This window comes from Culex pipiens, chromosome 3 (genome assembly GCF_016801865.2).
Source record: "Culex pipiens pallens isolate TS chromosome 3, TS_CPP_V2, whole genome shotgun sequence".
Taxonomy (NCBI): domain Eukaryota; kingdom Metazoa; phylum Arthropoda; class Insecta; order Diptera; family Culicidae; genus Culex; species Culex pipiens.
The window spans coordinates 176,063,547-176,207,725 of record NC_068939.1 but is presented as its reverse complement, the minus strand read 5'-3'; the positions used below and the strand labels follow the sequence as shown (position 1 = coordinate 176,207,725).

Here is a 144,179-nt window from a genome sequence, read left to right as displayed (position 1 = left end):
AAATTAACAAATTTACAAATTTAACAAATTAACAAATTTACAAATTTAACAAATTACAAATTAACAATTTAACAAATTTACAAATTTAACAAATTTACAATTTACAAATTAACAAATTAACAAATTTACAATTTAACAAATTACAAATTTACAAATTTACAAATTTACAAATTTACAAATTTACAAATTAACAAATTACAACAAATTAACAATTTAACAATTAACAAATTTACAAATTACAAATTTACAAATTTACAATTTAACAAAATTAACAAATTTACAAATTTACAAATTTAACAAATTTACAATTTACAAATTACAATTTACAAATTTACAAATTTACAAATTTACAAATTTAACAATTTACAAATTCAACAAATTTAACAAATTTACAAATTTACAAATTTACAAATTTAACAAATTAACAAATTTACAATTACAAATTTACAAATTAACAAATTTACAAAATTTACAAATTTAACAAATTTACAAATTACAAAATTAACAAAATTTAACAAAGTTAACAAATTTAACAAATTTAACAAATTTAACAAATTTAACAAATTTAACAAATTTAACAAATTTAACAAATTTAACAAATTTAACAAATTTAACAAATTTAACAAATTTAACAAATTTAACAAATTTAACAAATTTAACAAATTTAACAATTTTAACAAATTTAACAAATTTAACAAATTTAACAAATTTAACAAATTTAACAAATTTAACAAATTTAACAAATTTAAACAATTTAACAAATTTAACAAATTTAACAAATTTAACAAATTTAACAAATTTAACAAATTTAACAAATTAACAAATTAACAAATTAACAAATTAACAAATTAACAAATTAACAAATTAACAAATTAACAAATTAACAAATTAACAAATTAACAAATTAACAAATTAACAAATTAACAATTTAACAATTTAACAATTTAACAAATTAACAATTTAACAATTTAACAAATTTACAAATTTACAAATTTACAAATTTACAAATTTAACAATTTAACAAATTTACAAATTTACAAATTTACAAAATTACAAATTTACAAATTTACAAATTTACAAAATTACAAATTTACAAATTTACAAAAATAAAAATTTAACAAATTTACAAATTTACAAATTTACAAATTTACAAATTTACAAAATTTACAAATTTACAAATTTACAAATTTACAAATTTACAAATTAACAAATTAACAAATTAACAAATTAACAAATTAACAAATTAACAAATTAACAAATTAACAAATTTACAAATTAACAAATTAACAAATTAACAAATTAACAAATTAACAAATTAACAAATTAACAAATTAACAAATTAACAAATTAACAAATTAACAAATTAACAAATTAACAAATTAACAAATTAACAAATTAACAAATTAACAAATTTAACAAAATTACGAAATTTACAATTTAACAAATTTACAAATTTTACAAATTTACAAATTTACAAATTTACAAATTTACAAATTTAACAATTAACAATTTACAAATTTAACAAATTTACAAATTTACAAATTAACAAATTTACAAATTTACAATTTACAAATTAACAATTTACAAATTTACAATTTTACAATTTACAAATTTACAATTTAAAAATTTACAAATTTAAAACAAATTTACAAATATAAAAAATTTACAAATTTACAATTTACAAATTTACAAATTTACAAATTTTACAATTTACAATTTTACAAATTTTACAAATTTACAAATTTACAAATTTACAATTTAACAATTTTAACAATTTTACAATTTTACAATTTAACAAATTTACAAATTTACAAATTTACAAATTTACAATTTTTCAATTTTACAATTTTACAATTTACAATTTTACAAATTTACAATTTAAACAATTTAACAATTTACAAATTTACAAATTTACAATTTTACAATTTACAATTTAACAATTTACAATTTTAACAATTTTACAAATTTTAACAATTTAACAATTTTAACAATTTACAATTTACAAAATTTAACAATTTTACAATTAAAATTTAACAAATTTTACAATTTTACAAATTTACAAATTTACAAATTTACATATTTACAATTTACAAATTTACAAATTAAAAAATTTACAAATTTACAATTTACAAATTAACAATTTACAAATTTAAAATTTTACAATTTACAAATTTACAATTTAAAAATTTACAAATTTTACAAATTTACAAATTTTACAAATTTACAATTTACAATTTACAAATTTAACAATTTTACAAATTTACAAATTTACAATTTAACAATTTTACAAATTTACAATTTTAACAATTTTACAATTTAAACAATTTACAAATTTACAAATTTACAATTTAACAATTTAACAATTTAAACAATTTTACAAATTTTACAATTTTACAAATTTAACAATTTACAATTTTACAAATTTACAATTTAACAATTTTACAATTTTAACAAATTTACAATTTTACAATTTACAAATTTTACAAATTTAACAATTTTACAATTTAACAATTTAACAATTTAACAATTTTCAAATTTTACAATTTACAATTTTACAATTTTACAATTTTACAATTTTACAATTTTACAATTTTACAATTTTACAATTTTACAATTTTACAATTTTACAATTTTACAATTTTACAAATTTACAAATTTTACAAATTTACATTTACAATTTACAAATTTAACAATTTTACAAATTTAGAAATTTACAATTTTACAATTTTACAATTTACAAATTTACAATTTTACAATTTTAACAATTTTACAATTTACAAATTTTACATATTGACAATTTACAAATTTACAAATTAACAAATTTACAAATTTACAATTTACAAATTAACAATTTACAAATTTACAATTTTACAATTTACAAATTTACAATTTAAAAATTTACAAATTTAAAACAAATTTACAAATTTACAAATTTACACATTTACAAATTTACAAATTTACAATTTTACAATTTTACAATTTACAACTAAACAATTTTACAACTTTACAATTTTACAATTTTACAATTTTACAATTTTACAATTTTACAACTTTACAATTTTAGAACTTTACAATTTTACAACTTACAATTTTACAACTTAACAATTTTACAACTTTACAATTTTACAACTTTACAATTTTACAACTTACAATTTTACAACTTAACAATTTACAACTTTACAATTTTACAATTTTACAATTTTACAATTTTACAAATTTTACAAATTTTACAATTTTTACAAATTTTACAAATTTTACAAATTTTACAATTTTACAATTTTACAAATTTACAAATTTACAAATTTTACAACTTAACAATTTTACAACTTTACAATTTTACAACTTAACAATTTTACAAATTTACAATTTTACAACTTTACAAATTTTACAACTTTACAATTTTACAATTTTACAATTTTACAACTTTACAATTTTACAACTTTAAAATTTTACAATTTTACAATTTCAAATTTTACAAATTTACAATTTTACAATTTTACAATTTTACAATTTTACAATTTTACAATTTTACAATTTTACAATTTTACAATTTTACAATTTTACAATTTTACAATTTTACAATTTTACAATTTTACAATTTTACAATTTTACAATTTTACAATTTTACAATTTACAATTTTACAATTTTACAATTTTACAATTTTACAAATTTACAAATTTACAAATTTACAAATTTACAATTTTACAATTTTACAATTTTACAATTTTACAATTTTACAATTTTACAATTTTACAATTTTACAATTTTACAATTTTACAATTTTACAATTTTACAATTTTACAATTTTACAATTTTACAATTTTACAATTTTACAATTTTACAATTTTACAATTTTACAATTTTACAATTTTACAATTTTACAAATTTTACAATTTTACAATTTTACAATTTACAATTTACAATTTTACAATTTACAACTAACAATTTACAATTTACAATTTTACAATTTTAAAATTTACATTTTACAATTTTACAATTTTACAATTTTACAATTTTACAATTTTACAATTTTACAATTTTACAATTTTACAATTTTACAATTTTACAATTTTACAATTTTACAAATTTACAATTTTACAATTTTACAATTTTACAATTTTACAATTTTACAATTTTACAATTCAATTTACAATTTTACAATTTTACAATTTTACAATTTTACAATTTTACAATTTTACAATTTTACAATTTACAATTTTACAATTTACAATTTACAATTTACAATTTACAATTTACAATTTACAATTTACAATTTACAATTTACAATTTAACAATTTTACAATTTTACAATTTAACAATTTAACAATTTAACAATTTAACAATTTAACAATTTAACAATTTAACAATTTAACAATTTAACAATTTTACAATTTAACAATTTAACAATTTAACAATTTAACAATTTTACAATTTTACAATTTTACAATTTAACAATTTAACAATTTTACAATTTTACAATTTTACAATTTTACAATTTTACAATTTAACAATTTAACAATTTAACAATTTAACAATTTAACAATTTAACAATTTAACAATTTAACAATTTAACAATTTAACAATTTAACAATTTTACAATTTTACAATTTTACAATTTTACAATTTTACAATTTTACAATTTTACAATTTTACAATTTTACAAATTTACAATTTTACAATTTTACAATTTTACAATTTTACAATTTTACAATTTTACAATTTTACAATTTTACAATTTTACAATTTTACAATTTTACAATTTTACAATTTTTCAATTTTACAATTTACAATTTTACAATTTTACAATTTTACAAATTTACAAATTTTAACAATTTACAAAATTTACAATTTTAACAATTTTACAAATTTAACAATTTAACAATTTTACAAATTTACAAATTTTACAAATTTTACAAATTTACAATTTACAATTTAACAATTTTACAAATTTTACAATTTACAATTTTACAATTTAACAATTTTACAAATTTTAACAATTTTACAATTTACAATTTTACAATATTTACAAATTTACAATTTAACAATTTTAACAATTTAACAATTTTACAATTTTAACAATTTTACAATTTAACAATTTTACAAATTTACAAATTTTACAATTTACAATTTACAATTTACAATTTACAATTTACAATTTACAATTTACAATTTACAATTTACAATTTTAACAAATTTTACAAATTTACAATTTTACAATTTTACAATTTTACAATTTTACAATTTTACAATTTTACAATTTTACAATTTTACAATTTTACAATTTTACAATTTAACAATTTAACAATTTAACAATTTAACAATTTAACAATTTAACAATTTAACAATTTAACAATTTAACAATTTTACAATTTAACAATTTAACAATTTAACAATTTAACAATTTTACAATTTAACAATTTAACAATTTAACAATTTAACAATTTAACAATTTAACAATTTAACAATTTAACAATTTAACAATTTAACAATTTAACAATTTACAATTTACAATTTACAATTTACAAATTTACAATTTTACAATTTACAATTTACAAATTTACAATTTACAATTTACAATTTACAATTTACAATTTACAATTTAAAACAATTTACAATTTACAATTTACAATTTACAATTTACAATTTACAATTTTACAATTTTACAATTTTACAATTTTAACAATTTAACAATTTTAACAATTTTACAATTTTAACAATTTTACAAATTTACAATTTAAACAATTAACAATTTACAATTTACAATTTACAATTTACAATTTACAATTTACAATTTACAATTTACAATTTACAATTTACAATTTACAATTTACAATTTACAATTTACAATTTACAATTTACAATTTACAATTTACAATTTACAATTTAACAATTTAACAATTTAACAATTTAACAATTTAACAATTTAACAATTTAACAATTTAACAATTTAACAATTTAACAATTTAACAATTTAACAATTTAACAATTTAACAATTTAACAATTTAACAATTTAACAATTTAACAAATAACAATTTAACAATTTAACAATTTAACAATTTTACAATTTTACAATTTTACAATTTTACAATTTTACAATTTTACAATTTTACAATTTTACAATTTTACAATTTTACAATTTTACAATTTTACAATTTTACAATTTTACAATTTAACAATTAAATTTACAATTTTACAATTTAACACTTTTACAATTTTACAATTTTACAATTTTACAATTTTACAATTTTACAATTTTACAATTTTACAATTTTACAATTTTACAATTTACAATTTTAACAATTTTACAATTTTACAATTTAACAATTTTACAATTTTACAATTTACAATTTTACAATTTTACAATTTTACAATTTTACAATTTTACAATTTTACAATTTTACAATTTTACAATTTTACAATTTTACAATTTTACAATTTACAATTTTACAATTTTACAATTTTACAATTTTACAATTTTACAATTTTACAATTTTACAATTTAACAATTTTACAATATTACAAATTTACAATTTTACAATTTTACAATATTAAAATTTTACAATTTAACAATTTTACAATTTTACAATTTTACAAATTTTAACAATTTACAATTTAACAATTTTACAATTTAACAATTTTACAAATTTACAATTTTACAATTTTACAATTTTACAATTTTACAATTTTACAATTTTACAATTTTACAATTTTACAATTTTACAATTTTACAATTTTACAATTTTACAATTTTACAAATTTTACAATTTTACAATTTTACAATTTTATAATTTTACAATTTTACAATTTTACAATTTTACAATTTTACAATTTAACAATTTTACAATTTTACAATTTTACAATTTTACAATTTTACAATTTTACAATTTTACAATTTTACAATTTTACAATTTTACAATTTTACAATTTTACAATTTTACAATTTTACAATTTTAAAAATTTACAATTTTACAATTTTACAATTTTACAATTTTACAATTTTACAATTTTACAATTTTACAATTTTACAATTTTACAATTTTACAATTTTACAATTTTACAATTTTACAATTTTACAATTTTACAATTTTACAATTTTACAATTTAACAATTTTACAATTTTACAATTTTACAATTTTACAATTTTACAATTTTACAATTTTACAATTTTACAATTTTACAATTTTACAATTTTACAATTTTACAATTTTACAATTTTACAATTTTACAATTTTACAATTTTAAATTTTTACAATTTTACAATTTTACAATTTTAAATTTTTACAATTTAACAATTTACAATTTTACAATTTTACAATTTTACAATTTTACAATTTTACAATTTTACAATTTTACAATTTTACAATTTTACAATTTTACAATTTTACAATTTTACAATTTTACAATTTTACAATTTTACAATTTTACAATTTTACAATTTTACAATTTTACAATTTTACAATTTTACATTTTAACAATTTTACAATTTTACAATTTTACAATTTTACAATTTTACAATTTTACAATTTTACAATTTTACAATTTTACAATTTTACAATTTTACAATTTTACAATTTTACAATTTTACAATTTTACAATTTTACAATTTAACAATTTTACAATTTTACAATTTTACAATTTTACAATTTTACAATTTTACAATTTTACAATTTTACAATTTTACAATTTTACAATTTTACAATTTTACAATTTTATAATTTACAATTTTACAATTTTACAATTTTACAATTTACAATTTTACAATTTTACAATTTTACAATTTTACAATTTTACAATTTTACAATTTTACAATTTTACAATTTTACAAATTTACAATTTTACAATTTTACAAATTTACAATTTTACAATTTTACAATTTTACAATTTTACAATTTTACAATTTTACAATTTTACAATTTTACAATTTTACAATTTTACAAATTTACAATTTTACAATTTTACAATTTTACAATTTTACAATTTTACAATTTTACAATTTTACAATTTTACAATTTTACAATTTTACAATTTTACAATTTTACAAATTTACAATTTTACAATTTTACAATTTTACAATTTTACAATTTTACAATTTTACAATTTTACAATTTTACAATTTTACAATTTTACAATTTTACAATTTTACAATTTACAATTTACAATTTTACAATTTTACAATTTTACAATTTTACAATTTTACAATTTTACAATTTTACAATTTTACAATTTTACAATTTTACAATTTACAATTTTACAATTTTACAATTTTACAATTTTACAATTTTACAATTTTACAATTTTACAATTTTACAATTTTACAATTTACAATTTACATACAATTTTACAATTTTACAATTTACACTTTTACAATTTTACAAATTTACAATTTTACAATTTTACAATTTTACAATTTTACAATTTTACAATTTTACAATTTTACAATTTTACAATTTTACAATTTTACAAATTTACAATTTTACAATTTTACAATTTTACAATTTTACAATTTTACAATTTTACAATTTTACAATTTTACAATTTTACAATTTTACAATTTTACAATTTTACAATTTTACAATTTTACAATTTTACAATTTTACAAATTTACAATTTTACAATTTTACAATTTTACAATTTTACAATTTACAACTAACAATTTACAATTTACAATTTTACAATTTTAAAATTTACATTTTACAATTTACATTTTACAATTTACATTTTACAATTTACATTTTACAATTTTCAATCTACAATTTTACAATTTACAATTTACAATTTACAATTTACAATTTACAATTTACAATTTACAATTTACAATTTACAATTTACAATTTACAATTTACAATTTACAATTTACAATTTTCAATTTTCAATTTACAATTTACAATTTACAATTTACAATTTACAATTTACAATTTACAATTTACAATTTACAATTTACAATTTACAATTTACAATTTACAATTTACAATTTACAATTTTACAATTTTACAATTTTACAATTTTACAATTTTACAATTTTACAATTTTACAATTTTACAATTTTACAATTTTGCAATTTTGCAATTTTACAATTTTACAATTTTACAATTTTACAATTTTACAATTTTACAATTTACAATTTTACAATTTTACAATTTACAATTTTACAATTTTATAATTTTATAAATTTACAATTTAACAATTTTACAATTGTACAATTTTACAATTTTCCAAATTTACAATTTTACAACTTTTGCAATTTTACAATATTACAATATTACAATTTTACAATTTTACAATTTTAAAATTTTACAATTTTACAATTTTACAATTTTACAATTTTACAATTTTACAATTTTACAATTTTACAATTTTACAATTTTACAATTTTACAATTTTACAATTTTACAATTTTACAATTTTACAATTTAACAATTTTACAATTTTACAATTTTACAATTTTACAATTTTACAATTTTACAATTTTGCAATTTTACAATTTTACAATTTTACAATTTTACAATTTTACAATTTTACAATTTTACAATTTTACAATTTTACAATTTTACAATTTTACAATTTTACAATTTTACAATTTTACAATTTTACAATTTTACAATTTTACAATTTTACAATTTTAAAATTTACAATTTTACAATTTTACAATTTTACAATTTTACAATTTTACAATTTTACAATTTTACAATTTTACAATTTTACAATTTTACAATTTTACAATTTTACAATTTTACAATTTTACAATTTTACAATTTACAATTTTACAATTTTACAATTTTACAATTTTACAATTTTACAATTTTACAATTTTACAATTTTACAATTTACAATTTTACAATTTTACAATTTTACAATTTTACAATTTTACAATTTTACAATTTTACAATTTTACAATTTTACAATTTTACAATTTTACAATTTTACAATTTTACAATTTTACAATTTTACAATTTTACAATTTACAATTTTACAATTTTACAATTTTACAATTTTACAATTTTACAATTTTACAATTTTACAATTTTACAATTTTACAATTTTACAATTTTACAATTTTGCAATTTTACAATTTTACAATTTACAATTTTACAATTTTACAATTTTACAATTTTACAATTTTACAATTTTACAATTTTACAATTTTACAATTTTACAATTTTACAATTTTACAATTTTACAATTTTACAATTTTACAATTTACAATTTTACAATTTTACAATTTTACAATTTTACAATTTACAATTTTACAATTTTACAATTTTACAATTTTACAATTTTACAATTTTACAATTTACAATTTTACAATTTTACAATTTTACAATTTTACAATTTTACAATTTTACAATTTTACAATTTTACAATTTTACAATTTTACAATTTTACAATTTTACAATTTTACAATTTTACAATTTTACAATTTTACAATTTTACAATTTTACAATTTTACAATTTACAATTTTACAATTTTACAATTTTACAATTTTACAATTTTACAATTTTACAATTTTACAATTTTACAATTTTACAATTCTACAATTTTACAATTTTACAATTTTACAATTTTACAATTTTACAATTTTACAATTTTACAATTTTTCAATTTTACAATTTACAATTTTACAATTTTACAATTTTACAATTTTACAATTTTACAATTTTACAATTTTACAATTTTACAATTTTACAATTTTACAATTTTACAATTTACAATTTTACAATTTTACAATTTTACAATTTTACAATTTTACAATTTTACAATTTTACAATTTTACAATTTTACAATTTTACAATTTTACAATTTTACAATTTTACAATTTTACAATTTTACAATTTTACAATTTTACAATTTTACAATTTTACAATTTTACAATTTTACAATTTTACAATTTTACAATTTTACAATTTTACAATTTTACAATTTTACAATTTTACAATTTTACAATTTTACAATTTTACAATTTTACAATTTTACAATTTTACAATTTTACAATTTTACAATTTTACAATTTTACAATTTTACAATTTTACAATTTTACAATTTTACAATTTTACAATTTTACAATTTTACAATTTTACAATTTTACAATTTTACAATTTTACAATTTTACAATTTTACAATTTTACAATTTTACAATTTTACAATTTTACAATTTTACAATTTTACAATTTTACAATTTTACAATTTTACAATTTTACAATTTTACAATTTTACAATTTTACAATTTTACAATTTTACAATTTTACAATTTTACAATTTTACAATTTTACAATTTTACAATTTTACAATTTTACAATTTTACAATTTTACAATTTTACAATTTTACAATTTTACAATTTTACAATTTTACAATTTTACAATTTTACAATTTTTACAATTTTACAATTTTACAATTTTACAATTTTACAATTTTACAATTTTGCAATTCTTCAATTTTGCAATTTTACAGTCTTAAAATTTTGCAATTTTGCAATTTTACAATTTTACAATTTTACAATTTTACAATTTTACAATTTTACAATTTTACAATTTTACAATTTTACAATTTTACAATTTTACAATTTTACAATTTTGCAATTTTACAATTTTACAATTTTACAATTTTACAATTTTACAATTTTACAATTTTACAATTTTACAATTTTACAATTTTACAATTTTACAATTTTACAATTTTACAATTTTACAATTTTACAATTTTACAATTTTACAATTTTACAATTTTACAATTTTACAATTTTACAATTTTACAATTTTACAATTTTACAATTTTACAATTTTACAATTTTACAATTTTACAATTTTACAATTTTACAATTTTACAATTTTACAATTTTACAATTTTACAATTTTACAATTTTACAATTTTACAATTTTACAATTTTACAATTTTACAATTTTACAATTTTACAATTTTACAATTTTACAATTTTACAATTTTACAATTTTACAATTTTACAATTTTACAATTTTACAATTTTACAATTTTACAATTTTACAATTTTACAATTTTACAATTTTACAATTTTACAATTTTACAATTTTACAATTTTACAATTTTACAATTTTACAATTTTACAATTTTACAATTTTACAATTTTACAATTTTACAATTTTACAATTTTACAATTTTACAATTTTACAATTTTACAATTTTACAATTTTACAATTTTACAATTTTACAATTTTACAATTTTACAATTTTACAATTTTACAATTTTACAATTTTACAATTTTACAATTTTACAATTTTACAATTTTACAATTTTACAATTTTACAATTTTACAATTTTACAATTTTACAATTTTATAATTTTACAATTTTACAATTTAGCAATTTACAATTTTACAATTTTACAATTTTACAATTTTACAATTTAGCAATTTTGCAATTCTTCAATTTTGCAATTTTACAGTCTTAAAATTTTGCAATTTTGCAATTTTACAATTTTACAATTTTACAATTTTACAATTTTACAATTTCACAATTTTACAATTTTACAATTTTACAATTTTACAATTTTACTATTTTACAATTTTGCAATTTTACAATTTTGCATTTCTTCAATTTTGCAATTTTACAGTTTTACAATTTAGCAATTTTGCAATTTTACAATTTTACAATTTTTACAATTTTACAATTTTACAATTTTACAATTTTACAATTTTGCAGTTTACAATTTTACAATTTTTGCAATTTTACAATTTTACAATTTTGCATTTTTTCAATTTTGCAATTTTACAATTTTAAAATTTTACAATTTTGCAATTTTACAATTTTACAATTTTACAATTTTGCAATTTTACAATTTTACAATTTTACAATTTTGCAATTTTACAATTTTACAATTTTACAATTTTACAATTTTACAATTTTACAATTTTACAATTTTACAATTTTACAATTTTACAATTTTACAATTTTACAATTTTACAATTTTACAATTTTACAATTTTACAATTTTACAATTTTACAATTTTACAATTTTACAATTTTACAATTTTACAATTTTACAATTTTACAATTTTACAATTTTACAATTTTACAATTTTACAATTTTACAATTTTACAATTTTACAATTTTACAATTTTACAATTTTACAATTTTACAATTTTACAATTTTACAATTTTACAATTTTACAATTTTACAATTTTACAATTTTACAATTTTACAATTTTACAATTTTACAATTTTACAATTTTACAATTTTACAATTTTACAATTTTACAATTTTACAATTTTACAATTTTACAATTTTACAATTTTACAATTTTACAATTTTACAATTTTACAATTTTACAATTTTACAATTTTACAATTTTACAATTTTACAATTTTACAATTTTACAATTTTACAATTTTACAATTTTACAATTTTACAATTTTACAATTTTACAATTTTACAATTTTACAATTTTACAATTTTACAATTTTACAATTTTACAATTTTACAATTTTACAATTTTACAATTTTACAATTTTACAATTTTACAATTTTACAATTTTACAATTTTACAATTTTACAATTTTACAATTTTACAATTTTACAATTTTACAATTTTACAATTTTACAATTTTACAATTTTACAATTTTACAATTTTACAATTTTACAATTTTACAATTTTACAATTTTACAATTTTACAATTTTACAATTTTACAATTTTACAATTTTACAATTTTACAATTTTACAATTTTACAATTTTACAATTTTACAATTTTACAATTTTACAATTTTACAATTTTACAATTTTACAATTTTACAATTTTACAATTTTACAATTTTACAATTTTACAATTTTACAATTTTACAATTTTACAATTTTACAATTTTACAATTTTACAATTTTACAATTTTACAATTTTACAATTTTACAATTTTACAATTACAATTTTACAATTTTACAATTTTACAATTTTACAATTTTACAATTTTACAATTTTACAATTTTACAATTTTACAATTTTACAATTTTACAATTTTACAATTTTACAATTTTACAATTTTACAATTTACAATTTTACAATTTTACAATTTTACAATTTTACAATTTTACAATTTTACAATTTTACAATTTTACAATTTTACAATTTTACAATTTTACAATTTTACAATTTTACAATTTTACAATTTTACAATTTTACAATTTTACAATTTTACAATTTTACAATTTTACAATTTTACAATTTTACAATTTTACAATTTTACAATTTTACAATTTTACAATTTTACAATTTTACAATTTTACAATTTTACAATTTTACAATTTTACAATTTTACAATTTTACAATTTTACAATTTTACAATTTTACAATTTTACAATTTTACAATTTTACAATTTTACAATTTTACAATTTTACAATTTTACAATTTTACAATTTTACAATTTTACAATTTTACAATTTTACAATTTTACAATTTTACAATTTTACAATTTTACAATTTTACAATTTTACAATTTTACAATTTTACAATTTTACAATTTTACAATTTTACAATTTTACAATTTTACAATTTTACAATTTTACAATTTTACAATTTTACAATTTTACAATTTTACAATTTTACAATTTTACAATTTTACAATTTTACAATTTTACAATTTTACAATTTTACAATTTTACAATTTTACAATTTTACAATTTTACAATTTTACAATTTTACAATTTTACAATTTTACAATTTTACAATTTTACAATTTTACAATTTTACAATTTTACAATTTTACAATTTTACAATTTTACACATTTACAATTTTACAATTTTACAATTTTACAATTTTACAATTTTACAATTTTACAATTTTACAATTTTACAATTTTACAATTTTACAATTTTACAATTTTACAATTTTACAATTTTACAATTTTACAATTTTACAATTTTACAATTTTACAATTTTACAATTTTACAATTTTACAATTTTACAATTTTACAATTTTACAATTTTACAATTTTACAATTTTACAATTTTACAATTTTACAATTTTACAATTTTACAATTTTACAATTTTACAATTTTACAATTTTACAATTTAACAATTTTACAATTTTACAATTTTACAATTTTACAATTTTACAATTTTACAATTTTACAATTTTACAATTTTACAATTTTACAATTTTACAATTTTACAATTTTACAATTTTACAATTTTACAATTTTACAATTTTACAATTTTACAATTTTACAATTTTACAATTTTACAATTTTACAATTTTACAATTTTACAATTTTACAATTTTACAATTTTACAATTTTACAATTTTACAATTTTACAATTTTACAATTTTACAATTTTACAATTTTACAAGTTTACAATTTTACAATTTTACAATTTTACAATTTTACAATTTTACTATTTTAATGAAAGGATAAATTTAAAAAATTGCTTAAAATTCGTAAAAAACATTTTTTCAGATATTTTTCTGGAATTGCACCCCCCCAAACACGGGGAAACCGCGCGCGTCGCGACGACGATCCGAACCAATTTGTATGTAAATTTGGAACTTGAATTAAAGCTGGGCGAGAGCTGCTGGTCGCTGCAGAGAAAATTCCTCTGGTCGATCGTCTCCTTTCCCTTTCTTGCGCTGGAACTGTGCAGTGCACCCCCTCTTTCCGGTGTACGTGATTATTTTCTTGTGCTGGACCACGATTGCTTTCGGAGAAATTTTATTGCGGGGAAATTCCGGCGAGGGTTCTGTCCTTCGGAGTCTGGCATTGTTTTTGGGACAATTTAAACCACAGTTTTATTGAGCCACTTGTGGATAGATTATTTACCAATTTGAAAGCTTTAATTTGAATTTTGTTTCGAATTGGAACAAGAAGGAATAAGTAAGGGAAAAAAATGATGTCATATTTTAAGGTATTTTGAGTAAACCTATCGATATCTGAAGCTTTTTTTTAAAGGTCCAATTAACCAAATTTCCAGTTTTGATTTTTGGGTGTTTTTGAAACCGCCTTGAGTTAGGGGTATTAAAAAACACCCAAAAAGCAAAAACTAAAAATTTCGTTTATTGGACCTTTTCAAAAAAAAAACTCCAGATACGGTTGTGGGCCTTCTCAAAGATTAAGGTTGATTGAAATAATTTGAAAATAATTTTATCCGAGAGATCGCAAAATTTCACGATACTTTGATTTTTTGTAATTAAAATCGGACGCTATTTTGTTGTTGCATTCGAAAAAAATGAGTTTCGGAAATTTGTGAGCGAGCGTTCATGAGAGTGGGAGAACTGTTCGTAGTTCCCATTTTTATTAACGCTTAGTCACAATTTTCGGAACTTTTTTTTTCTTAGCCTTAACAGCCTCAGGAAGTTTTATTTTTCAATATCTTTGAGTCTAATTTATATGATATTTTCTAATCTTTTCGCACATTTATCCATGGAAAGAAGGTTTATCGTGAATCTTACTAAATTTCGGTTAAAAATCCTAAAAAAATTGGTTGTTTTTTCAACCACCAATTTTTTTTGCTGGAAATCCTAAAAATAAATCCTGGATTTGACAGCTGGATCCAGGTCCTAAAAATGATAAATCCAGCTAAATTTTTAGTAAATTTTACTAATTTGCAAGCTGGAAAAATGCTGTCAATCTCAAAAGCTGTATGTTTTGAGAAGGTTTGTTAGCTATTTTAGCTAGATTTTATGGTATTCTAGGAAGTTTTATAGTTAGCCCAGCAAGTTTTTAGGCTGTTTCAACTAGTTTTTTTGGAATCATTCTCAAAATTTTCCATTGATGGTTGCGAAGCCAGGTATTTTCACACATCTTTTTAGCTAGTTTAGCTAACTTTGCCACTATTCTTGGTAGGTTTTTGGTTGGAATAGCTAATTTTTCCACTATTTCTACAAGTTTTCTTTCAAAAGCCTCCGTTGCTGCCTGCAAAGCACGCATTATTCACCCAGCCTTTTGGCTGATTTAGCTCGTTTCTTTTTTGTTCTTGCTTCGTTTTTCGGTAAGTCCAGCTAATTTTTCGACTGTTTTAACAGGTAATTTCGAAATCATTTTAAAAATCCCTTGCTGTCTGTAAAGTTGTTTTTTTATTTTCAAAAAGACTTTTTGCTGGTGTAGCATGATTTTCCGCTATTCTTGGTACGTTTTTTGGTAGTCCAGCAAGTTTTTCGGTAAAAAGTAGGCAAAATTGTGCTGAAACACCATTATTTTTGGTGAAATCTCTCCTGTCATTTTGATTTGGGCTGTCAGTTTTGGATAGCAAATCAGCAATCAGGGTTAGCTGTTTCACCAATCCCAAGTTGGTAAATTTACCTATAATTTTAGCTAATTTAACCAAAAAAATCACTGTTCCACCAATTTGAAGCCAGCTAATTTGAATTGTTAAATTTAAGATGGAACTCCTTTCCGTGTCCAACGAGGTTCGAATCACTCAGTCGCCAGCCAGCGACAAGTTAAGACGTGTTTTGCTCGTGTTGTCATCTCGCGTGCTTGAAAGTTTTTGACAGATGGAGGTGGAAGAATCCTCCGAGGAGGAAGATTTTCGTCTCGTCCGCGGGAATCGGAAGTGGAAGAAGTCCAGCGAGGTCACTGGAATCGGCATCGAAGGAGAAAAAGTTGAGAAGACCCTGCTCAACAACAACAAGTTCAGCCCGCTAGCGGATAACAAAAACAACAACAATGCCAGCCCAGCAGGAGGAGGGGACGCCCCGGCGGTTCCACCACCCGGCAAGTCGACAGGTAAACAAAAGCAACCTGCCTGGTGGTGAAGAACACCACGGATTTTTACAAGCTCGTGGCGATAGTGGAAAGTTGTAAATTAGGTTTTAAACCGGTTTACAAACTAACCCGATTTGGAACCAAGGTGACCTGCTTCTCTGTCAAAGATTTTGACAAGTTGCAAGAGCTACTCAAGAAGAAGAAAGTGGAATTCTACACCCACGATCGGCGGAGCGAACGAAATCATCGGGTAGTTCTTCGTGGTTTTCCTGATGAACTGAAACCGGACGAGGTCAAGTATCTCCTGAAGAGGGATCTCAAGCTGGACGCGCTGGAGGTGCATGCCATCAAGCGGAAGGAAAAGTCCACCGTGGACGAAATTCCGTACATTGTGGTCTTCCCCAAGGGATACACCAATCTGAAGAAGCTCTCTGCAATGAAGGTTGTGGCAAGCACTATCATCCGGTGGGAGGCCTACCGGAACAAGCGGCCGAACGTGACCCAGTGCAGGAACTGCTTGCAGCTGGGTCATGGAACCAGGAACTGTCACCTGAACGGCAGGTGCAACAACTGTGGGGGTCCCCACAAGACGGACAAAGTCCAAGAAGCCGAGCCGGAGCGGTGTGCCAACTGCTCTGGAGCCCACGAAGCCACGGACCGCAGCTACCCTAAGCGTGCGGACTTCATCCGGAGGCGCCAGCAGGCGTCGAAACCGAAACCGCCGGCAAGGAAGGCGGAGAAGCAGAGTCCAGCAGTTCCGGCGTTTACTCCGGCGGAGTTCCCTCCGCTGCCCGGCGCAGTTCCGGACGGAAAATCCAAGGATCGCCCTCGTCCCGCAGGAAGCAGCCAAGGTGGCCCCCGAGACGGTGGAGCCACAGAGAAGGAAGCCGGGGAGGTACTCTACAGTTCGGCTGAGCTGTGGGGAATTTTCTCCGAGTACATCGGCAGGTTTAAGACCTGCAAGACCCGCTTGGACCAAGTAACCCTCGTCAGTTACATGATCTCCAAGTATGGAATTTAAGGAGTTTTTTTTTTGTTATTATATATTGTTTTACTGATCCTCGGTCCCAACCTGGTCACAGCACCTAAAAGGACCTATTAAAAATAAGTTAAGAAAAAAAAAATATCCAACGAGGTTAACCGAGTTTGATAAATTCGACGAGTGCTGAAAAAATCAATTTCTCAATTCCGAAAAATACGCCTTTAGTGACATTATAAGTCTAATGTTCATGAATTTTGTCAATTACCCATTTAAAGATAAAAAAATGTTGAAAAGTATTACTTTTCGAAACAAGTGCTGAAAAGTTCAACTTTTCAGCATCCATTTCAGTGCTGAAATGCAAAACTTTTCGGCATTTATTTTGAAAAGTGTTGCTATTCGATTCTGTTATTTTTGGTACAGAAAAGTAGGTGTATAATGACAGGAAAGGTAACTTGTTTCACACCGGAATTGCAAAAATAAATATAAAATTCGAAATTACAAGCAGATAGTCGCGACATTTTAATGAAAAAGTGTTATAAAATGCAATTTACGCTTGTTCAGTTGTTTTGCAATCATTAGTTTTCAAAAATGTAAGATTTGACGAAGACAAAAATTTCGGCCAAAAAAAAACAAACACTTGACGGTATTTTGAGTAAACCCAAACGAGCTAAAATGATTCTAAACGCAGGAGAATGCATTTTAAATTGATTTCAGCAGATTGCACTTGAATTTCTAATGAAGTTTTGAAAAACTTTTTTTCCCTTGCTTTTTAGGCCGAATCTGAAGGGTCTTTTCGAAAACAATATTTTCAAAATTTTCAAATCAATACTAACATTTAAATAAGGCGTAATGTTGAATGCTTTTCCCTTTTGTCTTGATTAGAAAATTTCGAAAATATTGTTTTCTAAAAGATCGGAAATGTTTCATATATAAACATTGAAAATCGGACCATTAGTTGCTATCGACATTAGAAAATGATGTGTTGTTTGGGTGAGACTTAAAAAAACATCAATTTTCATGTTTTTAAGGCGAATTGGCAGGCTTTGCCATATTTTGGGTAGATTTGGCGCGTCCCGCTTTTTGATTTATAAAAATCCATTTCAACGAAAGTTAAAAAACCAACCAAATTCAAAAAAGCAAAATATAGAGAATTTTCTCAGCCATTGAAAAATATTTTTTCAAAAGTGGGCAAACATGGGCACTTATTTAAAAATTGAATAAGTGAGACTATTTATTGAAAAGTTACCCCAAAATTTCACTGAAGTATTTTTTGATTGCAACGTCAATTTAACATCGAAAAATGAAGTTGAAAAACAGTATGGATTCAAAAATTTATAACTCCGTAATAGTAGTTTATGCAACAAGTTGCAAAAAGAAAAATTTTTCAGCACGAGTTGTACATTTATCCAACGAGGTTTACCGAGTTGGATAAATACGACGAGGGCTGAAAAAATCAAGTTTTGCAACGAGTTGCTTACAACATTTTTTGCAATTCCTAAAAACGCTTATTTAATGGAATATTATGTCAAACATTCATGTGTTTAGTAAATTCATCGTTCAAAACAAAACAATATTGAAGAATGTTACTTTTCGATACTTCGATACCATTTCAGTGCTGAAAAGTAGAACTTTTCAGCACTGTTATTGAAAGGTATTAATTTTCCATTCTGTTATTTTTGGTAGGGAAAAGTAGGCCGTTTCGTTTCTCCAGAAAAGTTGACAGTTTCACAGTGGAATTGCAAAAAAGATTTTTTTGCAATTCCGTCGTGAAACTATTTTCTTTTCCTGTCATTCTTGAACGACGAAATAGCCTTCTTTTCTGTACCAAAAATAACAGAATCGAATAGCAACACTTTTCAAAATAAATGCTGAAAAGTTCTACTTTTCAGCATTCAAATGGGTGCTGAAAAGTTGAACTTTTTAGCACTTGTTTCGAAAAGTAACACTTTTCAACATTTTTTTGATTTAAACGATTTATTGACAAAATACATGAAAATTTGACATAAAATTTCACTCAGTGTGTGTTTTTTGGAATTGCAAAAAATGTTGTATGGAACTCGTTGCAAAACTTGATTTTTTCAGCACTCTTCGTATTTATCCAACTCGGTGGACCTCGTTGGATAAATGTACGACTCGTGCTGAAAAAAATCCTCTTTTTGCAACTTGGTGCATAAACTACTATTTGCCCATTCTGGAAACTTCTGAAAAGTTGGCATTTTATGTCCCCTAAAACATATCAGAAAATGAAAAAATAAAAATAGTGTTTTTTGCTAATCAAGTTGTAGTGACAAAAAGTGAAATTAAAAATCACCAAAAAAAATTAACCGTGTATCATTTTTTCAGTGTAGTCCGTATCCATACCTACAACTTTGCCGAAGACACCAAATCGATCAAAAAATTCCTTAAAAAGATACAGATTTTTAATTTTTCATACATAATTTTCTTTGGGCATGCCGAAGGCACCAAAAAAGTTTCAGCTGGATTAAAAAATACAAAAAAAAATCGAATGACCGAAATCTCAGAGAACTGGTCATTTCTAATATTGCCGAAGACACCAAATTGATCTAAATAAAGATTTTAGAATGTTTTATTAGCCTTTTTTTAAGTACAGCTCCCAAAATTGATTTTTTTATCTGGCTCAAACTTATTGGTATATTTTCAGTATGCTATTTTCATAAAAAATCAAATTCCAAATTCCAAAATTCATACCTTAAAATTTAGAATGATGGTTCTTTTGATTAAGGAGACAAAAAACCGGAAGTTTTGAGCCATTAAAAAGTTTGGACAAATATTTTGCCACCGAAACATTATTTATTTTCAGAAAAAAAATAATTTACTTTAAAAAACAGAGAACAACACTAAAAAATAATTTTTAGAGTTGACATCAAATTAAAAAAAAAAAATTTCTTCGAAAAAAAAAACAAAAAAATTCAGAAAATATTTAATTTTTAAAAAGTTTTAATAGGACCATGAGTTGAAATAAAAAAAGGCTCTTTGACTGAAGCTTCAAAAAAAATTCAATTTAACTGTTTCTTTTTTTTTTGTTTTTTGTTCAAATTTTCATTCATGGACACATTTTCTGAACAAAATCGAAAAAAAAAATTATTTATGCTTTTCAATGACACAAAAATGCGTTTTTTTGTCAAGAAATGTCAATAATAAATATAAATCGATTCTGGGAAATTGAATTTTTGTGAGAAAAAAATGATTAAAAAAAAAGTTAATCTCAAAACATTTAACCAATCAGAAAATTTATTCTAAAGATACAGATTTTTGAATATTTTGAATAATTTTTGTATTGACAGCTGCCAAAAATGGAATGGAGTCTTGTATGCGTGAATAAATGGCACAAAATGGCCTCTTTGGTAATTGGGAAGGCCCCACAAAATTTGCCTCAATTCAAAAAAAAAATGTTAAAATTTAAGAGAATTGCTTTGTAACAGAAGTAGTTTAAATATTTTTTTAGATTTCTCCCTGAGTCCACCCTAAAACCCTCCAGACGTTGACGACGGTGCTGATGATGATGATCCCCATAACAATAATGGAGTGCCAGTCGTATACAGTTTCCGATGATGTTACGGCGTGGCAAATCCATGTTTGTTTGCTCTCACAATCATACAAACGCTCATAATTTGGCCAGTAAAAACGTGAACGTGATCCGAATCCGGTAAACGACCAGCTTCCAGCGCTCCCGAGGTGGTTCCGGTCAGTTCCGTTCCGTGACAGAGTGTCAGCAAAATCTCCCGACGGAGACGACCTCCTCTCTCTTTGCTGGTAAAGTGACAAACTCCACGTTTGCAAGACGTGCGATGCCTGATTTATGACAGCTTAATTGGGTTTTGGGGAAGGAAAAATTACATCCAGCGACTGTTTTATTCTCAAGATTTCTCTCATTTCTGAGCAGTAATCAACCTTCGTTAGCTTGGAAATCCAAAAATAAAAAAGCAAAAATGAAACCATCATGATGACCCCAAAAAAGTAATTAAAGCTAACCAGCCAAATTGCTGATGGCGTCTAGTTCTGCTGGCGCTCTCAACTGGTGGTGGCTCCCTCTCTGGACCAGAAAAGGTCAAACCCCAAAAAACATTCCGGGTGACACTCGTCATACCGTGACCGACGTGACCGCCGTCTGGAGGGAGGAGAAAAGTTTTCTCCTGCCTGACTTTGATGACCCGCAACGGGGGCTGAGTCGCCTGTGCCTTCTTCCAAAAAGCCAAAGTTTTGAGCACCGTCATCGGACTGTTTTGCCAGCTCGTTCGAATTTCTTGGAAATCTCAAAGGATTTGGAGGATTTTGAAGTGGCTTGAGGGAAAATTGTTGTTCTAAAATTGGCCTTGTTTTATATGAGTTTGTTTAAGTTGGAAATACTTGTGCTGTTCTCATCTAAAATAGCATCTAAAGTTTATCGCACACTTGAGTTGACTCAGTAAGTGAGATTATATTCATGTAACCAATAAAAGTAATCAGGTATAGGAGAACAACGCGTATCTTTGGCATGTGCAGAAGTAAGTTTGATGTGCATCCTCAATTTGATGGAAAGCATAAATTTTCACATACTGATGCATATAGTCAAATGTTTAATTTTGTGAAATATTTCAACTTTATTTGGATGATAGTCTTGAAGGAATATCGATATAAAAAAAACTTTCTAAAATATGTATCAGGATATCACTTTAATTGCCATTCACAATACAGTATTGATTAATTCCAGTTCCCTAGTTTGGAATAGGCAGCCCTTCTTCGTTGCGATGAAATATGCCCGGGATGATTTGTATGATTTATCAACGAAAAAATGCTCAGAATTGTCACACTGCAATTTACTTCATAAGAAGCATTTCGACCGTGCTCGACGAAAGGAAGTCCAAGTTAATTTTGATTGAATATTATAATTCTCAATAATTGTCCAACATAATACTGAGCTACCCTATATTTCTATATCTCAATTTATCCCCACAAGACCAAAAATCAGAAACCTCGCACAGCAGTCCCCCCCCCCCCACCCCCCCTCCAGTCCAAACATGCCAATAATTCATACCGATATTTACGGCCACTCGAGACGCCTCGGAAGTTATAATTTATCGACACACACCCGGGGTTTTCTCCGCACCAAATTGAGACACTTTGCCACACTTGCTGGGCTGCCAAATCCCGCGCGATATTATGAAGCACGGCGGAACCCGAGTGTCACGGGTGGCGATGGCGCCATTTTGGAAATCCGTGATTTCAGCAAATTTTCATCGTGCTCTCTTGCTGGGATCGGGGCCCCGTCCCAGCCTGCCTCGATGGAAATTAATCGCTGTCATTTTGCGGCTGGCTCCCATTTTGGATTGTGACTCGAATTTGGTTTGAAATCGACGGCGGGAAGTTTCACGAATCAGCTGGGGATAAGTTACAGTTCTGAGCTGACAATCAGTGCAGCGGATTAATCCCTTAGATCAAGTTTCAACTCAAAATAAATTTATCAGTAGGCGCCCTCCACAGGTAAAACACTGAAACAGTTGTTTTTCTCCATACATTTTGACGATTTTTCCCATACAAACTTCAAGCGATTAGAGGGAGGGGTTTCCGTGGTCAAAATGAGCTCAAATTTGGATGGGCCAATCCACAGTGACAATAAGATCCCACCAAAAAGACCGATTTACCCTATATTTTGTTTTTTTTTTTTAGATTAATTTTGCATATCTTGTGAGTGAGAACTCGCAAAATGTACCATTATATAATTTCGATGGAGTAGAGAAAAGAAGTTGAGTCAACGTCTCGAGCATTTCAGCAACACATTTGAAACTAAAAAATAAAAGTAAACATATAGGGTAATTCGACCTCAAACGAGCCTTGCGCAAATTTCCACGGATTCTCACCACCACCTATCGATTCCTCGGAATTTTTCACTTAAGAATTGTCTTGGTTGAAAGTTCTAATTGACCGGCATCAATTGAGTCCGTTTTTTGCCTTGATTTCCGGATTTGGACCACCCTACTGTCCATACAAAAAGGTACGTGAATATTAGAAAATCTGTAACCTTTGAAAAACAATCCGATTAGTTTGGTGTCTTTGGCAAATTTGTTGATGAGGACTATCCGGAAAAAAATGCACACTGAGAAAAAATTGCCGAGTTTTCATTTAGTTTTATTAAAGAATAGGAAAAAGAACAATTTTGCCGTTTTTTTTGACTTCAGTTTTAAATATACTTTAAACCGGGGTGACACTGACAGGAATTTAATTATTTTTAGGTTTATTTTGCAACTGACAAGGTTTGGCTCGAGATTATTATTTCTAAACATGTACGGGGGGCAATCCACTCAAAGTTCATGCACTTTTTCTGGGAAAAAGGTTTTTCAACAGAGTTTAACAAAGTTTAACAAATCGATATTTTAACTCCGGGTGACTGTGGCACTCACAGTTTTTCGTGGCAAAATCGGATTTAATGTGTAAAAATTTTACTTTTCACGTAGGATATTTCATCACTTATATTTCATCACTTAGGTGAAAACACTGTCCTGATTGCATGCCCAATCAAAAAACCTTTCCAATGAGTCCAAGCGATAAAAAGATCCGATTAGAGCGTCGCATTTCCCGTCCCAGGAATTCCCAGGATTTCCCAAAAAAGTATATATCCTGTTTCCTGGGAAATTTGTAAATTTCCTAGGAATTTCCGAAATTCAAGCAAAAGTATACATTTTCTCAACATTTGGTATTTTTTTTTAATTTGCCAAAAATAACAATAATGAGATAAATCAATTCAATCCCTTTTGGCCCTTCATACGGCAGTAATTTGAAGATACTTCCTTTAAATCTGAGTTACTGCAATTCTAGGCAACCGCTATATAGGTGATACTTGTGGCCCTGTGGGTTATCACATCAAATCAAATCATATAAAATCAATAATGAGATAAATCAATTTAATATTATTACATCCAAAAAACTGATATTTTGAACTAATCACTTTGTCTGAAAATTTCATTCATGTTATTTCTGATAATATTAATTTGTGAAGCATTCAAAACTGGGAATAGATATTGTTTATTTTTTGGGCAACAAAAAATACGATATTATTTCATTAAAATAGTCAATAATAATTTTGGTAAGTATTTTAAACGAATTTTTTGTTATACAATTTGAAATAAGGTACCTTTTCCCACCAAGATCAAATTTAAGTTTTAATTATCGTGTTTGCTTACTATGACCAAATTTGACGAAAATTGAATTGGTATGATTAAATGTCTCTAAGAAGAATTACGTTAATTTGTACAAGAAATTGCAGTTTAAAGTTGAAAATATAGAAAGCCCTAGAGCTACCAAGGACGTAAGAGTTTTAAATGTGAAACTACTGAAATACTTTTTTTGCTATGAATTTTATTTTACCGAAGTCATTTATTAGACTGAATCAACAACTTCATATTACATAAAAGGTGCCCAAAAATTGCAAACATATTTCAAAAACTCGCTCCAAATATTTGATAAACTTAAGTTATTATTACATAAAAATTGTACTTCAAGTGGAAAAGGAGATTTTTAAGGTAAATTCAAAGCTAATCTATTTATTCATGAGCTCAAGCAGGTAAAATTTGTTCTGAAAATAATATTTGTCATGAAAAATATATGTTTTGTTTTTTTTTTTCATTTCAATTATTTTTTTTGACATAAAAAAACATGCTTGCTGCATTATTTTTTTCATTTCAACTCAATATTCAATATTTTTGTTTATCTTATTCTCTTAAACTGGTCACAGAGTCGAATTGAAAAGCAATTTTATGAGTTTGCAGCATTGATTCATTTTACTCATTGTCCAAAAACTGTGGTTAAAGAATAATACATAGTTCTTAACAAAAATATACTAATCATTATTTTTTGATATTTTAATCAAATTTATAAACAGCCTATAAATTTAGAAAATTGATTTATTTAATTTTTGAAATTGTGTGTTTTATTTACAAGTTGTCAAGGTATAAATTGAGATTGGTGCGCTGGAAGTGGGGACGCGAAGTCGTGATTATTCAGGTTAAATTTTTTGTGTGCTTTTGTGTCGCTGTTCGTGAGTATCGTGCAAGCAGTAGTGATGGGGAGATGGATTTTTGTGGTGTTCTCTTTGTGCTGTGTTCGTGTTCATGTTCATGCCATGCATGCGGTGGGGAATCATTGTACTAATGAATATTATTGCGCGTCAGTATCGTATGATGGTTTTATTGTCGTGTTTGTTTTGTAATGTATTTGTGTTAAAATCTAGCTTGGTTCTTTGTGGTGATGGAATTGTTTTTGGTGGTGGTGGTGATGGTGTTAAATAATAAGAACATTCAATTTACTAACATTGAGTCCTAAACCTCCCTACAAACATCTATACCACTAGGTGACGTAGAGATCTCTGCGCATTCTAGATAGATGTTTACTAACATGCCTTCCAAGCCCCGAGGTTAGCAAGGTACCGGCCAGGAGCCCCTTATCTTACTGGATAGTATTACACGCTCATCTAAAGATGAAAACATGGTATCTCCCGTGTTGGAATATTGTAACCGGATAAGAGTCTAGTGCTATTATACGTTTAATTACAGTTAAACAACAAGATAAGCGTTGTGCAACCATCCGGAATTGTGCGACCTTTATTGCTAATGCTAATGCTAAAAGTTGTCAAGGTATAAATTGATCCTCACACTTATTTTGACCATTTAGGGTGCTATTCTATACAATTTTGTTTCAAAATATCAATCAGAACCAGGATTGAAACAATTTTCGAAATTTTTGAAAATTTCCCGTTTCTCGGGAATTTCGAAACCCCGGGAAATTGGACGCTCTAGATCCGATAACCATGTTAAAAGTTATGAGCACTTAATTGTTATTCATACACTTTTTTGAGGCCAGATCTCAGATATTTTGATAAAAAGCGGATCCATCAAGCGACATATCGTAAGATGCGTATTCAAAAGACCTTTCCGTTGAGCCTAATCGACATCAGGGATACCCTATGACTCGATTTCTTAGGCAAAAATATGAATCTGTGCCAATTTTGCGCCAAATCGATTAAGGTTTAAGGGTTACTTTTAATCATTGAAGTTTATATGGAGAAAATCGCAAAAATGTATGCAGAATAACATTGTTTCAGTATTTTTCTGCCAGTTGGCGCGGGTCTCACCCAAAATTGTCCAATTCTGGGATTCTTTTTGCGTGGTAATTTAATTCCCTACACCTTTGCCGAATGGTGCAAAACGATCCGAATTGATCCTGATTTTTTGGTGATTTTTCTTTTTTTGAAAAAAGTATTTACTTCTTATACAGCCCTTATATACTTTCAAGTACAGTCCAGACTCGATTATCCGAAGTCTTTGGAAAAATTTCACTTCGGATAATCGAAACTTCGGAAAATCGAATAACGAAAAAAATTATAAACTACGCTAATTTAAAAAAAAAAAAACAAACATGGCGGGGACGAAATATTGAAAAAAATGCATTTTATTAATTAATAAGCAATCAACCAGGGCTGCGGAGTCGGGTCATATTTCAAACGACTCCGACTCCAACTCCGGCTTTCTCAGATTAGCTGACTCCGACTCCGACTCCGGCTCCGGCTTTGAACAAATGGTTGGCTCCGACTCCGACTCCGGCCTTCCAACTCTAGCCGACTCCAACTCCGACTCCGACTCCAGCTTTCAACAAATGGTTGGCTCCGGCTTCGACTCCGACTCCACATATTTTTAAATGTTTCGAAAGTTAGATAACTATTATAAGTTAATTATTTTTTAAACATTGATAAATAGGATTATTTAAAAACTCTCTAAGCGTCATGTTTTTCTCAAGAAAAATAAGTTAAGTAAAAGTAAAGTAAAGTAAAAAAAAACGGAAAAAAAGTTTCTAGGTTACAAATTTTATACGTTATGGAAACAGAAATCAAAAAAAATCTTCAGTTTTAGAGGCATTTTGAGAAGAACAGTTTTGTAAGTAAATTTGGATTTATTTGCTTAACCTCAAATTTGAAAATTTGTTTTTCAAAGCTAATAAATTTAAATATTAATCTGTTATTTTTGAATGAAAAACTAAAAGAAACCTGGCCTTAATGATCTATTGATCATTATAATTCAATTTGCTCACATTCAGGCTGACATTTGTAAGAAGCACAGTGCCAGGCACCTTGTTTTTTAAATGACAATTTTAAACGAAACATTTTCTTGTTTTTTTTAAGACGTACATGGACATCACACCATGGCTGAAGGAGATTATTATTTCAAATCAATGTATCTAAACAATTTCTTCGTGGACGCTTAAGATGTCCTTTTCAAATATCTGTGAAATGGAAAATATTTTAACCTGGAAATTTTTAATTTATTTTAATTTTAAAATTTTATATACTTTTAAAAGGAGGCGCACGATACTTCGTGAATCTTCACCTTAAACGAAACTTTATGGATGATCTTGCGCCTCCATCAAAATATATGAAAAAAAAATAAAATTTAATAAAAAACTAATAATCACAAGTAAAATAATTTCTAGGTCACAAATATTTCACATCAATTCGTACCAGTTGATAATATTTTGATTCTGTTTTTTTATCTATAATAAAATAAATTAAAATCCTATATTTTGTTCTATAGATTTTTTATTAGTTCATTTTTGTACTGAATTCTTGAGAATTGTTCAACGATAATTTGCAACGATATCAAAATAGTTTACCTAAAATCAACATCAACATCGACAATCAATGATTATTTCAAATTTGTTGCAACTTCTTTTGACATTTTTTGTTAGTTTCAATTATTTTAAATGCAACACTTTGATTTTTTTGTACTCAGTTATAAACAAAATGCGCATGTTGAGTTCCAAGTAAGAGATTGTTATTATCGTTGATTATTGTTTACAAAAGTTAAACTGTCAGTGACTCTTTTTCGATCTGCAAAAACAGTGATTACTATTTATAATCTTTTTATGTACCTCGTAAATTTTTCCTAAAAAATGATTTAACTGAAAACCTCTAAGACATTCGCAATTGGGGTAAGAGATGACTTTGTGTGTACTTTTTTCAGAAATAACTGGATGAAATTTGGTCATATTTGAATTAAAAGGGCACATAAATATAGTCTGAGTACATAACCAATTTTTTATTTATTATTTTTTGAATTATGATACTACATACTTGGGTAAGAGGTTATCATTAAGTGATTATAGTGTAATAATACAATTAGAGCTTTTCAATCACAATAAATAGCTTCAAAAACATAATGGCATCTGATAAGTCAGTTAAAAATATAAGTTGATTTGTAAATTAAGCTGTTATATAGGAAATACTGAACAATAAAAAAACATATTTTTTGTTGAATTTAAGATAACTCCGGCTCCGACTCCGACTCCAGGTTATCAGAAATCATCGGCTCCGACTCCGACTCCGACTCCAGCTCATAAAATTTACCCGACTCCGGCTCCGACTCCGACTTCAGCTGTTCGAGTTTTGACGACCGACTCCGACTCCGACTCCAAGCTTCCCAAAAAGACCCGACTCCACCGACTCCGGCAACTAATCAAATTTGACTAAAATGGGGTCGCAGAACTCGATTTTGATGTTTAAAACAAAAAAAGAAAAATCGAAAAAATTGTGTTCGTGATTCGATTATCCGAAGTCCCATACAAACCTTCGGATAATCGAACTTCGGATAATCAAAACTTTGGATAATCGAGTCTGGACTGTATAAAAGCCAATTTCTTTATATCGCATTACTAATAACTCATCAGAATCAACTCGGATCTACTTGCACTCTTGCCTAAAGAACCGAGCCAAGGATTATCTTTTAAGATTTTCCACAATTATCAATTTTACTTGTCACCCTTGGGTCCAATCACAATCGGTGACTTTTCACCTAAATTTTGAATACCAGTATTTTACTTTATTGATAAAGTTATGTAGCTTTCGCCTTTCAGTGGTTTCTAATGAAGAAAAATCTACATTTGCAAAGAGGCTTAAAACTAACTTCAACCTAAAATAAACAAAGTGCGGATCAATGCAGAGCACCTCCAAATTTGGGAAATTGTTTGGGGGCCCAAATGGAACAGAAAAATCTCTGTTATTAAAAGTTGTCCATAACGAGCTACTCCAATGCACATGCATTCCTCTAATTAATAAAAAAAAATCAAATCAGATTCTTCATATAACATGCTTATAAATTTATTACTGAAAAAAACCAAAAAAAAAAATCGTAATTAAAACAATTTCACCGTGGCCAAAACTACTTACAGCAAAACTCACTCTCGCGCGCAAGCTTACACGTATGCCCCCCCCCCCCCCCTCCCATGGAACCACAAACAAGGTAAAACCACGACAAAGGCTTTCGAGCAAAAGTTTGGGCCCCCCCCAAAACACAGCTGCTAGGAGATGAGAGAAAAGGTAGGCTTGTTTTGCCGCGCCTCCCCGACACACGGTCGGTGGCCGTGACCAACATTTTTGGGTGGCGGCAAAACTTTTTAAATTAAAATTTTTACCCCATTATAATGCGAACGGGTTGAGCACCATTTCAATTTCAAAGTTGTTTTCCACCACGAAGCAGGGTGGGAAAGGTTTTGTTTTCTGTTTGTGAAGAGTTAAATAGTGTGCTTCTTAAGTAGCCACAATAGAGGATAGTTATTGGTTAAGAATTTCAATTTAAAGAAGTCAGTTGTAATAAATAAAAGCATTTTGAAAATTTCTCAAAGTTCAACCTAAAATAAACAACCAACACATATCATACCTTATTGGGCTATAAATTTCAAGAATTATTTCCTATTGTTTGAAGATTTTCCTCGCACAATCGTCTGAAGATAAATTTCTTCTCCGCAAGTGATTTCTCACTTTTGAAAATAATTCCAAAGACAAGCGGAGAAAAGCCACCGATTGCATTCAACTGCAGCACCAACCGCACGCCAGTTCAATGCAATGAAGATTTATAGCTAAAAAATATCCTTCCTCCGACTTGACCCAGAAGTGTGGAGAATCATCTTCTTTGCTCATTGCAGCAGCGCGCATCGGAAAGCTAACTTTTTCCGAAAGTGGCGGAGGTGGAAAAATCCCGGAAAACTTCAATATATCATTTGCGAGAGCGAGAGACAGAGAGAGGGAGGGCAAATTGGATTGGATAAATTGAAACGAGTGGCAGACGTTGATGCCGGTTCCACAGCGCGATCACGTGCAAGAAAAACTCGACAAAATCAAGAAAGTGTCCCGGATGAAAGTGATGGCGGGAAAACTGCGTGGGAATGGTCGTTTGGTTTTGGTTTGTGGTGCGCGTTTGCGTTGTAGTTTTATTTGATTTTGCACGGTTATTGCGAAAGTTTGAGCGCAAAGTAGCAAGCAAGCCATGGAATTGGCAGCAGAAACTATTTTGAAAGTGCGGTTGTGGCAAATAAGATTGTCGCTGAGCGGGGGAAATGCATTTAAGGAATATTTGATAAAAACAGGTTTGTTCGATCAAATTTGAAGTTGAAGGAATTCTTGTTATAAAATTTGGTTTACATACTTTTGATATTTTGTATAAATTTCGGTTCTGATTTTCCTTACTAGCAAAAAAAAAAAAGATTATCTTTCATTTTACAAAAAATATTTTTTAACGCTAATAACTTTCCAAAAAGAAATCGTAGACCCTTTGACAGAACACTAAATTTCCTATAAGTGTCTCACTTTTGGCAATATTTGGATTTGAAACATAATTTTATTGAAAAAAATAAGTAAAATTGTTTTGCTCTATATATTTTTCTCAAATGTTTCCGTAAAAACTTAATTTTTGAGTATCACTGATATTGACTTATTTCGCTCGCATTTGTCCCTGAAACTTAGAGTTTGTCAAGCAACAGAATTCAAATTATAAGCGAGGTTTAGAAAAAAACCCATTTTCTGGGCACCATATTGAAAAAAATAATTGAAAAGAAGATTGATTTTGCAACAAAAAATCATGTTGAATCAGAAAAATTATGTCCACTAACAATAATGACAATTGGCATAGAAATGGCATACGCAATTACTTCTGCAAGGTTCAAACATTACCGGTTGGACTTTTGGTTGATTAGATACATCCTCTTAATGTTGAAATAATTTAAAAAAAATATTAATGTCAACTGTGCAATTTTTTAGAATCTCACACACATTTTCCCAAGATTTATTAATAAATGGGTACAAATTGATCAAAATCATCATTTTTTCAAAAAGATTTTTGAAAAATTTAGATAACTCACGCAGAATATATACGAACCTCATATGTTTCTATAGCATTTTTTTTTGTTATTTTCTGCTCTACAACTTTGTAGAATATTACTACTCTGAAAATTGCCCTGCAAAGTTACAAAAATACGCAATTTTAAAATGAAAAATGTTGTTTTAAACGGAAAAAATACCCTTCCGAGTAAAGGTTCCAAAATGATCTTAAACTTCCTATAAAATGACATGACTCACGATTTTTGACAGTTGAATAACGGAAATTGCTTTTTTTATTTTGATTACGCCATCAAATTGATAATCTAGTTTTTCACAAAAGTCCCTTTGACACCAAATTTCTATCTCTTGACGGCTTCGAGCTACAAATCACTGAAAAAAGTGTATTAGTAAAAATCCAGAAAAATGAAAGGGGTCATACCGTCACAGAGTAACCTGTGATACCGTCCCGTTGTTTTTTGATTTTTCATCTATTTTAAGAGACTATAAAAGACGTGATGGTGCAAAATCTGGTTATGAATAAATCTGGACAATAATCACGAAATATAATTCTTTAAAGCATAACTAAAAATGCAAAATGAAAGTCAAGTTCAACTCACTGGATTTTTTGTTTTCTTCTTTTCAATTTCTTAATGCTTTTTAATTATAATTCTTGAAATAAAAACAACACCTATAAAAAATTCAAGGGTCCTGATTGCTCAAAATCAACCACTCCATTCGCGAGCACAAATAGCAGGCGACGCGATACTGCCCTGATGAATTCCTACTGTTTGTCACTTTGAAACCATTCGCTCCCGAACACTCTCTTTTCTACTCTCCTTCTCTCTCTGATCGGCTCAGTCTCCGAACGGCTCAGGCAGGCCGAACGTCGCCGATCACTCTGAACTGAAAACATTTTTTCTCTGATGCGCTGCGTTATACTCATTGATTTGGGTTGCCTAAAATCAATGTTATCAATTAAATTGTGCATTTATTTTGAATTCATAACATTATAGACACCATTCAAAGAAACTTTCACCAAGAAAAAATCAAATTGATGGCAAACTGAGGGCTGGAAAACAAAAAGACTGCCGCGATGGCGTTTTGTGAGAATGGCTCTTTGCTGAGCATGGTAGTGTGTGAGTGTCGTCGAGCGACGGAGTAGGCAAAAAATTTCACGATGTAGGGGAAATAAACCCATTTTAAGCCTAATAAGCGGTCTTGTTTGAATGATGCTGGATAATCTGGAGTGTTCCTTGAAATTCAGTAAAACCAAATACACCAACGAGTAGAGCAACTTTTTGTGAACATTTCTGTTTATTTTCACTTTTATTAAAAGTTATGCTATTCCTTTTACAAGCATTTTAAAAAAATATTTCAAAAACGCATTCTAATCAGTCGTGTGCATTGGGCCACGCCCATTTTTGTATTTTCAGCTTAGTTCTTTTTTTCTTCCAACGCTCGTTTGGGTCTGCTTCGTGCTGCCAAAATTGATGAAATTTTGAGCGAACACTCACGAAAAGTAGCATTTATAGAGAAAGTTTCCTGGCAACACCACAAGCGCTGCTGGTGGTGTTGGTGGCCACCCTTTGTTCTTTATTTGCCTTCACTTCTCGTTCGGTTTTCTTCAGCCTTCGATTAGAATGGATGGTCAAAATTGAAACGTCAAAAGACTTAGCGCGTTTGTTTTTTTGATGGCGCTTGCTAATTATTTACATGTTTCGGGATTATTTTTCAAGTGAGTGACTAAGTAACGGTCAAAAGAACATGTTGCCGGTAGTTGGAAGCAATTTCATATCTTAAGCGCTTTGAAAACGTTAGCGCAAGTGAAAAGATATTGATGGCGACTTTCGTTAAGCAGTTAAGCTCTCATCTTGCGTGTGGATGTGTGTGCCACCAAAATGATGAGAAATGGTCTCGCAAAATAGAAATTATGATCAAAAGTGCATTAAATTTGATCTTTTTGGCCAGTAAGTGGCATACATTTGCGTGCTTACTCCAGGCGGTGCTGTTGCTGGTAAGTTTACAGCCTAAATAGTATTCTTGGAGGTTTAATCGAGCATCAAACTCTCCATATGACGAAGATAGGTGTTTGATTAGAAAGGGTATATTTCCCCTATTTGTTCGCTGAGTGAACAGTTCGGGCCACTCGCTGACTGCTTGCGAGTATCATTCGCTCATGAATGCTAGCGGGTTAGAATAGGCGACGAATGGATAGGCGATGAGTGAGTGGTTTCTGTTCATTGAACCGAAAATCAGAACCCTTGAAAAAAATATTAAAAATCTGAGTAAATATCCTAAAATGTATTTTCTGAAACTTTCAAAATCGGAAAATTAGTAGTTGGGATACATTTTCTTAAAAAATTCAGTCGATAAAAATGATTACGATACAATACAAATTTAAAAATCAAGCTTAAATTAAAAAAAAAATCTAAAAACAGATTTTTGTCATATTTCATATTTGAGACCAAATTATGATTTTTGGTCTGACAAATTTTCAGATCAGGCGACCAGAAATTTCCGCAAATGTTTAATTTTTAACATTGAAAATCGGACCAATAGTTAACGGAATAATGAGTTATTCTTTTTATCACCAAAACAGAGTCAAATTTTCAAAAGACCGAAATTTCAGGTCATTCGAACCACCAAATTTTCATTATTTTCAAACCAGCCCTACCATTTGATCTAGTCGAACATAAATGTGTTTGGGCCTGTTCACATCTGATCTGATTTTTTTGTTTGGATGATAGGAATGTTTCATGTTACTTTCTTTTTTTTGCATTGGAAATTGAACGCTTGTTTGCAGAGTAATCTTCTATTCAAATTTAACCATAGCAACCATAGCTCTGAAGCAAATTTTTAGGAAATTTGTTGATCTTTTTGAAAAAATATTGGTAAAGCTTGGCCATGACTTCTACAGGTAAAAAAGCCACGAGGATTCCGAATATGTAAAACTTGAGCCCAAAAAGTGTCGTCTTCATGGACTACAGGGCAACAGTTAACGCTGTAAAAATTTTGTAATAGAAAAATAGTAAATCTACGAAAAAATGGCGATTGGCCTAAAGTTAATTCCGTAGGCTTGTAGTCCATGAAATTGCCTATCTTTAGACTTATGGACTCATGTTTTTTTTACCTCAAACTTCAATGGCCGTTTTACCCCACTTCCATTTGTCGTAGAGGGCTCATATTTGGCATGAGTTCATCTCAAGTATAGACAAACAAACGCTGAAAGTTTCATCCACATCGGAGCGCCTCGATACGAACTGTTACACATTGGTGAAAAACTCGCTCTTAATTTTGGGATTAGGGGAACTACACCCTTTCTCAGCCTATTTCTATTATCGACCTATCAGCACTTTGATCATGAATTACAGCTTTCATTAAGTGTTTTTGACTTTTGCAAAGTAATAAAAAGCTCAAATAAAAGTGAGCAAGCAACTTTTCATTATTGATACAAACATGTTGATACAAATGGGTATATTTCCCCATTTAATTTGAAAAAGGCTAAATTTATGCAGAGTACTTATAGATTGAAAATAAAATTTTACATTTAAGTATAAAATCTATGACATTTTTTCACCGTTTTCAAAAAATATGTTTTAAATTTGAATAATTGGAAACACTGCCAAACTGAATTTTGCCAAAAAAAAAAATGGCAATTTACAGTATGTAAAAAAAGTATTAACACCCCTTGAGCACTATGCACATTTTGTGATGAAACATGTAAACAATTTAAAGTTTGACAGAAACCTAGTACTACGTTTTTGTTTAAAGACTCATGCCGAACATTTGCTATAAAAAGCTCATGAAAAGATGATTTCTATAAAAAGTGATATAACAAATACTATAACAGAAATCAAAAAAGGTGCAAAAAAAGTTTGTACACCTCTCGAAAAATTAACATAAATAATGTTATTTGTTGACAAATCACCATAAATCCAGTCTTCTACACGGATAGAAATCCTGTCCGAAAAATCGTAAACAAATTGTTTTAAAATCGATAACATCGATTGTTTTCAATTTCGTTTACAATGTTCTCAAAAATGAAAACATTCTCCTCGATTTCGAAAACTTTTGTTTTCGAAAGTGCAACTTTGGTTTTCGAACACGCAACTTTTTCCGTCACCCTTTTTTCAAGCGTAACAACTGTCAAAACGCAGCCTAAATCTAAACGTCAACGAAAACGTCGTGACATTTTGTTCAAAGTTTTTTTTTTGGTTTCGGGAGAAGAAAATCGTTGCTGGTGTCCCAGCAACAGGTTCCGTTTCGTTTGGCCAAGTGGAGTGCACCAACAATTGCTGCCCAAGTGTCCAGCTGCAAACACCGCCAACGAAGTCGTTCCGGTTCCGGTTTTAAAAGTGCTTTCGGAAGTGGCGAAATCACCTATCCGGGAAAAGCCAAAGGTCGATCCGCCCTGCGATTCAGACAAGAGTGATCAAGGACCAGTACAGGTTCAGTTCTGGAATGAAAGACGGAACCATTGCCAACGGCCACCCTCGAGAAGGCGGACAGCGGTGGCTAGTTTCAAAGGAACGTCAATCAACGGCAGCACGGTAGCCGTGGAGCAGGAGGATGAGGAGGAGGTTCCGGCGATGCAATCACCATGCCTTCTCGAGGGTGGCCGTTGGCAATGGTTCCGTCTTTCATTCCAGAACTGAACCTGTTCTGGTCCTTGATCACTCTTGTCTGAATCGCAGGGCGGATTGACCTTTGCTTTCTCCCGGATAGGTGCCTTTTCCCGGATAGGTGCTTTTTCCCGGAAAGGCTCCTCCTCCTCCTCCTCCTCCTCCTCCTCCTCCTCCTCCTCCTCCTCCTCCTCCTCCTCCTCCTCCTCCTCCTCCTCCTCCTCCTCCTCCTCCTCCTCCTCCTCCTCCTCCTCCTCCCCCTCCAGGACCACCGAGACGAAAATGTTGTCCAGCGGGAGGAAATCATCAACGTTGATACCCTCAGAAACTTGGTAAGATTTGAATGAATAATTTTCCCCAAACTCGTAATAGATCGATCTAATCGACCTTCCTCCCTCCACAGGCTGCGACGCCGTCCTCTTCCAGATCTGCAGCCACCTCAAATTGAACCAACAAAAGCGACCCGGGACAAGGCGCATCAACCGAACTCGGGTTCCGTCGGCATTCTGGAGCCGATCGCGGTCAAGCTTCGGTCGTGCAGAAGGCGCTGAATACCCACAATCACACACTACATTACACTCTACCACCTACAATTCTAATTCAAAAAAATCTTAAAATCTAAAGTTCTACATTTTTAAAACACACAACCCTAGTAACATTTTTAAACTTACAGGTTTTATCAGGGTTCTGAAAACCCTGATACGGCCTAAATAAGCTTTTATGGCCTACTTAAAACCTAAAATGTTACTAGGGAATACCTTTAATTCTAAAATTCTAGGATTCTTAAGTTAAATATGAATTCAAAAATTTAAAATTTCTAAATAAATTTTAAAATTTTAAAATAGTTATATTCTAAAATTCTTATATTCTAAAATTCTGAAATTTAAAATTTAATTCAAAATTCTTGGATTCAAAAATTTTGAAATTTTAAAGTTCTAAAACTCTAAAAATCTAAAAATTTCAAATTTATTTATTGCTTTCTAAAATTTCAAATTCTGCAATTCAAAATTTTTATAATCTAAAATTCTGAAATTTCAAATTTATTAAATTTAAAAATTCTACAATTCTAAAATTCAAAATTCTGAGATTCAAAACATCTAAATTCAACTATTCAAAGATTCTAAAAACTCAAAATTCTTGAGTTGTAAAATTCAAAAATTCTAAAATTCTAAGATTCTAAAATTCTAAAATTCTAAAATTCTAAAATTCTAAAATTCTAAAATTCTAAAATTCTAAAATTCTAAAACTCTAAAATTCTAAAATTCTAAAATTCTAAAATTCTAAAATTCTAAAATTCTAAAATTCTAAAATTCTAAAATTCTAAAATTCTAAAATTCTAAAATTCTAAAATTCTAAAATTCTAAAATTCTAAAATTCTGAAATTCTAAAATTCTAAAATTCTAAAATTCTAAAATTCTAAAATTCTAAAATTCTAAAATTCTAAAATTCTAAAATTCTAAAATTCTAAAATTCTAAAATTCTAAAATTCTAAAATTCTAAAATTCTAAAATTCTAAAATTCTAAAATTCTAAAATTCTAAAATTCTAAAATTCTAAAATTCTAAAATTCTAAAATTCTAAAATTCTAAAATTCTAAAATTCTAAAATTCTAAAATTCTAAAATTCTAAAATTCTAAAATTCTAAAATTCTAAAATTCTAAAATTCTATAATTCTAAAATTCTAAAATTCTAAAATTCTAAAATTCTAAAATTCTAAAATTCTAAAATTCTAAAATTCTAAAATTCTAAAATTCTAAAATTCTAAAATTCTACAATTCTAAAATTCTAAAATTCTAAAATTCTAAAATTCTAAAATTCTAAAATTCTAAAATTCTAAAATTCTAAAATTCTAAAATTCTAAAATTCTAAAATTCTAAAATTCTGAAATTCTAAAATTCTAAAATTCTAAAATTCTAAAATTCTGAAATTCTAAAATTCTAAAATTCTAAAATTCTAAAATTCTAAGATTCTAAAATTCTAAAATTCTAAAATTCTAAAATTCTAAAATTCTAAAATTCTAAAATTCTAAAATTCTAAAATTCTAAAATTCTAAAATTCTAAAATTCTGAAATTCCAAAATTCTAAAATTCTAAAATTCTAAAATTCTAAAATTCTAAAATTCTAAAATTCTAAAATTCTAAAATTCTAAAATTCTAAAATTCTAAAATTCTAAAATTCTGAAATTCTAAAATTCTAAAATTCTAAAATTCTAAAATTCTAAAATTCTAAAATTCTAAAATTCTAAAATTCTAAAATTCTAAAATTCTAAAATTCTAAAATTCTAAAATTCTAAAATTCTAAAATTCTAAAATTCTAAAATTCTGAAATTCTAAAATTCTAAAATTCTAAAATTCTAAAATTCTAAAATTCTAAAATTCTAAAATTCTAAAATTCTAAAATTCTAAAATTCTAAAATTCTAAAATTCTAAAATTCTAAAATTCTAAAATTCTAAAATTCTAAAATTCTAAAATTCTAAAATTCTAAAATTCTAAAATTCTAAAATTCTAAAATTCTAAAATTCTAAAATTCTAAAATTCTAAAATTCTAAAATTCTAAAATTCTAAAATTCTAAAATTCTAAAATTCTAAAATTCTAAAATTCTAAAATTCTAAAATTCTAAAATTCTAAAATTCTAAAATTCTAAAATTCTAAAATTCTAAAATTCTAAAATTCTAAAATTCTAAAATTCTAAAATTCTAAAATTCTAAAATTCTAAAATTCTAAAATTCTAAAATTCTAAAATTCTAAAATTCTAAAATTCTAAAATTCTACAATTCTAAAATTCTAAAATTCTAAAATTCTAAAATTCTAAAATTCTAAAATTCTAAAATTCTAAAATTCTAAAATTCTAAAATTCTAAAATTCTAAAATTCTAAAATTCTAAAATTCTGAAATTCTAAAATTCTAAAATTCTAAAATTCTAAAATTCTGAAATTCTAAAATTCTAAAATTCTAAAATTCTAAAATTCTAAGATTCTAAAATTCTAAAATTCTAAAATTCTAAAATTCTAAAATTCTAAAATTCTAAAATTCTAAAATTCTAAAATTCTAAAATTCTAAAATTCTAAAATTCTAAAATTCTGAAATTCCAAAATTCTAAAATTCTAAAATTCTAAAATTCTAAAATTCTAAAATTCTAAAATTCTAAAATTCTAAAATTCTAAAATTCTAAAATTCTAAAATTCTAAAATTCTAAAATTCTAAAATTCTAAAATTCTAAAATTCTAAAATTCTAAAATTCTAAAATTCTAAAATTCTAAAATTCTAAAATTCTAAAATTCTAAAATTCTAAAATTCTAAAATTCGAAAATTCTAAAATTCTAAAATTCTAAAATTCTAAAATTCTAAAATTCTAAAATTCTAAAATTCTAAAATTCTAAAATTCTAAAATTCTAAAATTCTAAAATTCTAAAATTCTAAAATTCTAAAATTCTAAAATTCTAAAACTCTAAAATTCTAAAATTCTAAAATTCTAAAATTCTAAAATTCTGAAATTCTAAAATTCTAAAATTCTAAAATTCTAAAATTCTAAAATTCTAAAATTCTAAAATTCTAAAATTCTAAAATTCTAAAATTCTAAAATTCTAAAATTCTAAAATTCTAAAATTCTAAAATTCTAAAATTCTAAAATTCTAAAATTCTAAAATTCTAAAATTCTAAAATTCTAAAATTCTAAAATTCTAAAATTCTAAAATTCTAAAATTCTAAAATTCTAAAATTCTAAAATTCTAAAATTCTAAAATTCTAAAATTCTAAAATTCTAAAATTCTAAAATTCTAAAATTCTAAAATTCTAAAATTCTAAAATTCTAAAATTCTAAAATTCTAAAATTCTAAAATTCTAAAATTCTAAAATTCTAAAATTCTAAAATTCTAAAATTCTAAAATTCTAAAATTCTAAAATTCTAAAATTCTAAAATTCTAAAATTCTAAAATTCTAAAATTCTAAAATTCTAAAATTCTAAAATTCTAAAATTCTAAAATTCTAAAATTCTAAAATTCTAAAATTCTAAAATTCTAAAATTCTAAAATTCTAAAATTCTAAAATTCTAAAATTCTAAAATTCTAAAATTCTAAAATTCTAAAATTCTAAAATTCTAAAATTCTAAAATTCTAAAATTCTAAAATTCTAAAATTCTAAAATTCTAAAATTCTAAAATTCTAAAATTCTAAAATTCTAAAATTCTAAAATTCTAAAATTCTAAAATTCTAAAATTCTAAAATTCTAAAATTCTAAAATTCTAAAATTCTAAAATTCTAAAATTCTAAAATTCTAAAATTCAAAAATTCAAAAATTCAAAAATTCAAAAATTCAAAAATTTAAAAATTCAAAAATTCAAAAATTTAAGAATTCAAAAATTCTAAAATTCTAAAATTCTAAAATTCTAAAATTCAAAAATTCTAAAATTCTAAAATTCAAAAATTCAAAAATTCAAAAATTCAAAAATTCAAAAATTCAAAAATTCAAAAATTCAAAAATTCAAAAATTCAAAAATTCAAAAATTCAAAAATTCAAAAATTCAAAAATTCAAAAATTCAAAAATTCAAAAATTCAAAAATTCAAAAATTCAAAAATTCAAAAATTCAAAAATTCAAAAATTCAAAAATTCAAAAATTCAAAAATTCAAAAATTCAAAAATTCAAAAATTCAAAAAATCAAAAATTCAAAAATTCAAAAATTCAAAAATTCAAAAATTCAAAACTTCAAAAATTCAAAAATTCAAAAATTCAAAAATTCAAAAATTCAAAAATTCAAAAATTCAAAAATTCAAAAATTCAAAAATTCAAAAATTCAAAAATTCAAAAATTCAAAAATTCAAAAATTCAAAAATTCAAAAATTCAAAAATTCAAAAATTCAAAAATTCAAAAATTCAAAAATTCAAAAATTCAAAAATTCAAAAATTCAAAAATTCAAAAATTCAAAAATTCAAAAATTCTAAAATTCAAAAATTCAAAAATTCAAAAATTCAAAAATTCAAAAATTCAAAAATTCAAAAATTCAAAAATTCAAAAATTCAAAAATTCAAAAATTCAAAAATTCAAAAATTCAAAAATTCAAAAATTCAAAAATTCAAAAATTCAAAAATTCAAAAATTCAAAAATTCAAAAATTCAAAAATTCTAAAATTCTAAAATTCAAAAATTCAAAAATTCAAAAATTCTAAAATTCAAAAATTCTAAAATTCTAAAATTCTAAAATTCTAAAATTCTAAAATTCAAAAATTCAAAAATTCAAAAATTCAAAAATTCAAAAATTCAAAAATTCAAAAATTCAAAAATTCAAAAATTCAAAAATTCAAAAATTCAAAAATTCAAAAATTCAAAAATTCAAAAATTTAAAAATTCAAAAATTCAAAAATTTAAAAATTCAAAAATTCAAAAATTTAAAAATTCAAAAATTCAAAAATTCAAAAATTCAAAAATTCAAAAATTCAAAAATTCAAAAATTCAAAAATTCAAAAATTCAAAAATTCAAAAATTCAAAAATTCAAAAATTCAAAAATTCAAAAATTCAAAAATTCAAAAATTCAAAAATTCAAAAATTCAAAAATTCAAAAATTCAAAAATTCAAAAATTCAAAAATTCAAAAATTCAAAAATTCAAAAATTCAAAAATTCAAAAATTCAAAAATTCAAAAATTCTAAAATTCAAACATTCAAAAATTCAAAAATTCAAAAATTCAAAAATTCAAAAATTCAAAAATTCAAAAATTCAAAAATTCAAAAATTCAAAAATTCAAAAATTCAAAAATTCAAAAATTCAAAAATTCAAAAATTCAAAAATTCAAAAATTTAAAAATTTAAAAATTCAAAAATTCAAAAATTCAAAAATTCAAAAATTCAAAAATTCAAAAATTCAAAAATTCAAAAATTCAAAAATTCAAAAATTCAAAAATTCAAAAATTCAAAAATTCAAAAATTCAAAAATTCGAAAATTCAAAAATTTTAAAATTCAAAAATTCAAAAATTCAAAAATTCAAAAATTCAAAAATTCAAAAATTCAAAAATTCAAAAATTCAAAAATTCAAAAATTCAAAAATTCAAAAATTTAAAAATTCAGAAATTCAGAAATTCAAAAATTCAAAAATCCAAAAATTCCTAATTTCCTAAATTCCTAAATTTCTTAATTTCTAAATTCCTTAATTCCTTAATTCCTTAATCCCTTAATTCCTAATTTCCTAAATTCCTTAATTCCTAAATTCCTCAATTCCTAAATTCCTATATTCCTAAATTCCTTAATTCCTAAATTCCTAAATTCCTAATTTTCCAAATTCTTTAATTCCCAAATTCCCAAATTCTTGAATTCCCAAATAACCAAATTCTAAAATTCCCGAATTCCTAAATTCCCAAATTCCCGAATTCCCAAATTCCCAAATTCCTAAATTCCCAAATTCCTAAATTCCCATATTCTTTAATTCCCAAATTCCTAAATTCCTAAATTCCCAAATTCCCAAATTTCCAAATTCTTAAATTCTCAAATACCCAAATTCTCAAATTCCCAAAATCCCAAATTCTTAAATTCCCAAATTCCCGAATATCCAAATTCCTAAATTCCTAAATTCTCAAATTCCTAAATTCCCAAATTCACAAATTCCCAAATTCACAAATTTCCAAATTCTTTAATTCCCAAATTCCTAAATTCACCAATTCGTTAATTCCCAAATTTCCAAATTCTCAAAATCCCAAATTCCCAAATTCCCAAATTACCATGTGTGTGTGTGTGTGGTCCAATCCAATACCCGCTAACCGGTAGCGAAATTATGGGAAAGTATAGTTTGTATCAGACTTTGTATATGCTGAATGCTGATACAACTTATCTCAGTCCCGGGTATTAGGTGGTGATAGCCCTCGCGCTGCTTCCAACGACCCGTTTCAGAATGACAGAGCTCCTTGCGGTCCAATTCCGAGGTCGCTGGGCATTGTTCGGCCCCGCCTAAACATAGAAGCAAGCATCTGAAGGAAACTCGATCTATATTTAGACTTCCAATCCCCTCAGGCAAATCAGGGATCAGCGCGTATTTAATAATATGAGAAGAAGAGATAACATGTTTCAACACTACGGATCAATTCACTGCTAGAGTGTAAACCTTCTGATGGCCGACTGCTTAGCGTCCCAGACCACCACCAATTCAAAGGTGTGAGTTCGAATCCCACCTGATTCATTTCAGTTTTTATTATTATTATATTCAAATTCCTGATTCCAAATTTCAAAGGTACCGACCGGGATTTGATCCCTGAACCTTCTGCTTGGGAGACAGAAACCGTAACCATTAAGCCACGGAGCCGGTTTCCCAAATTCCCAAATTACCATATTCCTTAATTCCTAAATTCCCAATAATTCCCAAATTCTTAAATTCCCAAATTCCCAAATTCCCTATTTCTTAAATTCCCAAATTCCCAAATTAACAAATTCCCCAATTCTAAAATTCCCATATTCTTAAATTCCCAAATTCCCAAATTCTTAAATTCCCAAATAACCAAATTCTAAAATTCCCGAATTCCCAAATTAGCAAATTCTCAAATTCCTTAATTCCTAAATTCTCAAATTCCTAAATTCCCAAATTCTTAAATTCCCAAATTCTTAAATTCCCAAATTCCTAAATTCCTAAATTCCTAAATTCCCAAATTCCCAAATTCCCAAATTCCCAAATTCCCAAATTCCCAAATTCCTAAATTCTCAAATTCCCAAATTCCCAAATTCCCAAATTCTTAAATTCCCAAATTCCCAAATTCACAAATTCCCAAATTCCCAAATTCTTAAATTTCCAAATTCCAAAATTCCCAATTTCTCAAATTCCCAAATTCCGAAATTCCCAAATTTCCAAGTTCCCTTATTCCCAAATTCTCAAATTCTTAAATTCCTAAATTCCTATATTCCAAAATTCCTAAATTCCAAAATTCCCAAATTCTTAAATTCCCAAATTCTAATATTCAAAAATTCTCAAATTCCCAAAATCCCAAATTCACAAATTCCAAAATTCTTATATTCTCAAATTCCCAAATTCCTTAATTCCCAAATTCCCAAATTCTTAAATTCCCAAATTCCCAAATTCCTAATTTTGATTCGGAATTCCCAGATTCAGAAAATCCCAAATTCCCAAAAACTCCACATTCTTTAATCCCCAGATTCCCATATTTTTTGATTGTCATAACACTAATTTCTTGTATTCCCATATTCCAAACACACACACACACACACACACACACACACACACACACACACACACACACACACACACACACACACACACACACACACACACACACACACACACAAATATTAGTTTTATAATTAATGATGTATTTTTTGCCTCAATAAATAAAAAAAAACGAATCAACTGTTTTACTGAACCAAAAGAAATATCCAACGGTCAATTCAAAAACCAAAACCAACGGTCAATTCAAAAATCGATTAAACCGCCACCCTTCGTTCGGGATGGCTGCGTGCTTTTTGTTTTGCCAGGCGTCACCAACCGTGACGACTCAAAATCAACAACATTGTTCTCGATTTTGTTGCAAATGTTACCGGACGACTGGTCGACAACATTCTGAAACGAATTTCAGAACGAATCGAGAACAATGTTGTCGATTTCCCGGACAGGATTTCTATCCGTGTAACACCAAATAGGCATATTGGACTGATTAAAAAAATAATTTGGATTGAATATAAAGCTTACTAAATACTTAGTATAAAAGATTATATAACTCTGGAAATTCCATATAAAACTTATCTAAACTTAATTTTGAAAACTTTTGATTCAATTAAATGTCAATATATTACCATAGAATTGCTAAATAAACATTCTGTAGTGCGTAAAACACCGTTTTGGGGGTCTTTGTATCGATAGAATAGATTTTTCGTTGGAATTTCGAACCAACCCGGAATTACGCCGTCGAAAAATCCGCCGGCATCCGAACCGGTCCACAATTCACAAGTCAAACTAGGTGGCATCGGAAAGGGCATAAGATTTCCGATCTTTTGATACCCATACATCCAGGTTTTCTAAAATACCCACGTTGTTAAATACCTGGGCAAAAAGTAAGTTTGATCCACGAGAACAAAAAGTACGAAAGTCCATACATTTTTGGCAGGTTGCTCAAACGAAACCATAACAACGTTTTTGCCTAGTTATTTAAAAACGTGGGTTTTATAGAAAACCTAGATGTTTGGGTATTAATAGATCGGAAATTGTATGCCCTTTCCGATGCCACATAGGTTGACTTGTGAATTGTGGACCGGTTCGGATGCCGGCGGATTTTCCGATGACGTAATTCCGGGTTCGGCATGAGTTTTTGAACAAAACGTAGTATTAGGTTTCTGTCGAACTTTAAATTGTTTACATACTGTATGCCACTTAAACATATTGGAAAAATATTTTTTCAAAAATGTATTTTTTTCGAATTTAATTTTCCATGGAGAGATCAATTAAAAAAGTGGGTATTTATTTTGGAGTGTAGTTTTTCTGGGAGTTCTTACCTAAAACTTTGCCTATGTCACCAAATAGCTATCACTTTTCATAAAAACAGTTTAAGTAAATGATTTTGCTGCATTTTTCGTGAGTCTTTTTGTAACATCTTAGGCTATTTCCTCAACAATTTTGAACGAAAAAAAATCGTGACATCATCATAAAATATAACCTTGAAATTTAAAAATTCAAAAATCTCATAGATGGGGCGTGTATTTTTATTTCAGTGTTTTTTTTTCAGAAAGCCCGTGTAATTTCCTACAAGTTTGTCTTTAACCACTTTTTTGTACGATGCATCATCGTATCTGCTTCGAGAAACAGAAATTTTTTAATTACAAAATACAAAAATATTCAAATAACTTAAACCCTTCTCAAATGTTATTTTCAAATACAATTGGCTCCATATACACGAAAATGGCTTATTTAGGCCTAGGATAACATGTCTACAAAAATTCATAGAAATCGGAGAGGGTCAGGTACAATCATACCAAGAAACAATCCCGATTTGGGCTGGAATTGCTCTATAATGCAAAATTATTTTGTTTTGTTGTACAGCACACACACAACATCATATAAAAAATACAGAATTAAATTAAAAAACAATCTTGCGAGAATTCATCAGATGTGCTAGGTGACAAACTATGACTGTTGTTCAATTGTCATTAAAAATATCGTTCAGGATATCATTTACTCTCCTTTCCTCTATCTATCCCGGATCTATAAGCTATTTCGAAGGTTATTTTGTAACTTTTTTCCTTTAGTAAATTTAGTTGATACCTAAAGCACCTGCAAACTCTGTTTCCAACTTTGAATTAATCAATTGTTTAAATGTAGTCCACATTTACTAAAATGTTTGAATCGAATAACGTCATGATTCGAATTCCCGGACGCTTCGAAACCCGGACACCTCATCTTGTTTTATCAATGGTTTGGATATAAGTTCGCATTATGAATGTCAAAACTGTGTTATTTAATGAATTCTAATATCAACTTTCATTTCAAGTTTGTTTGAACGCTGTAGTTAATGTCAAAACAATTAAATAAAATAAAATTATAAGATTATCAAAAATGTGAAATATTTCATAGGCGTCCGCGGCACCGGGAAGGCAACACAGAAATTTATGGTTTTGATTTTCTTAATTCTAGCAAATTTTTATATAAAATATCGATTGTTTTGATGTTTGCAGCTTATTTGAGACCTGAAGAATGCCATTCACTAACATTTCAGTCCAAATTTGTGCGATTCATTAGCAAAAACGAGTGTCCGGAATTCGAAGCAAAAGTGTCCGGATTTCGAATCAGCTTTTATCAGTGTCCGGGATTCGAAGCACAACAAGTAATTTTAATTTTCAAATTCTGATGAAAAATTGTTAGAAAAGACATAATTTGCATGCATTCTCTTTAAACTGACTGTTTATACTACATCCTGATGATATTTCTTCATTTCCAACTTATTACATGATTTTTTGTCAGCTATAACGAAAATGATATGCTACTAAGTGTCCGGATTTCGAATCATGGCGTTATTCTTGCAATGAATCCATAAAGCTGTTAGTTTTAATCATCAATGCAAAGTGCACCCCCATTTAATCCAAAGAAATGACATTTTCAAACAATGTATCCACCTTGGAAATATCCATTCTTAGCTGGGAATTTGATTTACCGATCTTGGAAATAGTTTGTCGACCCAGTTTACTTTTTTGTTCTATCCCCAAAGAATGGCATTTTTCTATCCTTATTCCTATTATTTCTTCAAGTAGTACTTCCCCCATCCCCCTCAGCTACATCTTCGAACACGCCATAAACATGTCGATCGCACTAACAAGGCACAACGACAACGAATCCGTCTCTCTCCTCTCTGTGTGCTGAAGGCGGTCTCTTCCTCTTCATTGTATGTGTGTGTGTGTGTCTTTGACTGAGCCGCCCCTCAAGGCAAACCCAAGAAATGTGTGTTGTACCTCGCCTTTCGAATGTTTGCCGACTTTGGGTGTCAGCATTTGAGTCATGTCGAAGAAAGAAAGGAGGTTTCTTTGTAAGGAGTTTTTTCTAACATTTTCATTTTTTCCACCGGGGGAGCGATAAAAAAGTCACCGATTGTCCCAGGGGGAAGGGATTTTCGGGGGAAACAAACTAATCGATGACCGATGCTTCGATTGCGAACGAAACCCATTTCAGCAAATAAAGGGGCTGTGAAAGTTAATGATGAACTATAAATAAAAGAAATGGTGCCTAGTAAACTCGGTTTATGGATGCTTACTTTAGTGAATTACTTTGTTTTGTGCGTTTTTGCTCTCCCGTTTTGATATTGTAGTTGGCTTGCAGCGTATGTAACCGAATTTCGAGGTTTATTATTTATGCAGATGCCTTAAACTTTGATGATCAGCAGATGGCGGAGCTCAGCGTCAGAAACAGATTGAAAACATAATCTTAAAAATTAAGTGAATGACAGAACATGGAATTTTGTTTGGAATATTGGAATTTGATAAAAATTAAAAATATTTATTACGGCCTTATTATGATTATATTTAATCAACCTTTGCCAACATTTTGTACTCTTAGGATTCGGTAATACATCAATTTATAGATGAAACTTTATTTAAAATGCTTGCATAACTGAAAGTTTAATCAGACATTAAATTTGCCTTCATTTTGTATTCTCAGATACATATTTAAACAAAAAGGGTTTGCACACATCGACTGTTCCTTTTAATTTCTATTTGAATTATACATTGTAAATGGAAAAAAGCGAAAACAATGTCAAACTCAAAAATAAAACATTTTCTGAGGGAAATTAATTGTTTACTGGAAGTTCTCACTCAATCTCTCCCCCAAAACCTTAATGCCGTTACCAATATTTTGGATCGTTTCCGCGTTAAATGCATTTCAAGGACATTTTTTTAAATTATTGTTCAATCCTGCACACAGAAAAAATCCGATGGTAAAATAGCATGGACATCACCTTCGTCAAAATAAACACTTAATACTTTTAAATTTTTGCAAACACAAAAAAAATGCAACCGACTGGATTTATACCCTGCACCAACAAGAAGGTCTGGCGCCTTAGCCCACTCGGCCATCAGACCGATAAACGCCGTTAGGATAAACGCATATATGAGCTCGACATTTCGGTCAAGTAGGTTTCCTATACTGATGGGCTACATGTTTCAGGGTGTAAAGTCGCATAAAACTGCATAAAATAATGAAATATTTATTTCACACCCAGGCCTTTTACAATTTGTGCTGATAATGTCTATAAATTTGAAAATAAATGTAAGTTCCGTGTACCTATTTTTTCGCAAAAGTCCTAATCATACCCTAAAACTTTGGCAAAGACATCAAATCAATCAGAAAATCTTTTTTCAAGATACAGAATTTAGATTATTCACAAGCTGTTTCGTATGTCCAGTCCAAAAATTTCTATGTAATTATGCAAAATGGCTTCTTTTTTCATAGGGAATGCATGGACAAAGTTTTGTTAAAAAAATACAGCAAAGTTATTCAAAATGGTGAGTTTTTGAGGAATAAATATGTTTTTGTTATCACTTTAATACAAATATTGATAAATGACAAAAAAAATACACTTTATAATGTTTTATAATAGCCGGGACCCGTGGTTTCCCGAGCAGACGGAAATAACTTGGGAAAGTCAGTTTTTGATATTGTGAGAAGATCGAAATATATTATTGGGATGATCGGATTAGTTGTTAAAATAACAAAAATCAATAACAAAAATTTGTTCGAAGAATAACTTAAACTGTTATTATGTTGTTATTGCAATAACAAACCAATAACACAGAAGGAATCATGATGGAATAACAAGATGTGTTATTTTGTGCGGAGAGGTGGAGCAGCATAATAACAAAAAATGTTATTGAACTGGTATGTCTCCATAACAAAAAAAGTTATTGTTTTGGTTTATTTGCAATTTGCAAATAAACTTGCAGTTGCCATAACTCCTCTGTACTAGTCAGGGCTGCAGAGTCGGGTACCTCCAAGCGACTTTGAATCCATACTTTGAAGACAACTCCGACTCTGGATGCAGGATATGACGTCAACGACGACTTCAGCTCTCTAAAAATACCCGACATCACGGATTTCGATTCCAAGTAAAAGTTGCTGAAAATTTGCTGAAACCGATGCAGTCTCCGAGGTCTCACTCCAGCTCGAACTTCAACGTCAGCTCCGACTTCCTGGCTCTCACTATGGTACATTGGGTGGCCAAGTTTCAAAAAAGTGACCTTCTCCAAATATTTTTTGGTATTTTTTTCTCGAAAGTAAACATTCTAACTAAGAAAAATCCAAATTTTCAAAGCTCTAAGTTTGTTCATTACGGATATACGCAAGCTGAAAGTCAAAAAATGGAGTAAAAAACTAGCGTTTTTCGTAAAAAGGCTGATTGTTTAATTTTAACATAGCTCAGCCATTTTAAATGTTTTATTAGGACAAATATACATCGTTGGAAAGGTAATGAGATGAGCTTTGAAACTATTAATAGACAAAATGTTGTTTCCAAACCAAAAACTGAAGTTTTCATCGAATAACTGGAGCATTTTTTTGACAAATCATTTTTTTTTTGTGTTTGTCAATCGAGTACTTTTTTTGCTAACCGATGCTAAACATGAAACTAAGATCACTTGAAAGATTGGATTATAATCTAACATTGCTGAAATTTCCAGCCTGCGATTTTTTGCGTTTTCGGAGATATGCCATATTGAACATTTACATTTTATCAAAATTTGCTGCAATCTACATATGCGCCCGTTTATTTCACTTGCTTTGCTACCTACTTCGTGGGCATCGTCGCTTCAAAAATCAATACCTGGTTTCGAGAAGTTCGAAATGACTTTATTGGAATTTTCTGTTGCCTACATTTAAAATTGAGTACCTTAGTCAAAATAAGGTATTCGTACCGAAGTTTCTCAAGCGAAACTGGAGAATCTCAGTTTGATACCGAAAAAAGTATTCAGCAAAATATTGACTTAGTATGATGAATTTCTGCGATCAATCCATGAAACTGATCCACATTTAAGTTCTATGTTGGTTGGTACAAAACATCATAAAAAGTACCTTTAACATATCCTGAAGCTGTCACAAACTCTATTATATTTTCTGTTATTTGATTTAACAATTAAAATTTTCGCAATTTATGCCTGTAAGGGTGGGGGGGGGGGTCTAAAGTTATATGGCATGGACTCACAAAAAGAAACACACAGCAGTAAATAATAAATATTTGACTTAAAATGAATTTATTACGCTTAACAAAATTTTGTTGGAGGGAAGGAGGAGAGGGGGTGGGGGGGGGGGGGTGAATGAAAGAGGAGGGAGGGGTTGTGTCCTTAAAGTGGGGATGTATTAGCTTATCCATAATTTAATAATATAAACTTGCAATACAATACATATGCAATTCTGTTGCACTTGCAAATGTATGAAAAGACTATTTATAATAAACAATCAACTATTGAAAAACATGAAAAGTCATAAAAATCGACGTATATCATTTCAATACCATACAATTACCCAAATTTGCATGAAAAAACATTTAAAAAGCAAAAAAATTATTTGGCCGCCTGTTTGTATGGAGATGGCCCATAGTGGCTCTGTGAAAAAAAAAAAGAATTCTCAAAAGTTAGTTTTATCGGATTAATTTTAGCTTGAAACCCCATTTCATGGTGAAATAAATGACCCCGATGAAATTGGTCAAAATAATTTCATAGTTCTAGCCAATTTTAGCAAAGTCCCTTAGGGGGTATATCAAATAATTAAGAAAATCAACTTGCAAAATTTCAACTTTTTAGAAAGGTTAAGCTTAAGGACCCCATTTCATGGCCAAAATAATGATCCCGACGAAATTGGTCAAAATTATCCCATAGTTCTAGCCTGTTTTAGTAAAGTCCCTTAGGGAGTATATCAAATAATTAAGAAAATCAACTTCCAAAATTTCAACTTTTAAGATTAATTTAAGCTTAAGGACCCCATTTCATGGCCAAAATAATGACCCTAACGAAATTGGTCAAAATTATACCATAGTTCTAACCATTTTTAACAAAGTCCTTTAGGGGGTATATCTAATCTAATCTAATCTAATCTAATCGAACACAAGCGCAGCCAGTCCGAAGAAAGCATCCGGGAAGAACTTATGGTTAGATTACGCCTTGAGTTCTTTCTTGTCATTATTAATGATTGCAGTACTTTCGAGAACCCCCGAAATGTATTACACTCACTAAAGCGGCCCGGCCTACTGCGTTGCATTAACCGCAAGAGACAGATTCTATGAACGGAACCCACATTTCATGGAATCATCAGGGGAAGAAGAAGAAGTGGGGACATACCGTACCAACCACTTCGAGTTATTTATAGAATATGGTGTGTGGTGTGTGTAGGGGAATCGTTGGGAGAGGGATTGTTGTATTATTTAGTAAATGACCTTGTGACATTATTTCACCACTACGGATTTATTCACTCAAGGGGTGTTAACCCCTCGGTGGACGAGTGGCTAGAGCATCTGATTACCAATCCAAAGGTGTGAGTTCGAATCCCACCTGATTCCATGCGTTTTTTGTTCATATTCAAAGTTCAATTATAGTCAAATAATTTCAAGGAGACCGGTCGGGAATCGAACCCGGAACCTTCCGCTTATGAGGCGGGAGCCGTAGCCATTAAGCCACGGGCCGGTCCAAAGTCCTTTAGGGGGTATATCAAATAATTAAAAAAATCAACTTTCAAAATTTCAACTTATCAGAATAATTTTAGCTTAAGTACCCCATTTCATGGCCAAAATAATGATCCCGACGAAATTGGTCAAAATCATCCCATAGTACTAGCCAATTTTATTTTTTTCAACTTTTAAGATTAATTTTAGCTTAAGGACCCCATTTCATGGCCAAAATAATGAGCCTGATGAAATTGGTCAAAATTATCCCATAGTTCTAACCATTTTAAACAAAGTCCGTTAGGGAGTATATCAAATAATTAAGAAAATCAACTTCCAAAATTTCAACTTTTAAGATTAATTTTAGCTTAAGGACCCCATTTCATGGCCAAAATAATGACCCCGACGAAATTAGACAAAATTATCCCAAAGATCTAAACATATTTAACAAAAGAAAAAATAATAACAGATTGTGTTATGGACACTTAGAAACTTTTCCATTTGTGCGATTTATGGTAATTTTATTTCTATGTCAGTATACCGCAAGAATAACAAATTTTGTTATTAGGAGAGTTTTTGAAATGTATCCCGACCCGGGCAGAAAGTTACATCTTCCTGCAAACTTGTCATGTTCGCAAAAACACAAACATGTCAAGTACCTGTTAACTTCCAGTTAAGAGTTAATCAAACATAAACGCGAACATAATTTACTCTACGCATATCAAAAAATTATCAACTTAAGTTCGTGTTGGAAACTTCAAATTATCATGCTATGGTGCGGAAAAATATCATCCATAAACATAAAATTATCCCGACCAGTTCATTTTTTTCCTGGAAAAATATGGGGTGAAAAATATCATACAAAAACATAAAAGTATCATAACAAGTTGTGATGTTTCCAGATATTTTTTTTCTGTAATAATTTTGTTGCTTTAGAAAGCGTAATACACAGTAAGAAGATATAAGTTTCATATAGACTGTTTTTCAATTGTATTTTAATAAAACAATATAATGTGATGTGATTTTCTAGTAAAATTTATTTTCATTAATTAAGCCTGAAATTAAAAAACTATAGCAAACAATCTGCTGCAAGACTAAACATAATGACAATCTTAATTTTTTTTTAAATATTTGTATACAGTCATCCCTCATATTAGGAACAGTTTACAGATCGACCAATATTCAAAAAATCATAGAAAATCGATAATTGAACATAATGATTCGCTTTTACCTTCATTTGACAGCTGTTTTTGCGATCTTTCGAATGCTGTATCGAACAACTGCAAATTTTATCGTTTTATATCAAGTTTTTGAAGAAAAACTTCGACCCTTGAAATCTACAAATTCGGAACACTTTTTTCTAACGATGTAAACAATCTTTTTTATCGCTCCAGGGGTACATATTTTTATAAAAATAATGACTTCACATTCGGAAACCAGTAAAACTCATGCTTAGTAATGTTTTATGAATGGTCTGCTAACTTTTTTTGTGAAAATATCAGTTAAATTCAGGTGTTCCACAATTGTGGGAGGCACAATAACATCCCACAATTATGGAACAGGCAATTTGGAAGCAGCGATTTGCTGCTCTGAATAAAATAGTCTCGAAATGCAGTTTTTTTTGTTTTAAAAGTACTGCTTATATTAATGAAATAGCAAAAGAATGTCCAAATAAAGGTCCTAAAAATACAGAAAAGATGCATTTGGCATGCTTTTGACAAATTATCACAAAAGTGTTCCGAATATGTGGAATGACTGTATCATTTGCCGTATAATTCGAATTAATTCAAAGTTTAGTGTGAATAAGTAAGGCTGGTAAAAATTTTATTTAAAGTTTTTGTCACTCCTCCCTTCGAAGTTTGCCCGAAAAATCAGGGGGCAACAAAAAATTACATCCAAAATTGCATACTACTAACAATATTAAAACAAATCAAACTTTTTGTAAAGCCAAGTCAAAGAAAAAGCTACGAAAATCTGTACAATTGAACTAAACAAATCAATAATGCACTAATTTATTTGCATTGGCCGCTGAAAATTTTCCTGAAATTCTAGCAAACCTATTTGAAAGTGTAGAAATTTGTAAATATTGTCAAGGCGGAAGCGTTACAACTGGGCAACGTGGCTCGGTCTTATACAAACATTTAAATTTATAAAATTCCCAAACAAAAAAAAATAAACAAAAATATGGTCTTTAAAGGAAAGAATCAAAAAAATATATGCAATCCTTATCAATAAATAATTTATTTTCAGAATTTTATATCAATCTGTCAAAAGTCAATAATGTGTATTCAAAATCAGCATAAATAACAAAATGAAAAACTGAACTTTGCTAAACAAACATTGAAATGTTTGAAAGAATTTCTAAACTGAAGTGATAGGTTCACTTTGAAATAATAATTCTCGTACATACCTTGTTAATCCTCTTCAAATGCATCCAGAGAGCATATGATTGCAGCACAATCCATTTTTGCAGCTGATTGGTCAAAGTAAACAAAATTCTAGAAGCCGAATGTCCAGAAAATGCCCGTTAGTAGATCTGTAAGAGAAAATAAAACACAAAGCATCAATTCTCAAACAAAATTTATGGAATAATTAAAAATTGAATAGTAAACAAAGAAAAAGAAAACAAGCAATACTTATCTGAGTTTTAAAAATCGTCGAAAAATATTTGTCGGTTGACTAGTAGAACCAACATATGTAGCCACTTCAGGTGGACTCATCTTCCTCCGTGAAACTGCTTGCGAGCCACACAATTTAATCATCTCCTCCGGAATCACAAGAGGAAGGTTCAGAAACGTAAACAATCACACGCACACTCGCGAAAACACACGGACCAAATACGGTTCCTCCACAAATCGCGATTCTGATGACACGACGACAAAAACCAAAACAAATCGAAACTGCTGTTTTCCTCCACCGAGAACTGTCAAATTCGCCAAAATCATTCCGACGTTGATCCGCGTCTTGATAGCATCTGCTGGAGGAGGAGGAGGATGACCAGCGACATGCAGGCAGCAGGATTTCGATTCTGCGAACTGCGGCTTTGTCATGCACGCGCTAACGTAACTTTTTCTTCTCCAACGAGCCACCAAAACATCAACTTTCACATAAATAACAACATTTCGCAAATCTCACATAAAATGACACCAACGAACGCACATTCCCACGGCCAAAATACGCACTTACAACCCGCGGCGATTCGTGGACTGTTGTTAATCAGTGGAAAACTACTGCACCAAAAACGTAAACAAACCCTTGTCCCTTGTCCTGGCGAATCCGCCAAAATCCTTTCCACGTTAATCCACAGCAGCATCTTGGGCAAGGGAATTACTTTTCTGGTGCAGAGGCTTGGAAACTTTCCTTGCACCCGTCAACACGGAGCGAAACTTTTTCTTCGCCCCCCAGCCACAATAACACAAACAATCACTTAAACACAACATATCACGGCTCCCGAACGCCACGGAACGGACGAACACACACTCCCTCGGCCACAGAACGTACTCACAACCCGCGGCGATTCGCGGACTACAATTTATCCGTGGAAAACTACTGCGCGAAAACGTAAACAAACCAGCCCGCCACGAACGCAAAAGCTGTCTGTCTGCCGATTGCCGATTCCTGTCACGACATGCCGCGCGCGTTGCGTGCGAGCATGAACGAAAGATGAGAGAAAAGAGAGAGTGAGCGAGCGCGTGGGCTCATTTTTGCGTTTTGCGATGAAATTTTATATGCGGTAAAATACTTTTTAATGTGATTAGTTTAACTAGTGTATTTAAAGTAAATTAAAGTGGAAAAAAGTCAATAAAAATGTCCATTAACAAAACTGCCATTTTAGCTAAGTCCCGCTTGAAAAAAATTTAACCTTGTAAATCATCTCATAATCCCGGGTTTTCAAAAATATTCTAAGTGTAGGAAAAGTGAAATTTTGTCGAGGAGTGAAAATTTTGCTAAGTCCAGCAAAAACAAGATAAAACTAGAAAATATCATCTCATGATAAAGAGGTCGAAATTTTTTCTAAGTCCCAAAATAATTTGGCTTTCGAAATTCTGCTAAGTCCAGCAAAAACAAGATAAAACAAAATAATATCATCTCATGATAAAGATTTCGAAATTTTTTCTAAGTCCCAAAATAATTTGGCTTTCGAAATTTTGCTAAGTCCAGTGAAAACATGATAAAACAAAATTATATCATCTCATGATAAAGAGGTCAATTTTTTTTTCTAAGTCCCAAAATAATTCGGCCTTCGATTTTTTTCTAAGTCCGGTAATATCATGAGAAAATGAAAATTTATCAACTGATGATAAAAAGTCTACAAACATAGAAAGGAACATAGATTTCGGCGCGCATTTTAAGAGTTTTTGGAACAAATATCAAACATGCCATGATATCAAAAACAACTCAAGTTATTTTTTTGTTCGTCCCATGATGCGACTTTCTGCCCGGGGAGCAGACGGAAATAACTTGGGAATAACATTTTTTGATATTTGAAAATACTATGCCAATAACATTTTATGTTATTTATAACAAGATTTGTTATTCGTCGTTATGATTTTTTTGTTATTGGATCGTTATTGTAATAACAGACAGATAACACTTTTAGTCTTTTTTCGAACAAATCTTTGTTATTATTTTTTGTTATTTTAACAACTAATCCGATCATCCCAATAACATTTGGAGTTATTCTTCCATAACAAAAAATGTTATTCCAAAGTTGTTTTGGCTCTCAACCAATATCAGATCAATAACAAATTCTGTTCTAATAATATAAACTGTTATTGAACTCTTATGCAATAATAGATTTTGCAGGAAAATTCCATAACACTTTTTGTTATTTTAACAGTATTTGTTATTGAAATGGCATGAATTTTGTTATTACCGTCTGCCCGGGTTATTAAACATTTTCAATATAATATCACTTCAATACCAAATTTTGTTATTTTATCAGAAACTGTTATTATTTTTTCTTCTTGAAGTTGAACTTCAGGAGAAAATAATAACACTTTTTGTTATTTTAACAGGATTTGTTATTGAAATATTATTAATTTTGTTATTACCGTCTGACCGGGTTAGGGGTAAGCGTGGTTGCCTCTCACCCAGTCGGCCTGGGTTCAATCCCAGACGGACCCGGTGGCGTTTTTTCGAGACGAGATTTGTCTGACCACGCCTTCCGTCGGACGGAGAAGTAAATGTTGGCCCCGGTCTAACCTAGAGAGTTAGGTCGTTTGCTCAATCCAGGTGTAGGAGTCGTCTCCCAGGGTCCTGTCTTGGTGGGGTCGCTGGTAGGCAGTTGGACTCACAATACAAAGGTCGTAAGTTCGAATCCCGGGGTGGATGGAAGCTTAGGTGTAAAAAGAGGTTTGCAATTGCCTCAACAATCAAGCCTAGTTTCGAGTAGAAATCTCGCAATCGAGAACGCCAAGGCAATGCTGTAGAGCGAATAATTTTATTTATTTTTTTTGTTATCCTCAAAATTTTTTTTACGAGTCAAACTTTTTTTTCCCAAAAAATGTTTCTCAGACCACAGTACTCATCCTTATCAACTTATTACAAATTGATAATGATTTTTAATGCATTACTCAATTCACAATAGGATTTATTTTATTTTATAATAACTGCTACTGTACATCCTACTGAAAAGAACCATTTTTTCTGCATAAATAAACTCAAGTTTGACCATTCTTTGACCGAGCCACGTAGCCCAGTGGTAACGCTTCCGCCTCGTAAGCGGTAGATCGGGGTTCAAATCCCGGCTCGGACCAACACAACTGGTGATCTTTTCCCTTCTGGAATCGATTGCTTAGTAAAGGGAAGGTAGTGTATCGTCACAAACTGGACCTTATCACGACATCTTAGGGAGGCGACCTATGGAATGTTAACATTAACCTTAACATGTTAACATTAAGTTGAGAATGAAACTGCCACTGAATCCGCTTTGTAAATGCCGGCCCCGATACTCTTCAAGGATGTTCCCCTCAGGAACTGGGAAAGATTTACTTTACTTTTTGACCATTCTTTTCTCAGTCAGAATTCTTTTACACAAAAAAAAAATCAAACTTAGTTTCACTTACAAGAGATTCCCACTTTCCAAGTCACCCGGCGTAATTAGTCATGCGGACAAGTTTGGTTCACCACAGCCCAGTAATGAAGAAATGACGACAGCTGCTGCGGCTGCTCTTTCTGCTGCTAGCCTTCTGATCATTGATGTCCAACTGTGACGCTGCAACTTTTTCGTTAACCAGCCAAGCTTAATTGAAGGGAGGGGTTGCGAAACCATGCTGAGGGAAAACTTTTCTCCACTTTCTCGGGCTAGTTTCGATGAAAAATGCATGTTTGTAAACTATGTGGTGGAAAACTTTCTGTTGAAATAGTTTCGATGGCTTGAAGTTTGTGTTAACTATAAGTTTCTTGGTTATTTAGCGTTCTGGGCATTTTTTAAGATGTTCAAGAATACTTTCGCTCAACTAACCCCCTTTAAGCTACTCCAAGTCCTGGAAATCGCCACACAAAGCAACGTCGATTGGGAAAAACGAAAAAAATCCTTTTCCAAGCATCTCAAAGTGGCACCCTGGTTGAATTTAATAATGGCAAGTTCTTCGCCACTTTAGCTCTAAATTCGCCGTTCCTGGCTTGGATTTCCCGAGCGAAAAAAAAAAAACTCCCCGCACGGCACACCCACAATGGACGACAATTTCGCACGTAAGTTTTCCCCCGGCGTCCTTAATGTAGTTTAACAAGAAACGACTTTCTTGTGTGAGTGTGGATGTGTGTGTGTGTTTGTTTGTCGTGAGAGACGAAAAAAAGGGGTGGGAGGGGGAAAAGCACTCGACGCGGGAAAAAACCTTCCCCCCCACTTGAGCTAACGAACAACTCAAGTGTTGGCTGCTGCCATCGTCGTCGTCGTTTTGGCTCTGCAAACTCCGCTCGGAGTTCTTCATCATAGCTATCATCATCACTCATTCAAACATAAATAATCGCACGGCTGCTGCTGCTGCTGCAAGTGTGGCACCCTTTGGGGGATGGAAGTTGATTTTGTTAGTGTTTATTATTTTTTACTGATTAACAAAATTTACGAAAATCATTGAAATATCAATTACTGAAAAATTAACACATTTTAAATGTGTAGTGATTGCTTTTTTTAAGTGTTCACTATTTTTCAAACTTATTTTCCAGGAATATTTTTGTTAAAAAAGGTTTTTTTTCCAAATTCACTTTTAAGGGTGTCTCAAATGCTATTTTTAAGACTTAAATTATTATTTTGATCAAAGTCTCATGGGGTTAAATGTATGACAAAAGTTTAAAAGACATAAGGTCGAATTAAAACTAAAAAAAAATTACAAAACAAAACTTTTGATCTCAGCCTAAATACACAAATATTGAAAAGCAGTTATGGAGAGGTGATTTGAACGTTTCACAAAAAATTCACTTCTATATTCTTAAAAAAATAGAGGTCTTCTCAATAAAAACTTACCACCGGATTTTTTACACTTTTTGAAAGGGAGGGTGGAAGGAATAAGAGGGGGTTTATCTTTAAAAATATAAATAAATACACCCGAAACTGGCAGCGCTAGTCCGAGAGAATGATGGTCTCGAGTCGAGAGAATAGTGGTACCATTCACGGACGCAGAGAACACAGCTCGAGATGGGCGATAGAACTATTCTCTCGAGGTTCATTTGCAAAAAAAGTTCATCCGTCAAACAAAAAACCAAAAGTGTCGACAACGGGAATCGAACCAGAGACCATTGACAAACCAATCCAATGACTTAGCTGCCTCGGCCACCACAGCTTGGTGACCAAGGAGAAGTCAGAAGTCGATGTATGACACTTGTTGGAGACTTATTGATTCAACTAACGAATGAACTCATTTGTTATGATGGTGTGAGTTGGTACCATTATTCTATCGATTTTGGCACTGAGCCCTCAATAAATTTTGAGAGAACGATTATCTCGATTCTGAATTTTAAGTGTACGACCTATTTTTTTCAAATACAGCTATGTTTTTGAAGACAGATTTTTCATAGGATAAACATAAAATATATTTTAGAAGTCGAACTTTTTTTTCAAAACGCTGTTCATGTTTAAAAGAATGGAAAAACTCACAAAAATATTACACCCAAAACTGGCAGCGCTAGTCCGAGAGAATGATGGTCTCGAGTCGAGAGAATAGTGGTACCATTCACGGACGCAGAGAACACAGCTCGAGATGGGCGATAGAACTATTCTCTCGAGGTTCATTTGCAAAAAAAGTTCATCCGTCAAACAAAAAACCAAAAGTGTCGACAACGGGAATCGAACCAGAGACCTTTGACAAACCAATCCAATGACTTAGCTGCCTCGGCCACCACAGCTTGGTGACCAAGGAGAAGTCAGAAGTCGATGTATGACACTTGTTGGAGACTTATTGATTCAACTAACGAATGAACTCATTTGTTATGATGGTGTGAGTTGGTACCATTATTCTATCGATTTTGGCACTGAGCCCTCAATAAATTTTGAGAGAACGATTATCTCGACTCTGAATTTTGGGTGTACGCAAACAAGAAAAGGCTGTTTTTTAAAATATAAATAAACATTTAAAATATTTTAGAAGTCGAACTTTTTTTAAAGAACTGCTCATGTCTGAAGGAATGGAAAAATTCACAAAAATATTTCAACAATCAAGAATAGGTTGTTTTCAAAACTGAATTAAAACTTTAAAAAATATTTTAGAAGTCGAACCTTTTTTTGGAAGAACTGCTCATGTTTGAAAGAATGGAAATCTTCTCAAAAAATGGTTTGGAATTTATGTTGTTTATTTTTTAAAAAGATCATTGCTAATAGGATGGATAAACCAAGGATAAACTCACAGAAAAAAAAATCAGATTTGTTCGAAAAAAATTAACAGTTTTTTAGAAGTTTATAATTATGATTATTTGTTAATTTTTTTCACATTAGACTTTTTGTCCTTTCGACGTTTTGTCGACCTGTCTTTTGATTTTTTGGCATTCGACCTTTTGGCATTCGACCTTTTGACCATTTAACCTTATGTCTTTCGACCTTTTGTCACATATCCCATGGGGTTTTATATTTTAAGAAATACTTTAAAGCTATTTCAAATATTTCAATTAATGTGGTCTGAAGAGTTTACGCTCGCTTGTAATTTTTTTTTGTTTTATGAAAACTTTAATTTTAGGAATATTATTTTGTCCAATGGTTTTCTGAAGGGTGGACAAAACATGTAAACGAAATTTGCAATGGCCTTAGGCATTTATCGATATGCCCTATTCAAAATTTTGAAAAAAAAAGTATTTTCTATCAAAAAAGTACAAAAATAGAGCAATTCATCACGAAATCGCCCGATTTCGACCATGTTTAATTTTTGTGTTTTTCATTTAGCACAAACATTGTGGGAGCCTTCTCTATGACCAAAGAAGCCATTTTGTATCGTTGGATCACCCATACAAGTCTCCATACAATTTTGGAAGCTGTTTATATAAAAATGGTACCTAAATATTCGAAAATAAATAATATTTTTTGACATTTTTTAATATGTTTTAGGGGACGTTATATTGAATGTTTGACCCTTATTAAATGTTTTGTTTTTTTATCATTGGAAATCGGACCATTAGTTGCAGAGTTATTGGCATTATAAAATTTGGGATGAGACTTAAAAAACTTCTATTTTCTTGATTCTTTTTATTTTATTCGCTGTATTTCAGCAACCAGTGGTCCCATCTTCAATATCGCTTAAGAAATTATATTGAAGTTTTTTGAAAAAAAAAAACAAATGTTGTGGAAAATTTTGGACACTACTTTAAAAATCGAAAAACGGATATTTTTCAGTTGTAAATATAGTGGTCATATCTTGAAAATGGTGCCCAAAAAAAACTCTAAAGTAGTTTTCGTTTGCGAATCAAATTTTACATTAAAGTCTTTAGTCAATTTTTTTTTTTGTTTAAAATTTCGATTTTTCTAAAAATACAACTTGATTATATTTTTTTCAAAGTTGGGGTTTTTTTGTCCTTCAAAGATATAAAAAAATCAAATATTTTTGCATAATAAATTTGAAAAAAATGTTTGGTTTGTAAAAAAGTAATTAGAAAATCTGTTTTTTTCGTGTACCAATTTTTCAGAATACTTTAACCGATGTAAATATTTAAAAAATAAAAATGGAAATTGAAATATCAAGCCATAGTTTCAAAATTTTCATGAAAAAAGTGCATTTTACACTAGTTCAGATGTTTATTAGTTTTCAAAAAATGTAAAATTTGACGAAAACCAAAATAAGTAGCAATAAAAAACGAACACAAAAAATCAAGAGATTTTTCAATAAACCCAAATATGCTTAAATGATTCTAAACGCAAGAAAAAACGTAAATTTTCATTGACATTTTGAAGTTTTTTACAAAAATTTTGTTTGCCGGAAATTGAGAATTTTTCGATCTTTTCGAAAACAATATTTTATTTTTTTTTTTCAATCAAGACTAACATTTCAAAAGGGCCAAACATCCTATATCACACCCTTTTAAATTTTTATTTTTGATTAAACAATGAAAATATTGTTTTTTAAAAGATCAGAAAATTACAAAAAATCGGACCATTAGTGACTTAGAAAACATCAATTTTCCTGATTTAAAATCTTTGCATGGCAAAATCTCAGAAACTAAGGGTCGTATCAAAAAGTTAAAAAAAAACAAAATATAGAGAATTTACTCAGTTTTTCAAAAAAAAAAATTCCTATAGTGGGCACTAAATAATCCGACCTATTTCCAAAAAGTTACGGCTATAATTTGAAAACAATGCACTTTATCAATACTTCCCAAAAGTACAATCTTTCGATTTTTTGAAAGAATCACTGTAGATTCAAATCTTCTGAAATGTTGACGTTTGATGTCCTCCAAATGTTATAGAAAAATAAAATAAAAAAAAGTGTGTATCATTTTTTAGTGCACTTCTTATCCATACCTACAACATTGCCGAAGACACCAAATCGATCAAAATCTTCCTTCCAAATTTTTATGGAAAATTTTATGGACAAACTAATGATGCAAAATGGCTTCTTTGGGCATACCGAAAATACAAAAAACGAATAGTCGAAATCTCAGAGATTTGCCCCAAAATGGAAAAGATTGAAGCGAAAGAGAAAGAGAAAGAGAAAGAGAAAGAGAAAGAGAAAGAGAAAGAGAAAGAGAAAGAGAAAGAGAAAGAGAAAGAGAAAGAGAAAGAGAAAGAGAAAGAGAAAGAGAAAGAGAAAGAGAAAGAGAAAGAGAAAGAGAAAGAGAAAGAGAAAGAGAAAGAGAAAGAGAAAGAGAAAGAGAAAGAGAAAGAGAAAGAGAAAGAGAAAGAGAAAGAGAAAGAGAAAGAGAAAGAGAAAGAGAAAGAGAAAGAGAAAGAGAAAGTAGTATCATTTTACAACTTTCTACAAAATCAATTTTCTTGCACAATTATGACTAAGTTAGATCCAATCGTGATCTTCAACAATGTCCCCCACATGGTTAAGATATCGCTGCCTCGCACTTGGTTGCAGAACAAAAGTATATCCAACGACGACGACGGTGACGCCGCCGACGGTGCGATTGTTTGCACAGAGAAAAATTGCCACCATCGGCGTCGTCGTCGGCGTCCTCCCCATGATCACGTGGCCAACCATTCACGACGTTTCCTAGAGGCACTTCTGCCAGTCGTCGCCGCTGGAGCCCTCAAGGCCTTACACATGCCGTCGAGCCACTCCAAGTTTATGCTTCGTTTCGCAACACTCTCGGCTCATTTGGACCAGGCCGCGTTTTTGTGTATGTGTGTGTGGCTTAAGTTGAGGGTCATCTTGGAATTACGCAAGCGTTGTTTTTAAATATTTTGAATATGTTTAACGAAGAGATGTTCGAAGATAATTTCTGGAATATAATTTTCAAAAAGTAAATAGATTATGAACACATCTCATAAGCCAAGCTAACGTTGCTTCTTTACCACCTTTTTTATTAATACACAGAGAAAACAAACACACACACACACACCACTCGAGAGGGCAAACTGGGCGTGCGTGTGTGTACAATAAATATATTACCATTAGAAAAAGCACGTTTTCCACATTTTCATCAGCGGGGCTCTCGTCGAAGGAGAGAGCTTCGTCTTCGTCTTCGTCGAAAGGATGCTGCTGAAGTTGCTGCTGCAAATGATGAATGAGCTTCTTGGCTTGGGTTTTAGCCAAGGACCACCTGCCCCTTGCCCCTTTTCCAAGTGGGTGGACGAGGTTGACAGGTTCGTTCCTTACCCGTTTGAAGGCTTGTTCTTTGCTTGCTTTTCCTAGCCCTCTCTTGTGATGGAGGTTATTAACCGCTCTTCTGGTGCGAAATTGGGCTAATGAACTGCCGATGGCTAATGGTGAGTGGGATTAGTGATGTTACCAACTGGATTAGCAGAGCATTGCTAGTCATTATTCTTGATTTGTTTGGGAATGCTTTGTGTTGGCCCCAGCAAATGGAGAGGTGCGACGCATATATTTTATGCTGGGACACATTTTTCGAAAAAAAAAATGACAATCTTTGAAGGCCTATACCGAGCTCCAGAGTGCTCAAAACTTCAAAGTTATGTATACCAAAACATGCGCAAGGATCTGGCCTATATGCCAGGTTGAATCCCATTTAAAATTCAAATGCAAAGCGCCAGCTCCTATTACGTCCTATCAAGCTCATATTTGGGATTTGGGCTCAGTATGAACACGAAACAAAGCCCTGAATGCTCGTCAATTTGTAACTAATTTTTGTAACACTCTAATATGCACATAAATATAATAAAACAGTTTTCCCTTAATTTTGTGATCCAAAGATTAGAAAGTATGGTTAGTGAAATTTCACGATTTCGTGAACAGCGCGAAATCCTAGATATTACACAATTTCCCTGAAACCAAGAGAAATTTAAAGCTTGTTTTTAAAATAAATTCATGCAATACAGTCGACTCTCTGGTTGTCAATATCCAAGGGACCGTCGAGGAAGAGAATCATCAGTTTACAGAACGATGCAAAATGAAGACTCGATTGAAAATATGTTTTCTTGGTACCCAGCTATGGGAGGGAATCATGGCAACGTCCAGCAAACAAAACAAACTAATGTCAAACACCCTTCAAAGCTTCGTTTCGCAAAGAATAATTTCTATGCAAGCCATGAAATAGTGACAATATTGACAACCGGAAGAGATTTTTCAAGCAAACAGAATCCAAGGTACCGTCGAGGAAGAGATCCTTCAAGCAAGAGAAAATATCGAGGAATAAAGCCAATCGAAGTATGCAGTTTGAAGGGACTGAAGAATTCATCGATGGATGGAGCAATATTGATATCGAGAAAATCGACAGCCAGAGAGTCAAGTTTTGAAAAAGTTGGTCGTCATCGATCATGGCCGTTCATGGTCACCCGCGACATACACGGACGACGAAACAAAGAGAAACGCAAAAAGTAACTTTTTCAAAACTTTTTTTCGTAAAATCGCGATAACTCGTGATGTTCATAAGCAACCCCCTTATGTATATATATCATTTTTTTGTAATTGTCTGCTGTACAACTTTGTAGAACATTGTTACACTCTAAAAAATAAGCCTGCAAAGTTAGAAAAAACACGAAACTTTAAAATTAAAAATTTGGTTCTAAATGAAAAAATTACCCTTCTGGGTCAATGTAGATTCAAAAAGTACATTAAATTTCCCATAAAATGACACGTTCCAAAAAAATTTACAGTCAGGTAACGGAAAATGGGAGAATTTTTAAAACATTTTTAGTGTTTTTTTCAATGAAAAATATGTTTTTTCGGAATTCTGAGTACGCCATCAAATCGGGCGTCTAATTTTACATAAAAGTCCCTTTGACACCAAATTTCTATCTCATCTCCGTTTCAGGCTGCAAATTATTGAAAAACACCTCTTTTTTCGCATGTTCAAAAATGGAAGGGGTCGTACCGCCCCTCCGTCACGAGATATCAAAAAACGGACCTCAGATTCGTGATCAGGGCAAAAGTTACCCCTTAGGACAAAGTTTCACGCAAATCGAAGAGGGGTCGGGGCAACTTTTCCCGATTTCGTGTGAGTTGGTAGAGAATTACTCAATATTTTGTTAATTTTAGCGATTTATATTAAATCTGTCACTTTTAAGATTTTTCCAACTTTGGAATTTTGTTTTGTAGGCCTTGATGAAATTTGAAGAATTTTTTGGAATATAAATTGCAAGAGAAAAAGACAATTCAAACAAGGTTTATTCATGATGATAATCCTCGGGCTCTTAAAAAAATGATGTAAATACTGAAAATTTTCAGATCGAAAATCGCTTAAAAGCTTCATGTATAATTAAGTGTACAAAAGCATTCCTGTTGTTAAATATTTTGTCATTTTTATTGCATTATTTAGCTTGAAAAAATCAATAAGCCTAAATGTAAGCTTCAATCAACGGTTTTTTTTTTTATTTTTTATATTATTTAAAACCGTGAACTTTGACAACATAACACAAAATAATGCAAAATGACAAGATTATGATGAATTGAAACGATTTTAAATTAGCATTTTTTGTAAATATTTTGAAAGTATTTACACGATTTTGCTATATCTCAGTTTAGAACATCTTCGAACCGACATTTCCGTAAAAATTAATGTTTGTCATGCGACAAATGTTTTTTTTTTTTTTTGTAAAAAAAACTTACAAAATTTTAATTTTTTTACGTTAAAAATCTGATCGGAATATCGTCAGTTGGAAATTGATGGCTTAATACACCTGAGCAATTCTCTTTGAAATATGTGTTTTAATTTTATTTTAATTTTTTATTTTTAAATCCGGCTGAAACTTTTTAGGTGCCTTCGGTATGCTCAAAGAAGCCATTTTGCATCATTAGTTTGTCCAATGTCCATTTAATTTTCCATAAAAATTTGGCAGCTGTCCGTACAAAAATGATTTATGAAAATTCAAAAATCTGTAACTTTTGAAGGAATTTTTTGATCGGTTTGGTGTCTTCGGCAAAGTTGTAGGTATGGATATGGACTACACTGGAAAAAAATTATACACGGTTAAACAAATTTTGGTGATTTTTTATTTAACTTTTTGTCACTAAAACTTGATTTGAAAAAAAAAACACTATTTTTAATTTTTTTTGATGTGTTTTAGAGGACATCAAATGCCAAATTTTCAGAAATTTCCAGGTTGTGCAAAAAATCTTTGAGCGAGTTATGAATTTTTGAATCAATACTGATTTTAAAAAAAAATCGAAATATTTGTCACAATAATTTTTCAACTTAAGTTTTCGATGTAAAATCAAAATTTTCAATTAAAAAGTACTTTGGTTAAAATTTGGTAAGGTGCATCGTTTTCAAGTTAAGACCATTTTGAGGTTACTTTGTTTAAAATAGTTTCAGTTATTCATTTTTTAAAATTAGTGCACATGTTTGCCCGCTCTTTAAAAAAATATTTTTGACAAGCTGAGAAAATTCTTTTTGTTGATACGACCCATTGTCATGCAAAGGTTTAAAAATATAAAAAATGATCTTTTCCAATTGAAATTTTCCGATCTTTTCGAAAAAAATATTTTCAAAACATTTTAAATCAAGACTAACATTTCAAAAGGGCCAAATATTCAATATTATGCCCATTTAGAACATAAGTCTTGGATTACAAATTTTGAGACATTTTTTTTCGAAAGGTTTCGCGAATGTTTCATATTTTAACATTGTAAAACGGAACATTAGTTGCTGAGATATCAACATTAGAAAACGGTGGGGTGTTTGGATGAGACTTAGTTTTTTTTTAAAGCGGCTGTATCTCAGCAACCAGGTCCAATCTGCAATGCCTCTTAGACAATTTTATAGCAAATTTTCTGAAATTTTCAAAAAAAATTTTTTTTAGAAATGGTCACTCGTGGTCATTATTTTCAAAAATCGAAAAACTGCAAATATTTCGCTAAAATCAAACTTTCGGTGGCTATATCTTGAAAACGGAGCCCATTATCAAAAAATCTGTTAAGTACTTTTCGATTGCAAATTCAATTTTACATTAAAAAATTACGTCAAACTTGTTTTTGCAAGAAAATTTAAATTTTTCCAAAAATCACAATTTTATCAAAAAATCATAACTCGGCGGCAGATTTTATGACCATGTTTCTCTATGGCTCAAAAGTTGCGGGTTTTTGTCCCCTAAAACATATAAAAAATCTTGAAAATCAAAAAAATATGTTGGGAAATTGAGTTTTTGTGTAAAAAAGTTGATCGAAAAATCTGATAGACTAAATCGGTCCCTACAGAATCGGCCTACAACTAGACTGATTAAATCGGGTTTCGTATTGTTTACAAAGTGGACTTAGAGAAAATTTTGGTGGCAACTTGTTTTTTATATTATTTTATTAAGAGAGCAGTTATTTTGGGTATGTTTTATATAAAGTAGAACATTTATTGCTCTAGTTTAAGCAGTAAGTGGAGTGTTGGAGACCAATCCGATCACATCTTCCATATAGCTTGTGCTGACGGGCACGGCTACCAACGAGTTGTACGAATTGTAAATCTAAACGAAAAGTTCTTGTAGTTCCTAAAACAAAAGCGACTAGCGCGGCAAGAAGTGGCTTCAAGCCGAAGAATGTTATATTTCCCCCATTCCAAATTGACCCATCTTACGAGCAGTGCTAACAAGGAAAATTATTTGACTAGAATTAATAAAACTTAAATTAGTGATACGTCTCTTTAAATAAAGTACTAGTTTTACTAGTTGTGTGGTTTCAATTAAACATCGCGAGTTTTTGTGCTACACCAAACGGGTCCGACGATCACTAGTGCCAAACCCACGGCAAACCTTGAACCCGAACCGCAGAAGGACCTGCGATCCCCCAAACGACCAGCCAATCCGGAGCGACCACAACGAGCTATCGAACATTGGTCCTTCGAACCGGATTGGTCTGGTCGAAGGACGGTAGGAGCCAAAATCGCCATCGTGAAATCCCAACCCATTCACGAAACGGCAAGGAGTACGCCATTTTGGACGGCGTCGGTACGGCTCACCTGTCCGAGGAAATTCAGCGTAGACATCCTACAAGGCACATTTCCTATGGAAATCTAGGTGAGTGCGGTTTCAAAACCTTACACCCAAAAATCCAGTACTGCTCGTGGTCTCTGTGTCCCAGGTACCCTCGACACACCCAACCCATTCATCATCACACTGGCTGAGGATCGGTTAGCACGGCTGCTAATTGATCGCGATCACCATCCCACCCACATCGTCGGTGGCGAGCGCACGGAGCGTAAATCGTTCATTCGTTCGAGCCGAACTGCTGAAACGCCGTGCCACATCCACTATTGCCCATCCCATTGTGCTCGAGACGCCCTATTGTCTCAGGCCGAAGCACATGGTCGGTGCTGAATCACCTGTGGTCCAGCTGATGCGTTGCGAAGCGACCGCTGGCTCTGCTGCGAACGAGGATCATCTTTAAAGATTTTACAAGGCTCAAATCCTAGAGCCAGCAGGTAATTAGCGCTCCAATAAATTCACTCCCCCAAGTTGTGCTACTTTGGTCTCATTTTTCGAGGAACAATGCCGCCGAAAGCGAAAACGTCGCTGAAAGTCCTGCAGACGCGGATGAAAGGGCACCAAACGACGTTCGACAACATCTACCAGTTCATGAAGGATTGGACCGAAGCAGTAAACCTAACCGAGGTAAAAGTGCGACTGGAGAGGCTCGACCGTCTCTGGGACCGGATTAACGAATGCCGAGAAGAAGTGGAGTCCCACGAAGAGTACACCCCTGAAGCACTTGCTGGTGTCCAAGATCGGGTAACGTTTGAGAACAAATACTTTGAACTCAAGTCGTTTCTTATGGACACGATTCGGGAGAATACTGAAGATTCTGTGCTCAATACCACCTCACTCTCACACCAAAACACTCTACCCGGTTCCACCCCCCATGTCAAGCTACCCCAAATCGCACTCCCCAAGTTCACGGGTAACATCGATGAATGGCACACATTTCGCGACTTGTACACTTCTCTCATCCACTTTCAACCTGACTTACCCGACATCGAAAAATTCCACTACCTTCGTAGTCAGCTGTTGGGCAGGCCGCTCACCATTGTTGAAAGCGTCCGATTCACGAAGGCCAACTACTCGTTGGCATGGGAACTCCTGTGCAAAGAATACTCCAACACCAAATCCCTCCACAGACAACAGGTTCAGGCTCTTTTTGATCTCCCTGTCCTGCGGAAGGAGTCCGCATCCGAGTTGACCGATTTGTTGGATGCCTTCGAGAGGATCGTGAAGTCGCTGGACCAGGTAACCCAACCCTCGCAGTACAAGGATCTGCTGCTCGTACACCTGCTCAGCTCGCGCTTGGATAGTTCCACCAGAAGGAGTTGGGAGGAACATTCTGCACCAAAGGACACCGACAGCGCGAAGGACTTAACCGACTTCCTACACCGGCGCGTTTGCGTTTTAAAGTCACTTCCCACCCGGCCGGCCGAGCAGAGAAACGAGACTGTTGCAGCTAAACCGGTCAAGAAGGTCTCCACGATCAGAAGCTGTAACACCACTACCCAATTAGGCCCTAAGTGTGTTGCGTGTTCGGATAACCATCTGCTCTACACATGCCCACGCTTTCTCAAGATGTCTGTGCAGGAACGAGACGGCCTACTGCGGACTAACTCACTGTGCCGAAACTGTTTTCGCAGCGATCACCTAGCTCGGGACTGCAGATCGAGGTTTACATGTAGGAACTGTAGAGGGAAACACCACACACTCGTTTGCTTCAAGGGGAAGTCAAGCGACCCAAGACCAATGACCAACACCAACACCACTGAACCAACCCACACACCCATGGAAACAGCTGTTGACGACACCAACACCAAGGTGGTTAACTCGGCAACCACTAGCACCGTGACCTGCAACACAGCAACTGGATCGACTGCGGGAGTTTTATTGCTCACAGCGATGGTTGTATTGGAGGACGACCAGGGTCATCGAGTGCAGGCAAGGGCTCTTCTAGACAGTGCAGCGGAATGCAATCTGATGAGCAGACACATGAGGAAACAGCTGATGCTCCGGGAGGCTCGGAGCACAATTCAGGTGGTAGGCATCCAAGGCATAGCTTCCAAGGTCCAAGCCAAGGTCAACGTGACTGTCCGGTCACGTAACTCCCAATTTTCCCAACCCATGGAGGTTTACGTTATGCCCAAACTCTCGTCCCAATCCACTACGGCTGCTGTTAACACTTCTGGTTGGAACCTACCAGCTGGAATAGAGTTAGCAGACCCAAGGTTTCTGGAATCCCACCCCATTGATCTCGTACTAGGCGCAGAACACTTTTTCGATTATTTCGTTACTGGACGTCGCATGCAGTTGGGCGACAATTTACCCCTTTTGGTCGACTCTGTTTTTGGATGGGTAGTCGCAGGCAGATACCCGGTGGATGGCCCTATTACGTCTGTCCTGTGCGATGCTGTAGTTTCGAGTCGACTAGACGAGCTGATCGAGAAGTTTTGGGAGTACGAAGAGGTTGGTTTGGAGAACAACTACTCACCCGATGAAGCCAGATGCGAGGACCATTTTGTCAAGACCACCCAAAGACAACCATCTGGACGGTACCAAGTTTCTCTGCCAAGGAATGAGGAACTCATCCGTAGTCTAGGCGATTCCAAGGTGACTGCGGAACGGAGGTTTTCCCAGATCGAGCGGCGACTGAACCGGGACTCGTCGTTGCGCGATCAGTACGTGGCCTTTATGGAGGAATACGAGGCCTTGGGACACATGCGGCGTGTCTCACCGGAAGAGGAAGGTGCGGACCGATTCTACCTCCCTCACCACCCAGTCGTGCGAGAAGCGAGCACTACCACACGGGTCCGAGTAGTGTTCGACGCTTCAGCCAAAACATCCACCAACCTGTCCGTCAACGATCGCCTGCTGGCCGGACCGATCATCCAGCGGAGCCTACGGTCCATCATCCTACGCAGTCGTTTCCGTCCAATTATGGTGGTAGCCGACATTGAGAAAATGTTTCGGCAGGTGGATGTCTGCCCGGAAGACAGGAGGTTCCAGTCGATCCTGTGGCGCCCAACCCCAGACCAACCCTTGGCAACCTACGAAATGTCAACGGTGACCTACGGAACCAAACCTGCCCCATTCCTCGCGACGAGAACCCTGGTGCAACTAGCTACTGACGAGGCCGAACGCTACCCACTGGCGTCAGCTGCTGTGAAGGAAGACTTCTACATGGACGATGCAATTACGGGGGCGGACGATCCAATTACCGCCAAACAACTACGTGTTGAGCTGCAAGAGATGCTGAACAGTGGAGGATTCAAGCTGAGGAAGTTTGCGTCGAACTGCCCAGAGGTGCTGGAAGGCCTACCCAACGAAGACTTGTCGATCCAATCAGCGGACGGAATCTACCTTGACCCTGACCCCATGGTGAAAACTCTGGGACTGATTTGGATGCCCCACACCGACGTCTTCAGGTTCCAGTTCAAAGCCCCACCCTTGCCTGACACTCCGCTGACGAAGCAGAAACTCTTCTCGATCGTTGCTAGTTTGTTCGATCCCCTTGGTTTTATTGGCCCCGTGATAACCCGAGCAAAAATAATGATGCAGCTTTCTTGGTCGCTGTTGGATGAGAATGGTCACAAACTGACTTGGACGTCACCACTACCACCAAGGATCGAAGCAGAGTTCAGAAAGTTCTACGAACAAATTCCCCGACTGAACGAATTGCGGATTAAGCGTGTGGTAGTAATCCCTGGGGCTGTGGTAATCCAACTACATTTCTTCTCTGACGCTTCGGAAAAGGCCCTCGGAGCGGTTGCCTACGTCAGGTCAGAAGACTCGATCGGTCACATCCTAGTTGCCCCACTGATGTCCAAATCTAGGGTGGCACCCCTCAAAACCCAAAGCATTCCAAAACTTGAGCTCCGTGGTACAACCCTGGCGGCCGAAATGTACGTCGAGGTCATGGAATCCCTCGAACTCTGCCATCTCTCTCCTGAAATCTTCTTTTGGACGGATTCAGAAATCGTTTTGCGCTGGCTGGCTGGTGTCCCGGCGACCTGGACAACGTTTGTCGCCAACCGAGTCGCTAAGATCCAGCGTTTGACCGAGAACTGCCACTGGAACCATATTTCTGGAAAGAAGAACCCTGCAGACCTCATCTCCCGCGGAGTGGCACCAGAGGACCTACTGGACGAGCCGCTGTGGTGGGAAGGCGAATGGTTACTGCTGAGCATGGATCACTGGCCGAGGCGGACAGTCTTCACGGCTGATGGACTGGAGGAGGAGAGGCGGAAGGTGGTAGCAGCGACAACAGCTGATGAGCCCAGCTTCATCGACAAGTACATAGCACACTACTCAACCTACACACAGATGGTGCGCCACACGGCCTGGTGGCAGCGCTGTACACGCAACCTACGAACCCCCAAGGATGATCGCTACATTGGACCGTTAACTTCAGCTGAACTACTACAAGCAGAGACCCACATTCTACAGCTGGTGCAAGAGGAATGTTTCGCTCGCGAGCTGATGGCAATCGGCAAGCGAGAGTGTGTTTCGCGGTCATCGCCCCTGCGGTGGTACAATCCATTTCTGTCGCGGGATGGTCTCTTGAGGGTAGGGGGTAGACTTGGGAATTCGGGAGAGTGTGAGAGTGTGAAGCACCCGATCGTATTGCCAGCACGTCACACGCTGACCAAGCTGTTGATGCGGCACTACCACTTGAATCTTCTGCACGCTGGACCACAACTAATGCTGAGCACAATCCGACTTCGATTTTGGCCACTTGGTGGACGCAACCTAGCCAGAGAAGTCTGCCACCAATGTATTGTTTGCTACAGGACCAAGCCAGCAAACATACACCAGTTCATGGCTGAACTACCAACACCAAGAGTCGTACCATCCAAACCCTTTTCTACAACTGGTGTCGACTATTTTGGACCGATCTACGTACGACCAGGGTACCGACGGGCAGCAGTGAAGGCGTACGTGGCAGTATTCGTCTGTTTCTCCACGAAGGCGGTTCATCTGGAGTTGGTGACCGACCTATCGACGGCGTGTTTCATCCAAGCGTTGCGGCGGTTTATTTCGCGTCGTGGAAAGTGTGCCAAGCTGTTTTCGGACAACGGCACAAATTTCGTGGGTGCGCGGAATCAACTGGAGGACCTTTTCAAGCTGTTGCGATCCAAGGAACATCGTGAGGCGGTGTCGAGGTGGTGTGCGGACGACGGTATGCAGTGGAGTTTCATACCCCCTGGGGCCCCCCATTTTGGTGGGCTTTGGGAGAGTGCGGTACGGGCGGCGAAAGTTCATCTGCTGAAGGTGCTAGGAGACACAGCCGTGTCGTACGAAGATATGGCAACGCTTCTCTGCCAAGTGGAGTGTTGTCTGAATTCAAGGCCGCTGACTCAACTCTCGGACGACCCCAATGACCTGGAGCCCCTGACCCCAGGGCACTTCTTGGTCACCACATCGTTGCAAGCACTACCCGAGGAGGACCTGACCAACATTGCAACGGGCCGATTGGACCATCGGCAGCAGATCCAACAGTGTGTGCAGCTCTACTGGAAACGGTGGAGGTCGGAGTACCTCACACAGCTGCAGGGAAGAACCAAGTGGTGGAAGCCGCCGAAGGAGATCAAGCCTGGGAGTCTGGTGATCATACGGGACGACAACCAACCTACGACGCGCTGGCGGATGGCGCGCATCCTGGAGGTGTTTCCGGGGGACGATGGCGTGGTTCGAGTCGTCTCGCTGAAGACGGCGGACGGTGTCATCAAGCGACCGGTAACGAAGATTTGTATCCTGCCGGTGGAGAGTACGGTCGCGGATCCGGTGGAGAATCCGGCGGAGGCGGAGACAGGTGAGAATGCTGGAACTCCGGCTGTTCCAGAGGGGGGGAGGATGTTGGAGACCAATCCGATCACATCTTCCATATAGCTTGTGCTGACGGGCACGGCTACCAACGAGTTGTACGAATTGTAAATCTAAACGAAAAGTTCTTGTAGTTCTAACACAAAAGCGACTAGCGCGGCAAGAAGTGGCTTCAAGCCGAAGAATGTTATATTTCCCCCATTCCAAATTGACCCATCTTACGAGCAGTGCTAACAAGGAAAATTATTTGACTAGAATTAATAAAACTTAAATTAGTGATACGTCTCTTTAAATAAAGTACTAGTTTTACTAGTTGTGTGGTTTCAATTAAACATCGCGAGTTTTTGTGCTACACCAAACGGGTCCGACGATCACTAGTGCCAAACCCACGGCAAACCTTGAACCCGAACCGCAGAAGGACCTGCGATCCCCCAAACGACCAGCCAATCCGGAGCGACCACAACGAGCTATAGTAATCATGAAAGATTACTGTTTATTTTAGAAATTTTCATAATTTTGTAGGTGTTTCAATACAAAGCCAGGTTACAAAGGTTTTCATCATGATCCGGAAGATGGCCCATGCGGCCAAATAGCTTATGATGACACCACTGGTTCCTGCTACAGCTTTCCGGATTGCCGGAACATCAATCTTTGTTCGAGGGAGCGAAGAGATTTGAGGTTAGTTTTTTAGATTTATTGCAAAAACTTCCGGGGGGGGGGCTACACATTGTGTAAATATGTATTGGAAGAGCCTGCGCATGTGAACTTGGCAGTAGGCTCATTCCAGTTGATCCGGCTGGCCGGATTCATCCACAACGCCGTTTAAATGCATCGATTAATCAAGCGATTTCGTCGGTTGCACCGATTTAGTCAACCGATTAGTCGGTCGATTCCTGTGTTAAGCTCCCATAAGAGTCGGTGAAACAAACGACCGATTAGTCGGTAGATTTAGTCGGGAGATTCAACAGACTGAAACCGACTAAATCGTTGAGAACGTCGGCTCAAATTTCTATGGGGCGGCCACGATACTGTTCAATGGTGTTCCCCTTAGTGCATCTCCAGCGCGGGTAGCAAACATCGAAGCAAATCAAATTTGCACCCGACGTCAACCCCACCGCGGTACCTGTCGCGGTAGCGAATTTGGTCTCAGTTCTTCGGGATTTCATTTTGCTATCCGCTATTCTGCTGGTTTGCAATTGCGGCAAATGGAATGATGCACGGAAAACTGAATCATGTACGAAAAAAAATTAAATTGCTGTTTTATACATTTAAAAAAATTAAACAAAAATTAAACAAAAATTTTTTTTTAATTTAAAAAGGTTAAAAAAATAAAAAAATACAAAATTAGAAAAAAAATAAAATCAAAACAAATAAAAATTAAAAAAATCAAAAAAAATTTAAAAAAATTTGAAATTTCAAAAAAAAATTAAAAAAATTTAAAAAAAAATCAGAAAAATGAAAAATATTTAAAAAATTGGAAAAAATAAAAAAAAACAGATTGAAAAAATTTAAGAAATTGAAAAAAATGCAATTCAGATTAAAAAAAACAACAATTAGGCATTTTTAAATTTTTGTATTTTTAAATTTTTGAATTTTCGAATTTTTGACTTTTAGAAAAAATTAAGTTATTTAAACGCATTTTTGAATTTTGTAATTTTTGAATCTTTGAATTTTTTAATTTTTGATATTGATCGGGCCTCGACTGTTTGCCCAGTTCGGTCGGTTAGTTTTGTTCGCGAGTTTTAGATTAGATTTTTTCGGTGCAATATTTTAATTGGCGCCGTCAAAAATGTCTCATTCAGTGCGTGTGAATGATTGTAGTGCGGGAATGGTGAAGTTGTGGAAAATTTCCGCGGAATTAGTGTGTTTTTTGAGGAAATAAATTTACATTTTCGAGTGATTCCTAGATGGAAGCATTTATAAGCAGGGCCGTGGATGCCATGTGTTAGTGTATTGGTAGGATAAGGTTACAGAACGGAAAAGAAATAGGCCTTGCGACAGCTTTGCGTCTCTTTCGTGGTTGTGCAGCGCGGAGTTGTGTGTTGGAGCGAGACGGGAAGCACGGTGATTCGGACGGCTGGCATTGAGCTTTGTTCGTATGCGTGCCGTGTTGTCGGTCACGCTCCTGATGATGAGAGCGAGAACGCTCGATGTCATCATCGTGATCTGTGCGAGGCGTTGATGATGGCCAGGAGAGAGTGTTGCTGAGAGTGATGCGAGAGTCTACAGTTTGGCAGCAACTTTGGTGAGCCCGTTTTGATTTGAGTTGTATTGTTGATTTGATTTTGGTTGGCTGCGGTGGGTTTTCTTGAAGTAATTCGTTGGTTGTCAAAAATTGATCGCGGTAGGTCGCGGTGGATATTTTTCTACCACAGTTTTTTTTGTGTGATCAATGTGGTAGATGCTTTGGTGGATTTTTGACGGTTCCAATTATTTCAGGAAGGTCCACGGTTGGCCGGAATCGGATTAACAATACAACTTTGGTGTTTTTCTATCTGATTAGATAACGTAATGAGGAAGGGATTAATGAAGGTTGAGCGTGTGCGGGTGTATGTATGTGTGTTTGTGTATTTTTTTTCTTTGCTGTAACGTAACTTTAAGCAAAACTTTCCACTGAACATTTCAAGTCTCTAAAACAGTAATTTAAATTAATTAGTTTTTTGTGTGATTGGCTGAGTGAATGAATGATTGAAAGAGTATGTAAATTACTAATGATATATTTGTTTTCAGGGCAAGCTTACTGCTGATATAAGAACAAACGGGTAGCGTTTCTCGATGGTCGTGAGATCGATTTTATTTTAATGAAATTTAGTTCGATTAGCACCGCGTCGGGTCAATTTTGTGTTGCGCGTTCGTCGCCGTGTTTGATAAACGATATAGCCGTTTTTCCGTGTATTATTTCTACGATTTGACAGTATGTGTTTTGTAGGTTCGCTATGCGCTTGCGAGGTATAAATTTAAAATTTGAAGAGACGTTTTCCGTAAAACGCATGAAAAAATAATTCCCAGTATTATAGCTCGGAGAGCACGATAACGAGTATTTCTCCTACGCGGTTGTTAAGCCCTTCTTGTAGCTTCGTAACTCATCAGTTATCGGTCGCTAATCTTATAGTTATTCAAAAGTTGAAATCGTCTATGATCCACGCGAATTAAACACTTTACGTAGGGTTTAATATTTTACCTGTTAAATACATTCTTTGTGGTTTTATCTTTCCACAGCCGGCTGTCTAAGATAATCCATCTAAACGTAAATAAATCACAAATAAACGGGAATAGTCTCAACAGCAGCATCCGATTGCTAGCCTTGGGAATAATACATCAACCCATTAAACAAAACTTATCGATTATTTGGGTCACATCATCATCTTCTATGATGAATCCTGACCATTACCCTTCCCTACTAACAAAATCCCAAGTAGAAGTAGTTTTCCGGCACACGCGGGGGTGTGGATATCGTATAGAACCCACCCTTGGTAGCAGCCTGTGCTAACTAACATTCCCGTCCCATTCCCTCGAGATCTACAAACTGACATGGCGGGCGCCGTTGGTGGCCAATGACTGTTTCTTATCTACAGCAGCTCTAGTTTTGATGATCTTGATGTTTTATCTTTTCAGCGCATTCATGCATGCTGTTGATAAGGGAAACATCACTAGATCGTTGAAGCGTATGATTGCTAGTGCTGATAGGATATTACGGTCCTGTTCAGCAACGGAGAAGGACAACCATGGGTGGTCTCTCATGCTCATGCTCATGCTCAAAAAAGTTGATCGAAAAATCTGCAATTTTTTCCGTGTACCTATTTTAATCTCAATATCCCTCAACAATACCTCCAACTTTGCCCAAGACACCAAGTTGATCAGAAAATTCACTCAAAAGTTACCATTTTTGTATGGACAGCTGCCAAAATTGTATGGCGACTTGTATGGGTGAACCAATGACACAAAATAGCTTTTTTGGTCATAGGGAAGGCCCCCACAAAACTTGAGCTAGATAAAAAATACAAAAAATAAAAATGGTCGAAATCGGCCGATTTCGCAGAGAGTTGCTCACATGCATTCGCTCTCACTCCTCTTTTAGAAGCACTTGTTTGGCACGCGTAGATGATTCCCAGAATGTTTCGCAAGTGATTAGTGTACTATAATTACTCTAATTTTGGAGGCTTATTGAAGGCTTTATTGCAAATACGTTAAGAACCTATAAGTGCTCTCGAAAGAGCTTTTATGAACATAACATTACTTTTAACGGAAATGCCATCTAGAACTATCTGAGTGCCGTTAAGAAAAGCTCTTAGTTCCGATGCATGTCTGACCTGAAGCCTAAAAATTTGCGATTTTTTTTTCGGTTGTCCAGAATTGAAGTTTTCAAAGTCTCACCCAAACAGCCGCGTTCCAATGCTAATATCTCAGCAACTAATATTTCAATTATCATAATATGAACTATTTGTGTAGTTTTTTGAAATCAAGACTAACACATCAAAAGAGCCATCAATTCAATTAAGTTATTATTTCTTCTACTCGGACGCATTATTTCACTCATACACCCTCCAAATTCAATCGGTGGCCAGATTGGATTAATTTGTGGAAACGTTAATTCGATTTGATTAGTCACTCTCACATTGCTTCCGATATTGACATTCCACCGGTTTGAATGGTGAGAAGGCTTAATTCTCACTGCTCTTCATTGAGTTGCGTCCATCATCATTGAGAATAAAGTTGTGTGGGTGGGTTGGTTGGTGTGAGGTTCGGCAAATGAAATTTGAACTGTTTAACACAATTATCCGAGATTTGCACTTGGAATGCCGTGCGTGTATATGCACTCAATCCCAAATTTTAGCGGGGTATTCAGTGTGGTTGCATTGTTGTTTAATTGGTACTCGGAACCACTCGAATTCAATTTGTTTTGATATCGAGCATAAACAATGTGCTTATGTAGGTGCTCAATTGGCTCAGATTCGGGATGCGGTTTGATGCTCTCGGTCGTGTTTGAGCGATATAATTAATTTGTGTTTGAATTATCTGGTTTCGGGGTAGGCTTATTGACAATGTTCTTGGAAATAACGAGTTTTGAGTGAAGTAATTTCTGAATTGAACTAGTTGATGTGAGAATCTGAATACTGCAGCTACTTTAAATTCCAAACAGAATCAAAGCTACTTTTCCATAACTTTAGGATTCAACAAAGGACTGTCATCCTTTACCTCCATAACACAAAGCAAGACACTCTCAGAGATAAGACCAAAGACCTTTTTTGGGTGAACCCCCCTCCCTCAACCCCCTTCCTTCAGGCTTAACATTAAATGTTTCGAATTTGTCGTTCGGCGCACAATAATGATGGCATCCCATCAAGTCGCCAACTTCCCCCCCTCGAAGCGAGCTCGTTACAATTTTGGGTCGAAGGAAACTGCCATCGGCCTAACCCCGGCCACCAAGTTTAGTCCGTTTTTTGGTCCGCTCTGGTGATCCATTCCGGTGAACAGCTTCATCCGCGAGGGCGTGGAGTTACCTAGAGATGGGAAACATTGCGACATCGATTATGCTTATTTCATGCAAATTTGATGTACCCTAAATGCTTCCACTTCTTCCTCGTCCCGCCGCTTCTTGTACACTTTTATTAGAATCAACCCAAATTTGCTCATGTTTAACCGAAAAATAAAAGTGATTTCACTTTTTAAACATGAACTTTTTTTTTAAACTTAAAAACATGATAAATTTGTCGTTCCTTCTTAAAAAACTATGTGGAATTTACCCAAATTTCAGTAACCTCGAATGAACGTGTAGAGCAAGTTACCCGAAACGTCCGGGAAACGAACTGCCAATTTCGGATCAACGGTCATAATCGTCAAATGGATTACCATATCGATTGAAGGGTGCACCAGCCAAAATAGAAACGTCCCACGACTGGCTCATTTTAGCACCAATTATTTTTTGATAAATTTTCAAATTTGCTTAAAAACATTACAAGGAAATTTCCTGCTACAAAAAGTCCACGCAAAAAAAAAATCGCCCCTTAATTTAAGGTCGAGCGCTTTTCAATGGTGGCCGATCCGGGCCCAACACACCGGAAATATCTCTGGGTAATCCCGGATCCCGGAGCAGTTGGGGGCGCGCATGTTTGTGCCATTGAATCTCGATACTTTTGGCGCGGCGACGGCGGCTGCCAGCTTTCAACGGTCCAATAATGGTCGGTTTTATGGCGCGAACATGCCATAATGGCTAATGGTTGTTGTTGTTGTTGTCGCTGCTGGTAGGTGCTGGGTGCCATTGTGGTTGTGGCGATAGTAATCTGTGGGACGTGGGAAACAGGGTGCGATTTTACTACTGTTACTGTTACTAACAGTAGGGGAACGGTATCCGGTGTGGAAAGTAGCAGCTACAAAAAACATTGTGATGACAATGAACAGAAATTTGTGGGGTTGGACGATAGCGTCGTAGGAGAAACCCATTTTTTCAAATTCTTAGCAATTTCGATTTTTTTTTCGTGTTGTTTAATCCGGCTGAAACTTTTTTGGTGCCTTCGGTATGCCCAAAGAAGCCATATTGCACAATTAATTTATCCATATAATTTTCCATACCAATTTGGCAGCTGTTCATACAAAAATGTTATGTGTGTGTGTGTGTGTGTGTGTGTGTGTGTGTGTGTGTGTGTGTGTGTGTGTGTGTGTGTGTGTGTGTGTGTGTGTGTGTGTGTGTGTGTGTGTGCAACCAACCAAACGGGACCACGCGGTCGCTTCTTACAAATTGAGTTGTTTCCATGTATTTTTAGATCTACATTCTATACATGCAAATAACTCGCATAGGCATTTGGAAGGTGTTAGCTCTGCCGAGCTTCGGTGACCCATTTCTACGCTGGCTAGCCAAGCGCGAGGTCCCTCAGCTTTTATCGACAAGCCCCGCCCTGAAGAACGTTTGCACCAATCGGGTTCAAACGTTATTTAGAACTTCCGAACCCTTGTCAAATGGACAAGGACCCAGCGCGTATATAGTTTGATAGTAACAGTATTCCTAATTCCAGACATCGCTCACCAAGCCGTGATGGCCTAGTGGTTAGCATTTTTTGCTTACCAATCCAAAGGACGGGGGATCGAACCCCGACTCGGGCGACTTTGATTTTTCGTTCATGTTCAGAGTTTCAAGATTAATATTTCCTATACTTTCTCGTTGGGAGCAGATGGGAATCGAACCCAGGACCATTCGCTTAGAAAGCGAACACCGTAACCAGTCAGCCACGGCCGCTCCATTTTTTTCAAATTCTTAGCAATTTTGATTTTTTTTTCGTATTGTTTAATCCAGCTTAAACTTTTTTGGTGCCTTCGGTATGCCCAAAGAAGCCATATTGCACAATTAATTTATCCATATAATTTTCCATACCAATTTGGCAGCTGTTCATACAAAAATGATATGTGATAATTCAAAAATCTATATCTTTTGAAAGAATTTTTTGATCGATTTGGTGTCTTCGGCAAAGTTGTAGGCAAAGATAAGGACTACACTGAAAAAAATGATACACGGTAAAAAATTGATGATTTCTAATTTCACTTTTTGTCACTAAAAGTTCATTTGCAAAAAAAAAACACTATTTTTAATGTTTTTTTTTTTTTCTGATATGTTTTAGAGGACATCAAATGCCAACTTTCCAGAAATTTCCAGAATGGGCAAAAAATCTGTGACCGAGTTATGATTTTTTGAATCAATACAGATTTTTTTTCAAAAAATCGAAATATTTGTCGTAAAAATTGTCAACTTCATCTTTCGATTTAAAATAAAACTTGCAATCTAAAAGAACTTCGATTAAATTTTGATAAAGCGCACCGTTTTCAAGTTATTACAATTTAAAATGTAAAATAGTCGCGGTAATTATTTTTTTTTAAACAAGTGCCCATGTTTGACCACCTTGGAAAAAATATTTTTAAGCTGAGCTGAGAAAATTCTCTACATTTTGCTTCTTTGAACTTTGTTGATACGACCCGTAGTTGCTGAGATATTGACATGCAAAGTTTAAATATCAGGAAAATTGATGTTTTCTAAGTCTAACTCAAGCAACCCACCATTAAACATTCGTGGAATATTTCGATCTTTTCGGAAACAATATTTTATATTTTTAAATCAAAACTAACATTTACTGAGGAAAGGCTATAAAATCACTCGAAAAACGAAATTCTTAATTTGACATCCTAGACCCACCTTCATGTATACTTATCGACTCAGAATCACAATCTGAGCAAATGTCTGTGTGTGTGGTGGGATGTTGATCAAAACAAATTGCACTGGATTATCTCGACATTGGCTGAACCAATTTGGACCGTATTGGTCTCATTCGATCCGTCTTGGGGTCCCATAAGTCAGCATTGAAAATTATAAAGTTTAGTAAAGTACTTCAAAAGTTATGCTAAAAAACGATTCTAACAAAAGTCCGGAAGATTGTAAAAAGGGTGGTTTTTGTAAGAAACCCCGTCACATTATACATTCTTAGAATGGTAATTGAAAGACCTTTCCAACGAATTTAAAAGTTTGAAGATCTGACAACCATATCAAAAGTTATGCGCACTTAAGGGTTATTTATGCACTTTTTAGAGACCGGATCTCATATATTTCGATTAAAAAGATGTCCGGATCCATCTTGCGACCTATCGATGGATAGGTGATCAAAAGATTTAACGAGTTCAAAAGATTGAAGATCTGACAACCCTATCAAAAGTCATGCGCACTTAAGGGTTATTTATGCACTTTTTAGTGGCCAAATCTCATATATCTCGATGAAAACGTTGTCCGGATCTATCATGCGACCTGTCGATGGATAGGTAATCAAAAGACCTTTCCAAAGAGTTCAGTACATTGCAGATCTGACAATCCTATCAAAAGTTATAAGCACATAAGTGCCCTGAATTATGAAGATCTGACTACCCAATCTGATGGTATGAATAATGATTCAAGTTGATAGAACACTGAAAGGTCCGCCCTTCCCGAGCAGACGGAAATAACTTGGTGCACCGGACTTAGTCCGTGCGACCTACCCTAACTTAAATTATAGCAAAGACCCTCACTTGAGTTGGGCACAGTGGCCAAAGGTGCTTTTATTCACACCGTCAGCACAGACGAGCGCTCCGCGCGGCGGTGCAGTTTTTGCAGCACACGGCCAGCTTTGCTGATGTGGGATTTTGGGTTTCCCCTGGGGACATCGAGTGTCTTACCAGGGAATTGATTCAATTATTAAGTGCTAGGCCGCGGTAGTGGTAACATCGATGTCATTAATTATTTAGAATCATAATATAGTTGTTAGAGATAAACTTTGATCTTTAAATTACTTTAATATCACATCATATGCGCCAATCCTTACCGCTCGGCGGCGCAACATATTTTAATATTAGAAAATACTAGGCCAATAACATTTTATGTTATTTATAACAAGAATTGTTATTCGTCGTTATTATTTTTTTGTTATTGGATTGTTATTGTAATAACAGACTAATAACATTTTCAGTTATTCTTCGAACAAATCTTTGTTATTATTTTTTGTTATTTTAACAACTAATCCGATCATCCCAATAACAGATGGCGGTATTCTTCCATAACAAAAAATGTTATTCCAAAGTTGTTTTGGCATTCAACCAATATCAACCCAATAACACATTTTGTTATGATAACATAAACTGTTATTGAACTCTTATGCAAAAATGGATTTTGTAAGAATATTCCATAACAGTTTTTGTTATTTTAACAGTATTTGTTATTGAAATAGCATGAATTTAGTTATTACCGTCTGTTCGGGTTGTGTATCTATTTTGGATAGAATTACCCTCTAAATGTAAGGAAGGCAACAACCACCTAAGGGTAGATTAAGTAACGTTTTTCAAACATAAACAGTACCTTGATAATAGGAAAGTTATTTTCCAACTTCCAACAGCATACATTTTTCAAATACGAGCAGTACTTTTAAAAAAATATTTCTGTGAATTTTAATTTTTTTTTTGTTTTTTTAATACTCTCATTTGTTCTTATAATTTCTATAAATAAATCTAAGATGGCATTACAATACATTATATTTATTTTTCGAGCAACGATTTTTAAATTTGCTTTAAAAAAAACGCATGGTCAAACATGCGCACTAATTTTAAAAAATGAATAACTGCCACTATTTTCAAAATCGTAACTTTAAAATTGCTATAGCTTGAAAAAGGTGTATTTTATCTAGTTTCCCTAAAGTAAATTTTGATTGCAAATTCAATTTGAATCGAAAAATGATTTTTTTTTTGCGAGCAATAACTCGATTTTTTTAATACATCAGTATTGATTCAGAAATTCATAACTCGGTCAAAGATTTTTCGCACATTCTGGAAATTTCTGGAAAGTTGGCATTTGATGTCTCCTAAAACATATCTGACAATAAAAAAAAATTAAAATAGTGTTTTTTTACCTTTCAAATTTTAGTAACAAAAAGTAGATTTTTTTTTAGATTTATTTTTTTCCTAAGAAAAGAACACGAAAATAATAATTATTTTTTTGCTTGAATTTTTATAAAAAACAGTTTACTTCTTAAAATAAAAAAATAGTGATTCATATTTCATTCTATCAATATTTTTTCAGGACAGTCCTAATCATAACCTAACGTTCAAGACACCAAATCGATCAGAAAATCCATTCAGAGGATACAGATTTTTGAGTATTCACTTATCCATTTTGTATGACTAGTCCGAAAATTGTATGAAAAAACCTGTTTTGGAAAACAGCATTATTTCTGCACCATTTGGCTGCGTACACCTTATCGACCTCCATGCATTCGCTGGAGTCCATGGGGCAGCGATTCTTAAATTATCTCGAAAATTACGAAAGAGCATCCTACTTCTGAACATAGAATCAATCCAACATTAAAGCTACAAAGAAAAACCATCCTCAATAATCGTTTTGCTCGATCGAGAAGCTCGTCAATAAAATTTCAATCGTCACCATAAATTTTAAAAGCACGCACCGCACTCAATCGCAAAGACCAGCCCGTGTCTGCGCCACGAGGCAAGATAAAAAAAAAGTTCGAATCGCAAGTCCAAGAACCCACTTCCTCCCGCCTGTTGCTCCTTCCGGTGGCCAATTCCGGCGGCTGTCACGGCAGATCCACGTGGCAACAAGCGACCAGACGCGCATTATAAATAAATCAGTAAACCATCTTGTTGCTGTGGCCAGACAGGGTTGCTGTTTTTTTGCCTCTTTTATTCTGCCCAAGAACTTAAGATTTCAAGAGCTGGCTGCGGTTGGTTGTGGCATTTTGCAACTTTTTATGGCTTTATCGTGGAAGATTTGCAGTTGAGATGGGCGGGCTTTGTCGGTTGAAGCCAGTGAAGCGGATTTTATGGTTCGAAGGGCTACTTTTAGCCAAAGTGGGAGTACTTTCTGAGAATTTTGAGAATGTTTAAACAAAAGTTAGAGGGATATATCAATCCAAAAAAAAAAACAGCAACCAAGATAATTGCTTCAAATCTATTTAACACAGTCGTTTGTGACAAGTCTCAGTTCCCATTAGCCCCCGAAGTCTAGTCCTACACTTGGGAAATTTTCCCAAGACATTTGTTCAGGGTAGCTGCCTCGCTTGAGCTAAAATACCTATTAACACATCTCTGCCGTTAAGAGGCATTTTGTTTTCCCTTCGAGAAGCGACAGGAAAAGCATGGCGGAAAAGCCCTTTGAGTGTTATTTCCACAAACAGTGTCTAAAACGGTTTCAAATATTGAACAAGCCGTTTAGCTCTATTCAAACAAGCTCTGAATACACACACACACAAGAATCGGGGTTTTCCGCCGGTGGTTTCCGGTTTTTGAAGTCAGAAAACCTGCCACAACCAGATCATGCACACAAACACACACATAGAAACACATCCCAAACATTGGGTGAAAATGGATAATGTTATTGCATGTTTTTGTTTTTCACCAATTTCACTCCTCGAAACGGGGCAGCATTTTCCCGGGCACGCGGGGTAATGCAAAGTGTGGGGGCGAACGCTTTGTTGTTCTTGCCAATGTCGTAGCCGCTGTTATTGTGCCGGAAAAGTGGCAAATTCATGCAACAATCATACAGAAACAATTTGAAAATGCACTGTGAGCATTTTAAAGCGTTATAAAAATCTACAAAAATACTAAAATACAAAAAAACGCCTCACTGTGTTCCACAAAACAAATCAAAAACAATTAAAATTTCTGTGAGAGCGTTTCGAAAAATGAAACAAATTTGTGAATTTTTAAAAGTGTTGAAGATTTTCAGAATTTTTAAAAATTTTATGATTTTAAAAAATATGAGATTTTTAAAAAAAAAATTTTTTGAGAATTTGGATTTTTTTTAGAATTTGAGCATTAAAAAAATCAAAATTGAAAGAATTTTTAATTCATTTTTTTTATAAATTTCAGGATTTTTCAATTTTATAGGATATTGAGTATTTAAAAAATAGATTTCTGAGATTTTCTTTTAAATTTTAAAAACTCTGAAAAATTGAAAAGTTTAAGAATTTTGAAAGTTTCAAAACATTTAAATAATGTTTTGATAATGATGATGTAAAGAATTTTGAGACGTTTGAGAAGATTGTTAAATTCAGAATTTGAGAATTTCACATTTTAAGAATTCTAAAGAAACACAATCTCACGCAGCACAGAGTAAGCATCGCGCTGTCAACTTTTCTTGATAACGTTGCTTTCGAGTACTTTGAGATTTTTTAAGAAAAAAATAAGAATTGTGTGAATTTAGAAAATGTTGAGGATTTTGAGAATCTTGAAAATTGAAAAAAACTAAGAACTTTAAGAATTTTATGAATTATAAAATAAATAAGAATTATAAAAATTTATAAAATTTTAAAAATTATGAAAATTTTTGAATTTTAAAATTTTTGAGAATTTCTAGATAATAGATTTCTTTAATTTTGAAAATTTTAAAAACATTAAATATTTTGAGTTTTTTGAAAATTTGGATTATTTTGAGAATTTGGAAAATTTTGAGAATTATAGATTTAAAAAAAATCAGAATTTTGAAATTTTAGAAGTTTAAGGAATTTTAAACTTTTTGAAAAATATAACAATTTTGAAAATTTGAAAAGTTTAGAGATTTTTTTGAATTTTGAGTTTACTTTTTGAAAATGAAACGTTTGATGATTTTGAGAATTTTGAGACGTTTGAGAATATTGTTAACTTTAGAAATATAAAATTTCACATATCTGAAATTTTTAAGAAACACATTCTCACGCACCACACATTAACCATCGCGCTTGCGGCCACACGAAAATACACGTGCTCAAAAGAAACTGTCAACTTTTTCTTGACCACTTTGCTTCCGGGAGCTCAAACCGAACTGTCATTTTTTCTTGACCATGTTGCTTCCGAATACTTTGAGATTTTATAGAAAAAATAAAATAACAATTTTAGTGAATTTTGAAAATGTTGAGGATTTTGAGAATCTTGATATAAAAAAAAAACATTAAGAATTTTATGAATTTAATTTTTTTTATGATTCTGAACAATTTTAGAAATTCAAAAATTTTACGAATTTTAAAAATTTTGGGAATTTTTGAAGTTTTTAAATTTTAAGAAATAAGTTTTTTTAATTTAAAAATTTTAAGAACATTATATATTTTAAGTTTTGAAATTTTGAGAATTTGTAAAATTTTGAGAATTTGGAAAAGTTTTGAGAATAAAGAAAATTTTGAGAATTTGGAAAATCTTGACAATTTGGAAAATTTTTGAGAATTTGGAAACTTTTGAGAATTTGAGAATTAAAAATAAAACAATTGTAACAATTTTGAAATTAAAAACATTTTGAAAAATTTTAAGATCTTGAAAATTTTGAGAATTTTTCAAGTTTTAAGAATTTTAAGAAATAAGTTTTTTTACTTTGAAAATTTAAAATATTTTAAATTTTGAAATTTTTGAGAATTTGGAAAATTTTGAGAATTTGGAAAAGTTTTGAGAATTTTGAGAATTTAGAAAATCTTGAGAATTTGGAAAATTTTGAGAATTAGGGAAATTTTGAGAATTTGGAAACTTTTGAGAATTAAAAAATAGCACAATTGTAACAATTTTGAAATTAAAAACATTTTAAAAAATTTTAGGATCTTGAGAATTTTGAGAATTTTGAAAGTTTTGAAAATTTTGAAAATTTTGAGAATTTTGAGAATTTTGAAAATTTTGAAAGTTTTGAAAATTTTGAGAATTTTGAGAATTTTGAGAATTTTGAGAATTTTGAGAGTTTTGAGAATTTTGAGAATTTTGAGAATTTTGAGAATTTTGAGAATTTTGAGAATTTTGAGAATTTTGAGAATTTTGAGAATTTTGAGAATTTTGAGAATTTTGAGAATTTTGAGAATTTTGAGAATTTTGAGAATTTTGAGAATTTTGAGAATTTTGAGAATTTTGAGAATTTTGAGAATTTTGAGAATTATGATGATTTTGAGAATTTTGAGAATTTTGAGAATTTTGAGAATTTTGAGAATTTTGAGAATGTTGAAAATTTTGAGAATTTTGAGAATTTTGAGAATTTTGAGAATTTTGAGAATTTTAAGAATTTTGAGACTTTTGAGAATTTTGAGAATTTTGAGAATTTTGAGAATTTTGAGAATTTTGAGAATTTTGAGAATTTTGAGAATTTTGAGAATTTTGAGAATTTTGAGAATTTTGAGAATTTTGAGAATTTTGAGAATTTTGAGAATTTTGAGAATTTTGAGAATTTTGAGAATTTTGAGAATTTTGAGAATTTTGAGAATTTTGAGAATTTTGAGAATTTTGAGAATTTTGAGAATTTTGAGAATTTTGAGAATTTTGAGAATTTTGAGAATTTTGAGAATTTTGAGAATTTTGAGAATTTTGAGAATTTTGAGAATTTTGAGAATTTTGAGAATTTTGAGAATTTTGAGAATTTTGAGAATTTTGAGAATTTTGAGAATTTTGAGAATTTTGAGAATTTTGAGAATTTTGAGAATTTTGAGAATTTTGAGAATTTTGAGAATTTTGAGAATTTTGAGAATTTTGAGAAATTTGAGAATTTTGAGAATTTTGAGAATTTTGAGAATTTTGAGAATTTTGAGAATTTTGAGAATTTTGAGAATTTTGAGAATTTTGAGAATTTTGAGAATTTTGAGAATTTTGAGAATTTTGAGAATTTTGAGAATTTTGAGAATTTTGAGAATTTTGAGAATTTTGAGAATTTTGAGAATTTTGAGAATTTTGAGAATTTTGAGAATTTTGAGAATTTTGAGAATTTTGAGAATTTTGAGAATTTTGAGAATTTTGAGAATTTTGAGAATTTTGAGAATTTTGAGAATTTTGAGAATTTTGAGAATTTTGAGAATTTTGAGAATTTTGAGAATTTTGAGAATTTTGAGAATTTTGAGAATTTTGAGAATTTTGAGAATTTTGAGAATTTTGAGAATTTTGAGAATTTTGAGAATTTTGAGAATTTTGAGAATTTTGAGAATTTTGAGAATTTTGAGAATTTTGAGAATTTTGAGAATTTTGAGAATTTTGAGAATTTTGAGAATTTTGAGAATTTTGAGAATTTTGAGAATTTTGAGAATTGTGAAACGATTGATAATTTTGAGAGTTTGAAGTCGTTTGAGAATTTTGTTTATTTCAGAATTATCGAATTTCACATTTTCAGAATTCTAAAGTAACACATTCTTACGCACCACAGAGTAACTACTGCGCTTGAGGCCACACAAAAACACACGTGTTCAAAACAAACTTTTCTGGACCACGATGCTTTCAAGTACTGTGAGAAATAAAAAAAAAATTGTGTAAATTTTGAAAATTTTCAGGATTTCTAGAAATTTTAAAAATATAAGAACTTTGAGAATTCAAAAATTTAAAGAACATAATTTTTTTTAAATTTTGTATTTTTTTTGACAGTTAAAAAAAATATTTTGAGAATTTTGAATTGAAATACAAATATACAAAAAAACGCCTCACTGTGCTCCACAAAACGAATCGAAAACAATTGAAATTGCTGCGAGAGCGTTTCGAAAAACGGTTTCCAAGTTGAACGGAAAACTGTGCACGCTGGGTGAGGCAGCAGATCTGGAGGACGGCAGACCCTTTGTGACACAGTGATTATCATATTACATGTGCCGGGGCTGGATTTCAGGGGAAAACTAAATGAAACCGTTCAGGCACAGACGCAAACACACACACCTGTATACAAATCGGATACACTTTTGTGTGGCAAAAAACAATGGCAAAGTGGAAAATGGCTCCGACACGGATTAATTTGGAATGTGTTGTGTTTTGTAACCGTTTTTGGGAGGCAGAATTTTCCGCTTGCAAGGTTGATAGTTTAATCCGGCGCAAATAAAGGCGGTAATATTTCCGGGAAAGACGCTGCTGAAATTCAATCAAGTTGTGCAGTGTTTGGGGCGAAAATTGTTATCATCATTATTCATCAAGTTCAGTGAAATTCATTGAAGCGATTTCAGGTATCGACGCACAGTGTTGAACTGATCTTTTGAAGTAAATTTAGAATTTTATCGGATGCAACGAACTATTCTTCAAGCAGAGACAAAAATCAACAGGAGAACTAGTTCAACAACCCGAGTCCATATTTTCTTTTCCCAACTAAAGAATAGCAGAAGGAGTAGGTAAAGCGCTGTACCTTTTTCCTAGGGGTAGTAAAAATAACCCCCACCGGGGAAGGTCCTACCCTTTCTTTGTGACCCAAACCAAAGCGCGCGCCAGAAACACAATGGCAACTTCCAAGACAAATTCTACACCCCCTCTGAGGCAACGCGTACCGAAGCGGCAAAGAATGAGGTTTTATAGGTCAACACCGGGACCAGGTCCCAAGACGGGTGACACGTGTCCTTTCTGTCCCACAATCTTGTGCGGCAGAACTCCCGGCCGGAATCCCTCACGGATGAACGGGGCTTTGTGACGAGACACAATCCTCCGGAATAGTCGAGGATCTTGACGGGGCTGCCAGGGCGGTAGTAAGGGTTGTTGTTATGATTAGTTTTTTTCAATCTGAAACATTGAGTTTAAACTGTTTTTTAAATAATCTTTTTCAAATTTTTGAATTTTATTCCAGGAAAATGCAAGACATTCCCCTGAAACACACATCTGGCCCCGCAAAACTAAGTTCCAGCCCAGGTATGCACCATTGTCATTGTGATTCACTCGACTCTCCTCTTCATTGAATCTCCGTTTCCTTCAGGGGGTAGACACACAAACTTCTTTGTCCTGCCAGGATCATGTCCCGCCCGAGGCCCTCCGTTGAAACCGCATTTGAATGGCAAAGTTTTATCAACATCTCACAATGAGCTTAAAGTCGCTTATAAAGCTTTAAAAGAGAGAGAGAGGGTCCGAGGGACGGGTTCAACCTCCAACTTTGGTCGTGTGAGCAAAATAAACACGTTTCAATTATGCGCTGCCCCCATAAAAAGGACTCTCTTTCTCAAAGTGCCCCTCTCCAGCGCAGGGTCGAAAACTTTCCACCACAAAGCGCCTCCCAGGATGGTCGTGGTGCAATGACACTAAAATTTATAGGGTACGTTATCCATTAGTGGACCCCTTTCCTATAGTGGACCCTCTGAAGTGTTTTTGATGAAAAATCAATGAAATCACAATTTCAAGCGTGTTTTTGTCTACAAATCATTTATTTGGCATGTTCAGCATAATTTAAAACAATGTTGGCTGACATTGACGTGTCCTTTCAGCCAAAATAAGTGTTTTGAGTTCGACATCTGAAATCAGCCATGGCCACTAGCATTTTCACAACAAAACTGCATTTATATTTAATGATTGAATTAACTATCCAATCATTTTTTGACTGATTATTCAACTTCAGCAGGTCGAAATAATGTAAGTTTAAGAAACTTTACTAAAATAAAGCGAAGAACTGCTCATTTTCGAGCAAAAATTAGGGGGGTCCAATATAGGACAACGAAAATCTAAACTTTTCCAAAAGTGGACCCCTGTTAATTTAACTTACAAAAATAAAGAAAACTGTGTATTTAAGCAAAAGTTTGTCTTAAATATACAATAAATGCTTGTTGTAATCAACCTAAACGCATATTTTTTTCAATTATGAGTATAAATATAGATGTTTTCATGTTAAAAGTACCAAATATGCTGAAACCGAAAGAATTTATAATTAATCAAAACTTTAGTTAATGGTACTTAACTGAAGCATCATAGTTGCAGTTTGAAATGATATTTTATAATAATAAATCAATTACAAAACATTTTTTTTTAAATAAACATGCGTGGTTTTATCAGCAACTGTAAACAAATCTATTGTTTAGTTTTGGTCAACCATTTATGTATTTAATATGAAAAAATGTGCATCAAAATTACTTTTTTTTAAATTATTTTATGTTTACAGTGGTTTTTGAAACGTTTTCTCTGATCTTTTTCGGAAATAAATGTGTTTAAATGTCTTTTTGGTTTTTTTGTTGTTTAAAGCCAAATTTGTTAACAAAACATATTTGTTCATGATGAAAAGTGAGCAAAATCCATCTTTTATTCATTATATCTATCATTAGACCTACACAATGCATCAAAACATCAAATATCGGTTAAATTAGGTATAAAAATAACAGTTTGCCTATAGTGGACCCGGGTCCATAATCGGATTATGGACCCGGGTCCACTATAGGAAAAGGGGGTCCATAGTAGGCAAAAAAAACTTTTTTTTCAAATGGGTATTTTTCCGCTCAAAAACAAATAAACTGATGAAAAAAAATACTCAAAATTGTTCAAAACACTCCACATTCCATTATTTTATTCAAAGGGTTATGAAAAAGTGCTTAAAATATTGAAAATTTGTGAAAAATGTGCTTCGGCTCTACTAGGGGGTCCACTAATGGTTAAAATACCCTAGAGTACACACGGCCCGGTGTGGTGCTGGACGGACTGGCCCAAATGATGGACCGATGCTTCTTCAGCAGTTTGAATGTGGTTTTATGTAAGACACAAGTGCTGTATAGTGGCCCATCATAACCTACAAAAAGGTGAACCCCTTTGTTGTCACCGGATCCAGACGAGTTGACGAATAGTTTTCTGCCACTATTGCTCTAATCGAAAAAAATGAATGAAAATCAAAATATTGGTATCAACGATGTCCGATTATTTTAAGTGAAATCTGTATTTTCTTTAAAATAATTCTGTATTTTTTCTGTATCATGTCAAATTCGAAGCCATAGAAGTCATTTTTTAATGCTAAACAGCAGATTTAAGGATTTCAATCATATTATAGAATAATAAAATTTCTAATTTGCTTAAACTTTAAAAAATAATCATTTTTTGAAAAAATCTGTACATACAGATTTTGTGATATTTGGGATCGAAAAATCTGTAAAATACAGATTTATCTGTATATCTGGCATACTGATGAAAATTAAAATCAATGCAAAACATAATTTAAAAAAAAAAATAAAGTTATGAAATACGGGCAAATTACTCGTCAATCCTTAGAAATTTTGGAAACTTATGATTGCAAAACAAACGGGACAAGTGTAAAATGCATTTTAACACACTTCTTTTAATTTAAATGTTGGAACCGTAGCCTGTTATTTCAATTTTTTTACTTTTTTATTTTTTGGTTAGAGTCGAGGGACATAAGCTTCAAAAAATAATTTGCAAAGGTCTAAATTGATTTTGACAAAATTTTATACTTCGATGAACTAAGCTTGCTGGGATTCCTATCTAGATAGAACAAGATAGTACACGGACATCGAGTTATTATTTTTTCAGTTTTGAAGAAGGATTTTTTGTTTTCGTTGTAATTAACAAAATTAAATCCAAAGCTTAATCAGCTAATTATTTTACGAATCTGGGAAAGTTTTTTTGCTTATACAATCAAATACTAGATCAGAACAAAATATGCAGGCTTAGAAGTACAAAAAAAATAACAAGTTATAGCAAAATTTACCATTACTGAGCATTTATTTCTGTGCATTTATCTGAAAAATAAGTTAAAAAAACAAAAACCTGCTATCATTATCTATTTTATGAAATCTAAAAAAATATTCACCCAACTTAACTACTGTAATAAAATTTGAATTCCGCCTATCTCATATTATCTGAAAAATGAAAAATTAAATAACTGTGTTTATGAATTTGACCCTATTAAGGTTTCCAATTGTAATTATAAAATCAAAACTTATATTGAAGCAATCATTGAAAATTAATACCAATTTATCAAAATGCTTGTAAATTTGGGAAGGGCGCCAAACTGATGCTTCGCCAAGGGCTCCGTGGACCCAAGGTACGGCTCTGTGACCAATCTTCCAATTAAGTAGAATCACCAAAATTTAATTTTCTATGAAGTTTACTTTTTTCTCATACTTTTAAAAGAACTAGAAGCAGGCCCGTAGCCAGGGGGGCTGGCTTCGGGCTGAAGCCCCCCCCCCACGAGATTTTTGAGGGAAGAAGAAGAAAACTTCTTCTTCCAGATCCCCCCCCCCCTCCCCGAACCAACATTCTGGCTAGACTCCTGACTAGAAGTCAAATCAACTGAAAATATTTTGATATGCATTTTTGCACCCAGTTCTATACAACTTTTTTTTGCAATTTCGAAAACAACATTCGGATAGGTTTCTCAGTGAAAGAAACGTACGACTGTTTCAAACCAAAGTAGTAATTGGTTATTGCAAGAATGTTTTTGCCATTCGTCATGAAACTACTTACATTTTCTGTAATTCGCGAGCGACGAAACGGCCTACTTTTCTCTTCCAAAATTAACAGAATGGAAAATTAAAACCCTTCAATATCAGTGCTGACAATTTCTTCTTTTCACCAATGAAATGGGTGCTGAAAAGTTGAACTTTTCATCACTAGTATCGAAAAGTAAAAATTTTCAGTATTTGCTCGTTGCAAAATTTGTTTTTTTTTCAGCACTCGTCGTATTTATCCAACTAGGTAAACCTCATTGGATAAATGTACGACTCTTCCTGAGCAGGCTCTTTCGTTGTTCGAGAATGACAGGAAAAAAAACTACTGACTAAAATAACAGGTTTTTTTGTTCATGGATCTGAAGTTGCAAACAAAGTTGAACTTCCGATAATCAATTATGGACTGTTCTTTGAAAACTAATGATTGCAATAAAAAAGGCTGGTGAAAAATGTATATTATTTTTTACTGAAATGGTAAAAGCATGGATTATATTTTGAATTTGCAGTTTCCATCCTTAAATTTCGTTCTCCCCCATGGACTCCAGCGGATGCACGAAGGTCGGTCGGTGTTACAGCGAACGATAAGGTGTACGCAGCCAAATGGTGCAGACATAATGCTCTATAAAGGTACTTCCCATCGCCATTCGGCGCCGGGGTCGTCACCTTCGTCTTCATCACCCCACCAAGCAATGGCTAAAACAATAAAATATGGCGACAAAACTTTATTATCACGTGCCACACGGTGGCGGCGGGAAAGATTTTTGCACATTTCACACCGTACTGACACGTGCAAGTCCTTCCTCCTTGAGACCGGATTGAGTTGAACCGGCAAAACGGGGGGTTTGCTTAAGTTTGTCTAAACTTTGTTCGATGCGGAAGAGGACGTGCGATAAGTTGCCGGCTGAGAGTGAGTTGTTTCGAGATTTGTTTTATGGGTTGGAAGCTTTTCAATGTTGTCAAAGGAATTGACATTTATGGTTTTGTCAAGTTTTCCATTGACACAGGAAAGAACTCTGAAGTTTTAGATTGGATACAGCGCTTGTCATCATTTTAAATTAAAACAACAAGTGGGGAAGTCAATTTTTTGTAACTTCATTAGAGAATTTTGAAGTTAAAATTTTTAACTGGCAGTTCATTGAAATTTGTGAAATTAAAAAAAAACTCTCGTAAAAGGTTTGTTTGATGGCGATATCACAAGTATGATAGATTTGGGCTCCCTTAACACACTACAATCAACAGAATTGAGTTTAGGCCTCATCCATAAAGTATGTCACGCTCTAGGGGGGGAAGGGGGGGTCTGAGCGAGTGTGACCTTGCATGTTATAAGTATAGGAAAAGCGTGACAAAGGGGGGGAGATGATGATGATGATGGTCCCACCTCTTACCCCTACAAAGGTTTGAGCTGGACGAGTTATCGTTTTGATAATATGGGTCAACATTAAAATCAGTTATGAAGAAAAACGAGCTGATTTTCAAAGCAAATATAAACAAGCCTTTCAATTAACTCTGTAATTACAGTTTACTTTCGTAGATTACTAGTTGATAGGCCTGTAACTGTATCAGCTTCAAGGAATCGCATTTGGTACTAACTACTGTTCGGAACACATATAGTTTTACTTGTATCTATCTGAACTGGGTTGCTACTAAGTGACAAGCTTACAGCGACATTGCCCGAAATCGCACCCTACTGTTTTACCTGACAGAGTGTACGTAACGAGTTTTGCCTGAAGACTTGTACTTTTCGACACCCTATCTTTCGACCGCCAAAACCTACTAAACTAGCTTTCCCTATAGCCTTCCGAGCTCTCCTGTCTTCAGAGCAACTACCAATTTATATCATACATAGTAAAAATAAAAAACATTTACTTTCATCATCGTCAACTTAAGAGGCACATTATATTTGCATATCGCGCGCGATTCTCAAACCTTTGTAGACTTCTCATTTTTTTTTTAAACTCTAATTTAAACAACATTTCAAAAAAAAATCCATCATCATCATGTGGTCATACAGAGCAATTAACTTGTGCATTCGTTTAGAATTCCGTCAATATATAATTATATGAAGTCAAACTTAAAATACTAATTTAATGTGCGAGCAACACCGTCTTTTGAACTCTGCTATTGTCGTTGATTGTTTAATCTGTCGGGGCAACGAATTGAAAATATTTACACCTTTATAGAACAAGGAATTTTGAGCAGCCCCAAATAAAAAATTTGGAGTGCGAGGCTCACCTGCACTTCTTGTAAAATGATTGTGAATATCACTACCTCTTAAAATTCGATCACACAAATATCTAGGCAGCAAACCATTTATAAGCTTATACACAAAAATCATAGTAGAAAAAATTATTCTTTGCTTCACAGACAGCCATTGCAGGGCATCTAACATGAACAAATGTGAAGTGAATCTGTTACATTTTAAAATTAATCGCATTATTTTATTTTGCAATCGTTGAAGCCTAGATACTTGTGTTTCATTTGCCAAAAATAATATCGATGAACAAAAGTCTAGGTGTGGTGAGATTATAGATTTGTAAAGCTGAATCTTACTCTGAAGGTTAAGTTCATTTCTTAGACGACACATAATTCCATACTTTTTTGCTATCTTTTTAATTGTGTTTTCAATATGTATGTTAAATTTCAAGTTTTCATCAATGATAACCCCTAAATATTTTATTGAATTAACCCGGTCAACTTGTTCTCCATCAATTAAAATTTGCACATTCTCTAGGTTTTGATGTCGCGGTGAAATAATCATGTATTTAGTTTTATTTATATTCAATTTCAACTGTTTAAATTTTAGCCATTTCGAAAGTGCATCTAAGTCTTCATTCAAGTACAATATAGCGTCAGTTGGATTTTTAGCAGCAACAAAAATAACAGTGTCATCCGCAAAAAGATTGATATCACAGTGTTTCAAAATTAATTTCATGTCGTTAATGTACATTATGAACAATATGGGCCCTAAGACACTTCCCTGAGGAACACCGAGGTTGTTTTCTCTGGATTCTGAAATGGTTTCATTAAAAATCGTCCGCTGAGTTCTAAAATTCAAATAGTTATCAAACCAATTGAAAACTGAACCCTCGACACCAAAATGCTGGAGTGTCTGTAATAATAATGGCCTGGATATAGTTTCAAATGCACGTTTTAAATCTAAAAATACTGCCAAAGTAGAAGTTCTGTTTTCGAAAAATTCTTTCCATTTTGCTAAAACTAAATTCAATGCAGTTTCACAAGAATGACCTTCTCGGTATCCGGACTGTTCTGGGATTAATAATTTATTTTCTTTCAAGTATTCAAGTAACTGAGATTTCACGACAAGTTCTAAAATTTTCTCCAGCGTATGAAGCATATTGATAGGGCGAAACTCCTCAGCATTTTTTGTACCAACGACTTTCTGAATCGGAACAACTAAAGATTCTTTCCAGACTGTTGGAACTTGACCCGACAAAAGGGATTCATTTATAATTTCAAGCAAAGTGTGACCAATGACATGAAAACAATCTCTCAAAATTTTTGGATTTACGTTATCAATCCCTGATGAGTTTCCTAAATCAAAACAAATCTTTTTAAGTTGAACATACGTTATAGGATTGAAAACTTCTAGTTTACAGTTTCTATTTAACAAATTTCTGATTTCAACAGGTTCTTCTGTTCTATCTATACTTTCATTAATTTTAACAACACTGTCAATAAAATAATTATTAAATTTACTAGCAATAGCATCATCGGAACATTCTTCAATAGCTCCAAAAAGAATGGTTCTTGGAAGGCTATCTTTTGATTTCATTAATTTTTTCAATATTTTCCATAATTCTTTACTATTATTTTTATTTTGTTCAATCTTTCTTTGAATATCAGTACTTCTGGTTGTTTTTAAACTTCTGGTATATTTGTTTCTTGCAATTTTGTATTCATTCCAATGTCTAGGATTATTCGTTTGGCAAAATTTCTTGTAAAGTCGATCTCGTTTCTGTTTCAATCTTAAAAATTCGCCATTATACCAACCGTTTGAATCTTTCATATTTTTGTACTCCGTAGTTACTAACTCTTTTGTACAATTTTTCAAGGTATTTGTCAAAATTTGTGTTTTTAAGTTGAGTTCTCCTGTTAAAGTTCTAAAATTTACTTGTCTCTCTAAAAGATCACAGAAAACTGAAGGTGTATATTTTTTCCAAGATTTAATTTTGATCCGATCATTCGAAGATTCCAAATTAAAATTAGAAATGGTAATAACCAATGTTTCGTGGTCTGTTATTTTCCAATCACTTTGAGTGACAGCTTTAACATTATCGATGTTAGAGAAAACACAGTCAATTATCGTTCTACTGTTCTTAGAAATTCTTGTGAAATCAGTTACTTTTTGTGTTAGACCTAAATAGTCTGTAAGACTTTTAAGATGTGCAGAATTATGTTCATCAAGCCAATTAATGTTGAAATCGCCAGTTATTAAGTTTAATATACTCATATCTATGAAATTTTCTAGCCAATTTTCTAAAATTTGGATGAACCGCTGATCACTAGAACTTGGCGAGTGATACAAAACTCCATATTTACCCGTCTTCATGCCTTTTTCATCAGTAATTCCCAAAAACCAGTTATTTTCCAAAAACTCGTTCAAACAAACTTTAATTTGAATAGACTCTTTAAAATAAATAGCAACTCCTCCAGTGTGCCTAGAGTGTGACAAACAAAAAACAACTTTATAACCTGGAATAGAATATTGATCAAATGCTTCTGGTTGAGTAATGTGCGTTTCAGAAAGTAATACTAAAAGAGGATGCGAACTTTCCACTAACTGTCGTAAAGCTACGTAGTTTGTGGTCAGCCCTGCAACATTCAAATAGATTATTTCTGTAGCATTTACTTTCCCCCCAGTATTTGATTGCTATTCATTTTCATACATTCGATCCTTTTTAATTGCCAGTAAGTGTCGAAAAACTGGACATTTGGAGCTAAATGCTGCATGATTCACGTCAAGATTCATCTTTTGCTCTTTGTTCTTTTTTAAACAGTTAACACATTTCATTACTGTTGAAGTACACTCAGAGGTTTTATGGGACTCGCTACACTTCGAACACGTTTCGTTTTTTGTACATGTAGTGCTCATGTGTCCAAATTCTCCACATTTGAAGCATCTCAGAACTTTGATTGCCTCAAACACTGAACATCTATCAAACCCTATATTAACCTTTCCGGCTTCTATTAATGCGTCAAAAGTATCATTGTTAACTTCAACTATAACACTGAATTTATTGTATTTTATGCGAGGATTTTCGTAAGAAGAAACAACTTTAACATGTTCAATAAAAATTTCGTCATTTTGAGTGGTCAATAAATCAATAAAATCTTCAGGAGCATACTTTTCACTCATACCTACAATTTTCAATTTTGGAAGTCCATTCGAGACAAATGCAGTATAATTTTGTCCAATTTTGTTTTCAATGTCACTTTTCACTTTAGAAAGGTTTTGTCCTGGGGCACACTGAGCAATAATTGAGCCGTCTCTACCATTTTTGAAATTATTAATCTTATGCAATTTGGGGTCAAGGTTTGATTTCAAAAAAGTCCTGGTTTGTTCGTTACTTTGGTTATTCTCATTTGGTTTAATCACAATTACTGGTCGACGAATGGCTAGCTTTTTTTCTTTAGAGCTGTTTTTAGTTTCTAGATTTCCTTTCAAAATATCCGCAAAAGTAAGTGATTCAAAAACATTATCATTTTCTTCATCGTCAACCACCATTGGCTCAGAGTCAAGGGCGCGTTTTTTACTACCCGGGAGCCCATCTGATTCTGAATGAATTCCTCTTTTTCTTGTAACATTTACTTTTTTTACTTTATTATTTTTCTCACAGTTCAATGTTTTTAATTTTTCAATTTGACTCGCCACACTGTTTTCAACAACTGTTTTCATTTTATTCTGAAACGTTTCAACCCACGTACTCATGACATCTTCTATCCCTTTCTTGATAGTTTCGTCGATTTGAGTAGCAATTCTTTCATTGATGCCAGAGATAGAATTGAAGACGTCAGAATATTTCTCCAACTCTTCTTTTATCTCTTTGACATCAGCGAGAAGCACTGCGATCTCAGCATCAATTCCACTATCAAGACATAGGTCACATTTGAACTGCACATTTTGCTGTTCATTAATCACCTTCGCCGTCGCTTTGGTCAGAGTAGTGCAGGAACGGTGAAAAAAGGCCCCACACCTCCCCGAACAAGGTACGGCATCCTCAAAACAAATTTTTTGCTCGCACTTGCCACACACGCTCATTTCGCGCGCTCGGCCGAGCCAGACAAACAATACAAGAGCAGAGTACAAAAGACACGAAAGAAGCTAACAGCAGCTGCCACCGAATTGGATAGCAAACCGTTGTAGCCGATGGAAATAAAATCGATTATATTTTTTAAACTAATAACGTTCGTTTCAAAACTTATACTCATCTGAGTTGACGGCAACTTCGTTCACACATAGACAAATTTTGCACCCACAACTCGCACTTTAACACTCAAAATTTATTGTTTTAATCACAACACAGCACAAGTGAACTACTCTGTTGACATCAACAACAAGTTATTATGGGAGAGGGGGGTAGATTTTGGCTGATATTAGCGTGACGTACTTTATGGATGAAGCCTTAAGTGATATCCCTTCCCATGCGCATGACTATTTATGATAAATTTAAATCAATTATACTTATTGCGGGGGATCGGATAACCTCTTTTCAGCAGAGTAGACAAGTTTAACTTGGTAACTAATAGCTAAAAGCTAAAATTTATTATTACATCAGCGTTCATCAAAGTGTCTAAAGTTAGCTTACATTTGGTTTCCTGATTTGTCTATCCAATTCACCAGTTATGTGCACAATTCCAAGTACAGAAACTGCTGGTAATTTTGATTTTATAGCCTAATTTTGTAAATAACTACTAACTTGATCTTTTCTTTCCTTTCAGGACTTTTCTCGGCCCTTCTGGACTACTTCACCGCTCGTCTGTGCAGAACTCCTTGAGCCGCCGCCCACAACACGTTTGCAAATTAAGTAAATTTCAATAATTAGCATAATTTCACACCGGCACGGTACAATTTATCTTCGAGCAAAAATCTAATTTTACGTTCTTCTCCCTACGCAATGTTTACATTCGCTCATTCCGCTCTGTCAGTCATACACACTCATAGCATGCCTAACTGTTACCCACTTTTGGGTTCGACCCGTACGAGGGGTATTCGTACGAGGTATTTCAACCCCGCGCGACGTCTCAACAATACTCAAATTTACACAATTTACACTTCTAGAGTTTTTTTAGGTTCCTATAAACATATGAAAAACAATAGCTTATAGGACTCTTGACTTATTAACAAAGGCTTCTTAAATTACCATTCTTTTGAACGTTAGCATACGTGTATGCACTTGATTTGAATACTATGCCAACACCTCTCTAACGAGTTCACGTACATCAAAAGGTGGAAGAGCTCCCAGTTTCCAGAACAAGATGCTACATCATGGAAAGTGCTTTTCAGCGCTCTGCCCATTCTGCCCTTGAGACATTCCCGACAGTTGCCGTCGGAAACCAATCCGTCACGTAATCTCTTAATGAAGAAAACAAACAATCACTCGCATACTAATCCCGCAGTTGTATGGGTGTGGAAGTGTGTGTGTGTGCTGTTCGTGCCGCCGCCAGTGCCATTTAGCAGAATTGACTTCTTGGAGATTGTTGGCCGTTCCGAACTGGGGCGGCGGCCTGCCTGGAACTGCTGGCCCCGGAAGGCTCCAAGTTGGCTCTCGTTCGGACGTTCTTCCATCCTTCTCAAAGTGAGGATCCTTCCAAGGAGTAATAATTCCAAGGAGCAGCCGCTCTTGCACTTTGCCACCGTTTGATGTTGGACCCTGGGTGGGTCTGTTGCTTACACACAAACTCACTCGCACATCAATCCCTAACCTCACCCGTTCTCCCTGGGCCAAGTGTCTACCGCACGACCTAGTGCACATCAATCTACTTACGTGTGCTTGGCTGCTGCTGACGATGTGGCTTGTACTAATGGCAATCCGGGGCTCGGGGTGTGATTCTGCTTGAGCTGCAATAAAGCCTTCCGTGCCGGATGTTCCGGATTGTGGAGGGATGTTGGGGGAAAAAAGATACAATATCTTGGAAACGGAAGCGAATTTTCAAAATCGCTTAAAAGCATCTTGCAATGTTTGTTGAGTTTAATAAAACGTCACACCTATAACCCTGCCTCCCCTATCAACGATTCGTTGTAATGTATGCAACTCTCTCAGCAGAGCCCCACCCAACCGGCACCAGTCAAGGGTCCTCGAGACGATTCGTCTTGGTTCTTTCCCGACACCAGCTCGTTCCGGATAGAGGTTCAACTTCGACAACCGACGGACCGACCGCCGTCACCAGCTCTGATGCCTATCAACGGGGTTCTTTCTCTCTCTCTCTCTCTCTAAGTCACTGTCTCTATCTCTCTCTCTATTCTCCTATTGCTTCGTCGATATGCTATTTGAGTGGTTGTTCAGGGGGTCCTTCCCTATTCAGAACGAATGTTTGCACAAACAAAACACACTCACATTCACACGGTATAGAAGGCCATCATCACTCATTCATCCATTCATACATAAATAATCGCCTTTCGTTTGTTCTCCGGGCTGCAATCCTCTGGCCCGTACCTTTCGGCGGCAGCACACACACTCACGTGCACACTGTTCACGTGGGAAGACTGGCAAAAGTTATGCTTTCGGTTCGCTTTTCTTTTGTTCGACCTGCCCCGTCAGATTTGCACCTCACACTTACTCGTGAAAGGCAAAATTCGGCGAGTGTTTGTTGATCTTTTGTTGCTCCAATAAATAAATTACCGTTGCAGAGTGTTGGAACGTGCCCTTTGTTCCGGACGGTGAAGGCCACGAGTGGTACGAGTGCGAGCGAGTGAGCGTAGCGGCGTCCTGGAGAAATTTGGCAGTGAGCAAGAGGGGTCGTTCATTAACAACGCTTTTTTATTTTTTATTTGGGAATTTAGAATAATAAAGATTAATATATAATAATTTTTATAACGTTTGTTTTATTTTTTTTATCAGATTTAAATTTTAACCATAAATGAATTTTAAAGGATAACCTGTGAGGTTCATGAATTAGCAGAAGTAAAAATGTTGGATCAGAAGATTCAAGAAAAATGTTTGAAATTCAGGGAAAAATGTGCTATTTCTGAATACCCCTTGATTCAAGGATTGGTTTAGTTTATGGTAAGATTAAGTTAGTTTTAGGTTAGGTTATGTTTTCTTATTTTTTTTTCCTCATTGTACCTAGTGTTACAAAAATGATAAATCATATACTTTTAAAGTTATGAAAATGAACAGTGTTAAATCACGAAAAGCAAACTAAAGCTGAAGAGCCACAGCTGACCACTTATTATGTAAACCAAATGTAATTATTATATGAAAGAGTCAATAAAGTATATTTAATTGAAAAAAGGATAACCTATCAGGCCTAAAACGCATTTACGAAAATATTTTTTTCCTAAAGCCCCTTAGAGCCGTCTGCGCAAAAATGGTCATTTTCGGAAGCTAATAACTTTTCAGCAAAAAATCCCAAAAATATGGTGTCTTCGGGAAAGTTGTTCTTAATTTAAGGGATGTCCTACATTTGATAATTGATACAGATTGGACGACTATTGTGCCCTCCACAGGTAAAAACTGAAACATTTGCTTTCCCGAACAGACGGTAATAACTAAATTCATGCCATTTCAATAACAAATACTGTTAAAATAACAGAAAGTGTTATGGAATATTCTTGCAAAATCAATTTTTGCATAAGAGTTCAATAACAGTTTATGTCATCATAACAAAATTTGTTATCGGTCTGATATTGATTGAAAGCCAGAACAACTTGAGAATAACATTTTTTGTTATGGAAGAATACCTGAAACTGTTATTGGGATGATCGGATTAGTTGTTAAAATAACAAAAAATAATAACAAAGATTTGTTCGAAAAATAATTAAAAATGTTTTTAGTCTGTTATTACAATAACAATCCAATAACAAAAAAATCATAACGGCGAATAACAAATCTTGTTATAAATAACAAAAAAAAATTATTAGCCTGGTATTTTCCAATAACAAAAAATGTTATTCCCGCGTTATTTCCGTCTGCTCGGGTTTCTCCATACATTTTGACGATTTTTCCCATACAAACTTCAAGCGATTAGAGCAAGGGTGTCCAAAGTATTTTTTTTAGAATACTTCAAAATAATAATGGAGATTTGAGTGCAAGCAACTGAATGCAAAATGCAGTTAGTGTTTTTCGTTAAAAGGTTTTTTTTCGTCGAATCTTAATTTTTTGCATGTAAAGACTGCAAATCAACTATACGGGTACTTTAGACAATATTTTCATTGAAATGTTGGATTTTTAGCTCACAACGACTTTTCTTTAGTTACACTCAATTCAAAGATAAAATTACGCTGTTTCATAAATTGTTCAAATTAAATTTCACCATTTTCGAATTGTAAAAAAATCTTTTAAAATTACAAGTACATTCAACCAAATATTTTTTTACCAAATTCCTAAAACAATTAAATAAACAATACTGATAGCAAACTGTGATTTCGTGTTTTCTATTATTATTTCTTAACGGAATTGTTAGTAACGAAAATGTTATTAATGTTATGTAAAAATAACTGAAATTTAAAAAAAATCAACTGATAGATGTAGTTTTTTAGTTCTTTGGATTAAAATAAAGCAATTAATTTTTTTAACTACCTATTTCGCAAATTTGACCCGCAAGCTAATTTGAGCTTCAAATTTGGCCCGGTCTTCAAAAACTTTGAGCACCCCTGGATTAGAGGGAGGGGTTCCCGTGGTCAGAATGAGCTCAAATTTGGAGTTAGGCCTAGTGATGGGTCAATCTTTAATTTCAGGGGGTAGCCCCAAGAAAGCTCAAAATTGGACCACATGCAATTTTAGGTTTTTTAAAACTGTTATTTTTTTAAATTCTAAATTTATTCAAAAAATGAAGGGGCAAAAAAATAAAAAATGATCAAAATTTAAATGTTATTTTTTTTTATTAAACCGATTGCAAATAATTCTGAATACCAGGGCTGCGGAGTCGGCCGACTCCAGCTTTCAGCTCCAACCGACTCCGACTCCGACTCCAACTACGGCCTACCAACTCTAGCCGACTCCGACTCTGACTCTAGTATTGAACATATTGTCGGCTCTGACTCTGACTCCGACTACACAAATTTTTAATTGTTTCAAAAGTTTGTTAACTTTTATTTTGAAAACATTGACAAAATTGGTTATTCAAATACATTCTAAGCGTCATTTTTTCTCAAGGAAAAAAGTTTTTAAGCTATACGTTATTGAAACAGAAATCAAAAAATATCTCCAGTTTTAAAGACATTATCACAAGAACAATTTTTTAGGTAAATTTGGATTTATTCACTGCACCTCAAATTTCATTTATTTCATTAAATGATAATAAATTTAAATAAAAATTAATATATAAATGAAACCTTGCCTTAATGATCCTTTTAAGAAATAAATTGAATTTGCTCACTAGTGAATATCAAAGTCACCTTGGTTTTTTAAATAACAATTTTAAACGAAACTATTTTTAAAAGCTCCATTGATTTTTTTCAAGAGGTACATGGACATCACGCAATGGTTGAAGGAGATTATTATTGCAAATCAATATACCTAAAAAAATCAAATATCCGTGAACTAGAAAGTTTTTTAACCAGGGATTTTTCATTTATTTTAATTTTAAATTTCTATATATTGAAAAGGAGGCGCGCGATACTTTTTGTAACTTCACCCAAAACGAAGCTTATGTGTGATTTTACCGGTTGAGTAATATTTCAAAAATAAATTAAAATACTATCATTTATTTAAACATTTTTTTGTTAGGTCCTTTGGAACTGAAATCTTTAAATTTGCTCAATGATAATTTGCAACGATATCAAAATAGTTTGCCCAAGTTTCCCCACTTTCAGATCTCAATAGAGAAATAATTAACATTCAAATAATTGAACAACATGTTCAACATAATAACATTCAATGATTATTTCAAAACTAGTTGCAACTTTTTTTGATATGTTTTGTCAGTTTCAAATATTTTAAACACGACACTTTAATTTTTTTGTACTTAGTTAAAAACAAAATGTGCACGTTGAGTTCCAAGCAGTAGATTGTAGTGATCGTCGATTATTTGATGGAAGAGTTTTACTCTCAGTGAGTTTTTTTCCGATGTCCAAAAACAGTGATAAATATTTTTTTATCTTTTTATTACCTCGTAACTTTTTTCCTTTAAAATGATTTCATTAAACCTCCAAGACATTCGCTTATGGGATGAAAAAGACTAATTGTGTACTTTTTTCAGACAGAACTGGATTAAATTTAGTCAAATTTGAATTGAAAGGGTACACTAATATAGGCAAAAGAATGCAGTCAACAATCAATTGAATATTTGTGACTACAAAACCACTACACAGTGGTATTGTCTGTTATTTTTAAAGTGTAGCATCATAACATCATAACATATTGGGGTGAGAGAGGATTAACAGATTGTTATTTCGTGATCGTTGTGAAATAACACAATAAGAGCATTTAAATCACAATAAAAATGCTTAAAAAACATAAATGCATCTTATAAATTTCTTTTAAAAAATGAAAAAAAATGGCAAAGCAGTGCATGCAACTTAAAAAAAAACAATTAAAATTATAAGAAGTTTTGTTAATTAACCTGCATTATAACAAATACTGAACAATAAAAAAATGGTGAATCTTAGATAACTCCAACTCATAATCCGGGTTATCTGAAATTTTCGGCTCCGATTCTAACTTCAGCTCATAAAATTTAGCCGACTCCGACTCCTACTTCAGCTGTTCGAGTTTTGACGACTCCGATTCCGGGTTCCTAAAAAGACCCAACTCCACCGACTCCGGCTACGACTCCACAGCCCTGCATTAAACTATCTAAATTTTAGTTTGAACGCTTTCACAAACAAAATCGTTGAATAATCCAGACATTGAACTGAAAAATAAAAAGTGAGGCTATCAATCGATTCCCGAGCAGACGGAAATAACTGGGAAATAACATTTTTTGATATTTGAAAATACTAGGCCAATAACATTGTATGTTATTTATCACAAGATTTGTTATTCGTCGTTATGATTTTTTTGTTATTGGATTGTTATTGTAATAACAGACTAAAAACATTTTTAGATATTCTTCGAACAAATCATTTTTATTATTTTTTGTTATTTTAACAACTAATCCGATCATCCCAATAACAGTTGTAGGTATTCTTCCATAACAAAAAATCTTATTCCTGTTGTTTTGGCTTTCAACCAATATCAGACCAATAACAAATTTTGTTATGATAACAACAACTGTTATTGAACTCTTATGCAAAAATGGGTTTTGCAAGAATATTCCATAACATTTTTGGTTATTTTAACAGTATTTGTTATTGAAATGGCATGAATTTTGTTATTACCGTCTTCCCGGGTCGAGACAATTTTAGGAATTAAAATTTGAAGTCATTTAAGCTTATATGTAACCCCTTAACGAAATTCAAGATTTACAATTCGTTCAGTTGCAAATGTTAAACCCACGTAGTTTATGACCACCACCCTGGTGGAATTTTTCATATCTTGCCAATGCTACAGTCCCGCACGAATCCGGAACACTTGGTGCGGGTACCCCCGGGGCTGGCAACTCACAGAAAAGGTGATGATGAATTACGGGAGACAATGAAGTGAACAGGACGAACGATATGAGTTGCTGACCTTGCCGGCAATTTTTCGAACAGTCGGACGGTCCCTTTGGCCACTCTCTGACTGCCTGGTGGGTGGCAAGATCCGACGACACGACCATCAATCAATCAGCAGAGTCGTCTCGCTTGAAGTTTCAGTGTTTCCTGTCCTGTTTTCTTGGTTTCCAGAAGACTAACGACGAATCAGGTTTGCACCACTCAAGATCAACAGAAGAGAAATAAATTATTGCGACAAACAGGGACAATTGTTTACATGTGATAGCAGGACAATTGATGGAACGTGCCGTTTAGGATAACGAAGGAAATATTCGAGCTGGCTAGGAATAGAGTCCATTTTTTTACGATGTGTTATAAACCGTAGACTCAAATTTATAAAAGCAGGATGAGCAAAAATGTTCATTAAAGTATTTTTTAAAATGGCTCGCAAATTAACTGAGTGAAAGAAAATTTCTTCATACCTTATGATTCTAAGCCCTTGTGACTAGACCACCGCCTCAGGCGATGAAAAATTACCCTGGCTAAGGTCGGATTTCTTGCGCAAAAAAGCCTTTCGTGCCCAAAACAGCGGTGGCAGGCCCTTTGAGCTCCAATATGTGCCAGCTACTTCTCGCAGATGTTCTCAACGTATTGTCGTCATTCTTGTTCGAAGCACCCGAAAAAAATTGGTGCATTGCCCAAAATTGGATCCATAAATCAATACACAAAAACGCTCTGTAGCAACAGCAGGATTCGACTTCTAGCTGAGACGGGTCTCAAGTTTAGGGTAAAGGCACGTAACTTGAAACTATAAAAAAATAATTGTGTAAATTTACGATGATTCCGTAAATTTTGTTCTAAGCTTAAAAAAAAAACTTTCAGTCAAACGAACCAATCCGGATACCGGTCCCGGTGACCACGATGGTGGCGGGTGCGGTGCCCGGTGACGCAGGAAAAGCCATTCTTTCCAGACAACCGAGCAAAGTGTTTGGTGAACGGAAGCAAAGTGACAACCACCTACAAACATGGCAGAGTGTGACAAAGGAAAGGCGGAAAAGCGTTTGAACAATTTTCACGGTTCCACGGTTGATGGCGGCCGGAGGTTCGATACCGATTTGCTGGTTCGAAGGTGTTTGCCGTGGCTTGATTGTTCAATTTTGCTGGCAATGGTGACAAAATTGTGGGTAAAGCCGTCTCATAAAAATGGAACAGTCTCGAGGAAGAAACGGTAACTGAAAAAAAAATCATTTCAACAAATACTTCAAGATTCTCCAGAGAACCCACCTTCTGGAAAACCCTTTAATCTTCTCCGACATTCAAAATACATACTTTTTGCAAATGTTGGCCATGTTCTCAATCTGATTTTATTTCTCTTTCCTTGTTCCAATGCACTTACCCTCCCAGGTGGCAGGTTGAAACGTGTTCGGGACAACCCATGTCTGGAGCACTCCCGTTTCGTTAGTTTGTCGAAAATGCACACATTTTTTTTTGTTATTCCTTTTCTGAAAGTGCCATTATCGATGGCAGTGCCATGTAGTTTTGCTCTGGTAGACCCTTCCCCTAACCGGGGTTCTGAAATCTAAAAAGCTTCTGAAAAGTGATCGATTTGTTCTAATTTAATAAAAAAGAAAAATTATTTTAGCAAAGATCCAAGTTCCTATAAAATTCAAAAATGTAGTAACTTGAGAAAAAAATACCAGGGCTGCGGAGTCGGGTAATGTTTCAAACGACTCCGACTCCGACTCCGGCTTTCTGAGATTAGCCGACTCCGACTCCGACTCTGGCTCCGGCTTTCAGCTCAAACCGACTCCGACTCCGAAGCCAACTCCGGCCTACAAACTCTAGCCGACTCCGACTCCGACTCCGACTCCAGCTTTCAATAAATGGTTAGCTCCGACTCAGACTCCGACTCCACATATTTTTAAATGTTTCGAAAATTAGTTAACTATTGTTTTGAAAACATTGATAAATATGATTATTTAAATACTCTCTAAATGTCATGTTTTTCTCAAGAAAAATAAGTTCGAATCACAAAACAGAAAAAAAATCAGGTAACAAGTTTTAAACATTATTGAAACAGAAATCAAAAAATATCTCCAGTTTTGAAGGCATTTTCAGAAGAACAATTCAGAAGTATGGACCAATATTTTGCCGACGATTTATGATTTTTTTAAAATAGTGGTTTTTGTAAAACAATTAAATCCTGTTCTTCACTCATTTTTTTATATTAAGTGCACCGTTTTAAATATATAGCATTTCAAAGTTAAATTTTGTCCGAAAAAACCGGTTTTTTGATTTTTTAAAATAGTGTCCTTGATTGTTCATTCCTGACAATATTGTTTTCGAAAAGTTCAGAAAATTTCAGACAAAATTTAACCTTAAATAGATCTATTTTTAAAACGGTATACTTAATCAAAAAATTTGTAAAGTACTTTTCGATTGTAAATTTGATTTTACATAAAAATAGGTCAGAAAATGTACAAGATTTAAATTTTTACATAAATCACTGTTTAAAAAAATTATAACTCGTTGGCAAAAGTTTGGTTAATACTTCTGAATGGCTTAAGGGGTTACATACATGTAGAAAATCACAAAATTTTATATTACAGAAAATTCACTAAATTCACTCAAAAGATGATTTTCATTCACTCCTGAAAGTTTCACGAAGATATTTTATGACTGAACTGAATAAGAGACGATTTAAGATCACAATTTTGCCACGCGTAAAGCGAACTGTCGAGCTTTGTGAACGTTTTTCTCTAAACACCTAGTTGATTTACGGGTGCCACGATATCTCGAGATGGTATGGACCAAATGGCTGAAATTTGGGGTGAAGAAAAAAAAATATTTTCATCTTTTTTTTAAATTAAGTTTTTGAAAATCAGCCTTTGTCATGCACACAGGACCAGTATAACGAGTCTTCACCAAAATTTAGAGCTGATTTGGTCAAATCAGTGTTGAGATATCGTGGCACCCGTTTTTTGAAACTGCCAACTTAAAATAGCTATATCTCGGCAATGGTACATCCAAATGTCTTCATATTTATTTTGTTATGTACATTTAAATGCCCTGCAAAAAGATAATAAAAAAGTTTATATGTGTGCTCACACCAACCTCGGACATTTTTGACTATTTACATGTATGTAACACCTTAAAAGATGCGGGGTTTGACCCCTAAAACCACTAGCGTGCCCAGCTCTTTGAGGAAGGTGGGGCAATAATATGGACGTTTTGAAAAATACGTCATTTGTGGACACCCCCTGACCAAATTTAGAACAAATTTCTGAGGATGGTGGGGTAGTTGCCCCATGTTTCCCCACCCTGTGCACGCTAGTGCCTAAAACATACAAAAAAACTCAAAAATTTTAAAATACCGTTTTTGAGAAATTGATTTTTTGTAAAAAAAATAGTTAACTAAAAAATCACCCAATTATTTTCCGTGTACCTATTTTATTAATAATTCTCATCAATACCTACAACTTTGCCGAAGACACCAAATCAATCAAAAAATTCCTTGAAAAGTTACAGATTTTCGAATATTTACGTACCACTTTTCTAAGAAAATTGTATGGAGATTAGTATTAGTGAATCAATGACACAAAATGGATTCTTTAGTGACAGGGAAGGCCCCCATAAAGTTTGAGCCAATTGTAGCAAAAATTAAAAAAGTTGAAATCGGCTGATTTTGTGGAGAATTGCTCATCTGATAAATCTATTTAAAAAAAAATGAAAAAAATGGCAACGCAATGCATGCGACTTAGAAAAAACAATTAAAAACTAAGAAGTTTAGTGATTTTTGTTGAATTTTTAACAACTTTGACTCCGACTCCGTTCTCAGAAATTTTCGGCTCCGACTCCGACTCCGACTCCAGCTCATAAAGTTTAGCTGACTCCGACTCCGGCTCCGACTCCAGCTGTTCAAGTTTTGACGACTCCAACTCCGACACCGACTCCAGGTTCCCAAAAAGACCCGACTCCACCGACTCCGGCTCCGACTCCGACTCCACAGCCCTGAAAAATACCAAGAAACGGTACCAACAAGTGCACTTGTAGCATTCCGAAAATAAAAACCTAAATCCATACCAAAGTAAAACCCAAAATCACCATAAACCCGTAAAATTCGTCCGTCTTTATGGTTGCCAACATGCAATAAATAACAAACACAGTGCATAGCTCTCTGAAAGCAGAGCACTCATGCCCCTGTGACCTGCCCCCCTTGGAGGGCTTCCGAATCCGTGCAGTACCGAAACGCAGTGCTGAGTGCCAACCTGAAGACCTCCAAGAATCGATTTGGTCCAAATAGAGCACGCTACATGCTTTTTTTATTTCCCTTAACCTTAAGGTTTCGTGGAACTCAAGCTTGTTGACTTTATTTGGTTTGACCTATTTTGGACGCTTTTTTTCAAGCAGTTTAGTGGAGTTCAAGATATCCGGAACAGTTGAAATTGCGCAAAACTGATCACATTACAGAACCCTTCGGTGACAACAACGCCCGTTTGAAGCACCAAAATAATCGGTAAATTCACGCGAAAAACTGTCACTACAACACCATTGGTAAAAAAAATGAACCAGCCAAACCGGCACTAATCACCCGGAACTTGGCCGAAGGAGGCTGCTGCCGTCTTCCCTCTTCTCGGGAGGGAATCCTAATGACGGTAATTATCTTGGACGATCTAGAATTTCCCCGGGCAGACCCCGGTGTCGTGCTGCCTCGTGCTTATGCTCTGCCAATTAGTATCATTGCATTTGCTCCCCCCCTAGGAAAGGGAAGCGTTGTGTTGTGTTTTTGGCCATCTGTTTGGGGGTCCAGAACTCCCCATTAGCCCAGCAGCAGCACATCTTGGAGTGCTTTTACGGAACATTTTGGCACACACTTATCGAAGGTTATGGCGTGGTGAGTGTTAGCGACACTGTAATTATAGTGTTGTGATAAGGTTCTGGTATGCTGGTAATTATAAAGCACAACCTTAACTTGAAATTGTTCTTGAAAAGGTCTCCAAATGAAAACATCATTTGTCAAAATCATAGCCTTTAATTGTGTTAAAAAACACGTACTTAATCTGAAATGCGGTTAAAAAAAAAGAGAAACTTACCTTTTCAATAAACAAATTTGACGTTAAATTTTATTAGATTGTCACAAAATGAGAGACTTTTGTAAAGAAAATGTCTAAAAAAAACATAATTTTCTAACTTTACAGAATAGTTGCTAAACATTTTTTTATGATTTGCAGGGATAGAATAATCACAAAAAAAAATCTTTTCACTTGCGAACTATTTCACCCGCGAAAGAGAGGTGAGGCAAAAGAAAATCGCAGCCGAACTTCTCGAAGAAAATCAATCAGCTGAAGATATTTTGTGAATCACCTTGTTAGCACCACTTAAATTAATTTATTTCGTTTTGTTTACACACATTGCCCATCTACAAAAAGTGACAGGTCATTTTTCGACGTGTTACGTTACTCCTACAAGTGTAGTAGAGAAATAAATGTTCCGCCGAATAATCAAGATGATGGTTTTTGAAGTTTCTTTTTACCGATCTTTCTCTTGATGAGCGTCAAAAGATTTTCTTTTGATGATGATTCTTCCATCACTGATAATTTGCAATATTTGGGTAAAATTTCGTGAAATTTTAAATGGACCTATGCAAAATTGGGAAACCAAAAATGTCGAGCATTTAAAAAATTATCGTATTTTTCTGAAAATTTAAATATTTTAATAACCAAGGTCTCTTATACTTATATAGTGCAAATCCATTCAATAATTCAAATCATTAGTCATTGAAAAATGCATTACGTTTCAATGCATAGTTGCAAATTCAGATAATTCAGTTAACAAAATACAAAAACTTAGAAAATATTAATAAAGTTTTTTTTAAAAATAGCTAAAACATTTTTTTGCTAAGATTTCCACAACATTGCATCAATTTGAACATATTGCAAAATTCAGTTACAAATACGGTATTTCATGCAAATTTAAGGATTTTTTTCAACACAGTGCTATGTAAGATTGCCGGGAACCAAGGTGTAGGGGTAAGCGTGATTGCCTCTCACCCAGTCGGCCTGGGTTTGATCCCAGAAGGTCCCGGTGGCATTTTTCGAGACGAGATTTGTCTGATCACGCCTTCCGTCGGAAGAGAAGTTAATGTTGGCCCCGGACTAACCTAAAGGTTAGGTCGTTACCCTAGTAACATTTTTAAACTTACAGGTTTTATCAAGGTTCTGGAAACCTTCATACGGCCTATATGGGCTTTTATGGCCTACTTAAAACCTAAAATGTTACTAGGGTAGCTCAGTCCAGGTGTAGGAGTCGTCTCCCTGGGTCCTGTCTCGGTGGAGTCGCTGGTAGGCAGTTGGACTAACAATCCAAAGGTCGTCAGATCGAATCCCGGGGTGGATGGAAGCTTAGGTGTAAAAAGAGGTTTGCAATTGCCTCAACAATCAAGCCTTCGAACACTAAGTTTCGAGTAGGAATCTCGCAATCGAGAACGCCAAGGCAATGCTGTAGAGCGAATAACTTGATTTTTTTTTGCTTAGTGAGATTATAGAATTGTATACATAAGTTTTGCGTCATTTTACTCTATGTTGCACTTATGAATATTGAAGAAATAGGACTAAAATGTGTATTTGTTACAGATTTTAGTGATTGAAAAAAAATAAAACATGTTGCGAAAATTCATCTAAAATTTCGAAATGTTCAACACCCACATTGCATTTTAGGCGTCATCCACAAAGTATGTCACGCTTAAATCGGCCAAAATCGATCGATTTGGTATCTTCAGCAAAGTTGTAGGTTATGTAAGTAGGTTCACGGACATATTTTTTTAAAATACCAGAAGTTAAATTCCCAAAAAAAACTATTATTAATTTTCGAAATTTTCCGATAAGTTTTAACCCTCTACAACCCAACCCCACCTTTAAACGGGCTTCGATTTTAAAAATCGCAAAAAAACAAATTTTCAACCAATTTTTGACCTTTAAACTTCATCATCCCGGTACGAGAATCGAACTCACGACCTCTGGTTAAGAAACCCAGCACGCCGCTAGTCGAAACCCATCCCCTACCGGTCAGTATTCCCAGTGAGCATATATACTCTTTTAAGGGATCTGACTTTGCCGAGCCAGACAGGAATCGAACCCATCACCTTCCGCTTACAAGGCGAAACCCATAACCTCACGGACACGGAAGCTCGGCAAAAAAATCTTTAAAAAGCATTGGAAAAAAGAACTCTTAAAATTTTAGAAAATGTATTGGTTGGAAGTTTTACTTGTTTTATGTGACTTTGCCAATGTTTTTTAAAAATGTAAAAATAAGTATGCAGTAATTTTTGTAGTGTCCCAGACTATGCCTCTATGCATTTTTTTACAATTTAAATGATAATGGTGCCATTTTATAGCAGAAAATGTGAAAAACAAGCAAAAAATTGAAAAAGTGACTGTAAAAACATGAAAAAATGGAATGATAGGAGGTGGTAGAATAGGCCAAATACAAAAAAAAAACATAAACTGAACAATTAAGCATTTAGCAAATTAAAATACTAAAAATTAAATTAAAAAAAAAAACATAAAACAAGAGAAGTAAAGTTTTTCGTAGAACAAAAGTTGCTCAAAATGACCTTCTAAGCAAGGGAAAATAAAAAAAAATCGAAAAAAAAATTTGTCAGTAGAGGGTTAAGGGACTAAAAAAGACTTGTTTGTGTTTTTCAGAAACTAATTACTCAGTATCTTTCAAAGTTCCAGAGAGAAAGTTGTAGGAATTTTTCTCAACTTTGCATAAAAAAAGTTCCAAAAAGTATATTGAAAAAGCAAAAAATAAAATAAAAAAAAGAAAATGTATACCTAAAAGAAGCTATAACTTGAAAACAGAACATCTTATTAAAAAAATGTAAAGTTTTTTTTGATAGCAAATTCGATTTTGCTTTGAAAAATGATTTTTAATTTTTTCAGGTTTTCGATATTTTCAAAATTTCATATCTATTAAACCATATTTTGCACCATCACGCACTAAGGCTCAAAAGTATTTTTCTGTCCCCTTAAACATATCAAACAATTTCGAAAACTAAAAAATACGTATTCTGGCAATCTATCATTTTGTAAAAAAAAGTTTAATGACAAAAATCTATTTTTTTTTCTTGAGATGTCCCTAGCCCCTACAACTTTGCCAAAGACACCAGAAAATACCTACTCAATATACAGAATATCATAAATTTACAAACCCATTTTGTATGACAAGCCCCCACATTACAAATGACTTCTTTTGAAAATTTGAAAACCGCGAAAAAAAATGCAAAATCGTAGAGAATTACTCTTCTGCTAAAAGTACCAAATTCTCTGACTTTTTGTTTTTCTTAAGTTTCACGTCTCGTAACTGAAAATTTTCAAAAGTTTGAATGTGTTTTTAAAATTATAAAAGATTGATTGTATGTTTTTTTTAACAGCCAATAATTTTGTCGCATCCTAATTTTTTGTGTAATTTTAAGACAAAATCTTCAATAAAATTCAAATTTGGCCAAAACTCTGAAGTTGTTAAAAATTCATTAAATTTTTGACGAAGTTTGACAAATTTTCTGAAATTTTGTTAGTACTGAGTATTTTTGACATTGTTTGAATTTTTTCACATTGCATTCTTATCAATTTTTATTTACAAAAATTGTTGAAGTTTATATTTTTACAAATTCCGATTTTGCACAAATGTTATTAACTTAAGTGTGTTTTTTTCAATTACAATTTTAATTTTAATTTACATTAAATATTTAAATGCGTATTCTGAATGTTTAAAATAAATTGTACAAGAATTATTTCTTCAATTATAATAAACCAAAATCAACTCTTTTCAAATAGTGTTGGTTTTCAAAGTATCTCAATGTTCACACTTTATCACTGAACTCCCCTCAATCATTTTGACATCATTGACTTTATTGAAATTCAATCGCTCGCCATCAAACTTCCGCGAAATCAGAAATCAATTCAAACATGCTGTTTGTTGTCTCGTTTCCACCTGACCTCGATTATTATGATCGCTGTTGATGGCCTCGACCGGATGATTTGCTCAAAGTTCCGGAACAAGACGTCATTATTATTGCAAGCGGAGAGTGTTTGGCCACGTGGGCGTCGTTTCCCGGGTCGGGCATCTGGAGAGTGGGTGTGGGTGTAGGTGGTGGATGCACTCCATCTTGTGAATGATTTATCGGAACGGAAAATTGATTCGCTTGGACAACATGACTTCAAACCGGACGATAATTTATGGCAAGGTTCTGATTCGTTTGATAAACAACCACTTGGTTGGATGTTAGCCGGAATTGATTAGGAGAGAAGTCGTTAGCGTTGCGGTGGTGATTGGTGACTCTCTTTAAGAAAATTAAATTGTTTTAAATCTTTATTTGAACATTTTGCAGAAATTTAAGTTTAATTTGCCTATAACTGGTGATTGTGTTTGTTTGTTTTATTTGTTATTTATTTATTTTTTTCCAAATTTCCTAAATCAAAATGTGTCCAGAAAGCAAAACTAAGACAATCTCTTTCAAACAGCATGTGGCAAACTGTACAATTCAAATTGACTTCAAGAATAGTTTCTTGGTACCATTCCGTTTGATCTAGTAGAAAATTGATATGTTGTGGATTTCAAAACATGTTAAACAGACTGGCAATCAACCGTTCACCTCAACTACCTTTGTTATAGATGGTCTACGTCAGTCAAATTACTATGTATTAACAATATTAAAATGTTTCCTGATTCAGTCGAACAAACTCGTTCTCAGACTCTATCCTTAGTCGGAGTAGGGATCGGAGTCAGAGTCAGAGTCAGAGTCAGAGTCAGAGTCAGAGTCAGAGTCAGAGTCAGAGTCAGAGTCAGAGTCAGAGTCAGAGTCAGAGTCAGAGTCAGAGTCAGAGTCAGAGTCAGAGTCAGAGTCAGAGTCAGAGTCAGAGTCAGAGTCAGAGTCAGAGTCAGAGTCAGAGTCAGAGTCAGAGTCAGTGTCAGTGTCAGAGTCAGAGTCAGAGTCAGAGTCAGAGTCAGAGTCAGAGTCAGAGTCAGAGTCAGAGTCAGAGTCAGAGTCAGAGTCAGAGTCAGAGTCAGAGTCAGAGTCAGAGTCAGAGTCAGAGTCAGAGTCAGAGTCAGAATCAGAGTCAGAGTCAGAGTCAGAGTCAGAGTCAGAGTCAGAGTCAGAGTCAGAGTCAGAGTCAGAGTCAGAGTCAGAGTCAGAGTCAGAGTCAGAGTCAGAGTCAGAGTCAGAGTCAGAGTCAGAGTCAGAGTCAGAGTCAGAGTCAGAGTCAGAGTCAGAGTCAGAGTCAGAGTCAGAGTCAGAGTCAGAGTCAGAGTCAGAGTCAGTCAGAGTCAGAGTCAGAGTCAGAGTCAGAGTCAGAGTCAGAGTCAGAGTCAGAGTCAGAGTCAGAGTCAGAGTCAGAGTCAGAGTCAGAGTCAGAGTCAGAGTCAGAGTCAGAGTCAGAGTCAGAGTCAGAGTCAGAGTCAGAGTCAGAGTCAGAGTCAGAGTCAGAGTCAGAGTCAGAGTCAGAGTCAGAGTCAGAGTCAGAGTCAGAGTCAGAGTCAGAGTCAGAGTCAGAGTCAGAGTCAGAGTCAGAGTCAGAGTCAGAGTCAGAGTCAGAGTCAGAGTCAGAGTCAGAGTCAGAGTCAGAGTCAGAGTCAGAGTCAGAGTCAGAGTCAGAGTCGGAGTCAGAGTCAGAGTCAGAGTCAGAGTCAGAGTCAGAGTCAGAGTCAGAGTCAGAGTCAGAGTCAGAGTCAGAGTCAGAGTCAGAGTCAGAGTCAGAGTCAGAGTCAGAGTCAGAGTCAGTGTCAGAGTCAGAGTCAGAGTCAGAGTCAGAGTCAGAGTCAGAGCCAGAGCCAGAGTCAGAGTAAAAGTTAAAGTTAAAGTATTTGTATCAATTTCTTCCTCGAAACCTGCAAACGCAAAAACAAAGAATGTAAATATCGTGGTGAAAATGGGCGCAAATTAAAACCAAAATCTAATTCGAGTCTGCGAATGTAACCGAAACTTACGACCCATCGCGATAACGTGGCCCCGCTCCTATCGTCCTCTTGGTTCTGGCCAAAGAAAATGTCGCACTTGGAAAGATATATGTAATATGCTTTTGCATACATATTTATTCAAATGGCGTCGTTTTCCGTTTCGTACTGGCAGTTTTGCGCGGGCGAACGTGTGTTTATCTTGAAGTGTTCGGTGTACTACAACATGCTGCACAAGCGAATTAGAGTGGTTTTAAAATTGTTGATTCAAATGAAGTATTTTTTAAATTAAAACCATAAAAATCGCTGTACTTTTTCCAAAATTTTAAGTTGTTTCTTTATTAAAGTCAAATTTCCCGAGTAAACATTTATTTACACATAAAATGATTGAAAATTTCATGGAAACGATGATAATTTACACAAATGAAGAGTAAAAACCACACATTACCTTTTTTCTTCTCTTCTCTTCTCTTCTCTTCTCTTCTCTTCTCTTCTCTTCTCTTCTCTTCTCTTCTCTTCTCTTCTCTTCTCTTCTCTTCTCAAACTCAAAACTGTATGAACCACCCTAAAGCCAGCTTTGAGTAGTGTGCCTAACTTGAGCTCGTTCCGCTGGGGTCACGCCAAACTTGGAAATGGGAAAAGTTTTGGTGAAACATTTTTCACATTTAAACGATAAATTAAAATGTACCGAAAAAAAACACTCTCCCCAGCGTGTGCCAGGCGGTTTGTCCTAAAGTCAGGCCGGGATTAAGCGGGACTATATTGTCGTTTTCGCTGGGAAATTTGAATATCATTTGCATCGCCATCGCCAAAAACGGTGCAAGTTTTATGGAAATGTCCGAAGTAGAGATACCTATCAACTGGCGAAAGCTGCTTTTTTTCTCTCTCAAAAAGCTTTTAATAAGCGAATTTTACTCTCGGTTCAAGTAGGGAATGGCTGGCTGGGGCAATTTATATATTTTTATTTCATTGCTCCGAAATAGCACTTGTACTCAATGCATACATGCATAACAAGTGGCCAAATTGGCTGGAATTCCAGAACCAGCTGCAGCGGCTTCCAGACGTCATCACTCCCGGCGGGCTTTGGCTTCGCTGCACCCGTCGTACAAGAGAATCCCTAACGAGGTCGCTTCATTAGTTTGCTGATTGGGCCAATATTTTCGAGAGGAAACAGCTTTTCGGTGCGGAGTTGATGAGAACATTCAAAGAGCGAATGCAATCAATAAGGCTGGCCAACGAAAAAAAAAATGAAAAGCTGAAAAATCATTAGAACGAGGATCCAAACCTCGAAACCTCGAAACCTTAAAATGATCCTAAAATGAGAAGATGAAAGTATCTTTTCAGACTTCTGCACTGCTGCACTGAATAATTTTCAACGGCATTCGAGGACGTCATCCACCTCCTAGCATGATGAAGCGGTCACTGGCCGAACTCTGTCTGCCATGAAGGCTTCCAAAATGTCCATCATTCTAGAGTCCCGTTTACCTTGGGCCAGGGTACTTGTCTTCATCCTGGGACTTGAATTTCCTTAAAGCAGATTCTCGTAGAACTATTTTTTTGAGTTTTTGCAAATGGAGCAGATAAACCATCTCTTTACTAATAAAAAAGTTAATTACTATGTACACAGAAAAAAATAATGTAAATTTGGAAGCTGTAATTTTTGAAGGTTGAATATTACCTCTTTTATGATGGAATTTTACCTCAATTTAGACTGGAAAAGTGACATTACACCAGAAAAGTGGTAAAATTACACATTTCCAGAGGTAAAATTACACCTTTTTTCTGACATAAAAGATGTACCCCTTCCCAGATGTAATATTACCATGATTTTTTTCTGTGTATTTTTCATCAAAAAAACACAAAAAAGTTTTAAAAACTCTGCCATTTTTCATTACTTAACTGTAAAAAATTTTGAAACATGATATTTGAAGGGAAATTTAATGCACTTTTCGTATCTAAATTAACCCATAAAGGTCATTTTTTCGTGAGGAAATAAAAAAAATTAAAATATCGTGTTTTTTTCTAACTTTGCAGGGTTATTGTTTAGAGTGTAACAATGTTCTACAAAGTTGTAGAGCAGACAATTTAAAAAATTGATATATTTAAAAAAGGAGTTTGCTTGAAAACATCACGAGTTGTTGTGATTTTACGAAAACAAAGTTTTGAAAAATTTCCAAAACTTTTTTTTGTTCAATCGCAATAACTCGTGATGTTTATAAGCTAACTCGTTATGTAAAAAAAAACCACGAAAATTTAAAATGAAAATGTTTGTTCGAAATGAAAAAATTACCCGACTGGATTAATGTGAAATCGAAAAGTACATTAAATTTCCCTTACAATGAAATGTTTCAAACAAAATTACAGTTGAGTTACGTAGAATGGCAAAGTTTTAATTTTTTGTGTGATTTTTTCGATGAAAAATACGTTTTTCAATATTTTGAGTACGCTATACAATCGGGCGTCCAAAGTCCAAATTTCTATCTCATCACCGTTTCAGGCTGCAAATTATTGAAAAATACCTGTTGAAACGAGCGGCTAAAGAGTGACGGGCACCAGTTTTTTGAGCTGAACGAAATGAAACTTCCTTCCATTTTCCGTACGCTAAAAAGCTATATTTTCCTTATTAATAACAGATAAAGTTCACAAGATACAATTTACTCACAACTTCGGTGTCTTTTCACAGCTGGAACGGATTCTCGTTCCCAGCTGCGCCCGTGCTCCCGCTTGCTTCAGTTTGTTTTCAACTTCTGATTCTTGCCAAGCGACAGCACGGGCACCTGACAAAGCAACACAAACAAAGACGAATGACGTTGAAGAGGGGGCTGCTTCGGACGCGCTCCGTCCCAACAATACCTCTTTTTTCGCATCTTCAAAAATCGAAGGGGTCGTACCGCCCCTCCGTCACGAGATAACAAAAAACGGACCTCAGATTCTTGTTCAGGGACAAAAGTTACCCCTTAGGAACGCAATCACGCAAATCGACGAGGGGTCGATCCCGATTTCGAGTGAGTTGTTAGAGAACAACCCATAAACAATTAAAAAAAATCACATATTAATAAAAAAAAATGTACAAAAACTTTTACTTCATCAAAAAAGAACAACTTTTGTGCTTAGACCAAGTAAGGGCAAAAAATATTAAGCAGTGCAACGATTTTTTTATATCAAAATTATTGGGAAAACTTAAAAAAAAAAACACTTTTTTCAGATGCATAATCGGATATAAATTTGTCTCAGAAACTTTGAAGATAGGACCTCTGAGCAATTCTTTACGAAATCGGCCGATTTCGACCAGTGTAATATTGAATGTTTGACCATTTTTAAATATAAGCCTGGCTTAAATAATTGTTTTCGATATTATCGGAAAATTTCACACATGTTAAATTTTTCAACATCTAAAATCGGACCCCTAGTTGCTGTGGCATGAAAATGGGGGACTTAGAAAACTTAAATTTTTCATTTTTTTAAGTCACTGTATCTCAGCAACCAGAAGTCAAATATTCAATGTTTCTTTGAAAATTGTATAGAAAATTTTCAGAACTCCCGAGCAGACGGAAATAACTTGGGAATAACATTTATAACAAGATTTGTAATTCGTCGTTATGATTTTTTTGTTATTGAATTGTTATTGTAATAACAGACTAATAACATTTTTAGTTATTCTTCGAACAAATCTTTGTTATTATTTTTTGTTATTTTAACAACTAATCCGATCATCCCAATAACAGTTGAAGGTATTCTTCCATAACATAAAATGTTATTCCAAAGTTGTTTTGGCTTTCAACCAATATCAGACCAATAACAAATTTTGTTATGATAACATAAACTGTTATTAAACCCTTGTGCAAAAATGATTTTTTCATGAAGATTCCATAACACTTTCTGTTATTTTAACAGTATTTGTTATTGAAATGGCATGAATTTTGTTATTACCGTCTGCCCAGGCTTTTTAAAAACATGTTTTCAGAATTAATTACATATATGAGCAATTCTCTACCAAAACCGGAAATGGATTTTATTTGTATTTTTTGATTTGGCTCAAACTTTGTGGGGGCCTTCCCTATGACCAAATATGCTATTATGTGTCATTGGTTCACCCATACATGTCTCCATACAATTTTGGCAGCTTTTGAGTGAATTTTCTGATCAATTTGGTGTCTTCGGCAAAGTTGTAGGTATTGTTGAGGACTTTTGAGAAAAAAACTCAATTTCCCAAAATACGTATTTTTTGATTTTCGAGATTTTTTATATGTTTTAGGGGACAAAAATCCGCAACTTTTGAGCCGTAGAGAAGCATGGTCAAAAAATCTGCCGCCGAGTTATGAATTTTTGAAAAAAATGTGATTTTTGGAAAAAATCGAAGTTTTATGCAAAAACAAGTTTGACATTACTTTTTAATGCAAAATTGAATTTGCAATCGATGATAATGATAAAGGGCTCCGTTTTCAAGATATAGCCACCGAAAGTTTGATTTAAGCGAAATATTTGCAGTTTTTCAATTTTTAAAAATAGTGACCCTGAGTGACCATTTCTAAAAATATTTTTTTTGAAAAGTTCAGAAAATTTGCTATAAAATTGTCTAAGAGACATTGAAGATTCGACCTCTGGTTGCTGAAATACAGCGGCTTAAAGAAAAAGAAACACGAAAATTGAAGTTTTCTAAGTCTCACCCAATCAACCCACCATTTTCTAATGACGATATCTCAGCAATTAATGGTCCGATTTTCAATGTAAATACATTAAACATTCGTGAAATTTTCCGATCTCTTCGAAAAAAATATTTTGAATTTTTAAATCAAGACTAGCATTTTAAATGGGCGTAATATTCAATATTTGGCCCTTTTAATATGTTAGTCTTGATTTAACATTTTTCCCTTGGGCGACATTTTTGACCATAAATTTTCTATGGCTCAAAAATTTTGGTTTTTGGTCCCCTAATCATGTAAATAATACCAATTTTGGGTAATTGAGTTTAAAAAAAAAAGTTGCCAAAATTGTAAGGAGACTTGTATGGGTAAACCATTGACACAAAATGGCCTCTTTAGTCATAAGGAAGGCCCCCTTAAAGTTAGAGCCAAATAAAAAATACAAATAAATCTATTTCCGGTTTTGGTTGCTCCTCTAGTTTCTGAAATACAGCCACAAAAAAATAAAACAAGAAATATACACCCAAAACTGTGCAGCGCTAGTCCGAGAAAATAATGGCCTGGATACGAGAGAATAGTGGTACCACTTACGAACACAGAATACACAGCTCGAGATGGGTGAGAGAGTCATTCTCTCGAGGTTCATATGCAGAAAATGTTCATCCGTCAACAAAAAAACAGAAGTGTCGACTACGGGAATCGAATCAGAGACCTTTGACACACTAACCCAACGACCTGACTGCCTCGGCCACCAAAACATGGTGAAAAAGGAGTGGTCAGATGTCGATGTATGACACTTGTTGGAGATTTATTGTTTCAATTAACTAATGAACTTTGTTATGGTGGTGTGAGTTGGTAGCATTATTCTCTTAATTTTAACGCTGAGCCCTAAATTAAATTTGAGGGAACGATTCTCTCTACTCAGAATTTTGCGTGTAACGTTGTTTGGTAATCACTCAAATTGTACTTTTGATCCGATATTCAAAGTCAAATAATGAAACAAACGTGAAATTTTCTTAAACAATTTAAAATTCTGATTGTTTAAGAAAATTTCACGTTTGTTTCATTATTTGACTTTGAACTCGGCCAAATAATGAAACAAACGTGAAATTTTCTTAAACAATTTAAAATTCTGATTGTTTAAGAAAATTTCACGTTTGTTTCATTATTTGACTTTGAATATCGGATCAAAAGTACAATTTGAGTGATTACCAAACAACGTTACACGCAAAATTCTGAGTCGAGAGAATCGTTCCCTCAAAATTAATTTAGGGCTCAGCGTTAATATTGAGAGAATAATGCTCAATATCAAATATTGGATCAAAAGAACAATTTGAGTAATAACCAAAAAAATCATATTTCCTCTTTGTTTTTATGAGCTGCTGAAAAATCAGCATTTGAAAATATAGTACAATCCAAAGATTCTGAGACAAACTGATAAAAAAAAAACCTGAACTCTTCGTTTTTTTTTGCAATTTTGCAACCTAAGAACTATTTAAAAAAAACTTAGGTGCATTTAAAGAATGAATTACTCAAATTTACAATTTTGGATATATAATTTTTATAAATTATATTTTTTTGTGCCACCTTAAATCCTCTCACCCTACCCGTTGCAGCTGTTGGTCCAGTTCTCCGGGAGCTTATGCTGTCCATCTCCCTCAAACGTGGAAAACCTTCGCGCGCTGTGGCATCATTCCGTTGCATTAATATTAATGATAAGCACGGGTGGCGTGGTGGAGCCATCATGACCCAGTCAGTGTCGGAGGTAGGACAAACTCGGTTGCCGCCTTCCCGGAAAATTCATAAATCCAGCGGCCAAAGGCCCATCATCACAGGGCGATAATGGTGGCCAAGATACATTTTCGGTTACACATTTTTGGGGCCCGGGATTAGCGCGCCCGCGATAATGATGCTTTTGACCTTTCTGTTCTGTTGATATTTTAAAGCAGCGTGCCAACTTTTAAAGTTAGTAGAAAAGAAAAAAATGAATCGTTTTGAAAATAAAACATTTAATCGAGATATTTACAACCAATGCCGACACAATTTACAACCACAAATCACCAATTTCGCAACCCCAAGCCAGCCCTAAGAATACTTTTCAATAATGAATTTCCTTAATTACGCCAAACCCTTCAAGATGTTATTCTTCAACCTGCAAGAGGAAACCATTTCCAGCAAAATTTGCCTCGGTACCTGGAGGGGAGGTTGAAGCAAAACGTTTCTTTGAAAGATACGAAAACTGTTCCATTGCGCCTGCACGAACGTTTGAAAGTGAGTTTCTGAGGAAAGGGGAAAGTATTTTAATTAATTTTTGTAAGATAAACAGTTTAAAGTCTGCTCTCTCTTAGGGATTTAGTCGGCATGAGTTTTGTCCCGAAGGAATAGCCATTATCCACAATTTACCTTGATTTCAAGGGGGGCGCCATGCTGGTATGTTTTATTTGAAAGTAAAAATTGTATTTTGTTGCGTTCTACTACTGTATTAATTTGAAAAAGAGAAATTTTTCCACCACAAAAAAAACTGCCAATCTTGAAAGCTAAAACTTGGCTCAACCTCTGCCAGCGTCCAAACGAATTGCTTTAACTTTTAAGCTGTCAGCAGATTTCAGTCCGAAAGGTGAGTTTTTATCCTCGGTCAACCGTAAGTAATCCGATTTCCCGTTCGTCGATCGTGAATGACTTCGAAAAATGCTGAATGGAATTGTTTGCTGATGGATTTACCTTTGGCCAACTTTTTTCATTGGTCTCAATGGAAAAGTGGAATGATTTCGATTCTTCAAAAACAAATAAAAAGTTAAACACGTTGAAAATAAATTGGACCTAAAATTGAAGGAGATGAATCATGAGTTGTTTAAAAAAACACATTTTTGGGGGCAGTTGAAAAGCTTTATTTATGCCATAAGCATTTTTTGTGCTAATTATCAATAATTATCTTAAAATTGCATTTTTTTTAATTTAAAAAATTCTTTTCTTAAATGTCCCATTATAATGCTTAAAAATATACATGATATTCTCAATCAGAATAGGTTTAAAAATCTTCAAAGGAATATTAACCTTCAGTAAAATTTCTTTTTGTTAATATTTGTAGAGATTTTATTCTAGTCCTATTTAATTGTACTTTTTTCGAAGACATCGTTTCAGACAACCTTACGAATGGTCCATTTAACGTTAAAAAATCAAATTATACACTTTTAATGAAAAGTCTTAAAGAAAAAAAAGTTAACCTCGTTTGGAAATTAATTTACAAAATATTTATAAAAAATCTGCGTTGTTGATCATATTGACTTAAAACAGTCTTAACTTCTTCATAGTAAATGAAAATTATAAAATAGTGTAATGAAGGATCAACCAAAAGAGAAAATAATTGTTATTTATATCAACCAGGTAATGGTTCCAACATCCCACAACCTTGAATTTTTGCAGCTGAATGATTTGCCTTCTCTCACAAGGAACCCTCACTCATATACCTCGATAACATCGCAAATTTGAATAAGGTTCCCGGAATGGGTGTAGCTTTCAAAAAATCTGCACATCCAAGCAAAAAAAAAACGGAAAACCTCGGACTTCTTTTTCCTCCCTTCACCAGCAGATCTGCAACCAACTTTTGAGCTCCTGTCGCCGCTGGGATGAGGAAAATGCTGTGTGAGGTTATGTGTGTGAGTGTGCACACAAATGAAAATGTATGTTTGCACTGACGTCGTGTCCAACCACGTTCTTTTCCACCACCATCACACATTCAGCCATCCATCACGCACACAGAACACACACACAACTCACACAGAAGGAAAGAAGGAAGAGTTCTAGACAGCATTATAAAAGTCCTTTTATGCTGATGACCCACTTACCACTCCGAAATAACCATTTGAGCAGCAGCAGTGCAGTCAGCATTTCTGGGAGCACGGATTTTTTTTTCTCTGCTTCTGTTGCTTGCTGCTGGTGGGTTCCGTTTCGTTGCTAGGTTTGACTGTCTTGCTTTCATGTCAGAGGCCCGAAAGCGGGTGCCGGGTTCATCAAAGAACCGCAAAGTGGAGTTTATTAAAAATTTCGATTTATATCACACTGTTACATACCATCATTTGAAAAAAAATCTAGAAAAATACAAAGAAAAAAAAGTTTTTGCGAAAAAACTTTTTTATGTTTTATGTTTTATGTTTTATGTTTTATGTTTTATGTTTTATGTTTTATGTTTTATGTTTTATGTTTTATGTTTTATGTTTTATGTTTTATGTTTTATGTTTTATGTTTTATGTTTTATGTTTTATGTTTTATGTTTTATGTTTTATGTTTTATGTTTTATGTTTTATGTTTTATGTTTTATGTTTTATGTTTTATGTTTTATGTTTTATGTTTTATGTTTTATGTTTTATGTTTTATGTTTTATGTTTTATGTTTTATGTTTTATGTTTTATGTTTTATGTTTTATGTTTTATGTTTTATGTTTTATGTTTTATGTTTTATGTTTTATGTTTTATGTTTTATGTTTTATGTTTTATGTTTTATGTTTTATGTTTAATGTTTTATGTTTTATGTTTTATGTTTTATGTTTTATGTTTTATGTTTTATGTTTTATGTTTTATGTTTTATGTTTTATGTTTTATGTTTTATGTTTTATGTTTTATGTTTTATGTTTTATGTTTTATGTTTTATGTTTTATGTTTTATGTTTTATGTTTTATGTTTTATGTTTTATGTTTTATGTTTTATGTTTTATGTTTTATGTTTTATGTTTTATGTTTTATGTTTTATGTTTTATGTTTTATGTTTTATGTTTTATGTTTTATGTTTTATGTTTTATGTTTTATGTTTTATGTTTTATGTTTTATGTTTTATGTTTTATGTTTTATGTTTTATGTTTTATGTTTTATGTTTTATGTTTTATGTTTCATGTTTTATGTTTTATGTTTTATGTTTTATGTTTTATGTTTTATGTTTTATGTTTTATGTTTTATGTTTTATGTTTTATGTTTTATGTTTTATGTTTTTAAAGAATTATAAAGAATAATAAAGATTTTTGAAGAATTCTTAAAAAGCTTAAAAAATTTCAAAGAGTTTTTAGGAATTTGAAAAAAAATGAAGAATTTTAAAGTAGTTAAAAGAATTTTTAAGAATTTTGAGAATTTAAAGAATTTTTAAAGTTTTGAATATTCTAAGTACTTTAAAAATTTCGAGGATTAAAAAAATTTTAAAATTTTAAAAGCTTAAAAAAATTAGGTTTTGCAAAAATTTGGAAAAATTAAATTGATAAAGTTTTTTGAAAATATTAAAAATTTAAAAAAAAATTTGACAATTTAAAATTTTGAGAACATTTTTTTCAAAAAATTCAGAGTTTTGAGAATTTTTAAAATTTTATAAACTTTTAAAATTTTGAGAATATTTGAGGATATTTGTGGAGTTCTTTTTGTGCTGTATTCGTGATCGTGTTCATATCGAGTTCTGTGGAAGGTGCGAAGCCGCGTGGTTGGATACTTGTGTCTCTGTTGTTTTATTTGTTCCATCTGGAGTATTAGTTTTTTAATTGTTGTTATTTTTTACAGCTTCCTGGAATTATTTTAATTTAACTGTCTACATGTAATTTTATCTACTCACTATATAATTTATTTAAATGTTCATATTATTCCTTATCCTATTCCTTTCTTGAAACATACCATCTTCTCATACAATATATGATCAAATTGCTTAAATTAACGAAACTTTCTAAAACAGCACGGGAACCATCTGGAGTATTTATATTTTATATTACTGCTATTTTTTTTACAGCTTCCTGGAATCATCTTGATTATATTTATAATATTTATTATATTTATTCTTTTATTTTATTTTTTTTATTTATTATATTTATTATCCATTATTACTACAAAACTATATGCTTATTAGATAATACACTACAGACTCACATTTACACTTACAAACATCCAAATCATTTAATACATTACGCAATCAACCATTTTCATCGGCCCGATGAAATTCCCCTAACCCCCATTCCAAACCTCCCAAAAATATTCCGTTCACTTTTAAAAGTCGCATGGGTTCCCTGCACTTTTGCCACTAGTGAACAACAAAAACATCCCCTCCCAAATCCCCACGGGACAGTATGGGCGTAGCCTTGGAGCACAGTGTGGAAATTTACATTCTCAGATATTTTTGGTTGTACCGGGCAGCAATCAAATTGTCTAAGAATATTGAATTGACCATTGTGGCACCCCCTACAGCGTGGTACAGACCCGTAATGCTATGCTATGCTATGCTATGCTTTTAAAATTTTGAGAATTTGTAGAGTTTTGAGAGTATTCTAAAGTTGAGAATTTGGTGAACTTTGAGAATTATAAAAAATAAAAATTCGTGGAATCAAACAAAAATAAAATTCGAGATTTTTGAAAATTTTTAAAACTTTTAGAATTTTGAAACGATTGAGAAATTGAAAATTAAAAAAATGTTGAATTGAGAGATTTAAAAAACAAATTTAAAACTTTAAAAATTGGATGGAGAATTTAGTTTTTAGTTTTTAGTTTTTAGTTTTTAGTTTTTAGTTTTTAGTTTTTAGTTTTTAGTTTTTAGTTTTTAGTTTTTAGTTTTTAGTTTTTAGTTTTTAGTTTTTAGTTTTTAGTTTTTAGTTTTTAGTTTTTAGTTTTTAGTTTTTAGTTTTTAGTTTTTAGTTTTTAGTTTTTAGTTTTTAGTTTTTAGTTTTTAGTTTTTAGTTTTTAGTTTTTAGTTTTTAGTTTTTAGTTTTTAGTTTTTAGTTTTTAGTTTTTTGTTTTTAGTTTTTAGTTTTTAGTTTTTAGTTTTTAGTTTTTAGTTTTTAGTTTTTAGTTTTTAGTTTTTAGTTTTTAGTTTTTAGTTTTTAGTTTTTAGTTTTTAGTTTTTAGTTTTTAGTTTTTAGTTTTTAGTTTTTAGTTTTTTAGTTTTTAGTTTTTAGTTTTTAGTTTTTAGTTTTTAGTTTTTAGTTTTTAGTTTTTAGTTTTTAGTTTTTAGTTTTTAGTTTTTAGTTTTTAGTTTTTAGTTTTTAGTTTTTAGTTTTTTAGTTTTTAGTTTTTAGTTTTTAGTTTTTAGTTTTTAGTTTTTAGTTTTTAGTTTTTAGTTTTTAGTTTTTAGTTTTTAGTTTTTAGTTTTTAGTTTTTAGTTTTTAGTTTTTAGTTTTTAGTTTTTAGTTTTTAGTTTTTAGTTTTTAGTTTTTAGTTTTTAGTTTTTAGTTTTAGTTTTTAGTTTTTAGTTTTTAGTTTTTAGTTTTTAGTTTTTTAGTTTTTAGTTTTTAGTTTTTAGTTTTAGTTTTAGTTTTTAGTTTTTAGTTTTTAGTTTTTAGTTTTTAGTTTTTAGTTTTTAGTTTTTAGTTTTTAGTTTTTAGTTTTTAGTTTTTAGTTTTTAGTTTTTAGTTTTTAGTTTTTAGTTTTTAGTTTTTAGTTTTTAGTTTTTAGTTTTTAGTTTTTAGTTTTTAGTTTTTAGTTTTTAGTTTTTAGTTTTTAGTTTTTAGTTTTTAGTTTTTTAGTTTTTAGTTTTTAGTTTTTAGTTTTTAGTTTTTAGTTTTTAGTTTTTAGTTTTTAGTTTTTAGTTTTTAGTTTTTAGTTTTTAGTTTTTAGTTTTTAGTTTTTAGTTTTTAGTTTTTAGTTTTTAGTTTTTAGTTTTTAGTTTTTAGTTTTTAGTTTTTAGTTTTAGTTTTTAGTTTTTAGTTTTTAGTTTTTAGTTTTTAGTTTTTAGTTTTTAGTTTTTAGTTTTTAGTTTTAGTTTTTAGTTTTTAGTTTTTAGTTTTTAGTTTTTAGTTTTTAGTTTTTAGTTTTTAGTTTTTAGTTTTTAGTTTTTAGTTTTTAGTTTTTAGTTTTTTAGTTTTTAGTTTTTAGTTTTTAGTTTTTAGTTTTTAGTTTTTAGTTTTTAGTTTTTAGTTTTTAGTTTTTAGTTTTTAGTTTTTAGTTTTTAGTTTTTAGTTTTTAGTTTTTAGTTTTTAGTTTTTAGTTTTTAGTTTTTAGTTTTTAGTTTTTAGTTTTTAGTTTTTAGTTTTTTAGTTTTTAGTTTTTAGTTTTTAGTTTTTAGTTTTTAGTTTTTAGTTTTTAGTTTTTAGTTTTTAGTTTTTAGTTTTTAGTTTTTAGTTTTTAGTTTTTAGTTTTAGTTTTTAGTTTTTAGTTTTTAGTTTCTAGTTTCTAGTTTTTAGTTTTTAGTTTTTAGTTTTTAGTTTTTAGTTTTTAGTTTTTAGTTTTTAGTTTTTAGTTTTTAGTTTTTAGTTTTTAGTTTTTAGTTTTTAGTTTTTAGTTTTTAGTTTTTAGTTTTTAGTTTTTAGTTTTTTTTAGTTTTTAGTTTTTAGTTTTTAGTTTTTAGTTTTTAGTTTTTAGTTTTTAGTTTTTAGTTTTTAGTTTTTAGTTTTTAGTTTTTAGTTTTTAGTTTTTAGTTTTTAGTTTTTAGTTTTAGTTTTAGTTTTTAGTTTTTAGTTTTTAGTTTTTAGTTTTTAGTTTTTAGTTTTTAGTTTTTAGTTTTTAGTTTTTAGTTTTTAGTTTTTAGTTTTTAGTTTTTAGTTTTTAGTTTTTAGTTTTTAGTTTTTAGTTTTTAGTTTTTAGTTTTTAGTTTTTAGTTTTTAGTTTTTAGTTTTTAGTTTTTAGTTTTTTAGTTTTTAGTTTTTAGTTTTTAGTTTTTAGTTTTAGTTTTTAGTTTTTAGTTTTTAGTTTTAGTTTTAGTTTTTAGTTTTTAGTTTTTAGTTTTTAGTTTTTAGTTTTTAGTTTTTAGTTTTTAGTTTTTAGTTTTTAGTTTTTAGTTTTTAGTTTTTAGTTTTTAGTTTTTAGTTTTTAGTTTTTAGTTTTTAGTTTTTAGTTTTTAGTTTTTGTTTTAGTTTTTAGTTTTTAGTTTTTAGTTTTAGTTTTTAGTTTTTTAGTTTTTAGTTTTTAGTTTTTAGTTTTTAGTTTTTAGTTTTTAGTTTTTAGTTTTTAGTTTTTAGTTTTTAGTTTTTAGTTTTTAGTTTTTAGTTTTTAGTTTTTAGTTTTTAGTTTTTAGTTTTAGTTTTTAGTTTTTAGTTTTTAGTTTTTAGTTTTTAGTTTTTAGTTTTTAGTTTTTAGTTTTTAGTTTTTAGTTTTTAGTTTTTAGTTTTTAGTTTTTAGTTTTTAGTTTTTAGTTTTTAGTTTTTAGTTTTTAGTTTTTAGTTTTTAGTTTTTAGTTTTTAGTTTTTAGTTTTTAGTTTTTAGTTTTTAGTTTTTAGTTTTTAGTTTTTTAGTTTTTAGTTTTTAGTTTTTAGTTTTTAGTTTTTAGTTTTTAGTTTTTAGTTTTTAGTTTTTAGTTTTTTAGTTTTTAGTTTTTAGTTTTTAGTTTTTAGTTTTTAGTTTTTAGTTTTTAGTTTTTAGTTTTTAGTTTTTAGTTTTTAGTTTTTAGTTTTTAGTTTTTAGTTTTTAGTTTTTAGTTTTAGTTTTTAGTTTTTAGTTTTTAGTTTTTAGTTTTTAGTTTTTAGTTTTAGTTTTTAGTTTTTAGTTTTTAGTTTTTAGTTTTTAGTTTTTAGTTTTTAGTTTTTAGTTTTTAGTTTTTAGTTTTTAGTTTTTAGTTTTTAGTTTTTAGTTTTTAGTTTTTAGTTTTTAGTTTTTAGTTTTTAGTTTTTAGTTTTTAGTTTTTAGTTTTTAGTTTTTAGTTTTTAGTTTTTAGTTTTTAGTTTTTAGTTTTTAGTTTTTAGTTTTTAGTTTTTAGTTTTTAGTTTTTATTTTTTAGTTTTTAGTTTTTAGTTTTTAGTTTTTAGTTTTTAGTTTTTAGTTTTTAGTTTTTAGTTTTTAGTTTTTAGTTTTTAGTTTTTAGTTTTTAGTTTTTAGTTTTTAGTTTTTAGTTTTTAGTTTTTAGTTTTTAGTTTATAGTTTTTAGTTTTTAGTTTTTAGTTTTTAGTTTTTAGTTTTTAGTTTTTAGTTTTTAGTTTTTAGTTTTTAGTTTTTAATTGGTGAAATTTTCTAAAACGGTTCGGAAATATTATCAGCTAAACAGTACGGTATTACATAACACCCTCCACTGTCAGCACTCCCCAGCTTGCAGCAATGTTGCACTTCCGGTGTATCTTTGGGAGCAATGAATGTTTGTGCCCCCATCGTGGGTGGAACTGGTTGGCTTATCCGGGCCGGAGAGGGGGCGTGAGCGTGGGTGGACCCTTATTTCGCCTGTTTTGCATTTGTAAAAACGTGGCAAAAACTTGTTCCTGGTCCTGTGGTTCGGGACCTTTCCTCTGCTGGGCGATGACTATCTCTGTCTCTCTCTTTCTCGCTCCTTTGCTTGTTTAAATGTTTCCTATTTCCGGTGAATAATTTATTCCGGTTTATGCTAATTTCGCTTTCCGGCACTCGCGTACTCGCGCCCTTTCGACACAACAAAAAAATGGGGGGCTGACGGGGTTCCGGATGGGGTTGTTAAGGGCATTTGGATGGGAAGTTTTGAGGGTTTTTTAGTTTTTTGTTGTTTCTGCTTTTATGGTGAAGGACTAAGCTGAGAGTGCATGGTAATGGAATGAAGCCTTTCTAGCCATACACTCAAGTTTGGATTCAGTTTAAAATTTAAAATTTACGATTTTTTAAAGAAATAAAATTGAATAACAAACATTACAAAATAATTCAGCAAAAAGAACTAATTGTGCCGGAAGTCATTTTCAGGGTACCACTTGAGAAGAAATGGGACTAGTTTTACTTTTTCCCTATTTCCACTTCACTCTTCAACCACCAGGATGGTGTGCGCCTACGGTTGAAAAGTGTCAAATGAAAATAAAACCTGCGCAAATAAAATTTCCAGAAGTGGTGGTCCGTACAGCATCTACAGTTTTTTTATTCTCCTCAAGCACGCTGCAGCAACTCCCCTTCCAGGATGCAGCAAAACTACTCGAATGAAGAGACGTGTCCTGCACTCAATCTGCCTGGCTGTGACAGAACCCTTGAGTTATCATCAAAACATTTTTTTTGCGATAGTTTTTGCTTCAAAATATTAAAAATTAGGCTTGAAAATTGGAATATCGTTCTACTAATTCTAAATTGGATTTAATATTTGTTTTTTAAACGATTCTTTTCAAATGAAAAAAAGTAGTGCACATTCCACGCCAGTGACCAGCATTCTTCAGAAAAAAAACTACCGCAACGTTGTCGAGAGAAGGTGTCTCAAGTGGGCAAAGAATCGTCCTCGTTCCCAGAAGCAAGAGGAACTGGGTGGAAACGAGTCCAGGTGCATTCGCTAGAGGTTTCTGCTAACGATTCTATTTGACGTGCAGCTGTTTCTTCTGCTTCTGCTGCTGCTGGTGGCTGGTGAAGAAACAGGATCAGGAACACCGGATCCCACAGATAGTTCAAATAGTGCGTGTTCGATTGGAATTGTTTATCTTGGAACGGAACTGTCGTCTGAGGAAAAAAAATCTATACGTGAACTCTGGGGAAGGAGATTAGTACTGGTGCAACGAGAACAGAGCTGGTGGGATGTTTTAAAGGATGTTTTATTTGCACTTGAAGGCCTCTTATATTCTGGTGATGTTTTTCTAACAAAATTGAACATTTTCAAATGTTGATATAATGGATAACTACCCTTCCCTTGATAACTAATCAAAATCGTTTTTAAAACAAAAGAAAATATGAAATAACAAAAAGTTTGGCTTTTTTACTTTTTTATAATTGATTCAGCGAAATTTTATATGATTTTTCACCTTATTAAAATTTGTATTGCAAAAACTGAAATTTTCGCAAGGTACCGTTTTTTTTTCGAAAATACTGAAATTTTCAAAAACTTGCTATGTGTGTGGTATCAAACGAAGCGAAATTTTGTATACGATTTCACTATATTAGAGTTGATTTGTAAAATGCTAAAATTTTCCCAAAACATCATTTTCTGTCCAGACTACATTATCCGAAGGCCTCGGATAAATTTCACATCGGATAACAAAAAAACTTCGGATAGACGAATCACGAAAAAAAAACGCTGTCTTATTTTTAAATGTGCTTAAGTATGACCGCAAACCTAAGCTAAAGTGAACTATATTTTTTTAAACAAAGAAAAATTAAATATATCAGGCAAACTATTCAAATTTGACTAAAATTGGGTGGCAGTACTCAAATTTGATGTTAAAAACAAGAAAATAAAAAAAAAAACAAAAAAAATGTTCGTGATTTGAACCTGGATAGTTGAACTTCGAATAATCAAGTGGACTGTACCTAAATTATCAAAATATTAAGACCATATTTCGTTTCATTTGATTTTCATGTTGCAAATTATGAAAATATGAGTACTTTTGAAAAAAATATGGTGTTTCGATAAAATTTTTGTTTGTAAAAAAAGAAACCCTGATAAAATTAAAATGCATGCAACATGTAGCTAAATTTGATACCATTATTGCAAATTTTGAAAATCTGAACATTTTCGGAAAATACGCTTTTTATAAAAAACTCCATAAAAGTGAAAAAGCAAACAAAATTTTGCTTCTAAATCTAAATCTAATACCCATATAGAGCAATTCCAGCTCAAATCAGGAATTTTTCTGGTACTTTTGTACTCGACCCTCTCCGATTTCAATGAAACTTTGTAGAAATGTTATCCTATATAAGCCATTTTTGTGTATATGGAGCCGATAGTAATCGAAAATATCATTTGAGAAGGGCTTTAAGGGGTTACATACATGTAGAAAATCACAAAATTTCATATTACAGAAAATTCACTTAAGTCACTAAAAAGATGATTTTCAATAACTACTGAAAGTTTCATGAAGATATTTCGTGACTGAACTGAGTAAGATACGAACGTTTAGACCACTTTAAAAAAAACAGTTTTAGTAAATGGTTTTTGTGTTTTGTTAGGAGAGACATACCACCCTGCATTTTTCGTGAGTCTTTGTGTCACATTTTAGGCTATTTCGTAAAAAAAAATGATTGAAAAAAAATCGTGACATCACCTTTAAATTTAACTTTTAAACATAAAAATTCAAAAATCTTATGGAAGTGGCGTGTATTTATCTTTCAGTGTATTTTTTTTTTTTAGAAAACCCGTTCAACTTCCCACAAGTTTGTCTTTTACCACTTTTTGATACGATGCAACAGCTTTGAGTTACAGTAATTTTTAAATTACAAAATACAACAATATTTAAATAACTTACGCCCTTCTCAAATGTCATTTTTGAGTACAATTATCTCCATAGAAACAAAAGTGGCTTATATAGGCCTAGGATAACATGTCTAAAATGTTTCAATGAAATCGGAGAGGGTCAGTTACAAAAGTACCAGAAAAACTCCTGATTGGAGCTGGAATTGCTCTTTTACAAATTATGAAAGTTTAATTATTTTCGAAAAATACGTTATTTTGTAAAAAAAATAGTCTTTTTCAAAAAAAACTCTGATAAATTTAAATTGTGTACAAAATTTATAATTTTGAAAATAAGAGTTTTTTTTCTTAAATAAGGTATTTTGTGAAAACAAATCTGTCAATTCTGCGACCGAAAACATCGTTAAAAATTTTTTTAAACGACTACCTCCGCGGATTTTTTGGCGTTTTTTTACAAGCGAAAAAAAAATTGGAACGATGATTTTGATCGCAAAAATTACAGATTTGATGAAGTTCTAGGATAATTTAACAAATCACTTAAAAAAAAGAATTGTTTCGATTAGTTGAAATACACGGAGAAACAGAGTTCCCAAAATCGTGAACTAGCGTTCATGAAAATGATAACTACAAACAAAGTGTTCAAATCCCATGGTACGATTTTGAAAAACGTACCATGGCATTTTAACACATTGTTCGTGGTTCCCATTTTCATGAACGCTTGTTCATTATTTTGGGAACTCTTTTTTCTCCGTGTATGCTTGAGCACCAGCGAGTTGAATTTACCGTTCCAATTTTTTGAGGGCTTGGGAGTTGGAATGTTAAAAAAAACTCTACTCAAGTGAAAAGGCATACAACTTTTGGCTTCGTTTGCAAATTTGGAAAATTTGAGTATTTTCGAAAAAATATGGTATTCTGTGAAATTTTTTATGTTAAAAAAAACTATAAAAAAAAGAAAAAAAGCTTATAAAATTACTCTTTCCACCTATTAGCAGTTTGAGCAGTTTTTTTTTTTGTTATTGAATTTTACTGCTTTCGGTAAATCTCACCTAGTATAACACATTATTTTAATCTAATGATTTCTGATGATTCTGTAGTTGAAAGGATTTCCATAACTCTATATTAGTATATAAGTTAAAACAAAAGTTATTATGCTCAGTTCAATTGAATTAAATTGGATTAAATTAAATTGAAATGAACATACAAAATTTTGCTTCGTTAAATTCCCCTCTTGGAAATCATGAAAATTTAAGTATTTTAGAAAAATACGGTATCATGTGAATGATTATGAGTATTTATACTATGAAACTTATTACATTTTCAAAACAATATATTTTTACTGAGAGCAATAAAAATTTAACATGATATAGTTGATTTAGGTTGATTGTAAAAAAAAGATAAAAAAATGAGTTATCGTCCATTATCGGCGATAAGTTAATCGCCGATAGGATTACCGAAATAACGATAATCTATAATCTATCGTTATTGTCCCGACGATAACGATAGAACTATCGTTATCGTTATCAAGCCTGGATATTTTTTTCGTTAAGGTGAAGCCGTTGATCATTTTTGAAGAAAATTGATCGTCACTATAAAATATTCTGTATCAAATTCAATTTAACGAATTTCAGCCCCAAAACGAATCAGCATGTGCCGGTTGTTGCCTTCTTGAAGCCAGTGAAAGAATTTTCGATCTAAATTAATTGTGCTTCAAATTTTATATAATTTTGTGGCACAGTCATTGACGTCTTAGTTGGCAATCATTGATTAATGACGATTTCCATAACATTACAGGGAATGGGATAATCGTTACCAAAAGGAATCAGCATGTGTAGGGCACTATTCTAAACAACTTGTTGAAGGAATTTTTTCAAAATATTGAAAGCGACGCAAAATGCATATCTTTGAAGGAAAAATCATGACAATGATGGAAGTCTTCACGTTAACAGCCTTGATTTTTTTTTAAATAGCCCAAGAGCTGAAACTCATATCACAAAAATCTCCCCCATTGTGCAAACGTTTCCATTGATCGGCTTTAGTTGGCCCACGTTCAATTTAATTATCATCGAAGAGATTAAAATTTCCCGCGATTTTCAGTCCGGTGCAATTAATTTCCCCCTCGTGCGCCCCCCGTAACGAGCGCCAAACTGTTCGGCAAACTTGGCATGCAGTAGAGACAGTTTTAATTATTCGGCGAAAGCAGTCGATAACATCATCGGATAAAAAGTTGAACTCTGCTTCAAACTGTTGCTCGCACTTTTGTCACGGGCAACGCTGGAGCTGGCGCTGAACTGCACTGAAAGAGAGGACGTATTATATAGATTTGTGATGAAGTTGCTCCCAATCGAAGGGGAGCTGCTATTAATGAGTTGGTCATTAGGAAAAGTGGAGAATGGTGCTGCTGCTGACAGTGCTCTACAACTTGTTGAAGGGAAAGTTATCTGCAGGTGCAATTGAAGTGGAAGAACATCATAGCTTCAGCGATATTGAGAATAAATGAAGATAATTCTTTGTTTGGTACTTAATCTTGCATTCAATATTTAAAAAAAAAAATGATACAAATGAAATTCATTCTTCAAGAAACTTTTGTTGTCTACATGCTAAACCTCTCCAGTCCGTGGTCCCACCAAGTTCGTCGAACAAAAAATTGCTCTCAAAATGTGCTTGAAAACTCTGTCGAAAGAAAAAGAGGAAAATTTGCTGTCAACTTCCGGCTCGCCCCCCCCCCCCCCTCGCCACAGCAGAGCAAATATCCCATCCTGGTCCTGCCCCAACATCATTTTCCCGTTACGTGTGTCGAAGCCCTTTCACGTTTTTCATCTCATTTTCCGCCAGCAATTGCAAATTGACAGAATAAGTTTTTTTTTCGCCTTCGTTTTTTCATCCTCACTCGTTCTCTTTCTTGCTGGCTTATTTTCTTTTTGCGGGAAAAATTCCCACCTCCTCCTTTACTCCTCGTCTGCGATTAAGTGCAAAGATTATCTGCGGGGAAAATGATAAAGTTTTCAATGACATAAAAAGCCCTTTCCTCGACGGGTGAGTGGGTGGTGGGTGGCACACAGCATATTAAGTGACTCTTTTGTGGGTGGGTGGATGGAAAGATGGAAAAAAGCAGCGTTGAAACAGGAGAGGGCTGACGAAGGGAGAGGGGATGGTTAAATAGTTTTCCACAAAGTTCATTTAAGAGCAATGTCAATTACAGAGCTCTTTCACCCAGAATCTACCGGGGAGACCCGATGAAGGAATAAGAAACTGTTCTGTTCACAAGTTCTGTGCTAATATTTGCCTACAGCAGTAGGGGATTCAAATGCTGATGTCGGAAATTTAATGAAGCTTTATGAATTGGCTCAGTGGATTTGTGTCAAATATGTTTGGTTGTTTCGACAGAAACAGTGACGCATTTACAAGTGGCTCTCTCAATAATTCTACCATTCCAATTAATTAAAACTGAAGACGCATAAAATAATCTCCTCAGGAAAACAATTGAAATTCAATGTCAGATTCCAAAAAAAAATAATAAAGATTTCAACAAATGCATTCGTGAGATTCAACGAGAAGATGAGAAAAAACCAGCAATCGTGAAAAGGCTAGGTTGAAATCGGTGGGCAAGGTGGTTCATATATCACATTTTACGACACAATTTTCTTCGATCTCGTTAACTTTTCCGCTCTCGCTCTGTGTGTTTCTGCACTAGCGCATCGTACTCTTACCACTATTGCACGGAAATTTCTAAAGTCTTTGCAAATACTAATTTAAATTAACAAAATTTCATTGCGAACAAGGCAATCCTCTGAGACATCGTTTTTTTATTTATTTTAATTTCTATAAAATTTAGCAAGTACTTTTTTATATCAAAGAAGACTTTATGCATCAATGATTCGTCCATACAAGTCTCAATACAAGCGGAATTCAAAAAAGCTTTCAACAAAAAATAAATACCTAAAACCTTTAAAAAAATCGTTTTAAAAAAAAGCAATTCGCTAAAGAATGGGCATTTTTTTAAATTGTTTTAATTTTTGTGATATTTTAATTGAATTTTGTGCGTACTTTTTCAATCCGGGGAACAAATTTGTTAAACATTACAAAGAGCTAGTAATTGATCCCAAAAAGATACAGGTTAATTTTTAGAGCTTGTTTTAAAATTTTGCCGAAAAAAAGTAATCTCCAAAAAACATCCTGTATCTTTGCAGGATCAATTCCTAGCGCTTTGCGAGGTTCTACAAAGTTGTTCATCGGATCAATACCTATAAAAAAACCTAAGAATAGGACAATTTGACAGCGTTTTCGGAACTTTTTACAACTTATTAGAGAAAACTAAGAAGATGTTAAAAATTACAATTCTTCATAATTAAAGTTCCATATTAACTTCAGTTCAAAACAGTAATATCAAAATTCATACCATTTCAATTACAAATACTGTTAAAATGACAAAAAAAAATCAATTTTTGCATAAGGGTTGAATAACAGTTTATGTTATCATAACAAAATCTGTTATTGGTCTAACATTGATTGAAAGTCTAAACAACTTTGGAATAACATTGAATTCATTGAAAAAAGGTGTCACGTCGTGGTCTTGGAAGGTTGGCCGTCAGTCGTGTGGTGTTCGTGGGAGGGATCGGTGGGCGAATCGACGCGCGAAATCTGCGAGATAGTAGTAAAAGTTTTTTTTTTATTTAATGATAGAAGGCTTCGCGTCGTCTTGTATAGGTTGAATTTCTGTAGTTGAGCCGGTTGTTCGCGGTCCGGACTGGACAAATTCGTGTTAAAGTTTGTTGCAGAGAAGTCGTGCGCGAAGAATTTAATGAAAACGATTGAAACATTTCGTTGTATCAGCACTATTTGAGGTTTACATGATA

General features: G+C 32.1%; 1 long non-coding RNA gene across 1 annotated transcript; it reads left to right on the top strand.

The window, feature by feature from the left end:
• The first annotated feature begins 24,001 nt into the window (after positions 1 to 24,001).
• Positions 24,002 to 104,178, top strand: LOC128093482 (uncharacterized). Its single transcript, XR_008212522.1, has 3 exons — positions 24,002 to 24,132; positions 93,385 to 93,446; positions 103,931 to 104,178. It is a non-coding gene; the product is annotated as an uncharacterized LOC128093482 (long non-coding RNA).
• Positions 104,179 to 144,179: the final 40,001 nt, after the last annotated feature.